Consider the following 144179-nt stretch of genomic DNA (forward strand, 5'->3'; position numbering starts at 1 on the left):
CAAAGCTCTTCTTTGGATGTTTCTGGTTTTTTTTTTTCTGTTGTCAGTCCAGATAATCCAGCAGTGCTTAATAATGTTGAGGTTGGGGTTCTGTGGAGGATTCATCCCTCCATCAGACCTGTTGTCACTGGTATCCAGTCCAGTTCTTGTGTCATGCTGCATACCCCAGCCATTTGTCCTGGTTCTCCCCCCCGATACTCACCTATTATTACACGCCCCCCCTTAGAGCCCTTCAGCATAGGCTGAGTAGAAATAAGTACTGGAGGTCTGGAGGTTTGGTACAACTTGTATTTGCCAGTGAAGAGGAACCACCACTGATTGATTTGCCTTCTCTGTTCAAACATACACTTCTGTGCTACAATGAGCGAAGTTGACTGCCCTCTACATGAGTTTATCTGCAACAGCATGACATCCGCAACTAGAAATGTAAATTTAAAATAATAGATGAACTACAGAGAATTATGTATGTATGTACAGACAGATGTATATATCTTATATATACATATATATATATTATATTTTTTATATATATCACATCTTTAATGTGCATTGTACATAGTATTTTGCTCGTTTTGCTTGTTCTTTAGATATTTTTAACTCGTAGTGGATTTTAGTTATATTTTTATTTTTATTATTATTATTTACTACCTATTTGCACTATCTACTTTGTTTGCACCTTTCATTACTATTTGCACCCTCCTTGTTGTTTCTGAGAGCCTATGTAACAGTGAATTTCTCCACTGTGAGATAAATAAAGTCTTATCTTATCTTACCCAGCACATCATATGCAAAGCGGAGTATAAATAATCTGGAAGCTAACATAACTTCTGTATAACGATGTAGGTTTTATTTCTTTTAAATTATTATTGCTGTGCATGGGAAAACACATTGAACAGAAAGGATTAAGATTTTGCCAGAAGTGACCTTCTTAACCTTATAAGAGAGAGATTGTTTTATAAACTCACACATTTGATCTTACAGACAAAAAGGTCGCCATGTCAAAAATTGCTGAAAAAATATGATTCATTAATATTTTTCTACTTCTATTTGAAGAGTCAGTCTGTTAAAACATCTTCAGCCTGAATACATATCAAAATTTACTGGTTTTTAATAATTGAAAAGCCAGCATTGCAAAACTCCAGTTATTAATGACGAAAATAATTTCCATAAAACGCTTTGCATGTTTTGACTGTGAAAGGAGTGAAATCTGATGGACAAATAGAAAAATTCGAAACACTAGACAAGTTGTCCAAAATGAAAGTTTAACATAAAGGAATTTTACTTTATTAATCTGTTACATGTGGCTTCAAAAATGCATTTATAGTAGTTTTAAATGGAACATTTTTGTCCTGAGACTCCTACGTGTGAGTTTTTGTGTAGCTTAGCCATTTAGGCCTAATTCCAGGACTTACATTTATTCAACACAGCCGAAATGGTATAAAAATAAAAATAGAAATGGCAAAAAATGTACCCAGGATCTCTTAACGGTTCAACTGCAGGTACATGAAAGACACGCTACAGAAATTTTGTCATTTTCCTGCAACTATCAATGACTAATCCAGCATCCATCCTGCATCCTACCTGACCTGTTAGCTCTCTCCAGCCAGCAGAAGAAGATCTCACGATGAATCTTGCTTTGTCTCTTTCCCACTTTTAATCTTCTTGTGTTTCTTTGGTGAATCCGTGACGTTGCGTGTTCAGAACAGCCAGTTCCTTATTGTGCCATGAAGCGAAACTCTGCTGCAACGTCGTGTCCCGGATGTAAACGTTGTATAGTGTGGGTTTCTCCCAGCAGCGTGTTCATGATGGATGTCACTGTGTCATTGAACAAATCCGGGACGCAGAATTTTAAGCTCAGAAAGTTACGTAATGCATCTTTAAAGCACCACACTGAAGGTGGACTGAAGCCACAGCAGGGATACTTTTTCACACATTTACACTTTATTTCATTTTTGGTCAAAAAGTGAAATAAGCCAAGTTGTTGCTTTCGGCTGTGGCCAATATAAATTCAGGGGAAAAAGGTTAAAAGTTCAGTACAAAGTAGGATTACTGGGCTTTCTATGGCCAAATAAAGCTCCTCATGCTGTAGTAGCCCTGAATGTGGACACATACGTATGTATTGACATGGTCACCCTAATGATGAGGTTTCAGCCCTCAGATGGATCAACTGGGGCGTCCACATCTAAGATCTTTAATAGATTTCACTTCTGTTAATCATCACTTTCAGACACCATTATGGATCATCTTCAGGTCTGACACTTGTGTTTCTTTGTCCATCCTAATTAAATTTATCACACCATGCCAGGAAATGACAAGTTTTTAGCTAAAAGCTCTGTGGGAATCATCCTCTTGGTGCATCAGATCATATTTTTTTCAAACTGTCTTATCTTCAAGTGCCCTTAGGTCATCGGGGGTCAGTCTCTAGTTTGTTTTTGTTTTTTTCCTAAGGTTTGGACTGAAACATGTCTGTAGCTTTATGGTTCTCATGCATTGAACAGCCTTCTAGAGACCTGGGTGCGGCTGAGAGTGTTGCTATTAAAAGTCTTTGCTTTTATTAAAGCTTTTACATGAATATTTTTCTCCATGGTTATTTTAGTATGTCTTTTTATTTTATTTTATTTTTTTATTTTATTTTAATGACTTTATGACTTTATTTTATTTTATTTAGCCTTTTATTTTTTTTTATATCAACTTAACATCTAAATTTTAATTAAATTTAATGCATTTATTTGTTTATTTTCCCCTTCTTATTTTTTTTTTAATTAACTTAACATCATTTATTTAAACTTCTGTCTCTGTTTCACTGATGGGTCGGTCAGATTTAAGAAGGTTTTACATGCATAGAAGTATATTAGTGTGTGTGTGTGTGTGTGTGTGTGTGTGTGTGTGTGTGTGTGTGTGTGTGTGTGTGTGTGTGTGTGTGTGTGTGTGTGTGTGTGTGTGTGTGTGTGTGTGTGTGTGTGTGTGTGTGTGTGTGTGTGTGCGTGCGTGTGTGTGTGTGTGTGAATATGCCATGTTGTTTATGTGTGACTTGTGGTTTACAGTCTGGAGGACTTGATGGGTTAGGATGGGGGGGTGGGTTATCTTTATCATGTAAAGACCTTTAGTTGCTTTGCAATGTATAAAACATGCTTTATAAATAAAGTTTGATTATATTTGGTATTTTTCCTGCATCTAAAACAAGTGGAACAAGCTTTGCTACAACCTGCTTGATAAAAAGCCCCTGAAGATAGTTTGATATTGTTTGCTAAGTCATCTTTTATATGTAAACGACACTTGTGTCAGGAGCTGTTTTTATGCTTCAATACTCAAGATTAAAATAATTATAGTCAATCTGCCGTATGCAGTGTACATACAGGAGAATGGAAAGCAGGATTAATAGACAGAATGAGAATATGATGAAGGTAAAGTACAAGAGAAGGAAACATTACAAAGAGATGAGAAGAAATAAAGGCAGGAGTGAAATATAGAATGTGCGAAGAGGTGGAATTATAAGTTACATGGTTCATGGCTCAGTGCTAAGTAGCTTAACAAACACGTTAAGACATTCCTTTAGCAAGGGAGTAGAGAGAGAAGCAAAATACCTCAACTTCCAGGATTCACAGTGAGAGTACTGAATGACATGATCTTTATTCATTTTTCACCTGCAGTGTTTTGCTGTGATAATAAATGATTAAAACTAACCTTCATGCTTTTATTTTTTTACTCTTTGCCTTCTGGTTTCTCACAAACCCCTCTCCCATGCCCCTCCAGACGGTCACTATTTTCCCAGTTAGTCTCATTCTGGTCAGGATGACCCCACTCCCATCACTCAGCGTGGCAGTGGGGGGCGTTTCATCATGCTATCTCCGTCTGTTTCCACAGGTTTACTGCAGTCACCACTATGACTGATGGGGATTATGACTACCTTATAAAGCTCCTTGCCCTGGGGGACTCCGGCGTGGGGAAGACCACCTTCCTGTACCGATACACAGACAACAAGTTCAACCCCAAGTTCATCACCACAGTCGGCATTGACTTCAGGGAAAAGCGAGTGGTGAGTGCAGATCCTGGATGTTCATGTGTGACTGATAACCGCAGCTTCTCTTTGTTTCTGTCGGCTCTCTGACACAGATGCAGGCGATGGAGACTTGGTAACCATAGTTACCGTGGCACTTGTCCAGGCATTTTTCTCTGAACTTATCAGAGAACAAACTGGAGGTCAGGTCAGGTTGAGATGATCTGACGTTGGGGGTTGTTTTAACAACCATATGGAAATTAAACATGGGTTATATCCCGCTTAGACTGAATAAATCATGTTAACAATCCGTTTTTTGTTATTATAACTGCTTTAAATGGAAAATAATCAGGATTTTTGGACATTTGGTTGCTTAAACTTTTTTTTATATACTTTTATGGTAAGAAAACAATGTTTATTGGGTGCAGGGAAGATAAAGACAAAAATAGACTAAAATGTTGAAGCTTTGAAGCATTTTAAGAAGAGTAAGCTCCTGAAAAGCAGCAAGATGTGTGTAAGTTTGCTGATTTTTTTTTTTTTTGTTATAATAAAAAAAAAAAGTTTGCTGATTTAGACAAATGTAAGAATGGTTTTGATGAGGAATAACCTCAGATTACATGAGATTTAGCTGCGTTTAGGACACCATGTGTGATATTGAGAGAAGCAGCGATGGTATAAAAGTGGATGCTTCTCTGAAGGGTTGACAGGTTTGGATTCCTGGAAATATGACACTGACACATCCTGACAACTTGACAGACAGTCTCATTAAAATCGTTTTAGGCTTGAAAGGTGACTTGTGAGACGGATGCAGTTTGTCTTGCCATATTTGGATAGATGGGGGGGGGGGGTTCTGCTAAAGGATGATTGACAGGTTGCAGGACCTACTTTTTCTCCTGTGACTGAAAATTGTTCCTTTTGACTTTGGCTTGATGAATTTAGAAAAGTTTCACACAAGGACTTTAAAGAAGCTATTTTAAAATGTCTGTTATTTTTGCTGAAAGTTGTTAAATAAACCCTCATCGACATGTTTAACTGGACCTGATAAACACAAATATCTAATCAGCCAATCACAAGGCAGCAGCTTCATACATCTAGTCACATAGAGACGATGAAGACGACTGAGCATCAGAATTAGGAAGATTTACGCGACTTTAAACGCAGCATGGTTGCTGGTCTGAGTGTTTACTGGGATTTTCACACACAACCATCTCCAGTGTTTCCAGAGAAGGTCTGAAGAAGAGAAAACATCCAGTTTGTCTGGACCAGAATGTCTGGTTGGTGTCAGAGGTCAGAGGAGAATGGACAGACTGGTTGGAGATGATGGAAAGACAACAGGAAGTCCAGTAAGAACTGGTTCCAACCAAGATCTGCAGAACATCATCTCTGAACACACAACACGTCCAGCCTGGAAGCAGATGGTCTCCAGCAGCAGAAGACCACATCGGGTTCCCTCCTGTCAGTAAGAACAGGAAACTGAGGCTACAATTCACACAGACTCACCAGAACTGGACAATAGAAGATGGAGAAACATTGCTGGTCTGATGAGTCTCCAGTTCAGCTCCACATTCACATGGTAGGATCAGAATCTGCTGGAAACATCATGACAACATGGATCCATCCTGCCGTCAGGATCAACGCTTCAGGCTGCTGCTGGTGGAACGGTGGGGGGAGGTTTTCTTGTCCCACTTTGGTCCCCTTAGTACCAACATGACATGGTTTAACCTCCACAGCCTACCTGAGTCCTGCTGCTGACCATGTCCATCCCTTTCTGAGCACAGTGTAGCATCTTCTGATGGAAACTTCCAGCAGGATGATGCACCATGTCACAAAGCTCACATCATCTCCACCATGACGATGAGTTCACTGTCCTCCAACGGCTCCACAGTCACCAGATCTACATCCAACAGAGCAGCTTTGGGATGTGGTGGAACAGGAGATTCTCATCATGATGTGCAGCAACTGTGATGCTTCATGTCAACATGGAGCAAAATCTCTGAGGAATGTTTCCACCTTGTTGGATCCATGAAACTGAGAATTAAAGCGGTTCTGAAGGAAGTCGGACGTTCTTGTGGGGGTCCGGTGACTGTAAGGTGTATTTTCAACATAAACAACAACTGCTGCATGTCTTGTTCTTTAAAGGAGTGCTATGATGGTATTTGGAGTTTTCTGAGCTTTCTACAGTGTTACAGTGTTGAATCCTCATCAGACATGTGAACGGCACTGTTTTTTTATCACCTAAACGCATGTTTGAGTTCAAGTTCCAGCACGCTCTCCGTTCGGTTTCCATGGCAACGAAAAACGCGTCATTTTAGAGAGTTTTTTCTACTTGGAAATCCTTGTGACGTCCCGGGGGATATGGTTCGGTGATTGGTTACCTTCTACTGGTTAACAAGGACATGTACAAATACATCAGGCGGGTGGAAAACGTGGGATAAAGTTATTTCCAACGATGGCTGGTGAGTTTACCAAAGAGAGACATCCTGCTGCATTCGTTGCTGTGGGTTGCTGTTTTCCACTTCGTTTTCAGGCTCTGATTCAGGTTCCAACATGTAGGGCTGTATGCTATGTGTTGACATTGTATTTTGTTTTTTTTATTGAGTTCATATGAGCCTAATCCTTCTGTTTATGAGATGTTACAATGAGGGTGAAAGCAGGTGCGGTGCGCGCTCCCGATGTAGTGCAGTGGCGGGAGGCGGGGCTTAATGCGGAAGAGTCTCAATCCACTCATTTTGCCCGCAGGCTGATCTGACAGCCTACAGAGAGGGTCGGTCTGAAGTAAATAAAGCCATTTGTGACAATAACTCGATCAATCCCAGCCCTTCTGGTCTCAGAAATAATAATAAATTAGCCTGAAATGCACATAATAGTTCCACTTTAAAGTAAAACTTTATGTCTATAATATAACAAAAAATAATAAAAAGCTGAAAGTTAAAACTTTCTGAATTGGGATCCTGTAGCGGCTTCATGTTCAGGCTTTCCGATGTCGCGTTACCTCACACTGTTTACAACTGTAGGCTTGTTTTCCTCATATACACTTACATTTAAAACCATTTTAAGCTAATGCTCCTCTATTCTATTCTGGGTTGTTTGCTTTGTGGTCCAGCAGCGCGACCCCCTTCAGCACCCCAACGATGACACAAGGTCCATGTCACAGAGTAGATTTAAAAAAGGCATTTTAGGTGTGTTGGTAGAAATTCTCCGCGTTATTCTTCCCTCAGTGGTATCAAGCGGATCTTGAATGGCGGTCTTGGTGACACGCCGGTCTTCTGGGAAGTAGATGGGATCCAGACCTGCAGTGCTTTTCTACTTACAGCAGATGTTCTGAGTGTTTTACGTTACACACCATCTCAGAAGGCGACAAGTACTGATGTGACTGACATGAACCATCAGATTTCCAGACAGAAGCAGGTTAGTTCCAAATGAAAATATTGTTTATTGAGTGATGGCAGCTTTGTCTTTGTAAAAAGGATAAATAATCAGAAGTTAAAACTTTGGCAAACAGCTCAGCAGCGTTCTGATAACCAGGTTACCTCTGATTTTACCTTCATATCCCACTTGAAAGAGGAAACCTGGATGATCTGGTGTTTATTATTTCAACTAAAACTATTTTTTATCAACATTTTGGACTCAAAAAATATAGAAATGGTCAAATTTCTATGGTTAACTTTTACATTAGGATAAATATTCTTTTACTTTTTTTAGATTCAACCCATCATATTTGGTTTTATGTAGTCTATAAGGTAAATCAAAGCTTGGGAGAAAGTTTCAGATGTGAACTTTGTAGAGAAACTGACAGCAGCTCCAGGTGAGCTGGTTTCATGTTCCAGGCAGCAAAAATACGAGCAGCTCCGATCAGGCTGCCTCTTCCCGCTTCGCTTTACCAAAACTGGAAAAATTAGCTTTTTTAACCAGAGTAAAAACACTTTGAGGGATTCTGTCAAGTATAATCATCTGCAACTGCGGTAAAAAATACCCAGACCAATCTAAGACATGAGAAACTTATTAAAACAAATTAATTTCAAACCCTCAAACTAGCATGTTGATGCTGCATCTCGGCGTTTCTTTCCTCACAAAGATCTTAGAAGATCTTTTCATTTAAGAAAAGCTGTAAATAGTTTTACTTTAGCCTAACAAAGACCCCGCTGAAGGGTTGTGACGGCACCACACAACCCCTGCGACCCCCACAGATGGGGGAGGGTGAAATGCCAAAAAGCCAGAATGACCAAGAAGAAGTGGGAGTTGAACTACCAACCTTCCACTTACCTGTTATCCTATACGTGTGTAGAGGTGGGAAAATCGAATTGAAAAATCGAACACTGCAAAAACTCAGCTTTAAAAAAACAAGAAAAAAATATACAAAGTGAGGTAAATGTTGCTTAAAATAATCTGCCAACAGAACAAGACAATTTGGCTTGTCAAGACTTCCCAAAACAAGTAAAATTACTCTTAAAATAAGAGGAATTCTCTGGCATAACAACTAAGAATTATCTTACCATTAAAAAAAATAAGCATATGTGTACTCAATTTAAGATTTTTAATTTTACTTAGATTTCAGTTTTTGCAGTGAAAATCTGGATTTTTTTGCTTTACAATTTGGAAATCAATTTCTTTGTTAATAAATTGTTTTTTATTTGTTAGAAAAATCAATATTTTTTTCCCCCAAATAGATCAAATTAATCCACTATTAATTTTTACTTGTCTTCCTGGGCATTATAGCAGCAGAATGCTGGTCTGGCTACTGGGTTGTTTTTTCTAATTGAAATCAAGAAAAATGAAGCGGCAAAAAAAAGTTTTAAAGTTTTTTTTCTTTTTGTTTATAATCTACAATAATCAACAATATCAAAGAATTGTGACAATCGCAATTTAAATCGAAGCAGCACCCAAAAAAATGGAATCAAATTGGGACAAAAGCATTTCGTCACAACATGTGGTTCTCAAACTGGGGGTCAGGACACCTACGGGGGTCCTGAGATGATTTCAGGAGGTTACAAAAATTATATGAAGGATTTTTATCATGGCTGTCAAAAAAAATAATGAATGCAGAGATAAATCTGAAATTAGAACCTTTTATTTTTTCACACAATAAGGCATAAACAACAAGTTTGCCATTAAACATCTGAGTTTGGCATCATCTCATGAGAAAAGCAGATTTTTTTCCATTTAGACTATTCGTCACATCGATGAACCGAATCCACAGAAAGTATCTTTATCCTCTTTTTATTGTCTTGGCTCCTCCTCCGTCTTGGCTCCTCCCCCTCTGGTTCTGCTCCTTGCATGATCCAAGGCTTTTTTATTCACAGCTTTTTCCACCAACGATTTTCTCTTTCTCGGCTGTTTATCAGGAGGAGGCAAATAAACCGAGCCGGGTCGTGAAATCCTTCCTGCATTTTCTCAGCCATGTTTGCCTTCCGAGTTTCTTCTTCACTACTTTGTATTTTCATCCAAACACGCTGTTTATATGCAGGGTGTGGCTATCAGGTATGCGCTGCTGGAGGGGGAGGAAGGGAGCCGGGAGAAGAAGCTACGAAATATAAGAAATAAACAACTCCATTTGGGTCCGAACGTTTGGATTGGTCAGTTTTTACAGATTTACTTTAAACTGAGGGGTCTAACTATATTTCTTATTGTTCATGATTACAGAATGTATCAACTACTATCAGGACGAGGAACCACTTCACCCAGAGTAAAATAAATGTTTCTGAGCAACATTGCCTACAATAGCTTTAACAGCTCTGATAAAAATCCCAAAATTCAATTCAACTTTATTTATATAGCGTCAAATCACGGCAATGCCATCTCAAGACGCTTTACAGACAGAAGGAAAACATAATGAAAGCCAATTTATAATAGCCTATATAAGGAAACCAACAGATTGAGTTGGAGGTCCAACTCAATCTCCCATCCTGAGCAAGCACACTGGCGACAGTGGGAAGGAAAAAACTCCCTTTTAACAGGAAGGAAACCTCCGGCAGAACCCGGCTCAGGACAGGCAGCCATCTGCCTCTGCTGTGTGGGGGGAAGAGGACAGAAAGACAACAGACAACAGGAACTGCTACTCCCGGCCCGGGAGAACTGCTGAGACAGGAGACATACATGTTCATGATGCAACACTGTTATTCGGGGGGGGGGGGGGATAAAAGAGAGAGATAAAGTGAAAGAGAAAGAAGCTCAGTGTATCAGGAAATCTAAACCTATAGCAGCATAACTAAGGGATGCTAACCATCCCTAGCTATAGGACTTATCAAAAAGATAAGTCTTCAGCCTAGTCTTAAAGGTGGGGAGGGTGTCTGCTTCCCTAACACTAACTGGGAGTTATTCCATAAGAGAGGGGCCTGATAACCAAAGGCTCTGCCTCCTGCTGGCGACCTCATGAAATGACCAGGTGACTCCAGGAACCGCAGTTTCCTTCCACATTCACATCACGCCACCAGTTCCTTCACTCCTCCTAGACTACCCAGAAGCATCAACAAGTGTTTTCTTTCCTTCTGCACTGCTTTAAAGATGTTTGTCCTTGTCCAGTCCAGACATTCTTCTTGTTTCAGGAAGTCTTAGTGTTTCCTGACGACAGCAGTGTGTGGATCTGTACGGGGAGATCTTAGAAACCGTTATTTACAGCTAGAGTTGTGTGTGAAAGATGCAACATGATCTCAGATAGATCTCAGATTAAACTTGTTCTGCATGTTGTGACTTGGTGAGAAACAGAAAACAGACACTGTCAACATGGTAAATAATTTCACACATTCTGCTCTCTCCAAGTCTCAAAACAAGATAAAAAAAAAAAAAAGCTTCTCCTGGCTGAAAATAAGAATGAAGAAGTTGGTTTTTGCAGTTTTATGTTTACAGACTTGATAAATACCAGGATGTAAAAGTCAGTAAAGTTTTTACCAGTGATGCGTGATCAGTAGATGCTGGCCTCAGTCTCAGACCGACTCTCCATCCGGCTGTTTGTGGGACACCAGAAGAGAAGCCTTCCTGTCCGTCACCTGGACCTGCTTTCAGTTCCGATCGGAAACTTTCTCCCAGTTTTTGTTTGACACTGATAGTTTATTTGAAACGAGAGACACGATGGATTGAATCTGGTATTTTCTGTGTTTTACAGATTACTCTGAGTATAACTTGTATGTTTGCTGAAGTACCAGCTGTACTACGTGTACAGAATGGGAACTATGGACTGAGAGGACTCTGGTCTGTCAGAGAGGGAAACGTTAGGCTCAAACCGCTGTGGATAATCCAGGTCCCATCGGGACATTAACGGGCCCTCCTCGGCCTGGTCGCTGCGCCTCAGTGGAAAAGACGTCATTCTCATCGGAGAAGACTGGGATTGGTCTGAAGTTCGGTCACCTGGGTCTTCCTGGTGCCTTTGCGTGTCTGAATAGATGATGCAGCTCCAGTCCCACCTCGGCGGATGACTCATAGGATCGATTATCGCTCGTCTCCTCGTCTGTGTGTGTGTGTGTGTGCACCGTGTTTGAAAGCAGAGTGTGATGCAGACACGTGTGATCACAGCTCAGACTCCACGGTTCGTCCTCAGAGAGCTTGTGGAGTCTGGAGCTAAATCTGGACCAGTGTTTTACATTTTTCATTTTCTAATTTATGTTTTGAGTGGGATGGTTGTTTGTCTCGTACTGGACTGGACTGGACTGGTCTGGTCTGGACTGGACTGGGCTGGACTGGGCTGGACTAGACTGGACTGGACTGGACACCCGTCCAGGATGCCGCCTCTCCAGCTTCCACTGCGACAAAACAGTAGAGAAATGAATGAATGATGATACAAAAATACTTTATTCATCCCCGTGGGGAAATTTAAAGTTTAAAGAATACACTGCAAAAACCGAAAAAAAAAAATCTTAAATTGAGTACACGTATGCTTATTTTTTTAAAGGTAAGATAACTCTTAGTTTTTATGCGAGAGAATTCCTCTTGTTTTAACGAGCCAAAGTTTCTTGTTCTGTTGGCAGATAATTTATCTTGTTTTATGCAACATTTACCAAGTTTTGTATATTTTTTTTCTTGTTTTTTAAGGCTGAGTTTTTGCAGTGTACCAAGATTTTACAGACAAACGTAGAACCGTTACCCAGAACACAGGTCCGGGCAGTGTGTAGGCCACGCAGCCGGCTTCATCCGGCGCTGCCTTTCAGCAGAGTGGAAAGAAACGACATGAGGTAAAAACATGGGTTGGAGGAGAAAAAACAAAGGAAGTTTCTCTGTACCGCCGTCATTCCTTCAAATAAGAAGTTAGAATACCTGTAAACCACTTAAAAAGGCTTGTAAAGTCCCAGCAGCTCGTAGGATGGGAGGGATTTGGGTCGACGTGGAGCGTTTACGTCCATGCAGCGTTGAATTTCAGGTCATTTAGAAAACACTGAAAGGAAAGCGCTCCGAGCATCATCTGTGTACAGCCCGTCATCCCAGTGTCCGAGAAAATGTCTGATCTTGTCGAGTCGGAGGTGTGAATGTTGCCCGAGGCTTCCTGTCCAGCTGCAGCACACGGGGGTTCATCATCAGGGACACATCTGGACGAAGCAGCGCTGGAAAGTCTGGATCTTTCATTTTCACCTGAATTCTGCTGCATTTGTATGACGCTAACTGGAACTGAAAACACTCCCCAGGATGGTGGTTTCCACAATAAATATTTTATTTCAAACAACAGAAATGTTATTCACACTCAGTAGATGTGTCGGGCATCATTCAGAGGATAAAATTACACCCATAAATGCACTCACCTGCCGTTTCCTGACGTCCATCTGGCTAATGTCACGTTGGACTGCTGGTGTCATAAATACAAGGAGGTGTTGGAAACATTCCCCAGAGATTTGGCTCCATATTGACATGAAGCATCACACAGTTGCTGCACATCATGATGAGAATCTCAGCTCAGTTCCAGTTTCTTCACACACCCATATTTACAATAAGAAATGTCACCATTATGTAAGGATGAAGCGATGAGTGATGTGAGAATCAGATCTCCGTAAGAAGCTTTTGGAAGGGAGACTGAGCACAAAATATGTGCTTTTTCATCATCCTCTTGGAGCACTAACATAAATACTTACAGTCGGGATCGAAAGTTTGGCCATCCCTGGAAAAAATTCATTTTAATGAGCAAAAAGAAGTTTTTTGTTTTTTTTTTATATATATATAATAAGAATGGTCTAATGGAGTGTTTTTCAACCACTGTGCCGTGGAACACTGGTGTGCCCTGAAAATGATCCAATTTGTCTAAAAAGCCGCTCTGTGTCCATCCAAACACACCCAGGCCTTTGAAAGATCATAAAATTCCTTTTTCTTTAGTTTATCTGATTTTTATTCAAGACACTTTGACAAGATGGACTTGATATTATCTAGCTAAAGCTAAGTAACGTTGTTAACCGGCTAAAAACCGCAGTTGTTCTATGTTCTTCTTACTTGAAGCGGGAGATCGGGGACCTGTCAATCAAAAGGACACGCTCCTAAATATGCCGAACTTCGAGATTAAATTATTTTTAAATGGGTGAGTTAGAAAAAAAATCACTCCCCCCACAGTTGTCATGAAGGTAAACCTGACCTATTAAACCAAAAATGGATTTTTGAACGAGGCTGTAAACATGTTTATTTCTGCTGTGAAGTTGGTCTTTTTAACATGGGAGTCTATGGGGATTCCCTCTGTTTTGGAGCCCCTAGTGGATGAAGGGGGAACTGCAGTTTAATGCACTTCCGCATAGGCTTCACTTTTAATCGCCGAAGGCTTCATCCATCTTTCATATACAGTCTATGAAGCAGACATAGGACTCTGCTGGAGCTAAAAGAGTTATGTGGTGTTTATTACTAAATTACTTGTTGCAAACATTCAGCTCTAAACAGACAGTTTCTCCTCTGACATGCTCTGCGTCTCTTTCTCCTCTCCTCCAGCTCAGGTCTCTGTTGTTGGTTTTAATCACACTACTTACATGTGTTATGAAGTGTCTCGTTACCATCAGCGTTCCGAGAGATCTACAATAGCAGAATGATTTCGCACAGCAGCTGATCGATCAGAATGATCAGCTGATATGACACAGGAGTTTCTTCCCATTGATCTGTAAAGTCAAATAAAAGAACTTCAGTAGAATAAAAACTGAGTGAGTTATAAACCATTTTGTTTTATTCTATGAAGTTTAGAAGTGACGATGGGAGCAATTACCTCACTCACGTCCATCTCTATGGCAACGCCACACACTGGAACAGCGTGGCTAACGCAGGAACGAGCGTTACTACAGTATTTTAAGCAATTTTGTTACCGACATTTTAACTGTAGTGCGTTACTTTACTTTGTTAAATCAAAAAGTAATACTGTTAACGCGTTACCCCTACACTGATCATAAGTAATGAGAGGACTCCAGATGGGAATGAGTTCCGACATCCTACCATTCATTTTATTAACTATTTGGAAAATTATGCATGTGTTTTGGAATATATTCAGTCTAGTGATCTGTAGGAGACTGAAACGATGGAACGGGGGGCGGGAGGGGGCATTAAAACTGGACCAAAACAGGGCTCACAATATTTTCTTTTGCAGATTCTCTAGTTCCTTTAAATGATTAAAGAAAATGTTACACCAAATAACTATTGCAGTAGATGATGTGGGGCTCAAACAAGATCAGTTTGGGGAATAAACAGACCAACATATTCAGACAATGTTGATATTAGATGCTCAAAATGGCTTTTAAAGACTTGTCAGTGAGGACCCCCAGGAACTTTGTAGAACTACCTTGTAGTAAATTCTCATCATTCACCTTGTTTTACTCATATTAAGAGTTTATTACACTTGAACTAGGTGTCAGTCTTTTAATTCAGCATTTAAGAGATGCTGTAGGTTCAGTGTATTGTTGTGTGACAAAAACACATTAGCGTCATCAGCAAATATAACTGCATGTAATATTTGAGAAGAATTTACAAAGTCATTAATATAGATTAATCTATATGTAATGGCCCAAGGATTGAGCCTTGGGGTTCCCTGTATTTATTTAATCTCCTGTTATGTTTATAAACTGTGTATATAAAAGATGGATGGAGCCTTTGTGACGTCCCCCATAGGTTTCTGAAGAGCTAAATTGAAGCTCGATGGGCAGTCCCTACCATCGCCATCTTGGCAGCATCATGCGTGTCGTCTCTCCCGGAAAATACATAAATGGGCAAATGAGCCTGGGTTGAATGATTTACATCTAGCAATCTCCGACTTTCCTGTAGCTAAAAGCTAACCGAATGAACAGGAGCTAACTAGCTAACAGAGATAAGCAGGGTAAAGCCAAGTCACACTGTTAACCTGCTAAAACTGCGCTTGTTCTACATTCTTTTCACTTGAAGCGGGAGATCGGGGACCTGTCAATCAAAAGGATATTCCCCTAAATATGCCGAATTTTGAGATTAAATTACTTCTAAACGGAGGTGTTGGAAAACGTGTGAAAATTCACTTCCCAACAGTTGTTATGAAGGTAAACCTGACCTATTAAACCTAAAATGGATTTTTGAACCAGGCTGTAAACATGTTTATTTCTGCTGTGAAGTTGGTCTTTTTAACATGGGAGTCTATGGAGATTTGCTCTGTTTTGGAGCCCCTAGTGGATGAAGATGGAACTGCAGTTTTATGCACTTCCACATAGGCTTCACTTTTAACCGCCGGAGGTCAGAGATGATGTTCTGCATATCTTGGTGGGAACCAGTGCTTACTGGACTTCCTGTTGTCTATCATCTCCAACCAGTCTGTCCATTCTCCTCTGACATCAACCAGACACCCTTACCCTTATATTGTTCAGTCCGATGTGACAACACAGGTATACTTCCAGTCTTTATTTCTGTTTATATTTCCAGTCATAGATTATTTGTATTTCACTAAAGTACTAACAAAATATTTGTCTTACTGGTAAACCGAGACAAACCCAACATGACTGTTACCTCTCTGTGCAACACAAGTAGGAAACACAAAGTGTAATTAAACTGTATTTTTTTTCTCCTCAGGCCTACACGGCGTCGAACCCCAATGGGACGACTACAGGGAAAACCTTCAAGGTTCACCTTCAGCTGTGGGACACGGCTGGACAGGAGAGGTGGGATGTTTGTTAAGACCCTGAAGGCTTATTTATGCTCAACGTACAAGACAGAAACGCAGTTTGGTCCCTCTCTCCTGCATTGGTTACATTTGGAATTTGGTTCTTTTTGAATGATCTTCGCAATTTATCACTTGATGCAGAAAATGAAGCAACACCAGCAGAAATTGTGGAGGAAGTGTCAAGCTGACACACAAACAGCAAAATAAACAAATCAGAGGAGAACAGGACGAAGAGGTCACAGAAACCAACAAATCAAAAGTACCCAAAGAAGACCCAGAAGAAGACGAGATCAGCAAAAGACATCATGGTTTTTTTTCTTCTACTTCTGGTGTTTTTGGAGGGTTGTAAACTACTTTTGTACCGACGTCACCATGACGTCCTCATACTTCCATGTGTTTTTTACATTGCCTTTGTTGTTGAGTCAGTTCATCCATTAGTGTGCTGAGGTCACCTCTGCGTTCTGACACTGGTTGGTAGCGGTAATGCAACGCTTTAAAGGTGTTTATAACCATCCCAAAACACCAGAAGTAGAAGAATAAAATTTTGCTGTTCTGCTGCTTTTTATTTGGTGGTTTCCGTTCTGTTCCTCTTCTTCTTCTTCTCTGGTTTGTTTCTTACTCTGGTCAGTTACACACTGCCCCCCACTATTTCCAGTGGTATCGCTTCATTTTCTGTATCAAGTGACTGAAAGCGAAGCTCCTTAAAAAGCTACAAAATTACACAACTGGTAAAGGCCACTGGTTAAACCTTGAACCAGCAACCTTCTTACTGGTAGGCTGCAGTGCAAACCACCACGCCGCCATGCTGCCTCATTGTGATTATTTTCCTGACCTTTGCTACAGAGCAGACCTCATTCAGATGCAACGAACATGTTTCCTCCTTTCTGCATCACACCATCACCTTACAGAGATTCAGAGATAAAAATGGCTTTTAATTCATTCAAAGTTTTTTCAGAGGCCGATAAAAACAGGTTTTAGTGAATAATAAAAGTTTTACAGGCTTCAAACAATCCTCAGGATCTCTATATCTTTTTTAACCGATAAGAGGCCAGCATGACATCGCTGATACAACCCGTTTCTGAGACATTTTTCATTAATTTATGGTAAAAGCTGAGCTCAAAATCCTGTTGAAGACTTCTGATACTTGCCTTTGCCGTTTTAGATACCAGGAAGCAAAGGAGAACAAAAAAGAGAATAACTTGACATATAATATCGTAATAAATTATTATTATTAAAGGGCCGGTATAGACTTGATTTTAAAATAAATGAATTTTTCCTACCATTAGTTTCACCTTTTGGTATAAACCTAAATTCTGACTTTGGTTAATATAAAACCAAGTTAGAAGAAATAAAGTGTGAGGCTTCTCCAACAATAAGCTGACTGTTAAAAATTAATCACATTATGGAGCCAATTTGCATAATTTCACACCAAAAGAATATTAAACCTGTTTTGTTTTTGTTTTTTTTTGTTGTTGTTGTCATATAAGTAGCTTTACTTGAAGGTGCAGCACGTAAGAGTTACTGCCATCTAGTGGTAATGATGAGCATTACAAACACTGCAAATGCCAAGCATGGTTGTGGATGGATGGTGGCCTTTAGTGGCCAAATTTTTCTTAGACATAAAAATCTTTTCATCTGTGAGTGAATCCAGATGCTTTAGGTACCGCAATGACTTTCCTACAGGTAACATCTTCAACACTGTTTGTATGTAAACAGTCTTTTTCAACATGCTTTTTAAAGGTTACTTATCCAGTTTCTCAACCCACCATCCTGCAGGTATTAGATGTTTCCCTGCTGCAACACACCTAACTCAAATTAAACAGATCCCTAACAAGCTCTGCAGGGATTTTCTGTGGTTTTGTTTAACCAAAAAAAAACCCCAAAAACTTGAGATTATAAATCTCTTTTTCAAGACTTATTCAGCCAAGAAGAAGCACAGCCAGAAAAGCAGGACTAGAGTTGGGCGTCCCTGCTGATCAAAATGAATGATGCAGTCCATTCAGAAACACCGTAGTAAAAATAATAGCAGCTTTGTCTTTGTACATAAACTGCGATGAAATCGTAAAGATTCCAAAACAAACACGCAAGGTAGCAAAAATAAACATGGATTCCACATGAAGCAATGACGATGTTGTGCAGAAAAACGAAGGACACATGCTGTTCTAGAAAAGACAGGAGAACTTTCTTAGTCCAGAAGCTGAAGCTGGACCACGGCCGCTACAGGATGGACTTGAGGATGTCCATTGGAGGATCAGCTTTAGCAGCTAGCAGCTAGCGTGATGTTTGGCTATGGTGATACAAAGTTTGTATAAAGTAGCAGCAAAAAAGTGATCTGCTCTAGTGATGGTGTCAGTATGCCTTCTCTGATTGGTCAATCGTGTATCTGTCAGATGCGAATAAAAAAAACAAAAAACAAAAAAAAAAAAAACACCGTAGTTCTTAAAAAAAAAAAACTAGCAAAACTGCTGGACATCATCACTGATGTTCCCGTTGACTTGACATCAACTCCATAAAAAAATACTGCTGGAATTATTCGGATGGAATATTCAGAGTAGGTGTGTCATGGCCTGAAATACCCATTAGGTAACTTTCCGACATTAAAACGCCACATTCTGCATTTATTTGATGACACAGTGACATCTACCTGCATCTCTGCAGGGCCGGATTAAAGTGCACAGGCCCCTGGTCCAGAATGTTCCAGGGCCCCCTTCCCCACCACAACATTGTGAAAATTGTTAATACTACCAATACACTATTGGTAGTGGTGTAACTATCTGGCTTTTATGTACATTATGTTTCATGTCCAAACTGGTGGCATTTGCCCTACGTCTGCTCCACATGGGCGTGGGCCCCTGGGCCTGTGCCCATAATTCCCATTGGATAATCTGGCTTTGCATTTATGGAGCGGCTGCTATTCAACTTTTCCATCCAGGACGCTGCATGAAGTTGCAGCAAAGTTTTGCTTCACGCTAGAGAAAACACACCGGCTGCTTTGAACACGCAACGTCACTAATTCAGCAGAGAAACACAAAGAGATTAAAAGACTCAAAACAAGAGTTGTCATAAAATGGTCTTCTGCTGGCTGGAGAGAGCTAACAGGTCAGGTAGGATGCAAGATGGATGCCGAGTTAGCTGATGATAGGGGGCGTGTGACGGGGAAATGGTAAAAGTTCTGAAATGTGTCTTTAAACGTGGCAGCTTCATCTGTGTGGATTTGCAGCAATTACGGTTATCTGATTCTGAGATAATAAAGCATAACTAATTTAGTAAATCTTTCGCCCAAAGACTGCTGGGATAGGCTCCAGCTTCCCAGCGACCCTTCATCGGACTAAGCGGTTAGGATAATGAATGAATGAATGGATACCAGTAGAAACACAGTTTTTAATGATACATTAAATTTTACTCGCATAGACCTTTGATTTAGTTACATATTGAACCTTTAAATAGAAAAGAATATATATGAAAAACTGTACGGGGATATATTCATAACGTCTCATGTGACCGGATTTTATCTGCAGATGTTCAGGATTTCCTGTGAGAAAAAAAACCATACTGACTCGTCAGTGTTGTGTCAGTCATGTGTCTGCATGCTGGTGGTCTGTAATTAGATCCGACCTCAATCTGTTCACTCCCAGTGACTCACGGCTGCATGAGTCAGCCTGAGTTACATCACTTTAACTGAATTAACTCACATCTGATTCCTGTTCTTGTGAACTCATCCTCGTGATCCTTTCATCAGCCCACTTTACGGTAATTTCACCTGATTTCTGCTGCTTCAGTCTCACTCATGATTATTAAACACGATAATTACATGGCTCTGTTTGTTTGTGTTACTCAGGTCAGTTCACTCCGTTTCATTGTAGTCCCATAATATTCCAATTATACGAGCCACATTAGTCCAGTTTATAATTACTGTATCACAAAAACAACTCTGTAGCTAAGGGAGTCCTCCATCTGGAAGTGAACCTTGGCCATCTTCTTGGACTGGTTGGTGGTGGCGAGGACACAAATAAATGACAGTAATAATAATGTCAGATATTTCTATATAGAGAGTAAAAAGTGCAGAGAGACAAATGGAGGGAGGAGCCCAGTGCATGATGGGACGTCCACCGGCAGCTTCAGCCTGTTGCAGCTGAAATCCGAACCTTAAACTTTGTCCAAAGGACAGTTTGAGGTCTGAAGGTAGAGAAGGCCGAACTGGGAGCTGGTTTCACTGAGAAGGGTCAGATAGGTGGAGGTTCTGGTTCCCATTAGAACCAGAAGTAAACCTGCAGTCTGGTGAACTATGAAATCTGTAAAATCCAATGCAGCTTGACCACCAAGAGCTTGTAGTCTCAGCGGATTATGTTAGCGATGTGGACTGACCCAGGACTCCACTCCACCCCTCTTTTCCTCTGTGGTTCATAGGGCTTCATGAGCCATCTTGTGGTCTGATAATAACCTCATTTACAGGTTTTGATCCACTCAGAAATGTCTGCAAAGGATTTGACTTCAGTGTCTTTGTAAAATATTCAGATTTCCTTCCTCTGCAGGTTGTAAGTGGACTAATGAGTCCAGTTTTAGCCACAACCTGGTTACCAGGCATGTGTTAAACCAAAAACATGTTATTAAAACACACTGCAGAACTTTACAGCTCAGTAACAACAATGGGAAATAATCAATCAATCAATTAAAACTAATGAAACAACAAGTTTCCTCCTCTCCCAGTGAGGCCTGCTTTAAAACATCGCTGATCTGGGCGCTAATGGTCAGGAGGACATGCTCTCACACAAATGGAGGAAAAATTAAGTAAATCCCACAAAATTAGTGTGAAGAAAAATAGATGCAGATTTTTTTATCAAGATAATTAATTTTTTAAAAATTCCATCATGAAATTTTAGTGAGCAAAACAAACAGATAAAAATAATTCATAAAAGTAAGACATAAAAGTAAAATAAATTAAATTGTAATAAATAAATGAGAGGTAAATAAATAAGTAAATCTATGAATAAATAGATCAATTCTTAGATAGATATATAGGAAAGAACTAATGGATTTAAAAAAAAAAAAATATATATATATATATATATATATATATATATTTACATTGTTGAAACACATGTTTATCTGCTGGTTGCTTAGTAACATCAATGATGGTTTATATTAGAATTCTTCTGTTACATAAACGGAGGCCATTTAAATTACCACACCACTCCCTAAAGCCCTTTATGGTGGTCATGCCATTTTCTTGGGGTGTCTGGATGTCCAGAGAGAAAAAAGAAGTGCACTCAATGCATCTTGAAAAGTATTGATCATCGATGGTCAATACAGATCACAATGCATTGCAGGCCGGAGCTCAAAGTGGTGCAAGTGACACAAACATCAAAGCAGGTTAAAAAAAAACAAACAATTTTATATCCTTATTTGTTGAATAAATGTCCAACAGAGAGAATAAATGCAAAATAAGTTAAAAAAAAAATTTTGTTTTTACACAAGCCTGGATTTGATTTGGAACGACGCATGGTGGTTGCTGCGGTAACAGCCGGTCGTCACATGATCTGCGACGAGGAGAAAACAGCTGGCTTCGGGTCCAAATCACCAACAGAATGAGTTCACGATGTAGCGTAGACATGTACAGTAAATAAAGGAGTGTGGACATTCGGACAAGCTTCTGGATTTCATTGTGCATCTAGTCTGTTTCTATCAGCTGACATTGTTGCTTTTATTATAGATATTTCACTGTTTGGTTTTATGGATGTACTGAATCCATGTCTGATGAAGCGTCATTAACTCATTTATTCCTTCAGATAATTTAACTGTTTATCTTCTGAGGAGATTTGTTATTAAAATAAATGCAAAAAGGCTGGAAAAGTTGGGATTTCCCACTTCTGAGATACAGTGAACGCAGCATCATCTGAAGCTGAAGGGAGACGTTAACGTCGCCTGGAAAAACCGGCTCGTATTTTCTTTTTGTTTGATCATCCAGTGATGTGGTTTAGTGGAGGTTTTGTTTAAACGTTGCAGGTTTCGCAGCCTGACGACGGCGTTCTTCAGGGATGCCATGGGGTTCCTGCTGATGTTCGACCTCACCAGCCAGCAGAGCTTCCTCAACGTCAGAAACTGGATGAGTACGTCTGCTGCTTGCATTTCCTCTGCGTTATAAACCTCCCATCTCAGGTTGATTATTTCTGCTCATTAAAGAAGCAATAAAATGGCGAGAATGATTAAAAGTTTTAATCATTCTCGAAAACCTTTCCTTCAACATGAGACGTATAAATCTAGATATGTTTGCTGTTCCATTAACATGTGGTTGTCGTACTGCTGGCTGCTTTGCAGGCCAGCTACAGTCCAACGCCTACTGTGAGAACCCAGACATAGTTTTAGTAGGAAACAAGGCCGACCTGGCCGACCAGCGGGAGGTTCAGGAGAAGCAGGCCAAGGAGCTGGCTGATAAATATGGGTATGTTCACTTTTTCATTCACAGGACCTTCTGTCTGCATTTTGTTTAGAATTCAACGTGAAATCAGACATCTTTATGGCTTTTAATAGATTTATAAATCACCCTTAGATGTGATGTTGTGCTTCCCTGCAGGTGTAAACTTTAACAGAAGATAAAAAAATACTCTTTTGATCAGGTCCACGTCTTCAGCTGATTGTTAATGCAGATATCTAATCAACCAATCACACGGCAGCTACTCAATACCCAGTTCAAACTTACATTTACAGTTCAGAAGAACGGAGATTTAAGTGACTTTGAACGCACCATAGTTGCAGAGAAGTTTAAAGAAATAGTCAGAAGAAGAGAAAACATCCAGCGAGCAGCAGTTGTCTGGACCAGAATGTCTGGTTGGTGTCAGAGGAGAATGGACAGACTGGTTGGAGATGATGGAAAGACAACAGGAAGTCCAGTCAGCACTGGTTCCAACCAAGATCTGCAGAACATCATGTCTGAACACACAACACGTCCAGCCTGGAAGCAGATGGTCTCCAGCAGCAGAAGACCACATCGGGTTCCCTCCTGTCAGTAAGAACAGGAAACTGAGGCTACAATTCACACAGACTCACCAGAACTGGACAATAGAAGATGGAGAAACGTTGCTGGTCTGATGAGTCTCCAGTTCAGCTCCACATTCACATGGTAGGATCAGAATCTGCTGGAAACATCATGACAACATGGATCCATCCTGCCGTCAGGATCAACGCTTCAGGCTGCTGCTGGTGGGATGGTTGGGGGGAGGTTTTCTGGTCCCACTTTGGTCTCCTTAGACTTAGACTTAGACTTTATTGTCCCCAAAGGGAAATTCTTTTTCACGTACACAGCAAATGTTTGACAACAAAAAGGACAATAACAACAGACCACAGAAACAACATACAAATACAATAAACAGAGTACACTCAGCGCCCCCTGCTGTTTAGAAATGATATGACTGAGGGGATCAGGCTTTTTCCCAACCGAGCCTTTTTGCACCTGAGCGCCCTGTACCTCCGTCCTGAAGGAAGAGGGGTGAGTTGTTCATGAAGGGGGTGTGTGGGGTCCTGCTCCATGGAAAGTGCAAAGCGTCCGATGGCTCTGTTGTTAAGCTCTGTAAGGCTTGGTGTGGGGAGTCCTATGATTTTTGCTGCGGTGTTGGTTACCTTTATGAGTTTAGTCCGGTTCTTAACAGTCAACAAATTGAAAAAGCAAGTTGAACAGTACAGAATAACAGGCTGGATAATGGACTGATATAACCGTAGGAGTAGAGGTGGAGAAACATAGAGTCCTTTCAGTTTCCGGATTATTGATAGTCGTTGTTGGCTTCGTTTTTGAATGTCCATAATATGCTGATCAAATGTTAGTGAACTGCCTATTGTTACTCCAAGATATTTAGTACCAGCATGACCTGGTTTAACCAGCACAGCCTACCTGAGTCCTGCTGCTGACCATGTCCATCCCTTTCTGAGCACAGTGTAGCATCTTCTGATGGAAACTTCCAGCAGGATGATGCACCATGTCACAAAGATCACATCACCATGACGATGAGTTCACTGTCCTCCAATGGCCACAGTCACCAGATCTACATCCAACAGAATAGATGTTTGGCAACTCCAGGCCCCTTTAGTCAGTGCCCTTCATATTTTACATGTTTCCCTGCTGCAACACTATTGTAGCACTATTTCCTTTTAAATCAGATGCGTTGGAGCAGAAAAACACTGGCCCAAGAGGTCTGGAGTTGGCGATCCCAGCAACAGAGCAGCTTTGGGATGTGGTGGAACAGGAGATTCTCATCATGATGTGCAGCTGCTGTGTGATGCAGCCTGTGATTGGCTGATTAGCTGTCTGTGTTAATAAGCAATTAAACAGGTTTTATGATGAGACTGTTTTCTTTAACATCATCTTTTGGCCGACTTGTACAAGTGTCAGTTCATTAAGTGTATTGTTGAATTTTCACACCAAGAGTTTTCTGCATCTTGTGGATTTTAGTAGAAACAGATTAAAATCAAATGGAAATTTATGATAAACCCATAAACAATGGGTGGTGTCATGGAGGGTGTGTCTGGGGTTAAAACTGGTCAGACTGTTGTCTTTTGTCATGTAAGACATTGAAGCTGTATACTAAGTTTTCTGGATATGTTCCTCATAGGATCCCATACTTTGAGACCAGTGCAGCAACAGGAGTAGAAGTGGACAAGGCGGTGATAACGCTGCTGGACCTGGTCATGAAGCGGATGGAGCAGTGTGTAGACAAACCACCTGCAGATCCAGCCAATGGGAACGGGGCTACGAAGCTCAGCGATGCACAGCCCAACGAGAAGAAATGCGCATGTTAATCCTGGAGAGGATTCAAGACAACAACCAGTCGACACCCGTTTGTTGTTCATCTTTCTTCTGCTCACATTCCTTCCTCCTTTTACTTTTCTTTCTGTCAGTTTTAACAGCATGTTTTTATTTTGTTTTTTTGTTTTTTTTATATCTCCTTCTCATTTTCTTCTCTATTAAAATAAACAAGATTTTTTTTCTCCTTTGGCTCTTCTCTTTGTATTCTTCCTTAACCTCCCCACCTGTCTGCCACTCTGACGATGAAACAGCTCCAGCTCCCTCTAATGGACAGTCCCAGCCCGTTGGCCTTGAGAAGAAAATTAAAACAGGAGGGGAAGGTTTCATCACTGTCAGACACATAATGTTCCTCATTGAAAACATGCAGCCTGGGAATTAAGCTCTGCACGCTCTCTGTTTCCCTCTCAGTAGGTGCTTTAAATGAGTTAAATGGACATAAACAATCAAAATGAAATGTAACTTCAGTTTAAGATCTTTAGGTCATCACAACTTAAAATCTGAGCCCTGAAGGGTTTGATATCAGGCTGTGTGTTTGTGTGCATTAGGTCCTATTCTCCTGAAGCTTTTTCTCCTGGAACACAGAGAGAAATTGTGTGACCAATATGTTTTCTATAATTTCTTTCTCTGTGCTCTTAGCTGGGCCGATCTTAATCACACGTGGAAACTTTTTAATGCTCAAAGAATTTTTTGTCTAGGAGTTTGCTAAACTTGTGCCAAATTGTGTTTTGTATAACCAGCTTTGGTGTCATGGAGGTCTTTGACACCTGAGCAAGTAGCTGCAGCAGTGTTTCTAAACATAAAACCTGTCTGTGATGTTTGTTCCTGAGTCAGATTGATCAGTGAGTGATTCATTTTCTGCCAATGTCTGCTAGTTAGCTTCTTTACATTACCGATGCATTTGTTTTGGCAGCTTCAACCAGCACTGCATACACATACAAACCATCACATTTTGGCTATTATGGATAAAAATACATAAAGAACAGTGAGGTTAAATGTCATACAAAAAGTGTGCAGTTAACCATAATCAGAAGAGATTACTTCCCACTAGCTAATGATCAGAACACTTTAGAACACACTTTTAATACTACTGTCACATTCTACAGTTATTACAAGTTGACACACATAATAGTTGTCAAAAACAATAAGAACTCTAACATTACTTTTTACTTGACAGCTAATATGAACACTGGCGAGCTAATTTAGCATTTAACATTAGCTAGTCATTACTGTTGCAGATAGCTGTTTTACTTATTTTTTTGTGACTGCTAGCAGGAGGCTAATTTAATAAAATGCTTATGTTATGTGGAGACAGTTTACACAATGCCTGTAACTTTTTAAGGGGAGAAATTTCCTCTTTTGTCTGACCATCTTTCTTTCCAGTTTTTTATTCCTTAGTAGTAGCATGCTGCAAGTCAAGCTAACTGCTGCATATTTTGTTTTGTTCATTTGTTAAGAGCTGCCATGTGATTGATCAGAAATGGTATTGAATATTATGGACAGTAAAATTACTGTGCATTTTATTACATCAAATATATTCACCAGCCCTACCATGCTCAAGACAAGGACAGGGATGAGCTAATATAGACTTTAATTGATTACTATGTTGTGTTTGTAAGCACTGACTAGCTAATATAGAATCAGTAATGCAGCTATCTTTTGTGACTGCTAGCAACAGGCTAATTCAACAAAAGGCACATTATTTTAAGTAAAGACAATTGACATGACACCCAAAACATTCTACCTGAAAGTCAAAGTTTTTATGAGTGTTCAACCTTGTTTCTATCCAGCTTTTCATTCATTTGCAGTACCATGCTACAAGTCAAGCTAGCATAGGCTAAGTTAAACATTTAACTGCCATATAATTGATAAGAAATGGCATTTAATATTTAACACAGTGTGTAACTGTGTATTTTATTGGTAGCAATTACAGCAAATATACTAACTAGTCCTACCATGCTCAAGATAAGGCCAGGGGTGAGCTAGCATTGTGACTCTTAGCAGAAGTCTAATTTAACTAAATATTCATGATGTCAAGAAAAGACAGTTCCCAAATCATTCATTACTTTGTCACTGAAAGGAGACGTCTTCACTGGAGCGTAACCTAGTTTCCAGCCAGCTTTTAATTTATTAGCAGTAGCATGCTAAACCTAAAAAAAAAAATAGTTATATTTATGTCTAAAGAACTGCCATTTATTTGAGAAGACATGTTATGTGATATTACACACAGAATATAACTGCGTTTTATGTTAACCATAATGTATTAGAAACAGGACCAGCTGAATTAGCATTAGCATGTAGATGCCTTGTTCATCCAATCAAGCAATGGGCAGCATTCATATGTGAAATTTCAACCTTTTATCGCAGTTGCATGGCACTACAACCTATCAGCAAGGGTTGCATTGACTGATCAAGTAGACTCTGAATTTATCTGGATCAGCCTTGAGGTATGCCATCAAATGATGATTTTCACCAGACTTCCTTGTTTTTAAAACAGGATGAACCCAGGGTTGTCATTTTCCTAGAGTTAACGGCACCATTCTGTCAATTTAAGCAAAATCTCCTGACTCTTCATTCTTGATGCTTTATCTGTTATATTACTTTGAAAATTTTCAAATTCCCTCCGATATTATAACCAATAAAATTCCTTGGAGACTAGCCATCCGAGAATGTGATGTGCAAAACTGTCACTGCTGTTCCTCACATCCTGTGTGTTGGTTTCACCTGGGTGGTGATGAATATTGCCTGTCTCTGTTGGTTGTTGCCCCCATGTGTGGAGCCCTTTAGAGTCAATTAAAGTCCATTAGGAGCCACGTTACCTGATTTTACTTGCACATTGATTATATTCTCTGACCTCTATGAGTACAACATGACATGGATGAAAGAAAGAAAAGAAACATTACACCATTGTAGTTGAACAGGTATAAAAAAGTTTGAGACTAATTGGTTATAGTATTATGCTTTATAACTTTTAATTAACAAATAAAACTTTGTCATCGACAAACGAATAAGGTTTGAATCCCTTTGGGAAAGTCCTGTGATGTTTGGTTATGAATAAAAATATCGAAACTGATATTTTCCTAAATTTAAGAAAAAAAAACCAAATTTGAGTCGGGATATCTTTTTTTATGGCGTGAAGCTTATTTTGCAGTTATACTTCTCACTTTTTAACGTAATTTAAAAAAGGCCCCATACTTTAGTTGGCCAATGTTATAAGGTTTTAGGTTATATGTTGAAAATGTATTTATATAAAACGTCTATTTTTACCTTTTGTTGTTTGTTCTATTCTTAAAATATTACTCTCATTTCATTTTCTATTGATTGATCTTGTTTGTTCAGAAACAGCTTTTTAAAAATGTGTATTACACATAATCTAACAAACTTGTGTTATTTGTTTATTACAACCCTTCATACAGCTGCTTTAGTAGTTATAACCCTGTTTATTTCATTTAAATTTAAATGGATCAAATTGACATTACCCTCTTGTGTCTCAACTTAATAGCCTGTATGGTCAGAACACATCACATCTTCTTTTATCAAGGATTTCTCAAAATATAATATAAATCTGTTGGATCAAAAAGTGAAATAATTTAGATTGTTGTCCAAGTACATTAAAAAATCATGTATGATTATATCTATAACTTCTCTGACATCGGTTTGATAAATGTCTCCCATTTTTGTTGATAGTTGTCGCCTTAAGTTGGTGCAGTGTTGCGCAGTCCCATTGGCATGATCCTACCACCACCGTGCTTTACTGTAGGTAACATTATCACCCTTTTAAAGACAAACCTCAGTGGTTTTGTTTGCTTTTCCCAGTTTAATTCAAAGGCTTTAAGTAGGAATAATGGTTTAGACTTCAGGTATCCTGGAAACACTCAAAGGTATATTGCTCAGATCATTAATATTTTATCTCTAAACCTCACATGCAGCTGCAGGAGTGATTTTTGCCCAACAGGAAACATCTTAACCTAGTTTAGAAACCCAACAATATGTTTGATGGAGAGTTTTGTGAATAAAAGGTATCATTTAAGTGTAGAAAAAGTTATGAATCTTACTATAATTTTTTTAGTGGTTCACGTTTATGAAGAAAAACATATGAAATTACCAAAACAATGCAGATAAAAATCAGCACACATAGCAGAATATAGCTATGTCAGCTTTGGGCCAGGATTTATTCATTTTGTTTGAAGTGCATCTCAACATTTCTTTTTTCCTTTTTTTGTGAAACTAGACATGTCTGGATCTGCTTTCTTTCATGTAAAATACTTCAGCTAAGGTCAGAGCTCTGGAAACAAGGGAAATGTTTCTGAATTCTGACAGCAGAGAAATCTTTATTCATTTCCTCCCTGAATGAAGGATTTCACTGCATCGACTCTCAGCTTGAATAACGATATCACTGCAAAAAGCTCAGATTGCTTCACGCTGGTCTGTGAGGAGCGCTTTCAAAATGGGTCAGCAGAAACGGTAATAATTAAAAATGTGGTCAATTATTTGCAGATAAAACTTGGAATTGAAATGTCAGCCTTTCTGTGCTTTTTCTTTCAACAGGCTGATTCTTTAATTAAACATCACTGTTTTGTTCACTCATTTTTCCGTCATTTGCTGAACTGATAATTTCCTTATTAGAAAAGGAGCTAATACTCTCTCTGTTAAACCTTTTTACATTATGTTTTGTTCTTTATTTTAATATTTAATATGTATTTTTGTTTAAATTCAGATCATATTCCATAAGTCAACCAGCTCGGTGGCTCGTCCATATTGTTATTCACAAGGTGACAACATCCTTTATGTGCCTGTTGTGTGTTTACATAGATTGATGGTGTGGTATCGCCCAAAGGCCCAAATTTACATAGAAATAAAAATATAAACTGAGAAATTATTGACTGAAAACAATTCTATTATGATAAAGTTACTGAACCGGGAAAAGCTGAAAATATCATCTACTGTATGTTAGAATCACCAAAGTTTTCTTTTCATTAAAGCCCCTATTTGTTTGTTTTTAATGACTTTTTTTTGTCAAGTTTCTGTAATATTTGACTTTACTTTTGATGGAGGATATTAGAAACATGTAAAAATGACTGAGATGAAGCTGACCTGAAACAAATATGTAATGAAATTATCAAAACATGTTTAATTGTTTGAATTAAAGTCCACAATCATAAATAAATAGATCCTTGGATCAAATATCAGATGTTAACGTTCAGACATGAAACCATGATGTAAACCAATGCCTTTCAATATTGACAATCTTTTCAAATTCTTGATCTTGTCTCATAACGTTTTGTTTTTTTCTTTTTTGCTGTTTGTTTTTCCATCTTAAATCCTGTTTTTTTTTCTTTTCCTCCACAAGCTTCGAGTCTGTTTGAATTCACATTGAAAGTTTACACTGTTTGCAGTCATGTTGTGCCTGTTAAAACTGATCGTCTGGAAAGTTTGCAAGCTGCCGGATACTTTCATGCATAAATGATGATAGATTATTGAGCAGAAGCAGATTAGGAGAATCTTGGTGGGTCTTTTTGGTTTTTTGTTTGTTTTTTGGTGCCAGACTTATCAACAGCTAATCAACGTACCTCTAAGAGCATTTATTTTTGGAAATCCTCTTTGTGTGAATTCTCTCAGATGTTGCCTGCGGTTTGTACTCGTTTGTTCAGTTTTCACTGTATGTATCGATGCCTGTGTGTGTTTGTTGCACCGTCAGCATGTTTGACACAATGAGAATGAAATGACCTGTGATGCGTTCAGTGTTTCTGATGCCAGAGCTGCAAATAAATCTCTGTTGGTTTTAATCCTGGTGGTGATTTTCCCTTCACAAGTTTAGAGGAAGTGTGACTTTATGAATGAGCCCTGATCTGTATTACTGTGACGTGGAATCGATGTTTGTTTAGGTGTTGTCACTGACAAAGTTTCAGCTTGCACACTACATCCACCTCCACTCTCCACCTGCAGCCCCCACCATCAGCTAACATACTACACCCGTCTCCACCTACAGATGTAAAAAACACTTGCATTTGGATCACACCATATGCAATAATGTAATAATAAAATATGTAATAAAATATAAATAAATGGATAAGAAGAAAGAAACAAACAGGTTTTAGCTGTAAAGAGATCATTTTGACCCCAGGCAAAATACAGTTTCTTCCCCCGATCTACGCTTTCATCTACGTAGTTATCTGAGAAAATTATTGGGTACTGATTTGCAGATCAATACTGAAATATCTTTTCCTTCTATCCCAACATTTATATAACATATAAGTGAAATTTCAGAATAGGCAGAAACTACTTCTTTCAGCTGTGTGTGTGTTCAGTCTGACACACAGTGATGATAGACATAGTTCAGCTCTATAAACAGCAAATATATATATATATATATATATATATATATATATATATATATAAACTACTATGTAACCTGATCCAGCATACTTACATTACTACTTTCATACATACATTTTTTAAAGGGAATATCACAGAAATACATATACACACAAATCTCTCTCTCTCTCTCTAGATATCTATATATATATACATATCTATATATATATATAGATAGATAGATAGATAGATAGATATATATATAGATATAGATATATATAGATATAGATATATCTATCTATAGATATATATATATATATATAATATAAAGAAACGAAGATGGTGGCAGCCAGGTGCGGTTTGTAAGGAGAAAAGACATCAGCAATGATCTTATCTCTCTCTCTCTCTCAGCACCTGGCTGCCACCGTCGTCATTTCTACAGAAGCATCGGAATACTTTTCACACATTGTGTGCATTTTACCTTAGTTTTTCATTAAATAAACTTACCATAACGCTATATATAAATCTATATCAAATTAAGTTTGTTGTTTTTGGCTTTTTCTAAGCATGTTCATCATTTTTTACAGTGTCTGTCCTATTAAGGGTCGTGAGGAAGCTGGATTTTTCCCAGCAATCACCAGGCGAGAGGCGGGTAACCCCCGACAGGTCGCCAGTCCATCACAATCTAAACATGTAGCTGGCATTAAATGTGACAAAAAAACACATCTGGTTAAGAACCAAACAAACCAAAATAACTTAAACATTTCAAGTTTTACCAACAAAAGAAACTACACATAAATTCCACAGAAGAGAATATTTTATTTGTATTTTGTACCAACAAAGATCTGACCAAAAGAGAGTTAAAAATAAATACCAGAGAGCAGCCGAGCCAGAAAGGATGTGAGGTTAGTTACAAAAATAAGACGGAAAATTCTCTTTACATTTGTCCAGAAAATTGTTTACAGAGAAAATATCAACCATAAAATACAAGTAAGGCACTGCAGCGGCTACATCTGAGCGACAACATCTTTTCACAAATAAAATGAATGATTGTGGCTCCAGTTTCTGACAAAACAATTAAATACAGAAGCTAATGTAAACACAGCAGCCACCAAACCACGTGACTATCAGCATTACATGTTTCCAACCAAGCAGCCGACAATCAGGAGGAGGAATATTTACTATTTGTAGATGAATTTAGTAAATTATAATTTCCATATTTTGTTGTAGGTTTCCTATAAAAAATAAAAATACACACAAACACAAAATTACACATAAAAACACATATGTATGGAAACATATTGTGTTCAAAACAACAGAGAAGGAACCACAAGAAAAGCCCAATTTAAACAGTAAAATGCTTCTTTTAAAAAAAAAAAAAATTATTGCAGAATTAATGTAATTCACTGACATCTGATAGGACATCCTGATTTACTCACAAAAATACACTTTTTTCTTTCTTTTACTATCATGAAACATGGTTTAAAAAAAGGGTACAACTAAATGTATCCATGGCAACATCAACAGCCATTCATAAGTTGGGATCTTGAAAATATCTTTTTTTTTTTTAAGCCAAGTGTTTCAGTACATATGAACCCTCCACGTGTTAAACTTTTATTCACGAAAAAATGAAAAGAAAAATAAACTGAGTAAACTTATAACCATCTGTCCCAGTAATTTCCAACTTTGGGTCTTCAAGCGCCACCCAGAGGACTGTAAAAACCTTTTAGTTTGCTCCTGTGGGCCGCCGGACTTTGTCACGTATCCGTTACAATAACACAAGACTGCTATCCATGAGAAGCGCAGATGCAATGCAGCTTCCCACCACTTGGGGGCAGTAATGTATCAGAAAGTTCTTCAACAACCTCTAAGATCGTAAGCTAGCCGCTAGCCTGTAGCAAGTTATGAAGGCGTATTAAGGACAAAAAAATGAAGAAAAAACGTTCCCAAACTGCTTAAAAACAAGGCAGGAGGCAACGAGGCAGAGCAGAGACGTGTGTTTGGAGTGCTAGCTGATGCTATCCATCACCGAAGCACTAAAACCTTCTACACTAAAGCAGCTTCTAGCAACCAAACATCCTACACTCGTAGGAAAACCGGTGGAAAATTTAACAAAAAATGAAAACGAGTGGTAACTCTTAAAAAATGATAGTTTATCAAATAAATAAAAGTTGAATTGTTTTGTATCTAAACAGCATAGTTTCAGTTTTTATTTCCTTCTTTTTTCTTTTGGCTTCCTTTATTTTAAAATGTAATATTCATTTGATTTTTTTTGTTTATAATCCCGACCAGAGCTTTAAAATTTCTTTTGATTTTATTCCATAAATAAAATAGCCTATTAGATGTCTTGTATGTGCAGTTTCACATACGTGCAACATAATGTCTTTGTGGTGATGTCACAGCATCATATATTTTAGATTTTTAGTTTTATTGTGTCTTTGAAGGATTTAGCTGTTAAACTGTAAGTGAATTTTGTTCAGTTGTTTAAACAAATTAAACCATGAAAGAGATTGATTAAAGGGTCCCAGAACATTTTTAGCCAGAAAAAGTGGGCCCCAGCCTTTATAAAATTATATATTATTTATGTATAAAATTTACAAACGATGTGGGCCCACTTATGACCTCTTAAAACGGTTTTTAACAAAAAGACTTTAAACAGAAAAGAAACTGAATTTTCTGTTAATTATTCCTTTGGTCAGACGTAAAAGTGTCCGCTCAGTTCGGTGTGAAATATTTTGGTTTTGCTGCCTTTTTGTTGAAATAAATCCTTTAATCTTCTACACCAGGGATCATCCTGAAAGGACCAGGATTGAGGATCCCTGTTCTACACAATCTTCTGACTTACCTCAACACATTAACAAGCCCATTTAAATATGTAAAACTCAAAGTCCTCTAAGACTTTCATTCTAAAAGCCTAATCTTGGAATTAAAAATATACATCCCGCATGCAACTTAAAACATCTTCAAACAAAAAGCATTTAACATAAATAATCTCTAAATGATGTTTCTGACTCAAAAACAGTGACAATCGACAAGATTCCCTCAGTTTTCCAACATTTACACTTTCATGTGTTCCTTTGCCCTGGAATATGTCCACAACCAAAATACTGCACATGTATAAACATAGAAAGTCCCTTTTCATGAAAACATCAGCAAAGAGACATCTAAGGAGAAAAAAGTGTTTCCAATAGTCTTGAATTTCCAGGAGAATCGTTTTCTTCTTGTAAGCCTGATTTAACAGATTAAAGCCTTTATATGAAAACCTCAATAAGTTACATCACAATCACAGGAGATCATGGGAATATCTGAAGATCAGACTTTCTGAGTCCAGCAGGAACAAAACAGTTGTAGTTCCTCTTCACTGCCACAAGAGGGAGACAAGTTAACGAGCGATTTCCAATGAAATTTAAGTCGTTGCACCGAGTTGAGTGTATGATTCAGTTTGGAGAGGATCCGTGATACATTTCACAGGTTTTTTTTTTCATTGTGGTACCAATACAAACTAATGAAAGACGAACTCCGTTTCTATAAAATGACATTTATATTTACACTTGTGTATCCCGACACTGTGGACCAATGAGGGTTTAAACTACGGTGAGATTTTTTGTTTCTTGTTTCAGCAGCTGGTCGTCGTCTTCATCGTCCACGCTCAGGTCCAACCTCAGGTTGTCCAGAGTTTGACGGATTGTCAGGTTCTCCTTACGCCTGTGAGACAAAGATGATGCGTTAGACACTTTGTCCACTAAACTGGTGGAAAGTTATGTACGTTATGTATGTTTTTCCTCCAATAAAAAATGTTTTGTTTATGTAGGAGCCAAGCTGCAACCTCTGGTGGTAAAAAAGTCTGTAGGTACATTTCAGAAAATTAGAAAATTGTGAAAAAGTTCAATATTTTTCATCACTTATTTCAGAATGTGTAACTTGTTTATTTTATAGATTCATTACACATAGAGTGAAAACAGAGTGAAACATGTCAATTATTCAATGATAAGATCAATGAAAAAGGATGTTTTAAACAGAAATGTCAGGCTTCTGAACAGTATGTTCATTTCCATACACTCAATACTTGGTTGGGCCTCCTTTTGCATGAATTACTGCATCAACGCGACATAGCAATGGAAGCCACCAGCGTGTGGCGCTGCTCAGGTGTAATGGAAGCCCAAGTTGCTTCGACAGCAGCCTTCAGGTCATCTACATAGTTGGGTCTGGTGTCTCTCATCTTCCTCTTGGCAATACCCCACAGATTCTCTACGGGGTTCAGATCAGGTGGGTTTGTTGGCCAATCAAGCACGATAACACCGTGGTCACTGAAGCAGCTTTTGGTACCTTTGGCAGTGTAGGTAGGTGCCAAGTCCTGCTGGGAAATAAAATCTGCATCTCCATGAAGCTTGTCAGCAGAAGGAAGCATGAAGTGCTTTAAAATGTCCTGCTAGATGCTGTGTTGACTGTTGGGTTCAGAAAACACAGTGGAGCAACACCAGCAGCTGACATGGCTCCCCAGATCATCACTGACTGTAGAAACTTCACTCTGGACTTCCAGCAACATGGATTCTGGGCCTCTCCACTCTTCCTCCAGGCTCTGGGACCTTGGTTTCCAAATGAAATGCAGAATCTGCTTCCCTCTGAGAACCAGTCCAGTTCTTTTCTCCTTAGCCCAGGTGCACTGGACTCCTTGTGAAGCTCCCCAAACTCTTGAATGGATGTTGCTTGACAATCCTCTCCGGTTCTGTCTTTAGCTGGTGCCCCTTTTCCTTCCACCCAACTTTCCATTAACATGCTTGGATCCAGCACTGTGTGAACAAGCAGCTTCTTTAGAAATGACCTTTAATGGTTTTCCCTCCTTGTGGAGGGTCAGTGGTCGTCCTCTGGACATCTGTTAGGTCAGCAGTCTTCCCCATGATTGTGTTGCCATCTGACCCAGACATGGAGACCATTTAAAGGTTTACGATACCTTTGTAGGTATTTTGAATTAAGTAGTTGATTAGAGTGACACCATGACTTTCAAAGATTAAAGTTTTTCACAATATTCTAATTTTCTGAGACACTGTGTTTTGAGTTATCATTATCTATAAAGGCACAATTATCAAGATTTCAAGGATTGTCTATTTGAAATGTTTCACTCAGATAGATAGATAGATAGATAGATAGATAGATATCATGTGAACATCAATTTGAGCATAAAATTCTTCTCTGCAAGCAGAATTCAGGGTTTTCAGTGCAAACAAGAATAAAATATTCAAAAGAAACGGTTCTAATATCAGATTCACATCCTCTGTATGGTCTGGTATCCCAAACTACGGAGGCCCTTTTGTGAAAACCACAACTACAAAATAAAACCATTTTTAGAAAATGCAACAATTAAATACTAGGGGTGGGAAAATTGAATCGAAAAATCAAAAATCTGGATTTTTTGTTTCACAATTTTAATTTTTCAATGATTTTTTTTTCAATTAAATAAAATTAATCTACTATAGATTTTTGTCATTTTTATTGATTTCATTAATCTTTTTACTTGTCTTCTTGAGCATTATCGTAGCAGAATGATGGTCTGGCTACTGTGCTGTTTTCTCCTAACTGAAATCACTAGCAAAAAGAAGTTTTTAAAATTTTTGGGGGTTTTTAAATCGTCAAAAATCTGCAATATCAAAGAATTTTGAGAATCGCAATTTAATTCGAATTGGCACCCAAAAAATCGGAATCGAATCGAATCGGGACAAAAGCATATCGTCACAGCCCTACGTCACCATGTCGTCACCACGGAAAAAAAACCACAAGAAACCCCAAATTTTTTAAAAAACAGTAACTTAAATAACACAAAAATAAAAACATAATTACAAATTTAAAAACAAAAGATGACAAATTAAAAATGACAACAACCAAATTAAAAAAAACTTAACAAACTATAAAACACTACAAAACCGGGACACGTAGGTATCAACCGGCAGGAGGAGAAATCGCTGATTGGAAAACGCCGCTGTCGTTTTCTTATGTTGCCAACTGGTACCCACTGCTCCCAGTCCATTAATCCAGTTGTGTTTTTTAATTTATAGTGTTATGTGTGTTTTCATTTGCAGTTGTGGTTTGAGCTTGAGCTGTTTGGTACTTCAGGGCCACCGTACCAAACAGCTCAAGTTTGACTTGAAGTAATACAGTAAGAAAGAATAACCAAAATGTGTGTGTGTGTGTGTGTGTGTGTGTGTGTGTGTTCAGTACTTGTTCTGCAGGTGCTGGTCGAGCAGCTGCCTCTGCAGACGGCTGCTGGTCTCCCTCTCCTCGGTCAGCTCCCTCTGGGTGTGGCGGTATTGCGCCTCCTTCCTGCTCGCCTCCTCCTCGGCCTCGTTCAGCTGGCGCTTCAAGGAGCGGATCCTCTGGGTCATCTGAAAAACCAGTCAAACACCAGTCAAAAACCAGTCTGCTCAGTATCGGGGTGAAAACATGCAGCTTATTAAACATGTCAAACACATTTTCCTTTGCTGCTGTGACCAGAAAGGTAAAAAGTAAAAACAAAGTAGATGTCCTGAATGGTTTCTGGTCTATTGATGCATTTAGAAAAGATGTTTTCACTAACAGGCTCATCTACCTGCAGCTGAGCTGAGCTGATTAAATTCACCTGGTTTAGTGACTGGTGGGAAAGAGCTGCCGGACAGGACTTCTTCTTTCTACTTCTACTTCCTACTTCTACTTTCTACTTCTACTTTCTCCACCTCCAGCTGTGACACAACCCTGCCTTCAGTTTCGTGTAGTCTGAGCTGTTCAAACTTATTGGTAAAGATGTTTTATGATTACATAAAGTGTCAGCTTAAGTTTTGTACATTTTGTACAGTAAAATGGAAGAAAATAAAGTGTGGCTCTGATTTGTTTTACCAACTGGTAATGTTCTACTGCCCTCTTGTGGTAGAAGTGAGTACTGCATGTATATGAGTATAAATGAAAGTGTGTGTTTGTGTTACCAGGTCTTTCTGTTCAGTAGCTAGCCGTTGTTCCTCCTCCACCTGATCACTCAGCTCCTTGATCTTCCTCTCAAGTTTACTGATGGTGTTTGATAGGGTTATTCTGTTCCTTTATGAAAACAAACACACAAATATGAGCCAAGCAGTCGCCATGACAGACCAGGCTTACAAAGCCAATCACCTATCGAGGCATTAGAGAGTGATCAGTAAACATGTCCTTTAAAGGACATGGACTGGTGGTTTCTGACATGTCCAGTTTGAATAATCTGCTCAGGCTGCAGCTGGTTTTGCTTCCAGTCTTCTGCAGGAAGGTGGAATACTTAACATGCTTGTGCTACAAAGGTAAAACGTCTGTAGAGGCTTAGCTTGCTGGTGGACGTCCCATGATTCATGACTTCCCTCTGAAAGTTTACTTTCCCATTAGGTGTCGCTGCTTTAGAAGAGTTATGTTACAAAAAGCAGCGCTGAGTGTTTTTATTCATGAAAACTGTTTTTCCAAAATAAAGACAAAAGCCTTCACACACCTAAGTATGTGACCTAACAATATAAAAACACTCCAGATCATTGACACACATCTGGATTGAAGTTATTTTTATATTTTTTAAAATGAACTTTTTTATTTGATCTACACTGCAAAAACTCAGCCTTAAAAAACAAGAAAAAAATACAAAAATGAGGTAAATGTTGCTTAAAATAAGATAAATTATCTGCCAACAGAACAAGAAAATTTGGCTTGTCAAGACTTTCCAAAAACAAATAAAAATACTCTTAAAACAAGAGGAATTCTCTGGCATAAAAACTAAGAATTATCTTACCTTTAAAAAAAATTAAACATCTTTGTACTCAATTTAAGATTTTTAATCTTGCTTAGATTTTAGTTTTTGCAGTGTATTTATTTGCATTTATGTGTATTAATTAATTAATTAATCTTATTTTCATTTATTTATTTATTTTTAATTTATTTATGTATTTTCTATTTTCTTTTCTTGTTATTATTCGTAATCATTTTCTTTTTTACCCACCTTTCTTCGACTCTCAGCGCATTTTCTAGCTCTTTGACTCGACTTTCATTCCTGGAAATGATGTCGTCCTGAACTCTGGAGCTCTGGAGATCCTCCACCTCCATACGAAGCTCACGCAACTACACACACACACACACACACACACACACATAGAAATTTGTTAGCATCAAAGCAAATAACTTATTTTATATTTCCTCTGCAGCTGTAACTCATTCCGTCGTCTCGAGACGTTTTAGAAACCAGGTTTGTAGACGTCTGTCTCACTCAGGGAGATGGAAAACATCCTTTTTGGGTTACCATGGTTACATGATGATGCAACATGACCACATAGGTTCCAAATACTTCCTGAACATCTAAAAGTGAATTCATCTCTTAATATTTTAGATGTATAACGATGACACACACCTGTCTCTCCATGGCAGCCTTCTCCATCTCCAGCTGGTCGTTCAGATCTTTCTCCTGAACCAACTTCAGCTGCAGCTGCTCAGTCTAACAGCAAACAAAGAAAAAGTGTCAAAAACCATAAAAATCTACCCCAAAATCAGAGGTTTTACTATTTCACGACTGTTACCTGTTCGATTGCTCTCTTGTGCTTCTGGGCCCATCGCTGCTCGCTGTCGTGCAGCTCCTCCAAATCACTCTCCAAGTCGATTATCTTCTCCTGAAGAGTCAGAAAAATGTGATTTGAGGTCACTAACTTCATGTTATCAGCTGTTTGTCACTCAGGTTATTTAGAAACGGGACGGATTAAGTAGCCTCCAAAATGGCAACACGATGTATAGAGTATCTGGGATTATGGAATTAGCATGCCGATTGCTAAACAGGATTTACATAATTAAAACCTCATTAACCCCAAACTGATGGTTTGCATGAATGATTAATTCAAGTGGACATCTCTGTTTGAATCACTGGGTCATGTGCACAAAGACACATGGATGCTGCCTGATGGAGGGCTGGAAATAAATCATCTCAAGGATAAAATATTCAGGAATAAAACTTAGCTATAAATTCAAACCAAAGTGAGTGTGTTTCATTAATTATCTTTTTTTTTTTTTTTTTTTTTTACGAGGAAACGCTTGTTTCTGACATTTAACATAATTAAACCAATTTAAAACTGAACACGACCTACTTAGAGTGTATTTCCAGAGCCTGAATACCAAGTATAACACACATGGATGAGACCACTATTACCATCACCCACATAAACACACACTGATTGAAATTAATTAGCATTTAATCTATTCTGTTTCTCTGTGAACTGTCCATAACAGAAAGATGCTGATGCGAAACAGGATTCTAAAAATAATCCTGAAATCTATTTCAGTTTTCTGTCTAAACTTGACAGATTGAGCCATGTTATTGTTAATATCCAATGTGTCTTTTTATGTGTGACAAAACCTAGCATGAAAAAAAACTTAGCTGGGAAGATTTCTGTCTGAATCTTTGAAGAACCACCTAAAAAGTCAGACATTATAAACACTCCCTAAGTTCTGCGTAAAAAGAAACTTCCTGACGCTTCCTACCTTTTTTTTTTTTTTAGTAGCTCTCAACAGTCATTAACACAAGATGGAGAAGAAAGGCTAGCTGTAGCTAAAAGCATTGCTAGCTTTAGCTAGGTGATGAATAGGCTACAATAGAAGCGAGTGTGCGGAAAAAAGATTCAACTTTGGGTTGAGCTAGCCACATAACCTAGCTAAGTGAGCTAGCTGAAAGCTAAACACAAACCTCCATTCAAATCAAATCAAACTTTTTTTCTATAGCACTTTTCGAGCTTAAAAAGACAATACAAAATGCTTCACATAATAAAACAATTTACATCAAATAGATAAAACACACACACATACATCCACAGTCTCCTTACACCCACCCACAACCACCCTCAGCCGTGCCCTATTAGCCCCTTAACAGTTAAAAGAAGACAAATGGCCAGGTACATGTGCACCAGATAAGGAAACAATATCCTCAGGGAGCCTCTACACAAAGGGCTACTGCCGCCCACCACCACCCAGGCCATCAACATGGGGGCCACCCGGGTCCGGGTGAAGAGGACCCCAATGAGGAGAGAACTGGAGGGATAACTACACAAAAGTAAAATCCATACAAAAATAATAAAATTGATACTAATATGTAAATAAATATATAAAATTTATAAATAAATCAAATTAACTAAAAGAAGAATAAATATCAGCTAATATTGGAGTGTTATAACTTTGTTAAAAGCTAAACTAAAAAGGTAGGTCTTGACCTTTTCTTAAAAAAAACATCAACAGTCTCTGCAGCCCTGAGGCCCTCAGGCAGGCTGTTCCATAGGCGAGGCCCGTAATGCTGAAATGTGGCCTCACCATATGTTTTGGTACGAACTTTAGGAAGAACTAAAAGGCCGGTACTTGAGGACCTCAGGGTTCGCAAAGGTTCATACTTTAAAAACAGGCTTTAATAAGAAGGCCCAAGACCATTAAGACATTTATAAACCACTAAAAGAACCTTAAAATCAGAAAAATCATTCAGACGGAAAGCTAGCTTAATTGGCTAGCTTGCTTAGCATTTTTAATATGAACATTTTTCGTACATCCACTTGTAATGTCGGGACTGCAGATGGAAATTAGCTGCTTTGTGGTAGAAAGCATTTTCCTCTGTAATCAATGACACTGAACACGGTCCCTGTTCACAAAACTAAACTAAAGTCCCATTACTGAAGTTTGGCACATTAGCGCTTTCCTAGCGGTGGCTAATTCAGCATCCATCTTGCATCCTGTCTCTTCTCTGAGATCTCACCAGCTAGTACAAGTCACTCTGATATTGACTGTTGTCTTATCTCCTGCTATATCACTTCCTCCCTTTCTCCACTGATGTCTTTTTAAGTTTCTTAGCTCAATCAGCCATGTTGGCGTGGGGGCGGCTGTAGTCGTCTTTCAACCAAAAAGTTGGGGGATTGACTCCAGGCTTCCCCTGACTGTGTGCCGAAGTGTCCCTGGGCAAGAATCTGAACCCTAAGTTGCCCCCCGATGTGTGTATCGGGGTATATCTGTATGTTGCTTTGGATAAAAGCGTTTGCTAAATGACTGTAGAATAGAATAGAATACAATGATGTGCAGTTGCTATCCAGTTGCTGGTGTCAGACGTAGCGCCGTAAAGCGAAAGGCAGCTGTAAAGTTGTGAAGCGAGGGTTCCTCACTGTTAGGATACCGCTGTGAAACAACTTTGGGAATGTTCATAATAAATGTCAAGCATGAAAACATCAGTAACTGCTAGGGTGACCAGATCTTCACCAAATGTGAGACAAAGACTGAAAATGTGGGACAATGTGAAATTCCACTCTGCCATGACAAAGTTTTTTTTTAAAGAAAGTAAATGTTCTATTCTGCTCTTTGATAATAAAATTACTATCCAAACATAACAAATCTGTGATTATAAAACCTCGCTCTCAGTGGCACGTTTTTTTAAACTGGGATTTTTGTGCCATTTCACGTCATTCCCCGGAAAAATGACTTTGACTCTGACAGTCTCCTTGGACAGGTTTAACCTAGGAATTTATGCTTTCCCAGTCTTTTGTTGTAACACTTTCTTTTCTTCTTCACTGCGGTTGTCTCCCTGTCCTTTATGATCAATCGGTGTATTTATTTATTTATTTTCATTAGTGGGTAGACCGGTGCATCCTAGATGTGCATTAATCCCGCCTCCTAGTTTGATTGACATGAGTGTGACTCAAATCAGCAGGCGGTGTGATATGACAGCCATCAAATCTTTTGCCACACACAATTAGTAAAAGCCAGTTTTGTTTGGTTTGGTTGTTTTTTTGTTTTTTTTTCCTTCACAAAAGTGAAGCGCCTCACATTGTAGGACGTGTTAAAAGAAATAGAAATGCGGGACAAAGCAAGACATCTGGCCAACCTAGTAACTAACTGGTGTGAGCGAGTAGATTCAGATCAAGCAGCAACCTCCGGCGGTTAAAAGCGAAGCCTATGCGGAAGTGCATAAAACTGCAGTTCCCCCTTCATCCACTAGGGGCTCCAAAACAGAGCAAATCCCCATAGACTCCCATGTTAAAAAGACCAACTTCACAGCAGAAATAAACATGTTTACAGCAAAAATAAACATATTTACAGCCTAGTTCAAAAATCAATTTTCAGTTTATAGGTCAGGTTTACCTTCATGACAACTGTGGGGGGAGTGAATTTTTTTCTAACTATCCTGTTTTAGAAGTAATTTAATCTCAAAGTTCGGCAAATTTAGGGGCGTGTCCTTTTGATTGACAGGTACCAATCTCCGGCTTCAAGTTAGAAGAACGTGGAACAACCGCGGTTTTTAGCTGGTTAACAACGTGACTTAGCTTTAGCCCGCTTACTCAGTTAGCTGGTTAGCTCCTGTTATCTCAGGGTTAGCTCGGTTAGCTCTTAGCTACAGAAAGCTCGGAGTTCGCTCGATGTCAATCATCCACCATGACGCTCACGGCTCCCCTCTCAGCTCCACCTCTTTGCCCATGTTTGTATTTTCTGGGCGAGATGCTGCCAACGCGCATGATGCTGCCAACATGGCGACGGTAGGAACCGCCCACCAAGCTTCAATTCAGCTCTTCAGAAACCTATGGGTGACGTCACAGAGGCTCCGCCCACCTCTTTATATACAGTCTAATATTCAGATTCATGTGTTTTTAACTGCACAGTTTTCAGGAAGAGGTGTTTTTACTAGATTAATAACAGCTGAAGTGAGACATTAAAGATTCATTTGATATGAAGTAGTCTATCTTTACCAATGTTAACTGTATTTTTTACCAGGTGCATGTCTAGCCCTGCTGAAACACGGTGACATGCTTGTAAGTTAGACAAGAAGTTTTTAGCAGGAACATTTTTTTAATCAACGTTGAGAACTCAGAGCTGAAGTCATACCTGAGTCTGTTTGAGTTGCTTCACTAGGTCGTCTTTAGCTTGATTAGTGCTCTGCAGCTCCATGTTGAGATCGTCCACCGCCCTCTCTGCCTGCTTACACTGCAGCTGCAGCCTCTCTCTCAGCTGGATCTCCTCCTCCAGCGTCCGCTCCTTGTCAATCAGCTTACCAGAGACCTGAACAAAACAGCGGTCACTCAGATGTTCTGCATTTAGCTTGTGGTTACTGTCAGCGGCAGGTGGACGTACCTCTCCCTGCAGCTTGCTGACGAGGCTCTGCAGCCTCTGCATCTCCTGGTCCTTCTCCAGTAGAGACTCCTCCAGCTCCTCCACCCTCAGCTGGGCGTCCTCGCGCAGCTTCTGCTGCAGGTTCAGCTCTACTGTTGCCTGTGTGGCCGCCTGCAGGGCTTCTCCCAGCTGGAAACACAGAAACCCACAGAATCATGCACCTGTTGCTAAGAACAAACGTCTGCTTATGCGCTAACATTTCACCCAAGTCTAGAAGACATTTAGCACGAGTTAAAACTTTCTTAAAGCTTCTTCCATCCTTCATGAGAAGTGAGAACTTTCTTCTTGTTCTCGAGGCTCCGAGAAGAAAATGACGTCATTTTGTTCTGGCGGACATGTTTGAAGACAGTTCTTGGCACACCGGGCTGGCAGAACTTTTTTGTTGCGGGGCTCCGAGAAGTATCGTGTGATTGGTCGGACATTTGAGGTGGGCGTGGTTAACACGGAGAAAAGCATGAAGTGGAGTTGCTGCTTCCGCGTTTTTACTGTTGAAGGTAAATCAGATTGTTTTGAGAAAACATCTGATCGAGGTGGTGAGAAAGCAGGAACATTTTTACATGTGGTGTTAAAACACTCGGACGGAGCCGGGTGCACGACCCGCCCTGCTACGGACGAAGCTGCTCGTTAAATATGAAACTAGAAACTCGGAGAGCGGAAACCTCCGCAAAGCACAATGTTAAAGAATCCTTTTGAACAATTCCTGGATCCAAACGGTGATCCGGATCACCACCAGAATTTAATTAGTTTTTCATTTTCACATTTCCAACAACTCTTGAAATTTTAAATCCATCCGTAACCTTTTGAGTTATCTTGAGCAAAAAGACACCAGGAAAACATGACCTGGCGGAGGTAACAACCGGGTTCATTGCACATAAAACAGACACCGCCCCCCCGCAGTGATCCCTCCCCGCTGCAGACCTGCTTCTCCTGGAGGATGGATGGACCTGACGAACAAGACGTTTTTGTTGTTCTTGCAGCCTCGAGAACAACAAGTCAGTTCTTGCTTCTCGTGGAGGATGGAACAGGCTTTAGACGACTGGACGTTTACCTCAGCCTCCAGTCTGATGATGGTGCCGTTGAGTTCGGCCGACCTCTTGTCTTTAGTCTCCTGGTCGATCTCCAGCTCCTCCAGTTGTCTTTCTGCCCGCCACAACTTCTCAGCCAGACTCTGAGCGTGTTGCGTCTGCTTCTCCAGGTTTTCCTGAGTAAAAAAACACATTTCTGAGCTCTGCTTTCTGTTAGGCTGGACCGTGGATCTTCCAAAGAGGCTGCTAGCGTGGCTACCTCTGCGTCCTGGATCTTGTTTTCCAGCGACTGCTGGAGGAAGTTGAAGGCGTACTCCTGAGCGTTGGCCTCCACCATCACTTCACGGGCTTCCTTCACCTCAATCTGTGCAGCACCAGATGAGTGTTAATCACACATCAAAATGATGTTTGTTGGAAAAAATCCTCCATCTGCAGAACACACCTCCATCTGTCTGTATCTCTCCGCCACGGCCTGGCTTTCTTTCTCCATCTCGATCATCTGCTCCCGCGTCTTCTTCAGCTCTTTGCTCAGCTGAGTGTTGGTCCTCAGCAGGTCCTCGCTGTTCACCAGCAGGCCGCGCATCTCGAACCTTCACGGAGGAGAAACCGTCAGGTTTGTACTGGACGTGTTTAAATAAAGTTTAATTCAGTCGATCATGTTGGGACAACATGCAGTCCTGCAAATGTTCTGAGTTTCCCTGCTGCAACACACCTGACTCACATCAGACTGAATTACCAAACTTGTGAAGAGCTTGAAGTAAAACTCTGCTAATTGTTCATTGATTTATGTCAGAAGTTTCCCTGCTGCAACACACCTAACAGTCGAAGGACTGCGGCCCTCGAGGCCTGGAGACGCCCATCTCTGTGTTAGGAGCTTGAAAACATGCTGCTGTGGAGCAGGGCTCCTCCCACAGTGAGGCAACCAAGATTAATTCAACTTTTTTAGGAAATTTTGAGAAAAAAATGAGGTTAACATAAATTTTTCAAACAAAAACTGATCAAGGATCTGCCCCCATGGTTCATGTAAAAATTCAGTAACATTTACATTTCAATACAATATAATTAAATTAAATTAAATTAAATTAAATTAAATTAAATTAAATTAAATTAAATTAAATTAAATTAAATTAAATTAAATTAAAGATTATTTACTTTTAATTTTTATTCTATTTAATTAAATTTTTTATTAATTTAATTTGAATAAACTTTTTCTAGCATCAATAAATAATGAAGGATTTCTAATAGGTTGATACATTTTTTAATAAATTATACTTTTTAATCAATTAAAAAAGAACTGAAACAGCAAAAGTAGTTGCTTGACTAAACTAAACTAAAATTAAATTAAATTAAATAAAATGAAAATGACATTTACCTTTTATTTTATTCTGTTTTATTCTATTTTTAAGCAACAACAAATTAAAAAGGTTTTCTTGCTGAAATATTTTTCATGATATAAAATAAAAACAAAATGAAATACAGATTTTTTTCAAATGAAACGAAATAGAAAAGTTACACAATTTTACTGATTAATTTAAAAGGTAACATCTAAATCTATTCAAAAACTGAAGTTTTAAAAAAATTAAAAACTTTAAAAGTAACAACTTAATATAAAGGTTTTTCTTCGTGTATTTCTGAAGTAAATGAAATGAAAAATATCTATTTTATTCTGTGTTTATGTGTTGGTTTATTTTAATAATTCTATTTAATTCTAATGATGATTAATTATAAATAATTAATTATAAATAATTAATGAAAAAATGAAAAACAAAAGTAGAGGAAGCTGTTTTCTAGCCAGTGTGACCCATTTAACATGGGACTAGCACGATGTCTGACCTGATCTGGTTTCTCTCCTTCTCCATCTCCACGCTCTCCGCCTCCAGGAACTGGTTGCGCTGCAGAACCAAACAGTAACAAAATCAAATTTAGATTTCCTCTTCCGGGTGGAAAATAAAAAGAAAACACTCATCTAAGTAAAGCTTTCCAACGTGTATCCGACAACATAACGTGCAACAACAGCTGATAAATGGCGGCTTGTTGGGACAATAAAATCAAATAAACAACAACAATAAATCTAACTAATCAAATCGGCTTTAAGCAGCTGCATGTTGGGATCAATCAAAGGTGTTACTGGTGGACCTCGCTGCCCAGTAAAGGTTCAAGCGGAAGAAAGCACCTTCTGGCAGGCATCCAGCTGTTTGGTCAGCTCCTCGATGAAGTCTTTTTTACTGGGTCCCCCCAGTGTCGCAGAGCGTACGCTGTAGTGGGGAGGCGCCACCTGGAGGCACAGGAGAGGCAATGTTAACCTCTGAACTAGTGTGTATTACAGAGGAGTGTGTGTGTGTGTGTGTGTATCAGTAAACCCACAGTAGTGTTGGCCTCGACCCTCCTCCTCATCAGCGTGTCGTAGGCGGAGAATCGTGAGCGGGATCCGAGGCTGGATGTGGGAATGCCCACCGGGCTGGTGCTGCGACTGTTAAAGCCCAGCAGGTTCATCTCGGAGTTGGACGGAGACAGTCCACCCTGGACCTGGAGGCAGGAGGAAGATGAGGAGGAGGATGGTAGAGGGTCAGTAACCTGCTGTGACTCGACATCAGACGTTTACACACAGAAGTCGCTCTGGAACAGAGCTGCAAACTCCTGGTCCAGAAAGTAAAAGTCCTGCCATGTTTTTGGATCTACCTGTACATTTAGAACAGGTGTTTTCACTAACAGGCTCGTTTACCTCGATTACCATTAAATTTAACTTGTTTGGTGACTGGTTGGAACAGCTGCCGGAGAGGACTTTTACTTTCCGGACCAGGAATTGCCACCTCTGGAAGTCAGACGCTATTTTCTACAACAGACCTTATACTCAGACAGTCGGTACGTTGGGTTGTAGTCCATGGAGGGGGTTGTGGAGTAGGGACTGTTAAACACTCTGGGGGGGCTGTCTATCACACCCAGCTGTAAACACACAGACACACAAGCATAATATGAAAATTAATCACACATGATAGAGGAAGGTTAAGGTAAAACAAGACAAATGCCGACAGATGCAAGACTAAAGCAGGGGTTGCATTGTTGAGGTCGTTTTCACTGACAGTCCTGTTAATGTAATAAACAAACAGAGTCATCGTGTTTAATACAACCAAGTTTGTTTGTTTGTTTTTTTTAAGTTAAAAGGTTTTAATCAACCATTTTCAGACAGAATGAAACTTAGTTTATCACTATAACAGGACAGGGTTGTTTTCTGCAAATCAGAAACATTAATGTGAAACATTCACAGAAAAGGCGGTGAGGGCTGTTATCTAGATCCTTTACAGCAAGTCAGGCATTTCATTGCTTAAATCTGAAACAAAGCTCAGATAAAAAAGCTGATCAGGCTTGATGATGCAGAAAAAAGATGCGCTGAAGCTGAGAAAACGCTGCTTTGATCGACTTTAGTGAGAGCAGTCAGGTGACCATAACAGCCAATGAGAAACCTTAATTCTGCGTTTTGTCCTGGAGATGGCGCTGTTCAGACACTGGAAAGGATAAATTACAATCAATTAATCCCACATAAAATAATAATACTTTAGTGTTACACCACAACACTTAATGCAAAACGTTTTCCTTTTGCATAGTAGGACCCGAAATAATGTAGTGCATACGCCAGGCCTCTAGGGGGCAGTAACATTTCAACAACACACCCTCAGAACTGCTGCATGCTAACTGTTAGTTATCCGGCACATGTAGCCTCTGCGTCTTCGCTGATGGCATAAATATTTCCGCAGGTTTTGCTTCATCAGACCAAATGGGTTAAAAACATGCAGCTGCACAAACACGACACAGAAATCCGCCGTTGTTGTTGTGCTTTTTTTTTACAGGTTTACCAGATTCTGAGTGCGCAAAAGCAAGGCGGTGTGACAGATATCGCAGTCGCCCAAAGAATCTGAATCGATTTTACGCGAACAGGACCCGCAATGCGTTGCAGAACATTCTCATCTGGACACTGGTGTCAAATCTCTGCCGTTTTATCCAATCAAAACTCTGTAACCATGGAAACGAAACGCAAGAACACAACAAAAAAACCTTTCGGTTTTACTGTCTTAGCGTTGTGGTGTAAACAGAGTCTTAAATAACTTAAATGTGATTAACCGGGGATGAAACCTGTTCAAATGAGTGTTAAAACATCAGTTTTTATGACGCATTTTAGCTGAACTGATCAGATTGCAGCCTTTGAAGGTGGAATTTTCATATGGGAACTTTTTGTACCATCTGTAACTCAGTAAGAGCTCTTTAAACCAGACGAAGCAAATGAAAATGTTTAAATTTAACTTCAAACAAACTTTTCTGAAACAGGAAGAGACTGGAAAAAATATCCAGCTCCAGACACTCAAATGATTCTTGGCATTTTATTTCTAACCCCTTTGATCGCCTGGACCTGGATCTTTCTTCCAATCTCTTTGGATCAGAATCCTCTCTTCATGCACAAGCAACCCCTTCCATAAGCACCAGTGGTTTGAGGGATACCTGCTGCACACCTCTCATCTCCTTATTCAAACTTTTCTGAGAATTAGGGTCTGTTTCCAGAGTAAAAACTAGGACAAATTTTGCTATAAAATCCAATTCGTGACATATTTTCTCTTGTGATGTAGGACAGGGATCCTCAATGTTGGTCCTCGAGGACAGGTGTCCTGCAGGTTTTCCAGAATCAAATCAGTGTGTTTGTAGCAGACATGTGCAGAGCTTGTCTTACTCTGAGTCAGGTGTGTTCCAGCTGGGACACTTAGGAAAATCTGCAGGAAACCAGCTGGGGGACCTGGATTGCGGATCCCTGAGGCAGGACCTTAAGGTTTTCATGAGATCAGGGGTGGGCAACTCCGGTCCTCGAGAGCTGCAGTCCTGGATGAGTTAGGAATTTCTCACAGGTGACTATAACCCGTGGCTAACTAGTAGAGATGTGCAGTTTGATGTCCAGCTCTTCACCAGTCTGCCCATTTAGCCTGGATCTGGTTCAGCTGTGTTGCAGCAGGGAAACTCTGAGCACCTGCTCAGTCTGGAGGACTGGAGTTGCCCAGCCCTAGATAAAATAGAGATCTCTGCAGTTTACTGGTAATGATGGTCCTAAATGTGTTTTACAGACAGGAGATGGTGCTGTTTCACCATCTGAAACAACACAGCAGCATCTGATTATCATAAATACCATCTTTATTCTCCCTGAACTAAATCACACACACACACAGAGGCCACAGTGTGTCTCACCCACCCTGTCTGAACCTGTGTCCCAGTCCCGTGAGGCCAGAGACTCCAGGGACCCTCGGTAGTTGTTCGCCCCAAGCCGGGTGGTCTCCCATCTGGCCAGCCTGGGGCTGTTTTCTCCAACTGACCCGCCTCCTCCTGGACTATCGACGTCCCTGCCACCTAAGCCATTAGTTCTCAGCTCGGTGTTCAGGAACAGCTGATATTTGGGGTTCTGGCTGGTTGACACGGTTCTGGTTGTGGAGGGGTCTTCCTCCGATGGGCTGTCAGATTGTTTGTTTGAATCCAACTCAGACTCCTGCGGAAGACAAAGTGAGACAAAACTGGATGAAACAAAGATACAACTGCTGGAAAAGTGAAATAATTTAATGTGGAAACTTAAATTCACAAAGGGCTTTTCGACCGAGCTGGTTCCAGAGCTGGTTCAGAGCAACAGCCAGACTTGGCTTTCGACTGCCAAAGCACCGGCTCCTGGTTCTCAAAACCAGTTTTATCCTGGCACCAGCTCTTTGCTGGAGCAGAGTTGAGAACCGCTTTACATTGTGTTCGTCAGCAGCTGGGGCTTTAATAAATTTTACAGAAGATTTCTATGGACCAGAAAAAGGAACTGGGCCGCAGGCGCAACGAACGACCCAAAACAAAACCCACATTTCCAGATCCTGAATTCTGTTCTTGGTAACCGGCCGGCAATGACCAGACTCTTTTGGTCGAAACCAAAACCAGGTTTTTACTAGCACCAGAGCTGAACCACCTAAGCACTGGCTCTAACACCAGCACCGGTTCTTCTTTGGTCGAAAAGCCCTGATAGAGATCCAGCAGCAGAATCACAAAGTAGAAGCGAGTGAAGCACAAAACATGCGTCAAATGGTTCATTTGATAATCTGGACTGAAGAAAAAAGGTGAGAAGGAAGAAAGGGGCAGCAGGTTTGAGGACAAACTAACATAAAAGATCAGCGACATGCATTTTAATCCCCAGTATGTTTGACTGTTGAGTTTCATTCAGGAACAAGGTCTAAAGTGGATTTACGTACCTGCAACTATTTGGTTGTAATGTGATTATCTGAAGGTCACTGGCTAATTATTCACTTATCTAGAGATCCTGGAGCTCATTTCCCCATCATGACGAGGTAATTTTTTATCTCTAGAAATCAGCCTTTTTTTTTTGATCATCCAAATGTAATTAGTTATCACAAGGTGACAATCTCTGTCATGAGATGATCAAGACAAGCCTGAAAATAAGGTTTTGGCACCAAATTTGGTTAGTAACTGTTGCATTTGATCAGAATCTATAATATATTAGGAAATCGATCTGCAATCTAACAAAGACAGTTTTTACAAACTAATGAAACTGTTATCTGGAAGATATGACATTGAAAAATGTTGTCAAGCTTAGCCTTTCACAGTTTCTGAGGACTATTGCATCACTTTGTGGTATAACTGCTCTAAACCTTGTTGCACAAAATCCCATACGTGTATTCTGCCCCCTGGTGGACACCCCTTTCACTGCAGTAATTCTGACATGTCTTCTGTACACACTGCAGATATATGCTAAATATTTCAGGGTTTTTTTTAGGATTTGTTAAACACCGATTTAAGATTAAAAACACTTATAATTTTTGTTCATTGTTCATAGGATCAGGTGAAAGTGTTAAAACAGTTTTAATGCATTTAATGGCCACTAGGTGGCAGAAAAACTCCACAAGAAGCTGATAAACTTTCCTGATCTATAACCACCAAATGATGCTCATAGTAACATAATGTCAGAAAACTACTAGTTTAAAAGTTATATTTCACTATTCTTGTAACATTTATTTAGCCTGACAGAAAAAGAGAAGTAGTTTCTGCAGGTAACGCAACAGAAGAATATCTTCAGATTGTTTAATTATATATTCCTGCTCTTTGTGTCGTGAAACTTTTCTCTTAAATTTTTCTCTCTTAAACCTTTGATTTTTAAAGAAACAAGAAGTGGGTTTACATAAACTATGTCAAGTAAACGTCCATTTTATAGATGAGGAATTAGCTCAAATAAAAGACATCTATATGTATTTATCGATACAAGATGCACGTTAAAAGATGCTTCTGTGTTAAGCATGGCTTTTATGATGCAAAACTGCTTTCCTGTAATTACAAATTATGTCAGGATGTCAAGACTGTGAGTATTAATTACTTAAATTAAAATGTTCATTACGTTAAATACTGAGATCTTATTAAAAGTATTATTTCAGATTAAAATCCAAGATGGGTCCAATATTAAATAGATTAAAACATGAAAAAATATTACTGAATTAAAATTCCAATATAGTCAAATTTGCAAATAAAACTTCCAGAGATGATCAACATTCAGCCCGAACACTGTTTGGCTTTAAATATTTTTTTAAAAGTGTTGATGGTGTTAATTCTTTAATTTTTAACATTTTCACATTTGCTTCGATGTCAGATGTTAATGTCCAATATTTGTCTGAAAGCATTTAAATTACTTTTAGTCTGGGATATCAGATCATTTTCAGATTATTTAATCCAAAACTCTGAAAATACATTAGTTTGGTTACCACGGTGACACAACCAGGTTAGAAGCGACACCTTTACTGAAAACCCTCGGTGAAGTCATTAATCTAATTTCAGAACAGACCCATTTGCATTTAAGGCCTAAACATTTTGTTTAAGATAATTTTTTTTCCTTTTTGAAGGTAAAAGTTATTTTATTTTAAGTACTTTTAAAATTCAAATTAAAGTAAAAACCATCATGGCAGCTGATCAATTTGCACAAGTAGAAGCAAATATTATCCTTCCAGCATAAAAAGCCCTAAAACACCAGTTTGGTTGTAGATCTTTGTTGGTCTTTTCTTAAGACTTGGAGATTTTCTGTTTAGAAAAAGAATCTCATGTTGCGCTGTACAATCAAAAGTATTATAAGAGCAAACAGAAACTAAAGCAGAGAATGGAAACGACATACAATGGTTTGATCGGTTTCAGTCTCCTCACAGAGTAAAAATTACCACAATCTCAGTAGAAAACATTTTCACTGATGCATCACACCGAAGACAAAAATATGATTATCCACAGGGAAAGAATCAAAGAGGAATAAGATTTGTTAGCTGGGTCAACATTAAGACCATTTTAATGACCATCATTCAGACATTTCCGCTTTGACATCACAATTTTCATGCTTTCAAGTGGTGATGTGGATGAATTCATCATGCACTTAAATCATGCAAGGAAGTGCTTCACAAGACTTGTGTGTGTTTTGGATTCATGCATTGACAAAATGCTCAGCCAGGGATTGCTCTTTAGGTTTTTATCCTTCATGTTTAAGATTCTTACCGATCCCATGCCAGAGTCGGCCACTGAGTCTTTACCAGAGTCTGTAGTTCGTGCTGCGCTCCTTGGTTTTGAATCAGTCTTCTGGGTGCTGTCCCGTTCTGAACAACTATCTTCAACCCCATCCTGAGTGTTTTTCCCAAAAGGATTCCCAATATTTGTTGGAACTGGGCTCCCATCTAGTCCAGCACTGCTATGCATGAATGGGCTTAACGTAGACTTTGAGGTGTTGAGACCCTCCATGGAAATAGACTTAAGGAATCGGCCAGGTCCAGAATAAGGACTTGCACATGAGAAGTAATTTTGACCTGAGAATTTACTGATCAGGTCTTTGATGCTGCCGGCTCGCTGCAAATTTGAACTGTGGGACAAGCCTACGGCTGGTTTCTTATGACTGGCTTTCCGGGCTTGCTCTGCATCTTCTTTGTCGGTGGTTTGGTGAGGACTAAGTTGTGATGAAGAAGAATCGAGTGCCTGCTGAAAGAGGCGAACACAATTATAGATTCCCCCCAAAAAAGTTAATCAAGATTCTGAACTGTAGAAATACGATCTTTTTATAATGGTTAACATATAAGACAAAGGTCCATCAATAGATAGATAAGGTGAGTTCACTCTCGTAGCTTTGATCATGACCGCTGTCAGTGAAAATTAGCATGTGCACCACAATATTATGTTCCCATTAAGGCCAGTTAGAGCTAGCTAGTTTGTGCTAGTTAGCTGTTTAGAGGAGCTTATGGTTTTTAAATGCTGAGACAAAATTTGAACGATAATTTTCTAAGGATACAAAGCTGCTCTTGGCGTTTTACTGTCAAATAGCATTAGCCCCAACAAGCTACCTAACTTTAAAACATGAGACCTTCGTAAACATTACCCAAGCAACTTCCTTGAAATGCCTAAATTTAACAGCTCATTTTTCCTTTTATTTGCTCTAAAATCTGACTAAACTATGACAAGACTCTAATAGTGTTTAATCCCAGATGACATTAGTGACTATTTGGCTAACGCTCGTAAAACTGCTCTTGGTCTTTTCCACTGACTGTTAAATAGCATTAGCTCCAGTGTGCTACACAATTTAAAAACATGGGACTTTGCTAAAAATTAACTAGAGCAACTTTCTTAAAGTACCTACATTTAAACAGAACTGCTTATTTTGTTTATTTTATTTGATCTAAAAGGAGACTAAACAAAAACAAGAGTCCAATATTGATTAATCCAGACTTTTGATAGCCAGTGTAGCACCCATTTGGCTTATTGTCATATTGCCTGTAGGCTACTTGCTAGACCTAGACAAAGAGTAAGATATTCAGCAAACAGCACAGCAGTTAATAGAAACAAACACATGGTAGCACTTGTACAAGAGGTATTAGCAGAAGAGGTAGAACTAGTATGAGTAACTAGTAACTCCAGTCAACTCTAATAGGAAGCTGTTAGCTGTAAATCTTGTTGTCTGGCATTAGCCTGCCTTGTGGAAATTTAATTTTCACATGTCATTTAGCTATTTAGAGGAACTTGTGACTTTTTAATGCTGGCACAAAATTTGAATAATAATTTTTAATGATATAAAGCTGCTCTTGATGTTTCACAATGACTGTCAAATAGCATTAGCTCCAACAAGCTATGCAACTTAAAAACATAGGATTTTGCTAAAAATGAGCCTAATCAACTTTCTTAAAGTACTTAAATTTAAACACAATTGCTTTTTTTTTTTTTTTTACCTTTCATTAGCTCCAAAATGTGACAAAACAAGAACAAGACTAATAGTGTTTAATCCCAACTTTTTGATAGCCAGTGTAGCTAGCAATAATGGCCATTTGGCTAACGGTCATATTGACTGTACTTGCTGGAAGTGGACAAAGTGTAACCATCTCTTTCTATGCATGTCAGATATGTTGCAAACAGCAAAGAAATTAGAAACAAATACTTGCTAGTACTTCTACAAGAAGTAGAAGAACCCCAGTTAAGTCTAACGGCTAGCTAAACATGCTGTTGTCTTCTGGCCTTCCCTTGTGGGAATCTAATTTTCAAAGGCTAGTTAGCTGTTTAGAGGAGATTATGGCTTTAAGTGGGACACAATTTTAACTATATATTTTTTAAGGATGTAAAACTGTTCTTGGTTTTTTACAATAACTGTAAAAAAAAAAAAGCATTAGCCCCAAGAAGCTAGCCAAACAACAGCTGTACTTTCAAAAAGTGGATAAAGTGTAACACTGTCTTTCTATGTAGTGAACATATTTAGCAGGCAACAGAGTAGGTATTGATAAAAACATTTAGTCAATATTAAAAATCTGGAAAAAAAACAAAAAACAAAACAGTTTTCCTCTCATTACTGTATTTTGACCTTTGGGTTATTATGGAGGGTTTTTCCTTCCATCTCTATCTACTGTCTTTGCAGCGTGTAGATGTTCTCTGATGAAATGCATTCATACCCACATTAAAAACCTGTGTGTGTGTGTGTGTGTGTGTGTGTGTGTGTGTGTGTGTGTGTGTGTGTGTTGTGGCATAAATCCCTCTTGAGAAACTGCAGCATCTGCTCGCTCATATGGAAAAATCCCCACCCTTTCCCCCCCATCATCCCACTTTCTCACACAGGAATAAAAGGCAGATAAACAAGATCAAAAACTGAACGATAAAATTAAAAAACCCACACAAGTCACACTATAAAAAAAAACAAGGAAAAGAAGAGAAAATGTCAGTAATTTTCAGCTTTTGCCAAAAAGCCTCTTGAATAAATCCAACTTTAATTAACAATCACAGCAAGAGGACTGAAGCCACTTAGAGAAATGAAGTGGCAAACATCCAGGGGTTTAACTTTCCAGGCTCAAGGGTCCAAAGCACCGAGTGGCCTTAATCCAGGGACTCGCCTGGCCGCCTCCCCCGGGAATGGCGAGCTGAAGCTGGGGCGGGAGACGAGCCCAGGCCTGAGAGTGCTGAGAGGTAGGGTGGACGTCTGGCATTTAGGATCATTACTAATCACTACAGTATTAAAATGTTTACAGGCCGTGGTGGGATTAGCACCAAGCTGATGATTATTTTTTTTTATTTCTGCCATGAAAACTAAGAACGCCCAGTCTGGACATGAGACAGAGTTTTGTCTGTATTTGTCATCATGCACTTCTTGGGTTAGCCTGTTGGGTTAACTCAACTTAATAAGTAGTAGGGAGGTTTAATTAATATGTTTAAATATGATTGAAACAAATAAATTTTATCCAGCATTAGCTCAGTAAATATAAACTTAAGGGGTTGATTTCCTTTAAATCCTATAAACACAATTAACATGTACTGCAATTCAACCACAAATATTATCAAAGCAAAAAAATCCTTTTGTTGTTTGTTGGAAAACATCAAAATGAGCCTTTTTTATGAGTTAGAACCTACAAATGAAGTCCAGGACACACAGATTCAGACTCATATTGCTCCTCCATTCCCTGTGGCCTCACAGTACAGACATATGGCAATGAGCTGTGCACCATCTGACCCAGATATACAACAGCAATGCACCCTGGGAAATACAGTGAATGCCTCGCTGATGTGCAGAAATCTGCAGGGCTTTTTCTGCAGAACGAAAGTTCATTGAAGGTAAACTCAACTTCAACAAATGGGTTCAATTTCAACAATATTATCAATCTTGCTCACTAAAAATAGACATATCTTCCACAGAAGTGCCATCTCTTACTGCATCATACCATACAGGCGGGGGGGGGTCAAATCTGCAGCGCGAGGTGTGAGAAATGTTTGTGATGGATTTCTCTGACACAATGGCTGCTTTACACAGAGATCGCACAGAGATTAAGCCTTCAGCCATCTGCATGCCAAACAATAAAACACACAACAACCGCCATCGCAGTTGGAAACGATAAATTTGGTCAACCTGCTTCATCCTTTAAGCTAAAAGAATTCCAAACATTTCATTACTTTTGTTTATTGTTGCCTGAAAGCCTCGAGGACACAAAAGAAGATGAATGTCATACAGATGTCCAAGTCAGTGATTTGGACTCCAACGTTTGCTTTGGTAGCTCTGCAGGATTTCCAACCTTTTTCTCCTGATTTTTGTTGCTCTTAAGTTTCAAAGATGCTTTTATGTTCATGTTCTGATACTTTACAGCCTCCAAGATGTTTTTCTAGCTTCAGTAGGTATTCTTGTTTTGTTTCTTATGGTTTGGTTTAGCTTTTCACTTTGTTAGTTAAATTTACTTTCAAATTGCTGTTGTTTTTGCCCACTTTAGAGGGTTTTCTTCACTCTTGTGGGTAGATTACAACCTTTTTAAAGATATTTTCCTTTTCCTAAAGTATATATATATTTTACATTTTCCTGGTTTATTGTTTTTTTTGTTGTTTTTGCTTCTTTTCCTGCGTGTTCATGCTTCATTGTGTTTTTTTCTAACCGCATATCCGACGGTTTTATCCTTAATCTTCTCTCATTTCAAAACAAATCTGCATGTCCAACAAAGGCGGGAAAATGAAAAGTGTACCATAAAATAAAACCAATTAAATGCAGGAGTCTTGTGTTGTTAACAATGTTGAGCTCCATTTGGCCCGAGGCAATATGTTCCTGTTGTTGTTATTGTCGTCTGCACACTGCCTCCCGTTTCATTCCTGAACATAGCAGATATTATTCTGCCAAACTGTCCTTCCTCTTATTATATTTAGCAAGAATATTTGTTACTAATAAGGTCAAAATCTGGTCAAACTAATCCTCAATGTGTCCTCATGATCACTGGGTTTATTTCATTTCAGTAATTCAGACACAAATGAGCAAAATGGGCTAAAAAGCAGCTTATTATGGGATATTTAAGCAGGATGGAAAAAAATAAATAGATTTTTTTCAGGATTATTTAAAAATATCAAATCATAAAACCATAGTTGGAATTATATGGTTCACATTTCTTTAATACACTAATGCTGATCAAATAAAAACAATGAAATAAATATATACTAAAAAAAACAAATTATCTTAATTGTGGGTCATTCAAATACAAATAAACAAAATATATATTTTAATGTATTTTTATATCTTTTACACACACACACACACACACACACACACACACATATATATATATATATATATATATATATATATATATATATATATATATATATATATATATATATATATATATATATATATATATATATATATATATATATATATATATATATATATATATATATATATATATATATATATATATATATATATATAGAGGGCTGCACGGTGGCGCAGTGGTTAGCACTGTGGCCTCACAGCAAGAAGGTCACTGGTTCAATCCTTGGCTGGTTTGGTCAGTGGCCTTTCTGTGTGGAGTTTGCATGTTCCCCCCATGTATGCGTGGGTTCTCTCCAGGTACTCCAGCTTCCTCCCACCAGCCAAAGACATGCATGATAGGTTAATTGGTCACTCTAAATTGCCCCTAGGAGTGAGTGTGAGTGTGGTTGTTCGTCTCTCTGTGTGGCCCTGCAATGGACTGGCGAGCTGTCCAGGGTGTACCCTGCCTGTCGCCCAAAGCCGGCTGGGATAGGCTCCAGCTTCCCCGTGACCCTGAATTGGAATAAGCGGTTTGGAAAATGAATGAATATATATATATATATTACATAAAAGCACAACAAGGTAAACTTACTACAAAATTTGACTGATTAAACAGCTAACAAGTGTCTTCAGACAGAGGCTCCTTCACCTCCTCAGCGGGGCTAGTGCTAGTTTTCCAAACTTACTCTTGATAACATTTCTCCTCTTTTTCAGCATCTTTTTTCATTTTGCATTTCTTTTTTACTTTGTATTTTGTTTTCCTTGCTAAAATCGTTCTCTATAAATAAAAATGTATTGTTTTTTTTCCTCACTTCTCTTGAATTTAAAAGAATCACATATTTTATGTTTATCTGCGTATCTTTTCTAGATCATTTCAGTTATTTATCATCTCAAAAAGCTCCTTCTCTATTTGGGTTTTGCACATTTCATTATAACTTAAACATAATTGAAAAAACATCACATGAAGCACACACCATCAGTACTGATGTTTTTCATAACGATAAGGTAATTTACATAATTCATTGGTCCATGTTTAGTGAAAAAGCTCAACACAAACGGTATTGCGGCTAACATTTCACCAGGCTGCATCAGTCCCACAAAATCCCAAATGTACATATCTCCTAAAACCATTTTAATCAATCTAATCTGAACCTGTTAGATTATTATCTAATCAAAAAGATGTGTGATTATCCAAATCCAATCTACTACAGACTAACCACAAATAATCTTCTGAAAAGGTTACTGAGCCTGTCGCTGGGCTGGAGATTAGCAGGAGAAACCATGAGAGAGGCGGAAGACGCTTTGAACTCCGGACAGCCTCTCAGGACATGAAGCCGTTTGCTTTTTATTTTCTGCATACGTGACGTCGGGCATCACGGCTGGAAAAAAAGAAGCTCAACATCTGTCATGATGTGTAAAAACTCCGTCTGGAACGAGATGACCTCTTTCCCTTTAAATCCACTTTCACTGGACTCCATGAGAACAGTGGTTCCGTGACAGGAGGATATTTATGGTGAACACTTGTGGATCACAAACACCGGCACAATCAGGCATGATATTTTCCTGTTGTGCCGTTCAGACATATTGATGTGTAATTAGAGTAATGGTTGAGACTGAACATGAATGTGTCCCGCCCAAACGAGGACAGATGGCAATTATCTAAATTTCCTGTAATCCTGATCTAAACAGTAGCCAAACAAACAAAAAGATCCGTCTGATTATTTTTACTAGTATTTTCTATTACTTGTGTTTTTTTTTTGTTTTTTTTTTTTTTTATTTAAAACAGGAATAAAAGTTCTTATTCTATGTAATAAAAATTTTGCCATTTCACATGCCATTTCTGTACTTGACAATGGAAACATTGAGGTGACTCTTTAGTGGGACACGTCCCAGTTAGGGGCAAGCTGTATCAAATGGCTTCTTTTCAACTTATTTTCAGGGAAAAGTTAATTTCAGTCAGCTGTGTTGGGGCAGAAAAACAACAAAAACCTGCTGAATGACGATCCCTGACCACTGGAGTTTTAAGCCTCTGATAGATGAAGCAAAACATAATAATCTCCTCACATATAATGCTTTTTGAGACCAAGCTCTGCTTGATCTTACAGGTCTCATAGATCCATATTCCCCAACAGAAAGCTTCTCTACCAGGCTGCGGGTGCTTCCTAAAGTCTGAGGCAGAACCTTCAGTTACCAGAACCCTCTCTGAGGAACCAGCTCCCAGTTTAGCTTCAGGAAGCAAACACCTTCTCTACCTTAAAGTTTTAATCTTTCCTTTGCATTAGGTTTTTTAGTCAGACCAGGTTTGATGACCCTGTATTTATGATACTACAAACTTTGGATGCTGGTGACGTCCCATGATGCACCGAGCACTTCGCTCCATTTCTATCGCTTCACTCTTTCTTCTCCACATATAAATACAATACTTTATTACTGTCTTTTATTTATATTTGTCTTTATCTTTCTCTAGTAGGTCTGCCTTGCTTGCAGTTACAGTATCGATCCCTCTTTTCTCTCCTCTCCTGCCTCAACTGTCAAGGCAGCTAGCTACATAGCTAGCTACCTCGCTAGCTAGATAGCTACCTATCTAGCTACCTAGCTAGCTAGATAGGTAGCTAGATTGATAGATAGATAGCCTGCATGTTAAATATACAGTTGTGCTCATATTTATTCATTTCCGCTCCAGTCAGGTGTTTTCTGTTCCACTCAGTCAGACTTCTGCACCTGTTGACAGGTATTTTGTCCCACTGTTCAACAGAAAAGTGCTTTAATTTGTCCAGGACCCATTTGTTTGTTTGTTTGTTTTTCTTTCTTCAACTCAATTAAATAAAAAAAAAACTGTGTCTTAAGTGTTTTAAGTCTCCAATTTTTTGAGTGACTGTTGTAAATTCAGCCTTTTCTTTAATGAAAGGGGATGAATACATATGAGCACAACTGTACATATTTAATAAATGCAACTTTTCATATAAATATAACTTTAAATTAAAAACCATGTTCTCTTGTGACACCACCAAATGGTAAGTGCATCCAGTTCCAGGGTTTTGTGTTGTGGGGCAGATATAAAATGTGACGTCTTCGTACGAGGCCGCCAGGGGTTAAAATGTTCCAGATGTAGGAATCACATGTTTATTAGTTCATCTATTGTTGTGTCATTAAAAAGAGACAAAGTCCTGTTCATATCCAACAAAATGTCTCACGCATTTCCACATTGGAAACAGTAAATTAATTACATATCAAGCCACGTTGCATGTCATTATACACATGGACTAAACATAGAACATTTATGTACAGCAGAAATGTGATTCCAGTATGCCTTTGTCACCTAAGATTCTGATTATTCTTTGGGCTAAAATCTGATTTTTTTATTTAAAATTAGACAATCTGAGTGTTGTGTATTTTACCACCTAAAGCTCAGATACATACATACTGAAGATTCACGCTTTGTGTGACAATAAGACAGGTTTTTGGTCCCATATACCAGTCAGTATAATTATTATTAGTCATAAAATCTTTATTATTTTGCATTTTGTAGATTTTTTGGGGCATTTCAGAAAAAGAAAATGTGATATTTTGCTACAGAACTTGATTACTGCATGTGAGAGTGATTGTGGTGTTTCTGTGCAGGCGCAGCAGCATGTTGGCAGCTGGCCTGTCTCTTGTTTGTGTTTAAGCTTCACGTGTTAAACTGTGGTGACACTTTGACAGGTTTCCTGTTATAATAAGACTCCAAACCAGGTTTCTTCGCTCATCGTTTCCTGTCACAACTCTGTCAGTTTATTATGGGTTGTTTTTTAGGGAGAGGCGTGTGTGTTTGTGTGCATGTGTGTGTGAGTAGGTCTGCATCTGTGTGTGTGACAGACAGAGCCAGATGAGCAGGCAGATGTTTCCTTTGTATCTACTCCGACTGTCTGAGAAAGACTGACAACAGCTGGATCCATGCCAGACACGTGCATGTGCACGCATACACACACGTACACACACAGGTAGACAAAGCCACAATGCTTTTCTACTTCCTCCGAGTCGTTTCTCTTCACTTTTTCACAGATTTGTTGTTTATTTTTTGACCAAACTGGAGCAACATTAGCTCATATTGCTAACTTTTAATTTCATCTTCAGTCATCCCCCAGTTTTGAACTAATTAAAATCCATTATAATACAAACAAAAGCAGCTGCAGTGAAGATGTTTGGTCATATTTGGTTATTTTCAGTCACTATTTGTGGGTTGAAGTGAGTCAAGCTAATTATTGGGCATAAAACAGAAAAACAAATTTCTTCTATGTGCCTCAAATTCACAAGTTATATGGATCCATTAAATGTTTCTTTTACTAACAGAGCTCCATGGTGCGCTATTATAGTCATAACTTTAGTCAACAATTCATGTCAGGTCACAACCTGATCGTGCTCCCCTCAGCATCACAGCAGCGAGGAGAACATCAAGCTCCTTGGAGTGCAGACAGAAATAATAAAAACACCTCTGAAACAGTTAAACAGCAGAGACTGCCCTTCCTGAGGAAGCTGAAACAAGCCTCTCTCCCCATCAGCATCCTCAGAGCCTTCTGCAGAGGAGTGGTGGAGACAACCGGACATGATGCCTTTCAGCTGCAGCATGTCTCACAGAAAAGCCCTGCAGAAGGTGAGCTGAGAACATCGACTGTATGTAAAAGATGGACGAAGCCTCCATGACGTCACCTGTAAGTTTCTGAGGAGCTGAATTGAAGCTCGGTGGGCGGTTCCTACCATCACCATCTTGGCAGGATCATGCGCGTCATCTCGCCCAGAAAATACAAACATGGGCAAAGAGGTGGAGCTGAGAGGGGGGCTGTGAGCGTCATGGTGGATGATTTACATCAAGCGAACTCTGAGCTTTCTGTAGCTAAGAGCTAACCGAGCTAACCCGGAGATAACAAGAGCTAACCAGCTAACGGAGGTAAGCGGGCTAAAGCTAAGTCACGTTGTTAACAGGCTAAAAACCGCGGTTGTTCTAAGTTCTTCTTACTTGAAGCGGGAAATCGGTACCTGTCAATCAAAAAGACACGTCCCCAAATATGCCAAATTTCTATATTAAATTACTTTTAAATGGGCGAGTCAGAAAAAAATTCAGTTCCCCCACAGTTGTCATGAAGGTAAACTTGACCTATAAACCGAAAATATATTTTTGAACCAGGCTGTAAACATGTTTATTTCTGCTGTGATGTTTTTAACATGGGAGTCTGTGGGGATTCTCTCTGTTTTTGAGCCCCTAGTGGATGAAGGGGGAACTGAAGTTTTATGGACTTCTGCATAGGCTTCACTTTTAACCACCGAAGGCTCCATCTATCTTTCCTACACGGTCTATGGTTGAGAAGCTTGCTAGAGATTCCTTCCATCCCAGATCTCTTCCAGAGTCACTGCAGGGCGGCGCTGACCATCGTCATGAACCGCCGCGTCATGCATCAGAGGCCGAATCAGCAGACTGATCCACACGCTGTCACAAAGCTGAACCGCTCATCTGGAGTTACTTCTTACTTTAGTAAAATTATAGTATTTTAGTTTAAGTTTCAGTGTTTCCAGCATTTACAGATATTAGCCTCAGTATTCTGATTATCATCCACAAGGTCACTTTAACTGTGAACTGCACTTTACATCATGTTACACACACTTGATCAAGTGTGTGAGTTACTAAATTTAAAATTTAATAACTGTAAAATTGTGATTGCACATGTGTGGATGTTCAAATATGGGTTTTAAATCCTTGTTTTCTCATCTGGTCTGCACTGCTGTGGTACGTACAGCAAAACGACAATAAAGCTTGATTTGATGTCTTCAGCTGTTTATTTAATAGTAAGTAGGGCTGCAACGATTACTCGGGTAACTCGAGTAACCTGAGTACAAAAATTGATCTAGGCAAATTATCTGCCTCGAAGCATCATTTAATAAATATCACGTGGTGATATATTTTCATTTATGCATCATCGCGGCATCCTCAGACCACTGCACTGATCGGAGGGACTACATTACTTTTTCAGTAAGCATAATGAAGATTTAAACATTTATAAAATATATGAAAACAGAATCTGTCGCCTACGGTATGTCTGTACAGTATGACGGACATTTCAAACAGCTGCGGCAAGCGGCTTGCTTTGCTGTCTGAAAATTCTCGCGATCGGCAGGAATTGGCGATCGGTTTTTCTCCACACATTGAGCACGTGCACAAACACTTCGGCTGCACCAAAGTATCACATTTTGAAAGATTAATCGTTAGAGAACTCGATTACTCGTAGAAATAATCGACAGAGTACCCGATTCCAAAAGTACTGGATAGTTATAGCTCTAATAGTAAGCTAGCTGTTGTCCATGTCAGCCTGGACAGGGTGAAGTTTCCTCCAAGTGTTAAACCTCATTCATTCATCATCTATAGTCCAGTTGAGCCCATCCCAGCAGGCATCAGGTGAGGGGACACCCTGGACAGGTCGCCTGTCCATCACAGAACCAGACAACCATTCCTAGGGAGGCTTTAGTGTGATTAATCAACCTAAAGGACACTGGGAGGAAGCTGGAGTAAACCAGCCTTCTCACTGTGAGACCATTAAGCCACTGAGCAACACCTCCACTTCACTCTCATATATATGGCTTAACTTTATCTGCAGTTCAGGTTATTTTATTACATCAAACCAAAACTAAATGTTAACAATCTGCCTTATTCCTCATTCCAGCATCCCAATCCAACTGTAGAACCGCCAGTCTCACCAGCAAAGTCTCCAGAAACCAGTTTGAGCAAAGCTGGTTTCTTGCCTCCTGATGTTTTCAGTCCGTGTGAATGGAAAGTAGCGTGTAAATAAAAGTGACTCACTGAGGGACGTTCTAGTCTACGTCTAACCAGGGATGGAAGTCTGGATGCAGAAGTCTGATGGGAAAATCTGTGTTCTGTGTGTCCTCCATCGACCCCAAACACCTCCAGGTGACTTCTGGACAAGTTCAAGTCCAGCTAGTGGACTTTAAATTCACCTCATTGGTTTAATCTGGAGAAGATGAGCCTGCATGTCGGTGCAGAAGCTCAGCGACTTAAAGCTCATGTTCGACGTCTACACGGCTGGAAACCCGTAAAAGCAACCTAAAGAGGGGGAAAGCAGCTGCTGAGGAGGGGTTTTAGATGTTTAACTGTACCATGCTGTTTCCCTGGTTCATCTCGTTCTTCCCCTGCATGCTGTCCTCGCTCTGCGTGCTGGCGATGGCTTCTCCCGCCTCCGGGCTGGAAAAGACAGGAAGTTATCAGCTCAGACTGGAAACATAAAAACCATTTCTATCCAGGTAAACTCAGAAAGTAGAGATATGTACCTCTGTGAGTTTCTGAGTATTTTCTGGGTGAAACGGCTCAGTTTCTCAGTCTCTTCCTGGTACCTCTGCAGGTCTTGTGTCAGCAAGTTACGGAGCGTGCTCAGTGCTTGCTCCTGGAACACCAGCCTCTCGGATTGGACCAAACGCTCTGTGATAAAAGCCTGAAGCTCCCGACAAGCACACAGCTGAAACTATAAGATGGAAAACATCCGGTGAATTCTTTATTTTCCAGATCCTTCATCTTATTTCGTTTAAAAGTTGCTGGATGTGTAACTATGCAAAGAAAACCACATTTCCTAACCATTTATTGACAGTAAGATGTAAATGTGAATGAATGAAATGCTTAATGCATATTTTATTACCAATACAGCACAAACAGGATATCAGATGCCGAATCATTTTATTATTTCATGGACAACATGAGCCTATTAGCGATCTGATGGCAGCAACACGTCTGTAAAATGTTGGAACGGGATGAGAAAGAGGCTGGAAAAGTAACTGGAACACAACTGGAGGAGCATTTGAGAGTTAATTTGACTGGCAACGGGTCAGTAGCATGACTGATGGGTGTAAAAGGCGCATTTCAGAGAGGCAGAGTCTCTCAGGTAGAAAGATGGGCTGAGCTTCACCACAAAAAAGTCTAAAAATTGTGGAACAAAATGTTCCTCATGGCAAAAACATGAAGACTATGAAGATCCCACCATTTACAGTTTATTATATCAAATGTTTCAGAGAATAAGAAGGAATCTCTGTGCGCATGGTACAAGGTTAAATATTAAAATGGATCCTGGTGATCTTGGGGTCCTCAGGCTGCTTTGCATGAAAAACAAAAATGTTTCCCTGCTAGAACTCCCTGAATGGACAAAAATCACCTGAAATCCACACATGCAGGTTAAAGCTCCATCATATGTGAAGAGGATCCAGAAACACGCCGTCTTCTCTGGACCAAAGCTCATTTAAAATGTTCTGAGTGGGAACCTGGATGAAGATGTGGAATAGTTTGTGGACAGCATGGACGGCGTGTCCTGCAGACTAAAGAGGAGAGGGAGCATCCAGCTTGTTATCAGCCTGCATCTCTGATGGGATGGGGTTGCATTAGTGCCGATGGCGTGGGCAGCTTCCACATCTGGGAAGCTCCATCAATGCTGGAACATCTGCTCCCATCCAGACAACGTCTCTTTCAGGGAAGACCTTGCAGGTTCCACCATGCTGGACCACATCCTGATGGTGGAACAGGAGAACTGGTCCAGCAGGACCATGCTGGACCACATCCTGATGGTGGAACAGGAGAACTGGTCCAGCAGGACCATGCTGGACCACATCCTGATGGTGGAACAGGAGAACTGGTCTGCTGCAGTCCAGTTCTTTCACCAGTACAGAACATCTGGAGCATCATGGAAGCAGCTAGAATCCTGCATCAGACGAGTTTGGGACAACGTTCGTCTCCTAACACTGGTCCAGCTGGTCTCCTCGTTTCCAGAGATGTTGGGGTTTTAATTAAAAGTGATCAAAATGCAAAAACAGAATCATGTAACGAGTCGTAGGTTCCTGATGTGTATTAAACCATTTTTTCATGGTGACACTTACAGCGGACGTCTGAAGACAGACGCTTCTCCTCAGCTCTTGTTCCGAGTGTTTCTTCTTCTCCTGAAAGTCAGACAGCTCCGTGGTCAGCTGCTGCTGGCGCTCTTCGATCTCACGCAGCCTGACAACACAGCAAATGGATGCATTTAGTTCAAGCAGCTTCTAAAATAGACTGCCATAAATCCAGATAATAATTCAGGTGATTCTGCTGTATTAAATATAAACGCTGCTACAGGCGCAGACTAGATGGTTCGTTTTCCCCGAACGCACCACAAATACAGCTTGTGGATTCACTGCTAAAGATGAGCAACTGCATCCAGTCGCTGCTCTTTGGCGGTTTAAAACACAGATGTATACAGAAATGTACAAGAACCAGCTGATTTCCAGATCTCTCCAGGACACGTGGGTCACATAAGGTCCTGACAGTCCAAATAAAAGCCCACTGAGCAGTCATGTGACTAAACCCAGCAGGAGCCAAACCGTAGATGAGTCGTGTCAAACTCCTCGTGGTTCACATGCAGTCTGTTTGATCTGCAGAGCGTCGGTAAAGTCAAACAAAATCAAAATAATATCATGATTTACTTTTATTATTCTGTCAGAAGACTAATCATGAACGAGCTGAAACTTCCTGACACACACACACATCAGGAGAGTTTCAGCAAAAACTGGAGTCGGAAAAATGTACAAACATGGATTTTTATATTCATAAAACACAGATTTAGATTTGATAGTTTTTTATATTTTATCATCTTGATTACATTTTACATATGAATGAAAGAAAAAAGTAATACACTGATTATATAAGTTATATAAATGTGTGTGTGTAATTTATTTAGCAGTGTATCACTTTTTTTTTTTTTATTTATTTATATATTTTATTTATTTTACATATTTAATCCATTTACGCCTTAAAACCACAAAGGCTCCCAAAACAAATCCCAAAACATTTCATCACAAGTATGTGGAACTGTAATATTACGCACGTATCACATTGTGATCGGATTAATTTATCAAAGTCTAGAAGTTCTTTCAGTGTACATGTTAAGGCTGTGACGATATGCGTTTGTCCCGATTCGATTCTATTCTTTGGATGCAAACTCAATTTAAATTGCGTTTTCCACAATTATTCGATATTGCTCATTTTTGTAGATTAAAAACAAAAAAAAAATGTAAAAAACTTTGCTTGCTTGTCATTTTTCTTGAGTTCCACTAGGAAAAAAACAACACAGTAGCCAGACCATCATTCTGCTGCTATAATGCCCAAGAAGACAAGTAAAAAATAGTGGATTAATTTGATTTATTTGGGGAAAAAATTACTAATTTTCTAACAAAAAAGTAAAAAGATCAATAAAAACAATAAAAATGACACAAATATTCTAAATGTTTTTTCCTTTTTTTGGAAAAAAAAATCGATTTTTCAACAACAAAAAAAAAATCGCTTTTAAAATTATGACGCAAAAAATCCCGACAGTATGTGTGGTAATACTATCAAAACAAACAACTCCTGTCTACCTTCACTCCTTCATCCAGAGCTACACTCCCTCTCCACAGCTACGGTCCATCAGTGAAAGACGCCTTCTGTTACCATGACTACGTGGGACTAAATCAGCCAGACTCTTTTCCTCTGTCGTGCCACGATGGTGGAACGATCTCCCAAACTCTGTCCGAGTCCTTGTCTACTTTTAAGAGCAAGCTGAAGTCTCAGCTCTTCACATCCACACTTAGTTTAGTTATATTTGTCAGAGGAGTTGGAGAACTTAGCGCAGTTCTTTGAAAACAAACATTGTGGTATTTATTCTTTGTATTTTAAAATAGAGAATATTGTGGGGTGGGAAGAAATAAAAAAAAAAATAATAAAAAATAAAAAATAAAAAAAAAAGGCTGTAACATTACATGTCAACACCTGCGTCCAACTGGACTCCAGCAGTCCACCAGCACCCTCCTACGATGTCCTCTACTGTTTGAATTAGCTTGTGTTGTTCTCACTCTCATATGAATGGCTGTACAATCAAAAACTCACCACCTGAACTGACTTACTACAAACTAAACTGAGATCTTTTCCATAAAAAGAAATTAAATATATACCAACCCACCCTCCTGTCCTGCAAATGTTTTAGATTTTAACAGAGAAAAATAAACTTTACTTGGACAAATTAGGAATTACACTTTACTTTAGTTAGGTTTTTTCATTTTTAAACAATAAATTTGTCAGTTTCACATCTACTAAATTTATCCAGCAGATCAGATCGAACCCCCAGCTGTTTCTTTTTGGCCCCTGAGTCATTCATTTGATGCCCCTGTTGTAAACAAATAGCAACAAAGATCATATTAGTAGCACTTATATTAGGAGTATACATATTAGAATTGCATCAAGAAGAGCATCGAAAAAGCAGCATTATTAATTCAAATACAGAAATACTACAGGAAAAAACTACTCTAATCCGATCTGAGATCTGTTTTCCTGCACAGTGTGAGTGTAATTACCAGTCCGTCCACTGGGAGGCACTAAACCTCTGTGAGAGACTGAGACGAGACGATGACAAGAGGTAAAGAAGTGTTTTGTTTGTGAGGACCAAGAGGGTGCTCATCTGAGAAGCCTTTGATGAAATAAAAGAGTTATCAACGTGTAGGGACAGATAAATTAGTCCAAACAGCAGAAACAATGGAGACAACACAAAGACCTGAGAAGCAGATCAGTGTTCTGGTAATGAGGTTATCAAGCAGGCCTGATGACTCCAGCATCGTCTGACGGCAGATAGACGCAGCTAAACCAGGTAACACCAGAGCAGCTTTGTTGTTTATAATCAACCTGGACGTATTTTTATTTCCAGAGTGTTTTTTTAGTCAATATTCCCAATATTCCCAGCTCTGGACTGAAATCCATTTGGAACACTCCTGCAGAGGGAAAACGTACGCAGAACCGCTGAAATCTGCCATGATGCATTTTGGGGGATTTTCCAGTAATTCCAACCTGATTTTACTCTCAATTTGTCCCATGTGGACGCCCAGTCACGACCCGGTGGCACGATATCGCAGCTGCATGTTCTCTGCTGGTCGTGCCGCCATTTATGTGTCAGAAAATGGAAAAGAAGCTTGTTGCAGAAGAGATGTGTTCAGATGTTTCTATTTCATCTACGTAGATGCCGCGTCCGTACAAACCCAACTTTAGAGTCTTCAAGACAAATCCTGCTTTGTTTCCAAAGATCATGACTCATAGTTCAGATTCATCACAAGAGCTCAGTTTATGTGGTCTTCTATGTAAGGACCGCCAGGGTATCACTGCGGACGAAGCAAAGAACATTGGGTCAAGTTAAGCTCAGCTTAACTCACAATGTCTTTATGTCTTGACTCACTCTCACTTTTTCATTCATTTATTCATTTTCCTAACCGCTTAATCCAATTCAGGGTTGCGGGGAAGCTGGAGCCTATCCCAGCTGTCTTTGGGCAAAAGGCAGGGTACACCCTGGACAGCTCGCCAGTCCATCACAAGGCCACTTTTTCATTACTTCACAGGTAAAACTGAAGTAACCTCGATCAGTTTCATGATTAGAAAAACCAAAACCACTACATCTACAGGCATTTTTAAGCAATCAAGAAAACAGCTACCACACACACTCTGGTCAACAAGAAGCTGGGCTTCATGATGGTTGTGTGTGACCCAGACGTGGGTTACTAATGAACCTCGGCGGTTGGACTGCGGCTGAACTGGCTGGACTGCGGCTGGACTGCGGCTGAACTGGCTGGACTGCGGCTGAACTGGCTGGACTGCGGCTGAACTGCGGCTGGACTGGGGCTGGACTGGCTGGACTGGGGCTGAACTGTGGCTGGACTGGGGCTGGACTGTGGCTGGACTGGCTGGACTGGGGCTGGACTGTGGCTGGACTGGCTGGACTGCGGCTGGACTGCGGCTGGACTGCGGCTGAACTGGCTGGACTGCGGCTGAACTGTGGCTGGACTGGCTGGATTGCGGCTGAAATGCGGCTGGACTGGCTGGACTGCGGCTGGACTGCGGCTGAACTGGCTGGACTGCGGCTGAACTGCGGCTGGACTGGGGCTGGACTGTGGCTGGACTGGCTGGACTGGGGCTGAACTGTGGCTGGACTGGCTGGACTGCGGCTGAACTGGCTGGACTGCGGCTGAACTGTGGCTGGAGTGGCTGGACTGCGGCTGGACTGGCTGGACTGCGGCTGAACTGTGGCTGGAGTGGCTGGACTGCGGCTGGACTGCGGCTGAACTGGCTGGACTGCGGCTGAACTGTGGCTGGACTGGGGCTGGACTGTGGCTGGACTGGCTGGACTGGGGCTGGACTGTGGCTGGACTGGCTGGACTGCGGCTGGACTGCGGCTGGACTGGCTGGACTGCGGCTGGACTGCGGCTGAACTGGCTGGACTGCGGCTGAACTGTGGCTGGACTGGCTGGACTGCGGCTGAACTGGCTGGACTGCGGCTGAACTGTGGCTGGAGTGGCTGGACTGCGGCTGGACTGCGGCTTGACTGGCTGGACTGCGGCTGGACTGCGGCTGAACTGCGGCTGGAGTGGCTGGACTGCGGCTGGACTGGCTGGACTGCGGCTGGACTGCGGCTGAACTGGCTGGACTGCGGCTGAACTGTGGCTGGACTGGCTGGACTGCGGCTGAACTGCGGCTGGACTGCGGCTGGACTGCGGCTGGACTGGCTGGACTGCGGCTGGACTGCGGCTGAACTGGCTGGACTGCGGCTGAACTGTGGCTGGAGTGGCTGGAGTGGCTGGACTGCGGCTGGACTGCGGCTTGACTGGCTGGACTGCGGCTGGACTGCGGCTGGACTGCGGCTGAACTGTGGCTGGAGTGGCTGGACTGCGGCTGGACTGCGGCTTGACTGGCTGGACTGCGGCTGGACTGCGGCTGGACTGGCTGGACTGGGGCTGGACTGTGGCTGGACTGGCTGGACTGCGGCTGGACTGCGGCTGGACTGGCTGGACTGCGGCTGGACTGCGGCTGAACTGGCTGGACTGCGGCTGAACTGTGGCTGGACTGGCTGGATTGCGGCTGAACTGCGGCTGGACTGGCTGGACTGCGGCTGGACTGCGGCTGAACTGGCTGGACTGCGGCTGGACTGCGGCTGGACTGCGGCTGAACTGGCTGGACTGCGGCTGAACTGCGGCTGGACTGGGGCTGGACTGTGGCTGGACTGGCTGGACTGGGGCTGAACTGTGGCTGGACTGGCTGGACTGCGGCTGAACTGGCTGGACTGCGGCTGAACTGTGGCTGGAGTGGCTGGACTGCGGCTGGACTGGCTGGACTGCGGCTGAACTGTGGCTGGAGTGGCTGGACTGCGGCTGGACTGCGGCTGAACTGGCTGGACTGCGGCTGGACTGCGGCTGAACTGTGGCTGGACTGGGGCTGGACTGTGGCTGGACTGGCTGGACTGGGGCTGGACTGTGGCTGGACTGGCTGGACTGCGGCTGGACTGCGGCTGGACTGGCTGGACTGCGGCTGAACTGGCTGGACTGCGGCTGAACTGTGGCTGGAGTGGCTGGACTGCGGCTGGACTGCGGCTTGACTGGCTGGACTGCGGCTGGACTGCGGCTGAACTGGCTGGACTGCGGCTGAACTGTGGCTGGACTGGCTGGACTGCGGCTGAACTGCGGCTGGACTGCGGCTGGACTGCGGCTGGACTGGCTGGACTGCGGCTGGACTGCGGCTGAACTGGCTGGACTGCGGCTGAACTGTGGCTGGACTGGCTGGACTGCGGCTGAACTGCGGCTGGACTGCGGCTGGACTGCGGCTGGACTGGCTGGACTGCGGCTGGACTGCGGCTGAACTGGCTGGACTGCGGCTGAACTGTGGCTGGAGTGGCTGGACTGCGGCTGGACTGCGGCTTGACTGGCTGGACTGCGGCTGGACTGCGGCTGAACTGTGGCTGGAGTGGCTGGACTGCGGCTGGACTGCGGCTTGACTGGCTGGACTGCGGCTGGACTGCGGCTGAACTGTGGCTGGAGTGGCTGGACTGCGGCTGGACTGCGGCTGGACTGGCTGGACTGCGGCTGGACTGTGGCTAGTGTTGGTGTTGGGTTGGACTTTTGGGTCTAGGAATATTTGGTGCTCTTTTGGACAGTGAGAATATTTAGTGCTCTATTGTGTACATATGTAGACATTCATTCATTCATCCATCATTCTAACCGCTTCATCCAACGAATGGTCGCGTGAAAGCTGGAGCCTATCCCAGCAGTCTTTGGGCGAAAGGCAGGGTACACCCTGGACAGCTCGCCAGTCCATCACTGCAAATGTAGAAATATTTTTCTTTTCCCACTTTGTGCGTAATACACCAGCCTCTGAATGAAGCCTCAGTCTCATCTCCTCTCTCCTTGAGTGATCTCTTCTTCTTCTGTTATCTAGCCTACGTCCTCTAACTGGATAGTGATATGAGCACCAGTTCATGCTGGTTTAGTACGTCAGGTCACATGACATGAGGCAGTTCCTCGTGCTACCTGTACCGCTTCTCCGTACAGATGGACGATACCAACGTTTTTCTTTTGAAAATGAGAAAATATTAATTTAAGGTGCTTTTTTATTGACACTGTCGTCGATGCCAATATCGATACCAATGCCAATTCCAATGCCGATACCAGTACTAAGTCCATGATTCAAGAGACTGTATTAATAATTTTACTGTAAGGGTAATATGAAATATGAGTAAAGCCCATAAATATACTTGGAAAAAATGTCTATAAAGTGCTAATAAATAAATCAATGACAGAATTAAATGTTGTAAGATTAAAATATACAAAAAATGTAAAATATAAAAATATTTTAAAAAATAGTTAAATGACTAATATAAAACTGTTTTAACTAAAGAAACACAGCGTTTAACAACTGTATTAACTTGCATCGTGTCCTATTTAAAGCTGTTTTACAGTATATTCATATATAATTACATACATACACATACATATAGTTACCAGGTTTCCTCGGTGAAAAACAGGATAAGACAATGACACCAGTTAATTTTTATAGACTACTTCTATTATATAAATATGACAGTATATTATTTAATAAATATTTCTGTAGAATAAATCAAATAAACTGAATAAAAAGTCTAATAATATTAAAGACAAAAGTGTCTCTGTACATGTCTGTAGAAATATGAAAAAATGTGACATTGTTTTCATAATTTATTCATCAGAGGGTAAAATATCAAATCCTAAAATTATTATCACAAACACCGACAGCGGGCTCATCGTCATGACATCCTATAAACAGCCAAATGAATACTTTTTGCCAAAAGGGAAGATAACTGTCTTTATCACAGTAGTATTTGGTTTATATAATACACTGATATTTCAATCTGTAACCAACAATCTGAAAATGTGCTTTCAACTGGAGTTAGAAGTGTCACTACTAGCGTAGGTTGTTTATCAAACTGTGACTCTAAGAAGAAATCTGATCGAGCATCAGCGTTTTTCCATTTCTTCCAGAAAAATTGCTTGTTTTTCCAACCTAAAATTAAAATTTTTAGAAGCAATGAACATCTTGAGAAAAATGACTAATGTTCATTAACATAAGCTGCTCTGACACCTGTCAATCACACCTGATCTTAGCCAATCAAATGACTTAATTAATATTTGTGTGTAAGTGTGTAAGTGTGTGAGAAAGAGACAAAAATGACAAGGATTACCATCCACTGCTGTGAATGAGAGTAATTAACAATGATTAACTGTGTGTAAATCCCATGCATCTCACACATATGAAGATGGAAACCAGAATATACGACCCACATGGCAACAATGTGCCTCTGACACACACCGACACACACACGATCTTCCAGCTGTCAGTGTATTCTGATTAGGTGTTTACGTACAGAAAAGTGTGAATACGGCTCCATAATTACATGAACGTATGTGAAAAACACATTTCTCTCCATAATTGCAGGTGAAAAAATGTGTGGGAGTTGTTTATTTTTCTTCCATTAATGTATCCGACGACGTGCGGCCTGTCACATATAATTCACACCGTCGGCTTTACGCGGGACCTCTACACTGCATGTGTGTGTGTGTGTGTGTGTGTGTGTGTGTGTGTGTGTGTGTGTGTGTGTGTGTGTATTTAAGACAGAAAATATCAATTATTCCAATAAATGAAAACGTACTCCATGAAAAGTGTCTGTTATGAACAAAGGTGATGCTGCAAAGACATCATGAATATTAATGTTGTCTCATCTGTAATCAGATACAGTTCAAACTCTGACATCTGCATTTACAGTCACAAATAAAAGCATTTGCAGGTGTAAACAGACACACTGAAGTGATTTCACCAGATCTGCAGGTAATTAGCTGCAGCTTGGATAAGTGATGCCTGTGCACTTCATCCTGCAAAGGTCTGAGTATGTACGAGCTGAAGATAAACCCCAGATATGTTTACCTACAACCAACCTACAGTTTTCAGTTAGTCTGACATGTATGTCTTTGGGAAACATGGAAAAACCTCCACCAAGCAGGTCAAGAGTTATTTCCAGTTGATGTTCTGGTCCTGCATTAGTTTAATACGAATCCACGATCAGATTCCAGATCCATCAATAATGAATCCACAGTGTATTGGGTACATTGTGGTGTTTGTTGCATGTTTGTTCTCTTGCAGTGATGAAAAGTTGTTCCTGTTCTGACTGGTAGTATCCAGAATGTTGTTCCTGTTCTGGATGGTAGTATCCAGAATCTTGTTCCTGTTCTGGATGGTAGTATCCAGCATGTTGTTCCTGTTCTGGAAGGTAGTATCCAGAATCTAATGCCTGTTCTGGATGGTAGTATCCAGAATCTAATGCCTGTTCTGGATGGTAGTATCCAGAATGTTGTTCCTGTTCTGGATGGTAGTATCCAGAATGTTGTTCCTGTTCTGGATGGTAGTATCCAGAATGTTGTTCCTGTTCTGGATGGTAGTATCCAGAATGTTGTTCCTGTTCTGGATGGTATTATCCAGAATGTTGTTCCTGTTCTGGATGGTAGTATCCAGAATGTTGTTCCTGTTCTGGATGGTATTATCCAGAATGTTGTTCCTGTTCTGGATGGTAGTATCCAGAATGTTGTTCCTGTTCTGGATGGTATTATCCAGAATGTTGTTCCTGTTCTGGAAGGTAGTATCCAGAACGTTGTTCCTGTTCTGGATGGTATTATCCAGAATGTTGTTCCTGTTCTGGAAGGTAGTATCCAGAACGTTGTTCCTGTTCTGGATGGTATTATCCAGAATGTTGTTCCTGTCTGGATGGTAGTATCCAGAACGTTGTTCCTGTTCTGGATGGTATTATCCAGAATGTTGTTCCTGTTCTGGAAGGTAGTATCCAGAATGTTGTTCCTGTCTGGATGGTAGTATCCATAATGTTGTTCCTGTTCTGGATGGTAGTATCCAGAATGTTGTTCCTGTTCTGGAAGGTAGTATCCAGAATGTTGTTCCTGTTCTGGATGGTAGTATCCAGAATGTTGTTCCTGTTCTGGATGGTAGTATCCAGAATGTTGTTCCTGTTCTGGATGGTATTATCCAGAATGTTGTTCCTGTTCTGGATGGTAGTATCCAGAATGTTGTTCCTGTTCTGGATGGTATTATCCAGAATGTTGTTCCTGTTCTGGATGGTAGTATCCAGAATGTTGTTCCTGTTCTGGATGGTATTATCCAGAATGTTGTTCCTGTTCTGGAAGGTAGTATCCAGAACGTTGTTCCTGTTCTGGATGGTATTATCCAGAATGTTGTTCCTGTTCTGGAAGGTAGTATCCAGAACGTTGTTCCTGTTCTGGATGGTATTATCCAGAATGTTGTTCCTGTCTGGATGGTAGTATCCAGAACGTTGTTCCTGTTCTGGATGGTATTATCCAGAATGTTGTTCCTGTTCTGGAAGGTAGTATCCAGAATGTTGTTCCTGTCTGGATGGTAGTATCCATAATGTTGTTCCTGTTCTGGATGGTAGTATCCAGAATGTTGTTCCTGTTCTGGAAGGTAGTATCCAGAATGTTGTTCCTGTTCTGGATGGTAGTATCCAGAATGTTGTTCCTGTTCTGGATGGTAGTATCCAGAATGTTGTTCCTGTCTGGATGGTAGTATCTGGAACATATTTCCTGTTCTGGATGGTGGTATCCAGAATGTTGTTCCTGTTCTGGATGGTGGTATCCAGAATGTTGTTCCTGTTCTGGATGGTAGTATCCAGAATATTGCTGGGATCCACATTTATCTTTGATATCTTGGAAAACCTGTTGGGAACTTCTCCTGGAATTTCTCACCATTTATTGTGATTTATTGTGGAGTTATCTGCAGATATACTGAAAATGTCGTAACTCGCAATGAGGAAGAATCCTTTACAACATTCCTGGACCAAGATGTTGAATCGGATCACTCCCAACATGTAATGGAGTCTAGGTTAGACCAAGAACCGTTGTCAGAAAAACATGATGGAGAATGTTACCAGCAGCTTTGGAGTATAACTGCTAACCTACAAACAGATAAACACCAGCAAAAACAACCTTGGTGGAGATAAACTACAACCTGCAGGTTTGAATACATAAACCAAGAAACAAAAAACCTGCACAAACAGCTGCTGTGCAAAAAAATAGACAAAGGAAAAAAATCTTGGATCTTGTGAGGGGAAAAGGGAAGAGAAAGATGTGGGGATTAAAAGAAAATAAATTGAAAGTGAAAGATGAAGAGACACTGATAATTAAGGGAGTAAAGAAGAAAGAGATAATGTGCGGTCTTGTTTAATTATACTGACTTACTGGTCTTACTGAAAAAAAACAAAAAGCCAAAACAAAAAGTGAAAACAAAGTCTGTAGTTACTGTTTTCTACTGCAGATTTGATTTGCAGAAACTGTTTGTTTTTATGTTGCTCTGTTTGTGTTTCTCTTAGCTTGTCTGTAGGTGCTCCTCGTGATTGTCTGTTCTGCTTTCTGACAGAAGTGAAAGATGTTCTCTGTTAAGTTTCTTTACAAGCTGCCTTTTCTGTTTAGACTTTGGTTTTACAGTCTCCGTTACATCTGTAAAAACTTTAGGCAGAAAACTTCACAGGAGAATGTGAAACATCTGAGCCTGTGTAAGAAAACGGAGCAGAGAATCATCAGGAGCACCTAAAGAACGGCAAACTGACAAAAATGAACAAATGTGAAAACATCTGTGCTCTGGTGAATGTTATTAGGCTTAGCTTAGCTTAATTTATCTCATCTTTGTTTAGCTCAGCTCATCTCGTCTCATCTTGTCTTATCCTCTTTCATCTCATTTTATCTTATCGCATCTTAGCTTAACTAATCCCGTTTCATCTTATTCCACCTTGTTTTATGTTTTTCTCTCATTTTATCTCTTAGCTTAGCTTAGCTCGTAACATTTTAGTTTAGCTTAGCTCTTCTCATCTTGTCTTATCCTTTTTCATCTCATCTTATCTTATTGCATCTTACCTTAGGTAATCCTGTTTCATCTTATCCCATCTTGTTTTATGTTTTTCTCTCATTTTATCTCTTTTCTTTTCTTTTCTTAGCTTAGTTTAGCTCATCTTAGTTTAGCTAATCTCATCCCATCTCATCTTGTCTGATCCTTTTTAATTTTAACTTGCTAATCATTTCTCATCTTATCTGGTGTTATCTTTTTCTCTCATCTTATTTTATTTCATCTCTTTTTTTTCTTTTCTCTTCTTTTCTTAGCTTAGCTTAGCTTGGCTTGGTTTATCTTAGCTCATCTTGTCTCTAATCTTAGCTTAGTTTATCCTAGCCTATTTTAGGTTAGCCTAGCTTTGTTTAGCTTAGTTCAGCCATTCACTTTCCCCTGTTAGGTCCAACATTAACATTGTTGCGTAGCCAGACTAGCGACTCTCCCACTCGGTCTGTGGGAAATAAAATCAGAATGGATTTTGTCTGATGCTTCCAGTGAGCCAGATACCGCTGTTCCCAGTCCAGGTCAGGATCTGTGAAAAATGCCTTGATCCATGTGCATGCAATGTGGGGTGATCGGTCCTTTAAGTGACATATCCAACATATAACACTCTTCGTCATGATCTGTCTGTTCAAGAAAAGGCCTTTGGCTTGTAGTCCTTCGTTACTCTGAAAGTATTTTAATGTGTGTTTGTACTTTTAGCAGTTTTCTTATCATTACCTGTTAGTCTTAATAATTTCTGTTTTGTGTTTTTGTATTTATTTGTTTTTATGGTGGATTTAAGGTGCTCTAAAGAAATAAACTTTGATTAATGAACAAAATAGGCAAAAAAAATACTTTATATATTTCAAGTGGAACCTTATATCCACAAAGTTTAATTTCTCCATAAAACTACCTCTTGATGAAGCAAATGTGCTTGTTACAACATGGCAGCCAGATCGTCATTTCTGTTGCTATGGAGATGCACAGAACAAGGTGAAAAATAAGAAAAAATGAGTAAGTAAAAGAATAATTAATCAGAAAACCAAAACTGAAATAGATGGATACACATGTCTGTGAATAAAAACAAATGTTTTGTTGTGAGATCCAAAGTAAAAGGTCCTTGCTTAATATTGCATTGAAAATAATATATGTATGTATATACATGTATACACTAAACAGCATCTATATCAGTGAACTAAAGTATATAAACTCCCCCATTACCATCCATATATTGCCAGTTCTGCATTTCATCTCCAGATAATAATTCATGGTCCATAATTTCTGTTCTTGGTCGCTGAGATCTGACATTTTCATGCAGGTTTCATTGGTCAGATTTAAACAGGAATTAAAACATAAGATTTTATAAAGGTTTCATGGTATTAACAGAAAAATTACCAAACGAAAATGTGTGTGTGTGTAGCAGAAGCTGAGTTGGGTGTTGTTCAAACCGCCAGTCTGCCTGTTGGTCTTGGCAACAAGCTGAACCGGCATTGCGCAACCAGGCTGGAGACTCCAGCAGTCGTTCTGTGGGAAAACACGCCACCATCACAGTGGAGCTGAGTCTGCTCTGATGTGCTCCTGCGAGCTTCAGACTCGTCTCACATTGTTTTACATAAAGCCGATTAGATGTTGGGATCTGTTTTGTGATACTTCAGTGAATCTCTGAGGAAGAATATCGGAGCTGCGTGATGTTGAGTGATCCGTGCAAACAGCCATAAAACAGCTTTAAAGGCTTAAAGGAATTCATCACATTTCTAATTTCATGTCATTTTAGGTGGATTTCATCCATTTAAGATATAACAGCAGGAAGCAAAGTAGTCTGGGACTGTTCCAACATGTCAGACACTCACCTGCCCCTTTTTATAAATCTACCCAGCCAATCACGCGGCAGCAGTTCAGTCTGTAGTCATGCAGACATTAAGGCAATTCTGTTGGAAAAAGGGTCTAACCCGGTACTAGTAAGGTGGATCTGACAAAGTGGCTGGTAAATATAGCTATAAATTATGTATAAATTAAGTTAGGACATTAAATTAATGAATTAATGTTAGGTTGAAGTGTCAGAACTGAATAATGTGATAAAGATGTAACTTAAACTTGTGTGTTCCAATTCTGGTCGGCCCTGCTTGTTCTAGAGGTTTCCATACTTTACCACAGTTCTCAGATATTTTGAGCCACGACCTCTTTATGATGACGTAAGCTGATGTTTGCGACCCCCACCATCCCGCAAAGAATGAGAGTTTAATTGTGTTAAACAGGTCATCCTTTAGCATCCTCTAAATATGAGGCCGAAAAAACGTCTGAATCTTCAGAAATATGTCAGATGAAGTGCCTAAAATCAGCTTCGCTCACATAAATAAAGCCAAATTCTGATACTTAATATGACATGCTTATTAACCTTGTTGATGCATTAATGTGTTAAATAATTAGGTGATAATTTTAGACATTTATCTTTGCATTAACGTTCTCATTTTGTCAGTTCTGATAAAAATACCTAATTTACTGAATAAATGTAGACTTTATATGTTTGTACAGTTATCTGGTGACCCGGGTTGAACAACCAGCGCTTCAACAAGTGAAGGTTCTCATTAGCAGAAATGCAGTGAACCTGATAAGCGGTGGAAATGAATCTGAATCAGACGTTTTGAGGCTGAAAACAAGTAAAACATGCAGGTCAGGGGTCCGTGAGGACCAGTGCTGAGAAACACACGAAGCATGTCTGCAACACAGAAAGTAAAAAGCCCCGCCTCCACTGATTTGGTTACCCGGGTGACATCTGTGTCCATGGCGATGACTCCCATTTTATAAACCACAGTTTGTGAATAGGTAACTATTATCTCATAATTTATTCACTCTTCTACATCAGTGTCACATCAGCTGGTCTGTTATTGCCATGGTAACAGCCCGACAACCCTGGAAACTACAGTGTTTATAGCAAGGCTGGACTATCCAATGGGCATTATGGGCACAGGACCAGGGGCCCACGCCCCCTTGGGGCTCACTTGGGGCCCACATTGGGCAAACACCAGCAGTTTGGACATGAAACCAAATGCACATAAAAGCCAGATAGTTACACCACAGTGTCTCGTGTATTGCTATTGGTACCACTGGCTGAAAGATGTTAGAAATGTCGTTTCACAGCGTATCATTCACACTTTTCACAATGTTACGGTGGGGAATGGAGGCCCCTGGAACAGTCTGGGCCCAGGGGCCGGTGCACTTTTAATCCGGCCCTGGTTTATACGTTACGTTTCTAAGCACGAAAGGAATGTCGGCCATGATGCAGGAAATGAAAGCTGCGTTACTAAACATAAACACGTAGCAAACTGCAGGTCAAATTTACCTGAATGGCAAAGAAAACATCATAGCAACACACACATGCACACACACACCAGCAGGCAGTGGATTAAATGATGGCTCTAAGACATCCCAATAACAAAAACTATCACTTTCTAAAGGTACATTAACTCAGGTGGATCAGCAGTGGTCTTCCAACAGGAGGGTTGGTGGATCAGTTCCAGGTTTCCTCTGTCGACATGTCTAAGTGTCTTTGGGCAAAGCACTGAACCCTACATTGCCCCATCATGTGCCAATTGAGGTAGTAGTGGAGATGTGTAAAGCACTTTGAGAGTTTAGACTGGAAAAGTACTACAGTATGTAAGTCCATTTACCATTATACTGCCATGTATTGATTATTATGCTAAAGTTACAAGTCAGGTAGAAAGAAAAGGTTTAAACCATGTAGAGTTGGACAAACTGAGAGGAAACACTGGAGAGAAGTTCCCCAGATAGTTTAAAATCAGCTGAAACAAATAAACAGTGAATGGCTGAAACGCTTTCTGTTACCAAACAGTAACTCTTTTCTTTTCCTGGATGGACCAGGAAACATTACAACCTGACCGCGTAGAAAAGATATTTTTAATCGCAACAGGGTGAGTAGCGCGGTGGTAAAATGAAACCTGATGGCTTCGAGAATAAAACGACAATGTGGAGTATGAATGTTACAGTATGTGCTGTAAACTGAGATAATGTCCACACATCATGCAGTTTACAATTAAATTAAAATAAAAGAAAAATACAAAAGTCACTTCATCCTGCTTTGTTTATTTTGACTTGATAATAGCTGTTATTTAAAAAAAAAAAAAAAAATGACTATCATATTGTAATTTTTCATGTCATTTAAATGATTTTAATTTGGCACCTAAGCGATGCTCAGTTTGAACATCATCCACTGGTCTTCATCACGTCTCCATGACTGGGTGCACTGAGCTGCTGCCGTCTGATTGGCTCGTGTTAAAAATGAACCAAAATGAAAGCAAGGTGACGTCTTCTTCCAGTAAGGCGAACGGATTGGAGAATCTGCTCCATCATGTTTTTGGAGAAAGTTCAGACAAGCAGTTATTCATCTCATAAAAGCTTTTATCTGAACTGTGACAGGAGATTGTCAGGTAATGGCTTTGGGACGGAGCGCTGCTGAGAAACGAGGGATTTCCCGGCACATGCTGGCGGTAAGGCGTGCATACTGGTGGGAGTATCTGCCGCCACACCTCGAGCCCTCAGATGTGTTCCAGCTTGTCATGTCTGCTGAAAGCGAGATCAGTTGATGTCCTGAGCAGAATAGCTGCAAAGGAGGTGAGATGGAAGACACCAGAAGCTCAGATGCAGCTTGGGGTTAAACCAGAGGTGTCCAGCTCCGGTCCTCAACAATCCTGCAGGTTTTCACTGTATCCCTGCTCCAACACACCTGACTCAAATTAACCTGTTTGGCTGTTGGATCTATTTAACTCCTTAACCAGTGGTCTCGTGCAAAAAAGTGTTTCTTTTTTCACTGTTTGAGTGTTTTAAAGTCCCAGAAGGGAGGTCTCTCCCAGCGCTTGTCGATAATAAACAGATACGGTAAAAATATATCATTATTATATCAGAAAAGCATTGATACCTTTATTTATACCATAGCATTGCACTACTGATGGTCCAACATGCATAGCTGTACTGAAATATGAAGCGTTTAACAGATTGAACAAAATATACATAAAACCAGACCGGGGCAGAGCCTCACCGGTTAATGGGCTAGGGTAAGCCAGGTGTGTTGGAGCAGGGACACATGTAAAACCTGCAGGACAGCGGCCGTCGTGGAGCGACTTCGGACACCCCTGGGTTAAACCTTCATGTAAATTACTTCATGTACATCATTATTTTGGAAATATTTGTCCCAAAAAAGCCGCAAGATAAAAATACACACAGAGGAAAATGTTACTTTATAAGATACAAACACATAGTATGTTCACGTGCACGTGCACGTGCACATAGCAGCACAAATTAATGAAACAACCTTTTACTTTCAGTTTTTCCACTATTCTCTTTCCAGCCAAACCCACTGACACACACACACACACACACACACACACACACACACACACACACACACACACACGCAGGAAGAAAGGCGGGATCCTGTTGTTTTTCCAGCGAGGCAGAACCTGCTGTGGTTCCAAGATACAGAGAAACTCCCACAGTCATGTTTCAGCTCTGCGACAAAATCCCACAAACCAACACAAACCCAGTCACAAGTTCAGACACAGCAGAGCTCAGCTCCAGTTTCACACTGAACGATATCAGGATGGACTTCAGAGAGTCCAGAGATAACGGAAAAACTCTTATTCACGGAAATTATAAACAATTTCAGTTCATTTAAACTAATCATCACAATCAATCACTTTTACATCATGTACTTCTTTCCTTCTCACTAAATCTCTGGAGTCAACAGCAAAGATAGTTAACTATGTGAGACTTCTTGTCATAGGTACGGTCAAAACATGAGAAAATACCTAAATATGTTCAGAAAATAATGAAAAATCTTTAATATTGCTTTGTAGATTAATACATTCACAACATATGATCTTACTTTAATTGAAATACATAAAATAGATCAATAAAAGAGCAGGAGATGCTGGAGAGGATGCAAGCATACATGATGACCATCAGTTGCTTCATGAGGATATAAAAAGCCTGTTTATTTTTCTCTTTAATAATTAATAAAAGTTATACCATCACTTTAAACGTCATGCTGTCTTTGGGTATTTGTTAACTTTTTTTTTTTTTTTATCAATTGCTTTTTATTTATAGCTAGTAGCATTAATTTTTGCAAAAACCTTTTAAATTAAGTTTTTAACGATGGCGTCTATTTAAATGGTTGAGGTTGAGCCAACAGCCTTTAGTGCATGTAAAAAAAAAATTATCGGAAAAGTTTAAAAAAATTCCGCTGAGGAATTTCCTGATAGCCACACGCCTCCAGTGTTATTAAAATATAATACATAGGTACATGAAAGTGACGGGTAGGATTAAGTGATTAATTATGATTAATTAATTACAGAACAATTATTGTGTTAAAACATTTAATTGTAGAACATTTGTCAGTGCATAAATTTCTGGTACACTGATGCACACTGTAGTCTTCTGCAAAAAACTTTCTAAACACTTTCACGCTATATTCATATTTTTATTCATATAAAAATATTAATATAAAGCTATATTTTTATTTCATGTTTATTTTCAGAATCATTTAGCGTCTATTTTAAAAAAAAAACACAACTATCAACAAGTCTAGTAACTTTTTCTTGTCTTATTGAAGACTTTTGGTGCACAACATGAAAGCGTGCATTGTTTACACTTCTCTGTTAGCAGCTGCGTGAGCCTACTGTTTTCAATAGAAATTACATTAAATTTATTTTTCAAGACTTTAAGAGAGCTTCAGTTTATAATACTAATACTGTAACTGTCTTTTACTTATTTAAGTTGCTTCTTGAGGCAAAATTGTTATGTGAAAATAAAAAATATGATTAATCAAGATAAATTGATTAAGAAGCCTGTAATTAATCAGATTCATGATTTTAATCAAGTCCCACCCCTAATAAAATACAAGAATTTAATAAATTAGCTTAAAATGGGAAACTAGTTAAAACCAGCATAATATAGTTAAAACATAAAATATCCCTATTTTACTTCCAAATAAAATGCTGACATTGTAGAAATAATGTTTTTAAACTATAATGACAGCGAGATGTAAAAATGTGGTTTAATGGAAGTCAGTTTTGACCACCGAAGTCTGAAGAAGGAAAGATTGGGACATTAGAGAGAACAAACTAATGCAATACAATCAAGTTAGTGTCTAATGTTTGACATATCCAAGACACCAATCTATCCTTTTGCTATTTATTATGAATAAAAATTATGTATTCTATGTTTTTTAAACAAAAATTAATAAATAAATAATCCAAAAGTCAAACAAACTGGCATTCAAAGCCTTAAAATCCTCAAAACGACTGAATATTTGGTTGTTTCGAGCAGGTTGGAAGTTGTTCAAGTGATTTTTTAAACTAAAAAGTAGAAATTATGATGCAAGGTGTTTTATAGCAGTTCTTGGTGTGTGGACATTTTTCTACACAAAATTCACCAGAAGGTAAATTTGAGGAGGACAAAAGGGTGAAAAAAACAGTAATAATGATGATGAACGATAAAAAGAAATTTTCACCTATGAGGCCATGTGCAATTAAAAAACATTCTCTTGGAAAGAGAACAGACTGATAATGTGAAGACATGAAGATTTTGAAAACCCTCTGGTATGACACACACTTTCATTTAGCAAGCTTTTTACTCACTGTGTCTGTATGTTGCTGAGCTCTTGCTCTGTTTGTCTCTGCAGCTGCTGGAGGTGAAAGGTCAGCTCTTGACTCAGAACAGCAAACCTCCACAGTCCTTTTCCTGCGTTTTCCTCACACACCAAATCCTGAAACCAGAGGACATTAAGTACTCTGTTAGTGTGTTATCAACGTTCATGACAAAGGCAATTCACCCAGACGAAATGCAACAAATGGATAAAACATTCTGAGATACAACGTTGGTGCAGACAATTTCTCCATTAGCTACTTATATAACGAAGCAGTATGTTTACCACACCTCTCCCGCTAAAGACAAGCTAAATTATTACTCTATTATTATCTATTAACCTATTGGAAGGTTCATAGTTGTAAAACTGACATAGTATCTACAGAAAGTGCTTTTTCGTGGGAACATTACAGTCTAAAGTCTATGAGTCGAGTGGAGACATGTGGACGAGGACAGCAGGATAAACATGAATGATAACGTGTCCTGAGTTGCATAAACCAGGAACCAAATGGAGAAGCAAGAAATTGCCATGACTTTTTCAACCAGACAAGCAGTTTTCATTCAGATAATTGACTTCATCTTTCTAACTTCAGCACGCCGTCAAGGCTTAATGCGACCCAGGCAGCCATATTGTCAACAACTTTATCTTTGGTCCTTCAGACAGTCACTGCGTAATGTTACTCAATCAATTCACTGACCAAATCAACTCTGCTGCTGTTAATACCGCTCTCTCAACAAGTTGCAGACGCTACATTAGCATGCTAACATCATTGCTAAAAAGGCTAGCTAGCTGGTAAGCTAGTAGTCTAACAATGTTTTTAATTCTAAATAATATTTACAAAATCAAAGCACAACAGTTTTACATCTGTAAGTACTGTACCTTTAACAACAACATAGTTAGTTTATTTTGTTTTGTTTTGTTTTGTATCAGTCACAATCAGTTTGTCCGTTTCCAAAGAAAAAAACAATCAAGCAACAAAAACAAAATAAGCAAAGCTTGTATGCCTAATAATGTACACTTACAAGCAGAGTTACCTTAAATTATACATATACCAACAAAAACAAAACTACATACACAATGTTTGACTTTTATAAAGAAGAATAATGTGTAAAGTTGTAAATGCAGTAGTACATACTTTCTCTACTAGCTTATGAGCTAAATTAGCTTGTAAAATTGTTTGCTCAGGTTTTGTGATAAATCACCCAACTTATTAACATTTCATGACCTCCAGAAGATCAAACTTTGATGGTCTCCAGAAAATAAAACTCATTAGAATGAGACTATGAATGGAAACAGAAAGACAGAGTGTTTAGCAGTTTATAGTCATGAGCTGTAGCGACATTAGCGTCTAAACTGCAGTGCCACTAGCTGGAACAGTAGTATGATTATAGACTCATTTTAAAGCATTACAATTAATCAACTATGTAAAATCTGTCCATCATTTAATCTCAATAACACAGAAACCATACATACTGAAAAAATAAAATTAAATAAATAAAAAAAACTGGAAATCTGCAGATTTGGGAACCAAATGTAAAAGTTGTTTTCCTGTTTTTCCATTGCTGGTAAATAAAAAAAAAGCTGTATGCTTAGGCTGGATTTATTGTTATTTCCATAAAATTACTGCCTCCCCGAACAACAATCCCGGATAAAGGAAATAAAGTAAAATAAATAAAAGGCTCCCATGCAGTGTGATTCTCAGAGAGTGATCATGTAACAGTATGAAGGGTATCTGAAACCAAAACATGAGCTCTCAGTCCTCTGTCTCAGTTTGTCAAGCATAGCAACATGCCGAGCAAAACACCAGTGATGTATTGTCTACTGGTTAAGCGGACAGTTAAGTACAGACAGACAGACAGACTGAGCACATAACAAATAAAGACAAAGTTCAAGAAGGTTATTTCTGTTCTGGTTGAGTCTGAACATGTTAATGTGACAAGAGTCCTTCAGTCAGCTGCTGTGGGCTAAAAGACAACAGACCGCCTGAGTCATTCTGGCAGAACATGAAGATCATCCGAATCCACCCCTTCATCTGTCTGTCTGTGTCCATGTGACTCAGTCCGTGAGACAAACTGGCACTACTTTACACAGCAGGCAAATCGGATTGGCTTGTCAGCTGCGAGATTCAGTCCTCCAAACTTACAGGTGACTTAGTTTTGCATCATAACCACTCAATTATTAATCCTGACATGTTAACATAGGAAAAAAAACAGCTTCATGTATCAGACAGATATTTTTAGGGATTTCCAACCAGGATGGGCTTTTCCAGACACATTTAACATTTTTCAAGCCATTGCAGTCACTTTAAAATTTCCCCAACCTGACGTTAAAACCCACAGACTAGCGTTTCAAGTTTAATTTGATTGTTTTCATTATTTCACTTTCTGCAATTAAGACTTCAGAGTATGAAATAAATTGGATTTGAGCTGCCTGTCTGAACATGGCCTCAGGAGAGATCTGTAGAATAAAAAAAAGGAAAGGAAAGGGAGGAAAGACAGGGGAGAAAACCGTCCCAAAAAGACTCCCTTATAGATACGAAGACAGAAGAAAAATGAAGCCACTGGCGTGAAGAAGGTGGTGATAAAACAAAACCCCGTACAGACAAGTGGGAAGAATGCTGTTAAGGTGGTATTGAGCAATTAGCCCCATACCCTCTAGCCGATTCCTTAACAAACATTAGCTTTAAAAATGCAAACCCCAACCTCAGCAGAGATAAAATAACTGTTAGTTTCTGACAGCAGATGCCAGTGAAACAGCTCTCCTGATGCCTCTCATACTCTCTCCACGCTGCTAAAAGGCGGCGCTACGTACCTGCTGGTCCTCAGCGATGGGGAACCGTAGGATGTCAACTTTGTCTTCTATCAGCTGCCGTAGCTTGTTCAATGAAGTCGGGAATTCCTCTTTATGTTTCTGGAAATCTGAAGACTGGAGAAAGAGAAGGAGACAAATGTTTTATCAACTGCGATTATAGCAACCGACGCTCAATAAAACTGTCTCACGTTTCCCAACCAGCAGCTTTTGCAATAACAGCAGCTTCTGACACAATGCAACACTTTCTCTTTGGGTCTCTTTGTAATTCATGCATTCATGTTGAGTGAAAATTGGTCTAAACTTTATGTAATCTTGACAAACTGTGACGGCAGAGGATCTCCTCTACGCTGGAGTCTGTAAGTCGTTTAGCCTGAATGTTTAGATCCCACAGACAGCTGGAATTTCAGACTAACACCCAGTTAACAGCACAGGCATCTAGTTTTCTGTCCATATTTTCACCTGAGATAGAAATGGGAAAACTGAACAAGGCTACATTTTATGCTACATTTTAATTATATGACAAATATAACATTTTGTATATTCTTTTTCTTTGCTATAAACACACTTCTTTTATATTTAGAATCCCCAAAGTAAAGATTAAAAATGATCGTTTGGACTGAAACCCTATTTTGTTTTCAATGATCTGCTTATCACTTCGTCTGTAAAACCCACTGACTGTATATAAAAGATGGATGGAGCCTCCTTGAGGTTTCTGAAGAGTTGAATTGAAAGCTCATTGGACGGTTTCTACCATCACCATCTTGGCAGAGCCATGCATGTCGTCTCTCCCGGAAAATACAAAAAAGGGCAAAGAGGTAGCGATGAGAGGGGTACTGTGATTATTGGTGGATTATTGGTGGATGATTGACATTGAGCGAACTCCAACAGGCTGCATTCACTTACACTTGGACATCCAACGTTTACCTTAGTCAGACTGATGTTTAAAAACATTTAATCGATCAACGTTCTTTATGTGGCTCAACAACACGTTCATCCATCTCAGTTTGTCTAGTTAGTTCAAACTGGTATTTACAGCGTCCTGGACGAGACTCCCATTATCTCCATCGTGTCAACATGTCGGGTGTCTGACCCTCTGCTAGAGTTTATGGTGTTGTGCTCTTTTTAAATCTGCAGCTTATCTTCTGACAGCAAATTACATAAATACACAAACTCTAAAATCTCCAGTGAAGAGGGTTATAAACTGTAGGTGTAAGTATCCACAATACAACTGTCCCTGCTGAGCAGACTTAGCTGGAGGAGGCCTCCCACCCACCAGCATTTGGAGCCCATCACAGAGCGCTATTGTCAGACTGAACTCAAGCTCTGACTTGTAGGTTTTTCTCTTAAAAAGAGAGAATCAATCTTCATTCATATATAAAACTACAGATGGACAGTGGGCAATTAACTTTTCCTTCGCCTTATAAGTTGATGCATTCAAAAGATGAGTGGGCAGAGTGTTCATAACACACTGAGACTGTGATTTCTGATTAAATACAATCAAAACAAGCCTATTGTGTTTTAATCCCTCTGAAAGGTAACGTGCCAACACTAGCTTAACAGAGAACAAAGATTTTTTCTTATAGATGATGGAAGTAAGACAAAAAGTTACAGGATTTACATAGCATGCAGCGTTCAAATGCCAACAAAGTCCTTTTCTTTGCATAAAAGTTAATTATAAAGTAAAATAGAGCCTGATGAATGTGGGATTCATGTTGGTTTACGTCTTCTTACACTAATAACCGCATTTACAAAATAGGTTTTAAAACAAAGAAAATAATTAAATTAAAAAAAATTGTATTTGATATTTTCTTCATCCATCCATCTCCTGCCGCTTATCCGGGGTCGGGTCGCGGGGGCAGCAGCCTAAGTACGGAAGCCCAGACTTCCCTCTCCCCAGCCACATTTGCCAACTCTGAGGGGGGGGGGATCCCGAGGCGTTCCCAGGCCAGCAGAGAGATATAATCCCTCCAGCGTGTCCTGGGTCTTCCCCAGGGTCTCCTCCCAGAGGGACGTGCCTGGAACACCTCACCAGGGAGGTCCAGGGGGCATCCTGACCAGATGCCCGAGACACCTCAACTGGTTCCTCTCGATGCGGAGGAGCAGCGGCTCTACTCTGATCTCCTCCCGGATGACCGAGCTCCTCACCCTATCTCTAAGGGAGAGCCCGGCCACCCTGCAGAGGAAACTCATTTCAGCCGCCTGTATACGAGATCTCGTTCATTCCGTCACGACCCACAGCTCATGACCATAGATGAGGGTAGGAACGTAGATTGACTGGTAAATCGAGAGCTTCGCCTTCTGGCTCAGCTCCTTCTTCACCACAACAGACCGGCGCAGAGTTTGCATTACTGCAGACGCCGCACCGATCCGTCTGTCGATCTCACGCTCCATCCTTCCCTCACTCATAAAAAGACCCCAAGATATTTAAACTCCTCCACTTGAAACAGGACCTCACTCCCGACCCGGACAATCGGGCAATCCACACTATTCCGGCTGACGACCATGGTCTTAGATTTGGAGGTGCTGATTCTCATCCCAGCCGCTTCACACTCGGCCGCGAATCGCTCAAGCGAGAGCTGGAGATCACGACCAGATGAAGCCAACAGGACCACGTCATCTGCAAAAAGCAGAGACCCAATCCTGAGGCCACCAACCCCTCAACACCTCAGCTACACCTAGAAATTCTGTCCATATAAGTTATGAACAGAATCGGTGATAAAGTGCAGCCTTGGCGGAGTCCAATCTTCACTTGAAATGACTTACTGGCAGAAATGCAGACCAACTTCTGACATCCGCCATACAGGGACCGGACCAGACAGCTCATACAAGGGGGCACCCCATACTTCCGGAGTACCCCCCACAGGAGGGGTATATATGCATGTATGTATTTGAATTTTATTCTTGTGGTAACATTATGCAAAGTTGATCTGTTGTTAGTACAACTGCCCTTTCACTAAGTCCCCCCTCAGAACCCCCTCTGACATACATTAGCAATGGCAACAAAGAGAGTAGCATGTTGAACTCCTACAGAACATCCCGTGTGTGTACGGGAAATGCAAGACCGATGTTATATTTTTCACTCAAAATCAGATTAAACAGCGCTGAAGACCTCACTCACAGCTGAATCTAGGGCTGTGATGATATAATTCATCCTGATTTGATGCAATTCCCATTTTTTGGGTGCTGATTCGATTTATATAGCAATTTTCACTCTTCTTTGATACTGCGGACTTTTGTAGACTAAAAACAAAAAAAAAGTACAAAACAGCCAGACCATCATTCTGCTGCTATAATGTCCAAGTAGACAAGTAAATCAATAAAAACAAGGAAAATGACAAACATTTTATAATGGATTATATTTTTAAAAAATCTCATTTTTTAACAAAAACAAAAGTGATTTTAAAATTGTGAAGCAAAAAAAGCTACATTTTTTTTCCCAATTTCCCACCCCTAGCTAAATCTGTGTAACATAACAAGTTAGCATGCTAATGCTAACTAGCTCACAGTTGTTAGCTAAAAGACAGTTGTAGAATATGAATTAAAACCTGTGATTTTTTTCAAAAGAAAAAAGGGGAGGGATGGAGGGAAAATGGTGAACTTTTGCCTCTTTTTAAATGTTTTAATGTCAATGTTATTTCGCTGACAAAGCGTAAATAATCTGACAAATATGGACAGAAAACTAGATGCCTGTGCTGTTAACTGGGTGTTAGTCTCAAAGCGTCAATTGTGCACATACTAGCGGGCTTACTACGCTTTTTACAGGAGGAATCCACTAGGGGGCACAACAGAGAACTCAGACTGGATAAACTCAACAAATTTGCAGGATGTGAACAAAATAAGAGAAAGTTAGCATTTGATTTTGCGATCACAGCAGAATAAAACCAACAGCAGTGGTATCATATAAGACATGTAAGGCCGCCTATCCAAACATGCTGTGTCTTAATTTTTCTGATGTTTATCTCCATTGATTTTGCGATCTTACATTTGGTCAAACTAGTCCCTACACAACCCCTACTGGCTAGTCTCACACTATAGCTTCAAATATGTAGCATCAATTTCTGAGGATGTGCCTTTCAAACTAACTTAATGCATGAGGCAGCCATGACACACAAAAAGCAAAGTATCTCTGTCCTCAACATCCCAGAATTGGAAAAAAAAATCAGTATCGGGATATTTTTAAAAATGAACATGCCAGCTTGGCTAGCTTTTTCTTTTTTTTCTAAGCTAGCTCAGTAAAACATTGCAATTAAAATGCAACCTCAAACTCAATCCTGAAGCTTATGAGCAAGAATAATTACGTATGAAGCATAAAAACAACCTAATTTCACTTTATAGGGTAAATGTTCTGAAATGAACCAATTTGCATTGCTAGCTGCTCTACAGATACTTTAACACTGATTTAAAAAAGAAAAAAAACATGCTGTTGTCCTAAATAGATAAACAGTTTCAGTCAATAAGCCACATGACTGAACCGTCCAAATACTCCTAACTAACTAATCTCTGCATTTCACAGCTTTAAAATGCAACTAAAATGTTTTTAAAATACTTACTGCAGGACCAGGAGAGAGACAAGTGTTCATGATGACTCAAAAGTAATTTCCTGTCTGAGCTTAGACCACAGGGCTTTTCTGTGTTTGTGTGTGTGTTGATGGGTGGGCTACACTGCTGTGTACATGGAGATGACCCTAACTACAACCTCCTCCCAGCACAGAATGAATGTTAGCCGGCCAGTTAATATCCAGCCACAGCGGCCAGAGTTTGTGTGCTTGATTGATCAGATCACTCAACCTCTTACTTAAAGGTTCTGTGTGAGAAAGAGAGAAAACACACCATGAATGAGACGAGGCGTTAGAGCTGGAAAAGTTTCCCTGAACTGATTCACTTTGCTGTAATGTCTCGTCCTCGCTAATGCTAAACATATTCATGCTACATTTTAGCAACAATCCCCACCTTAAGGTGTGTTTGGGTGGTGTCTGATGACCTTGGTAGGTCGCCAACATCAGACACTCCTTGATAAACAGGCCGGGTTAATGAGGGTGGAGCCTCTCTGCACACCTGAACTTCTCTCTACTTTCTAGGTGACTTGGAATATGTTACGCAACAAGATTAACTGTCGGAAAACGTGCAGGTTTATGTTACATACACACCCAAGTAAGAACATGTTGAATGAAAACAAACATTATACCGATAATTCTGCATTTTATGAGGCAGAACTAGAAGCTTACCCTGATTTTATCTGGTTTTGGGATCTAAATCTTTCATCATTTGGGGTTTAAGAATGAGATCACCTCATTTAGAGGCAACAATCGTGTCTTTTGTAGCAGTGGTCTCGTTACGTTTGAAAAAAAACATCAGCTGCCGTGTAAATAATCTGTTCCGCCTACGGTAAAAACACATATGGATCACAAGTGCTTCACATCAGATATACATGTGTTTCCAATGTGCACCACATGAGAAAATGGGGTTTGGGAACATTTTTATGTGATCTACATAAATATCATGTGAGTTTTGCAAGTATTTCACATGTTTAATGCGTGTTCCATGTGTTTCATAAGTGGAAATGTGCTTTTGGAACATTTCCATGAGATCCACCTATAATTGTACATTGTACATTGTATAATTGTGCAGTTGTACATGTTGTTCTGTCTTTCCTGTCGTCTCCACCCCAACCAGTAAGGCAGATGGCTGCCCTTGTTGAGCCGGGTTCTGCCGGAGGTTTTCTTCCTGTTAAAGGGGAGTTTTTTCCTTCCCACTGTCGCCTCGTGCAGCTCAGGATGGGGGATTGGATCGAAGTCATGACTCGATGCAATCAGTTGGTTTCTATTATAGGATATGTATGAATTGGCTTGAAATGATGAGCATGTAAAGTGTCCTGTGACAACATTGTTGTGAAGTGGCGCTATACTAATAAAGTTGAATTGAAAAGTTGAATTCACACAGAAACTTACAGAAACGTGCTTTTAGAACATTTTTCACATGTGGAACATGTGAAACACATCTAAAACATGTGAAGCACATGCGAAGCACCTGCGATCCTTACATGGATCAGAAGCAGAACACATGAAAAGCATGTAAAACACATGTGAAGCACATGTAATCTTTATGTGGATCACAAGGAAATTTTTCCACAGGTACATTTCCACATGTGGAGCACATGTGAAACACATGGAGCACGTATGGATCACACATGCTTTACATGTGCAAACACTGCTGCGGAACAATTCTAGGTGATACACATAAGGATCACAACTTACTTTTGTTTTACATGTGTTTTATGTCTTTTTTGTGTGTTTCACATGTTCCATGTCTTATGATGTTCGTTACATGTGAAAACGTGGTTTTGGAAAGTTTTCATGTGACCCACATATGGATCACATGCCTGACATGTGAATTTGCAAATGTGCATGTGTTCTACACATGTAAACATGTTATTTGGAACATTTTCACTGAATTTGCAGATGAACACAGATGTTCCCGTGTTTCACGTAAAAGCTTTAAAACCACAACGTGCTTCATGCGTGGGTCACACAGTGCTGAAACATTTGCATGTGATCCAGTCACATGTGCTTTAAATTTCAACCACAGCACTCCACATGTGCATCACATGTAATGCTCCACAAGTGATCCACATTTAAAACACAAAAATAATGTTAAAAAACACTTTTTTTTTTCTGTCCAGGTTGTTTGTTTGGAAATAATTAGAATTTAGTCTGTGATTGTGTGGAAATACAAGCAGAAATATAAATTATCTTTGTTGTAAGAAACTACTAAAAGATTTATTATCCGTCAAAACTTACCAACAAGACAAATATAATCGATAGTATGAGATTTGACATAATAAAGTCATTTTAGATAGTTTCAATCTGTTAAGTATGTCTTAAAGTTAGCCAAGACAAAAACTTTACGCTTAAATGTGTTAAACTGACAAAATAGCAAATTAAATTATTTTGTGCGCCTTCTCTGATCAACTGTATTAGAACTTTAGAAAAATAATCTAATATAAATAAACCAGTTTGATTCCAGTGTCACACTGGAAAAAGTCAGAACAATGGCTAAGAAAGCTATAAAAGGTAAAAGAATATACAAGAAACAGTTACAATCAGTAGATCGATTAGTTGCAGGTATGGGTGCCACAGGTAGGTATTAAAGGAATATTCTGCCTTTGAACATCTTCTGTTCATAATATTAGTGTGGTAATCCTAATAAAAGTGAAAATGCAGGAAACAGAACATTCATGATATCCATTAAAAATCGTTGTTGCCAAACATCCAGAAATGTGCCGTGAGGGATGAGTCCACTTTTCAGTTGCTGCTGGAGAAAATTTACCATCAGGTTTTGGGTGTGGACTTCAAAAATAAATCTTTATCCTTGGAGAAAACTCTTTATTTCAACAAGACTTCCTTCTATACGACTCACAACAGTGTCTTCACAGACTCAGAGCTTGAGGATCTTTGCATTAATCCAGTTAAAAAATCTTGTGGATGGGTGGTCTGCAGGACATTTTCCACCCGGTCACCTTCAGTAAAACACCTGGAACTTTATCAGGTGTGACGACATACATATATTGCAACATATATTCTGAAGGATTTATTGCCAGTTTATGAGTGTTGCGTCCTCGTTCTCCTATCTTGATGCTTCTTTCTCCTCACTTCCCTCCATCTTGTGAACAGTATGAACGCATCCATTAAAGCACAGTAAGTGCACAGTAAGAGGTTTAGCTGGTTTCCCTAAAAAACACCATTTTTTCAGACCAGGTTCTCCTTTTCAGTCCTACAAGGGCAACAGGTTTTCAATGCTTCCCTCCTCCGACACACTCAAATTATTGAGTCACTGTGCATTTTCATAATCTGTTGGATCCATTTAATTCAAGTCAGGTGGGAAAATCTTAAGCAGAAAAACCAAAAGCACCAGGAGAAAACTGGAACGTGGAACCAGAAAGTCTATGCAGTAAAATAGGAAATGTAAGGGTGCTGCGATTGGGTATAAAAGGATGAAACAAAACAAAAAAAAAAAAAAACAACAACAGATTTTTCAACATAAACAGCGGACAATGTTGAGAAAAGATCAATCAAATCTGGAAAAATTTTACTCATACAGATGAAAAAAAAAAAGCAGAAACTAGTACCGGATCAATATGACCTCTGAGGCATCAGCATGTAGCAGGTCAAATGCCTTCCAAAAAAATCCCCAAAATTTTAACCTCATTATAAAAGTAACTCCTCTAACTAATCAAGAACATCAGTGAAAGTTCACTTCCACTGATAAGATAACTTTTCCTAAAACCTCTGCCAGCTTCTCGGGGAGTGTTTCATTCTTTCTAGATGAGACAATGCAGACTCTCCCACTTAGTCTAATTATTAATTATTTAATAATTAGACTAATTATTTTGTCCAATCAGGGGAGGTTTCTCATGTAGGCGCAGGAAGCTATGAATCACCAGTCAGCATCTTAGTCACTTATACTGCACAGGCACACGTTAAGAAATAAATAAAATAAAATAAAATAAAATAAAATAAAATAAAATAAAATAAAATAAAATGAAATGAAATGAAATGAAATGAAATGAAATGAAATAAAATAAAAGCGGTTGAACTCATCTATGACATTCGTTGCTGTTTGATTTCTCTCTTGTGTTGTTCTCACTCTCAGATGTAAGCTTATTTGGAAAAAAAAATGTTTGCTAAATGACTGAAGAATAGAATAGAATAGAATAGAATTTATTTTAAAAAATTAAAACAAAGTAAACTTTTTGTTATGATAAACAAAACAAGCTTTTGAAGTTTAAAAAGGCTTTTGGAAGAAGTTGAGCACTTATCTAGTCCAAAACCCATTTATCCATAACATCTTAAATTATAAACACCTTCACAGGATTTCTGAATATTAGTACAGATTATCTTCCAGTACAATAAAATTTAGACAGTACACAGTGGTACTACACACTATAAATCATTACATACAATATACATTGCTTTGAAAATTTATCATTTTTAATTAAATGATCTTTTACTTCTTGTCATGTTTTTGCCACCCTGATCTCCTGGCGCTCATCATTGGTTACTCGATCCACCTGCTGGCTTCCTAATTGCCTCTGCTTTCTCATTCAGTTCACCTGGTTTCCTTTTCTCTCACTGCCTACTTAAGCTCCCTCCAATCCCTCCTTTTCTGCCAGATAATAATCAGACCTATGTCTAGTTTTGTTCCAGCGGTCTACGGATTGATCCTCAGTTGCCGACCTTCTGCTTCATGCCCCTGGATTACCCGCCTTGCCTTGCCCTCGACGGATACCGCTACCTTTCGGATCTTCTGGTTACCGACCCTGCCTGTCTTTGGATCTCTGAGCCTTGTCTTTGCCTGGATGAGTATTTTGCCATCCTGTTTACCTCCCAGCTGTTGCCTGGTTTCTTCTGCAGACCATTCCCCCGGACTGATCTTCTGTTCATACTCCTCCACCAATAAACTGGTCATTTGTCCAGAACTCCCTGTGTGTGGCTGAATTACGGATCCTCAGGGTAACTCATTACACTTCTAGTAGATTTCCGTATAAATCAGGACTTTTTATCACTTTTATTTATACACATTTATTCCTTTTCCTCTTGTTTTTGTTGTAACTTAAGAGTTTTCTAATCATTCACAACTAAATCTTATCGTTTATAAATAAAGGTGGCTAGAGGTTTATGGAGATGCCCTGTCAGAGTAGCAACACGTGTGATTACTCAGCAAACATCAGGACAGCTCTACCCAGCATGCCTTGCTGATGACTCACACCTCTGGTATGTCAGATGATGCACTTTGAACCAGGAGGAGCTTTAAAGTGCGAGTAGCCTTTCTGGTTCATTTAATGAGCAGGAGGGGTTTCCTCATGATAGAAACAACTTTTAAACTACTTGTCTAAGTTTATTACTGCGATAAGAGCAGAAAATGGATTTAAAGGTGTAGTTTAATGTCTCTCTACAGCATTATGGAACCAGTCTCCCCAGAAATCCCTTCTGCTTGGTGGATAAGGTCTGTCACACACATGGTATTCCAGTTTATCCCAGAGGAACTGGAGGGAGGTGTGCAGGCTAGATGTCTGGTCACCCAGTTTGCTGGACAGTTTGATTCCTTTAAAGGAACTCAGACGAGGCAATAATGTCCATCTCATCTGTATGTTCCCTCCTTCCTCAGACACAAGCCGTTCGTATGAGACAGCAAACATCAGTGGGAACCTTTTTAAAGGCAGATAAGATGTTTTGAACAGGTAAAAGAGGGGGTGGGTGGCAAAGTGATTCTGATCAGGGGACGCTAGCTGGAGAAGAAGACACTGACTCTTTCTGGTCAGACTGACCTCAGACAATAGGCTACCATATGCAATAAATCACTTTGATGGATGCCATTGTGCTGGTTGTCATGGTGACACATCAACACGACAACACAGCTGGTTGGTAAAAGAAACAAAATTAGCTAGTTAGAGTAAAAAACCCAAACAAATTACCATCTTAGTTTTCACATTCCTGCACAATATAACAAGTTATGGCCATGACTTACTGAGATTTTTTCCATGCATTTCTAACCCTAAACATGCCTGAAATAAAACCTCATCAACACACCTTACAGGTGCTCTATATGTTTTTATCACCTGTTCATAATAAATGCACCACACTTACTTGCCATTTTATCAGGTCCACCTTGCTAGTACTGGGTTGGACCCCTCATCCCGTCAATTAATTCTTAGTTTCATGGATCCAACAAGGTGGAAACATTCCTCAGAGATTTTGCTCCATGTTGACATGAAGCATCACACAGTTGCTGCACATCATGATGAGAATCTCCCGTTCCACCACATCCCAAAGCTGCTCTGCTGGATGGAGATCTGGTGACTGTGGAGCCGTTGGAGGACAGTGAACTCATCGTCATGGTGGAGATGATGTGAGCTTTGTGACATGGTGCATCATCCTGCTGGAAGTTTCCATCAGAAGATGCTACACTGTGCTCAGAAAGGGATGGACATGGTCAGCAGCAGGACTCAGGTCGGCTGTGCTGGTTAAACCAGGTCATGTTGGTACTAAGGGGACCAAAGTGGGACCAGAAAATAGCCTGAAGTCTTGATAACAACACAGGATGGATCCATGATTTCAGCTGAACCTCACGAGACTCATCAGACCAGGCAACATTTAGCTTCTATTGTCCAGTTTTGGAGTGTGTGTGTGTGTGTGTGTTTTTTCCTTTTATTAGGTGACAGGACCCCAGCGTGGTCTTCTGCTGTATTCTGGTCCAGACATCTGCTGCTCACTGGATATTTTCTCTTCTTCAGACTTTCTTTGGAAACACTGGAGATGGTTGTGTGTGAAAATCCCAGTAAACACTCAGACCAGCAACCATGCTGCGTTCAAAGTCACGTAAATCTCCTTTCTTCATCATTCTTCAGCAGGTCGTCTTCACCATGTCTATATATGACTAAATATGTTGCTGCCATATGATTGGCTGATATTTGTGTTAACAAGTAACTCATGAGGTGTCTCATGATGTGAACATTTGTCTAAGAACAGTGTAACAGACTGAAGAGGCCGAAAATAAACGGTCCTAAACTGAAAATAATCACACTCCTGGTCTCAGAGGTCATTGTGACCCTTTGGAGACTAAACTTCCTGGATAGTTTCGAGTCTGTATACAGTAAACCCACAGTGGACCGGGTTCAGGGTCATCCTGCTGGACTGATTAGCCTTTTTTCCATGTACAGATTGTTTTCTTCCCTATAAACACCACCACCACAGAACAGCAGAACCAGTTTGTCTGCAGCTAATGATGGGGTGAATGATCAACATACCACCTCTCCAGTGTTTGCTTTCTCCTTCGTTGCCCCTCCCCATCCAGCTCCAGCACAGTCTGACCAGTTCCTCTGCGTTTAACAATTGCATGAGCTGACGATCCGATGTCTCGCCACACATCATTACCCTCGACAAACAGAACAACTTAAGATCAAGTATGGAAGTCAAACAGATAAGGCATGGACTGCAAGATGAATGACATGCATTTACAGTATAAAGGCATTTCCATGGGTTGTTTTAGGATTTGTCACAACACACACAGGTGTGCAGGGCCGAGTTACGAGGAGCTCCTCCTAACGTCTCGCCTAAAAGAAATGATTAAGCTGTCACTTGTTAGACGGGCAGAAATAAATGCTTAGTATAACACAGACATGTACCTGTCTGGTGGCTTGCTTTAAAATAGTGTTGTATGCTTTTAAATATGCATCTGGTTGCTTACTCTGAATCTAAAGACAAATACAGGAAGGATTTTGTAAAGAGTGTCAAGTTTCTGTTAAGCTGCTTTTAAGCCAACTTTATTTATTAAGCACTTTAAAAAACAGTAGGTTCTGGTCAAAATGCTGAACATTAAGTGCATTCAGAAACATAATATAACCATGTAAATAAAAAAAAGATAAAGCCAAAACTAATATTAAAATAATCTTACTTGCACTGAGCTAACAGGGTGGGAGTAACTTATTTGAAGTGTGAAAGATGGATAAAAAAAAATGGCTGCAGTTTCTGAGATAAAGTCTGATGTAATGACGTCTGTTAGTGATCCAATGCCACGAAGAGCGAGGCTCAGGGAAGATGATGGACCAGCATATATAATGCTTTCATTGGTATTTTAGAGCAAATAAAGCATGCAATGCTGCTTGTGTCACTTAAAACAACCCCACCCCTAAAAACTCACCGGTACAACTTCTGCAGGTCTGTTACTGGTTCGAAAAGCAACCTTGTGAACCTTAATTCATTATAAGCTGATCCTTTGTTGTGTATATTCCTGAACCAGAAGCTACCCTGGAGCACTCTGGCACTTTCACCTCACATGGTTTTTACTAGAGCTGGGTGGAATACCTGTTAATACCAAGAAATTTCTTTTTTTTTTCCGTTATTTATATTTATTTATTCCAATAAATTTGTCTTATACCACCAAAAAAATCTATTTAAACAGGTGAAGCAATACTGGGAATGTTGCATTCAAGTATTTTGAGGGGACCTGTTTCACTGTTGCACCACTAAACGCGCAGCAGAGCAGCTGAATAATTGTAGAGGTTGCGCAGCGAATGTGGATGGAAAACGTTTAGAAAGTGAAGCTGTAGCAGATAATGAACACGATGACACACAAAAAAGAGAGGCCTCTGTTTTCTGAAGATAATTTGGTTTTAAAAAGAATGGGTGTGGACCAAACAACGACTTACTGAAGATGCCATTCAACTAAAGTTGTCGCCAGAGGCGGCAAAATGAATGATTTGCTTTTCCACCATGTAGATATGTTCACCAGAGGTACTGCCTACGGCAAAACAAGAAAAGCGAGAGTTGGCTCGAGATAGTCATCTCCATCACAATATGGTCTGATAAGTACTGCAGAGAATGACAGATCTAATAATATGATGAATAAAAGCACAGGATCTGAGATATTAGACAACAAAATGTTCTGCATTTCCCATGAAAACAAAACATTAGAAAGAAAATCAGGAAAATAGATTCAATGCTCAGTTGCCAAAGAGAAGATGGCTTGTAACGCAGAAACATCTGTTAAAACTATTTGAAAGAAGCAAAAATACAAGTCTGGTCTCTATAAACTTCACAAACTTCAACAGGCATATCAATGAAATGTGACAAACCAGTCAAGAAGGGGGACCTTGCCTTTGATTGCCATTTTTCTGAAGGCTTCAACATACTTCACTGACACAGTATCTAAGAAACTAGTTGTTTGCAATAACACTAGCGTCTTCTTGCTAATGGATACCAGAGGGAGTATTTTATCCAGTGTGTCATCATCAGATAAACTGCTTGTTAGCCTCTTCAATGCTAATACCGCCAACATCTCCTAGCTAACAGAAAGAACAGGTATAAAATCTTGTAGTTAATCAGCCAAGAGAAGCTAGTTGTTAGCCTTTACAATTCTAATGCTAGTTTTCTTTGCTAATATATAGCAGAGGGAGTAAAAATTCTAATGGGTTATCAGTCCAAAAAAGCTAATTGTTAGCCTCCCGAATGCTAATACCAACATCTCCTTGCTGATAGATGGCAGTATAAAATCCTGTGGTTAACCAGCTGAAAGAAGCTAGGTGCTAATGCCAGCATTTGCTTGCTAAAGGAGAAAAGAGGGGATATCTAATCCAATGGGTCACCATCCAAGAGAAGTTTGTTGTTAGCCTCTACAATACTAACACTTAAGGATAATAAATACCAGAGGGATTGTAAAATCTAACATGTCATCAATCTAGAGAAGCTAGGTGTTAGCCTCTCCAGTGCTAACACCAACATCTTCTTGATGATGGATGGCAGATTAAGTATATTAAAGCTGTGGTTAATCAGCCAAGAGAAGCTGGTTGTTAGCCTGTGTAATGCTAACACTTGCATTTTCTTGCTAATGAATCACAGTCAGAGTAATATCCTGTGATTAATCAGAGAGAAGCTAGTTGTTACCCCACCCAATGCTTTTGTGTGTGTTCTGCTGCCAACCAGCATGCACAGGTGCAGAAGTGGAAAGCAGTCCCTTTTAATATACCTGTGATGGTCTGTGATAGTACCATAAATCAAATATAACTTCTTATGTATTGACACTTTAATATAATTCAAGAGTCATCAGATATGTTGTGCTCCCTCAGCAGGTGGATGACTGTGTGTTACAGAAGATGTGTTTGCCTAAAGCTGTATTTTTATGTATTTGTATGTATTTTTGTATGTATTTGTATGTATTTTTAGCCCTGCGATGGACTGGCGAGCTGTCCAGGGTGTACCCTGCCTGTCGCCCAAAGCCAGCTGGGATAGGCTCCAGCTTCCCCACGACCCTGAATTGGAATAAGCGGTTCAGAAAATGAATGAATGAATGAATATGTATTTTTAGCTTTGTTTATAATAAATAAATCAAAATGCAGCCACAATTTTTAGACACAAAGGAAATTTTACCTAATACTGCTGAACACCAACACATGTTCTCAGAGGGATTTTCAGTGTTTTTAAGGGTCTGCAACAATAAAAACAATGTATTTCTTAATGGTTTAGTTTAAATTGAGCAAATATGGTAAATATGGTGCTGAACTTTCTCTGAATAACACTGGAAGTAATTACCAGCACAAGAAAAACCCTGATCATTAAAGAATAATTATAAAAACTCTACATCTGTAACATGAGCACAGAGACAAAAAGACAATCGAGCAGCCAGATGAGCAGTTAACTTTCTTTCTCAAACTCCATTTTCTTGTCTCACAGTTCTGCTTCAAAACTAGAACATCAACATAAACAACAACAACAACAACATTAACTCTCTAAGCACTGCAACTCCCACCCAGCACCCACTCAGCCAGCGCCCACTCAGCCCTCCGACAAGGCTTAATGAGTAATAAGCACTGGGTGACCACAGTCTTGGAGTCAAGCCAACTTTCCCAGATGCCAAATTGAAGCCTGGAGGTACTGCATAATGCAAAACAACACTCATTAAAACTTGAAGGAAAAAACACTGGGAGCTATAAAATGCAAAAATGAACTAAGATGCATTCCAGGAGAAGCTCTGTAACGCTTTCTAAATGATGCAAATGAATAATTAGCCTCTCAGGAGTCCATTAGTGGGAAAAATTACAAGACGTAGAAAAGGGGCTATGAAACACATGCATGACCTTAAAAACCTAAACGGTTTGGACTGAACATTATGTTGAGGAAGAGATGGAAACTTTGGAGAGGGGTGATGTTGAAGAATAAAAATTAGATGGAAAAAAGTGACAATTTAAAAAAAAAAAGTAAGAATATGATGTTTCCATACCAGACATTAAGTAATGACAGTAAAAGTTATGTTTCTGTCACGGTAACAAATTTTGCCGATTAATTGTCTCAGAAATTATTGTGAAGGACAACAATATCGCGCTAAGCGATTATTGTTGTCATTTTGAGGCCATTTTCAATTAAATAAGAATAATACCATAATGATGCAAGGACACCCTTTAAAAGATCAACATACTTTAATTTCTGAAGAACATTTAGCTCAATATGCAGACTAGTTTATGCTATATCCAGTCCCCAGTCTGCTAAAACAGATCAGGATTTCTCCTGGGGTTTTGGCAACGTGGTTATCTGGAACATATGGTCTCTAAACACCATGTAACACAGTTACATAGAGTATGGTAAAGCTCATATAAGGGGAAAAGTTTGGACTTGACCAGAGGTGGAATGGTAAAACTGAATGTCTTTAAACGCCTTCAGTATGTCATTTTTCATTTTATTGTAAAGTTGTGGAAATGCCGTTTGTAACACGTATGTTCATCCAGACAATTCATACTGGCTGTGAAATGTTTGCAACATTTTTCAAAATATTGCCTTTTTAACAATATTAAAGGGCAGCATGGCTTTTCCAACCACGCTGTCTGAGTGCACACCATGTTGCACTGTCCTGTTTGGATTGAATCTGTCGGTTAAACACTGTGGTGATGGTGGACTGTCGGGAAGATGGAGCTAGCCTGTTTGTTAAGGTCTTAAGTGCAGATGGAAGCTTGTTGTATTGCCGTGTTTAGTTAAAATCGTCTTAAAACAAATAAGACAGTAAAGTAAGACAAATTAAAATTATTGCATCTTATTGTGCGATTAATTGACCTATTGCTTATTGTGGCAGGCCTATCTGTGTAGATAATGTCATTTTCTTTACCAACAATGTTTGGTACTATTCCTGCTCTCTCAATCGCAACACCTACACTTCAGGATGAAGACAAGTTCAGCGCACATCAAGTAATAAAGTAATCATGAATAACTTTCCAACCATAAAATCCTTCTGACTCGTTTTGATGGCACACTTCTAATCAGTATGTACATTCTTGGAGCCGTCGTTGCCCTGCTGCATCACGGATGCATTTAGCTTTACGGTACCGCGTCACACCTCAGCAACTGGATGTCAACCAGTTGAACACAGACCATGGTGGTTCAGCAAAGAAACTTAAAAGTATATGATTGGAGGAAGAGAGGAAAAGAAAGAGAGAAAGTGACAACACAAGAGGTAACAGCAGAGTTAACAGAGTGAATTTGACTGGCTGGAGAGAGCTCAGAGAAGAGACAGGATGCAACATGGATCCTGAATTAGTCTTTGTTAGGAGGCACCAAGGGGTGAAAATCTGCCAGAGTTCAGCAGGGGACTTTCACCTCATTTCACACAGACTCTAAAGGCTCAGTGGGAGTCGTGTGGCGTCTGCGTCAAGTCGGTTACGTTGTCATTGCCGTATTCTCTACGTAAGTCCACAGAGGTTTGACGGGTCCATTGCCCAACCACATATTCAGTCCAGCTATGCAACATGGAAATAACCGCTTGTGACTGATCAGTTTGTAATTACGTTTCAGAATTTTTGGATCTTCTTGTTGAACAACTGCAGACACCAGAAAAGAAACTGCAGGACTTTGGTCCACGCCACTCCCTCTCTATGGCCATCTCTCCTGTCCAGCTACTGCCTAACGAAGGCTACTGGAGCCACAAGGACTTAAAAAAGAAAAACAACGAAGAAAGATGTTTCTGTCTCAGAGTCTAAACCTCCTTTTTCATATTCCTATAATCCAACAATTTGAAACACAGGCTTTTTAAAATCAGACATAATGATGTCCTATAGTCTGTTCAAGCCGAATAATCAAAACGAGATATATCTGAAGAGCTCAGACTGGGAGGAATTCTGTAGGAATTTTGTAAGAATTAGAAGAATTACTATTTAAAATAAGTTTGTGTGTTTATGCAGGTGTTTCTATCCTAACTAAACACACCCACGTTCCTAAAATACCTGTCTATTTCCCATCCTTCCTCTTCCTATGATTCACTCTTCTTTGGTATCTTGTGACATCATATGTGTCAAATTAAACAATCAAAATGTGAAACACAAGCTACAACAGATCCAGATTACCTCATACGGCTTAGTTTACTGAAATTAGTGATGAAGGCCTTGATGATGATGACGCTGGAGGGCAACATTAAGAAACAAAAACCACTAACTGGGTGAGGTATAGCTTAAATAACTTTCATATTCTGCGAGTTTGTCGGGACTGTTTAATAGCATGAGAAGGTTTTTTGGGACTATGTGAGACTTCTCCTGTTCATTCCCACCGTGTTAATGATTCAAAGGCACCAGATGCCACTTTGGGGTGTTCCTCATACCAGAAAACTTGACATTTAATGACAACAGAGATCAACACACAATGGGTGGATTGTTCTAAACTAAGGGTGGAATGGGACTGAATACTTTGACTATTGTGTGGAGATTTTCTGCCTTAACTCATCCAACCAAGATCTAAAAATGTAGGCAGAAGAAGACAAAGAGAAAGCCATGCCCACGATTCAATGTTTGATTCCCTTTGCCACGATACAATTTTGATTAAATTCAGGAGCCAATAATCGATGATGGAGCATACCGCATCGTTTCCATTACTATAAAGTCACAGGGCTCTAAATTAGCACCAAACCTGCTAAATGTGGCTTTAAATGAATTCTGGTGGGAATAAAACTTAGTTGAATCCAGGGATGGTGGGTAATATCTTGCTAATCCAGCAATCTCTCAATTAAACAAATAAAACACTCATACATATACATATATATATATACATATGTATATAAATATACATATATATATATATATATATATACATATATATATATACATATATATACATATATATATATACATATATATATATATATATATATATATATATATATATATATATATATATATATATACATACATATATATATATATATATATATATATATATATATATATATATATATATATATATATACATATATATATATACATATATACATATATATATATATATATATATATATACATATATACATATATATATATATATATATATATATATATATATATATATATATATATATATATATATATATATATATATATATATATAGATCTGTGCAGTAGTCCGACTTGAACTTTCTGCACCTAAATATATTTATGACTCAATCCTCCAACCTTAATCAGAACAAGAACCAGGAAGGCAAACCTCCATCAGAACCAAAACCAGGAAGCTAAACCTCCATCAGAACCAGAACCCGGAAGCTAAACCTCCATCAGAACCAGAACCAGGAAGGAAAAACATAATCAGAACCAGAACCAGGAAGGAAAACCTCCATCAGAACCAGAACCAGGAAGGAAAACCTGCATCAGAACCAAAACCAGGAAGGAAAACCTCCATCAGAACCAGAACCAGGAAGGAAAACCTCCATCAGGACCAGAACCAGGAAGGAAAACCTCCATCAGAACCAGAACCAGGAAGGAAAACCATCATCAGAACCAGAACCAGGAAAGAAAACCTCTAGCAAAACTGGAACAAATAAAGATTGCCATCAAATTTAAATAATCCATAAAAGAATTTAACATTAAATGCATTAACTTGTTTTTATAAGCTCTTTTATTCTCTCTTAGAAACGTTGGCTGGTGGACATTCTGATTGGCTGGAAACTTCACAGTCTGTCTTTGAAGGTGACCTTGGTTTATGATCACAAAGGTTTCATTTGAAGTTCTTTTCACTGCATTGCACAAATGATACAATTTCTGTTTATATCTGTGCTATTTCGGATTGATTACCTTTGCAATAATTCATGCTATAACCAAAATAGTTAGATTATGCTGAAGGGAGAAATTATTTATTGACCATATTTTACTGTTGCTTAATAGTTTTTGAAGAAAAGTCCCATAAACACGTCATTTAGACAGTTTTCCATAAGTAAATAAAGAAAACTTACTGCTGTTTTAGGACAGCTTTACGGTTAGCAGACAATGTTTTTTTTTTTTTGCTTTTAGCTACGCACTGCATGTCTCAGGGAGCCTGCAGAAGAAGTACAATTGTGATGCAAACATAATAAGCTTGATGAAAAGGACATGAACATGATAAACATCCTGACAGCTGACAGACAGCTGACAGACGGGCAACACCCTGAACTAAAACTTATCACACAGCCATGGGATTAAACTTCGGCATGCAAAGAGTCTGCTTGTTGTGTGAGAAAGTCTGACTACATTTCACATGACTTCATTTAATGCAAGAATCTCCTGAAAAATCGTTGATCACTGAAGTTTCTATCACACAGACCGTATATGAAAAATGGAAGCAGCCACCGGCGGTTAAAAGTGAAGCCTATGCAGAAGTGAATAAAACTGCAGTTCCCCCTTCATCCACTAGGGGCTGCAAAACAGAGCGAATCCCGATAGACTCCCATGTTAAAAAGACCAACTTCACAGCAGAAATAAACATGTTTACAGCCTGGTTCAAAAATCCATTTTAGGTTTAATAGGTCAGGTTTACCTTCATGACAACTGCGGGGGGAGTACATTTTTTTCTAACTCTCCCGTTTAAAAGTAATTTAATCTCAAAGTTGCTCATATTTGTATTTTCTGGGAGCAACAACACCCATGTCCCTGCCAAGATGGAGATGGTAGGAACCGCCCACCGAGCTTCAGTTCAGCTCTTCAGAAACCTATGGGTGACGTCACGGAGGCTCCGTCCATCTCTATATACAGTCTATGTTCTATCAACAATATGAAAAATATGGCATTTTTATGCAATTGAACACATCTCAGATTATATGTAGATAAATGCCAGGCCTGTTTTTAATATGTTGAAACAAGTCACCACAGTTTTGACATCAAGCACTGAGATCATTGTCTTTCTTTTATGATACTGCCAAATGCTAAGGTAATGGAGGTTTCGATTAATATCAATACACGCTATGAAGTCAGGTATCTGCAGGGAGGGAAGACGCCTTTATCAAAGCAATGAGATCATATTAAATTCTCTTTGTCTCTCATGAGGTGAATTTCCATTACAGCGGGGGTGCCCAGCTCTGGTCCTCGAGGGCCACAATCCTGCATGTTTTCCAGGTATCCCACCTCCAATACACCTGACTTAAATCAATGAGTCATTGTGCAGAATCTCATAAGCTGATGGATCCATTTAATGTAAGATGTGTCGAAGCAGAGACACATTGAAAACCTGCAGGATAGCGACACTCAAGAACCGACTTTGGACACACTTGCATCACAGTTTTGTCAAAAAAAGCGATATTTCTCAAATTTCAAGAAGTACAATTGTAATTTGCAGGTGTTTCCACTGAACACCTGCACTCAACACCTGATCAGTATAAAAGACATAATTCTGGTAGAATCTCATCTTGCAAACATTGAGGAGGATGGAGATACAAACATTTCACATTTTGGAGCAGCGATCTCAGTTGCCACAACTGCTGTCGCTGCTGTCCAAAACAAGAAGAAGAAGTCATCCAAAAGCCATATTTACCTGAAATGAACTGGTCACATGACCAGTCACATGGGGGTATAAATGTGAAAAAAGTTTCTATTACACTTTTATAATATACTTCTTTATCGACATGCCTGAAGAAAACAGAACACCTCATTTGAGTGTAAAAACATGTTTGCAATATTTCAGAAGGTTTTCAAAATTTAAAATTTTCCATTACCTGCTTTTTATTGAAATATTAGATTTTAAGCAAATCTCGCACAAAATGAGATGCAAAGTGAGTTTGAGTCAGTTTTTGAGTTTTGCAGGACAAATTTGGAGCCCGCTAAACACCAGAGCCAGCTGTTCATCTTTCTCACACTCCAGTCCACTTGTAGGTGGGACACGACCTCTAAACTGGTTGCTCACTGCCAAGAATCGATAGAAACATGGGAGAGAATGAGCGTAGCCTCAGAGAGCCTTGAAAGCGAGCCACAACTTCCAAAACCTTAAGAAGTAGTTGAACAAAAAGGCCCCACTATATCAGAAGTATGAAATTTGGTTAACAAAATGTTAAAAAAAAAAAAGGCTAATAAAATGTCGAAACTTTGTCCTCTGTTGGTCACCACCGTCCAACAGAAAAGCATAATTTCATTCACTGCAAAGCAACGACATAACAGCAGCAGTTTCATAACTAAAGGCAAAATTATCCTCATCTAAAACTTCTTCTAGAGCAGGGGTGGACAACCCCAGTCCTGGAGGAGTGTTCAGAGTTTCCCTGCTGCAACACACCTGACATAATTCAGGCTTTATTAGCAGACTGGTGCAGAGTTTGACTTCACACTCTGCACCAGTCTGCTAATTACCCACTGATTTGCATCAGCTGTGTTGCAGCAGTGAAACTTGCAGGACTGCAGCGATGATACATTTTTAATATATCATGCAAACCTGTACGTTAAATATGGCACTTGTGCTTTGATTTAGGCAATATTTGAAAACAATATGATTGCAGTTGCATATTTTCCAAAAAAAGAAATGTTTACACCAAGTCTTCATCTGGAAAACAAACTCCAACATGTAGACAGTTTATTTACAGTTCATCTCTTTCACACTGAAAAACACAGAGAAGTAGGCTAAAAATGATGCAGGAGAACAAGACAAAGCTGCTTACTTATCAAATAGTGAGTTCACAGAACCATATTAACAGCAGGAAGTGAGTGAGATGCGAAGCTCATAGATAGTTTAATTCCACATCTTAATAAAACAAATACCCCAACTTTGATTTGAGCGAACCGGAAGCAGGAAATTTTGACATAAGCATGTGATATTATTTTCATTCTTTTCAACTACTCTCATCTCAAAAAGATAAAACACAGACAACAAACTCAGAATACCAGCTGAGAAATTTTCCATGCTATGCCTTGTTAATAATGTCAATTTCAGCAAGAGGCAGAAAACCCTTCAAGGGTGAGGATGAAGGCACATCTGGTTCATATTCTCACCACCACACAGGGGTTTTTCCATGCTTTTCTGTTGGTCGAGTCTTGCTCTGAGGCAGGCCAAAACAAGGCTAATCCCGACTTGCTAAACCCTGTAACAACAGAAACCATAAAGGTAATCCCCCGACTGGCCAACATCAATGCAGAATATGTTATGATGAGTTGATTTATGTTAACTGCACCTTCTTACAATAGCAACGTTTGTTAGTAAGACTGTTACCTAAATCTATACTCTCAACCTGTCCAGGTGTACCTGCCTCTCGTCCAATGTTTGATGGGATAGACTCCAGCTTCCCGCAAGCCTTGATTTGGACTAAGCGTTGAAGAAAGTGGATGGATGGACTTAAAGCCAATGTCTTCTAGCAGTAGCATTCAAAACTGGTCTGCTAGCTGAAACTACTAGCTTGTGCTACAGCTACTGCTTAGCTTAGCTCGCTTAGCTAGCTCTTAAATAAACGGAATATTGCATCCATTTATGTGAAATACTGATGTCAAGTTGCTTTTTCTAGTTTTCTGTTTTCTGAATGAAAAAATATCAAGTTATCTGTACCTTCTTACAACTGCAAAACTTGTAAACCAGACTGATAATTAAAGCTACTGTCTGTTAGCACTAATATGCTAGGCTAGCTGAGACTGACAGCTTAACATAGTGTAACCATTTAAATAAAAAAAAGAATAAAGTTATTTAAAATATTGATGTTAAACTGTTTTTTATGGTTTTTACATTTGTTAAAAATTTTGAATTAGTTTTTAAAAGTTAGCATGTTAGCTGAGTTCACTGAGTTCATTAAATATACACAGGCAGCCATAAGATGAAAGTCTGGCTAAGCTGGTTGTTCTTTGCCCCATTGTCTTGCATTATTATCATCTTATTAAAAGGTCACTGGGGCAGGAAAGTTGTGGGTTACTAATAGGTATCTATTTTTGATCTCCTGTGTGTCAGAAGCTGAGAGGCAAGCTGGGAGAAATGAAGGGAAAGGGAGGTGGGTGTGTACTCAGCAAAACTGTGAGACAGAGCAGTTGTGTTTTCTCGTTGGTCTGGTTGGTTAACTTTCTAGGCTGGAGTCAAGGGAAAGAATGTAGTCCCATTAAAATACATTAAAAAGACAGAAAGGGTGTGTGTGAGCGAGACTGAGAGGCTAGATGGAGACGGACAGATGGAAAGCAACTGAGAGAAAAGTGAAAGGGAATCCAGAATGACAGATAAACATAGGAAGATTTAAAAAAAAAAGAAAAAAAAAAGAAGAAATGTGGCAGCAAAAAGAAATGAGGGATGCACTGACTACTATTCTGGGCTGATATTGATGTTTAAGTTAATCATAAGTCCAACGACTGATAGCTAACACTGACTAGTTTTGTGTTTACAAACTATTTTCTGTTTAATGCCAGGAAAACACAAAGTATGCATTTATAAAGTAATGACTTCTCATTACTTTGACCCTTGAGTATATATTAATTTGAACAAATATCCCAAAGAAAAAGTGCTTTTCAGCTCGTTCAAACAACTAAATGACAACTAAATGACTTTTCAGTATTCACATTACCCAACAGTTTAATTTAGCTCTAATTAGTTAAATTTAACCTTATGCAAATAAACCTTGTAAAATCTGAAGTAAAGTTAATGCAAAACAAGCAAGTTGATGATATCCTATGTTCCAACAGGTTGATCCCAGTAAACAAACTGATTTGTGAGAACCTGATAGAAATAGCTTAGCACATTCCTGACTTTTAGCCTTGATAAGTGCACAACTGAATGCCGAGAAAGCATGAAAACAATGCTTCACTTGCTGAATGCAACACAGCAGCAAAGTCTCAAACATCCACATAACTATGCTGACTTGCAGCATTTGAAATGAACACATGAAGTATGTTAGACTGCTAATACTACAGCAGGAGGTACACATACCATATTCTGCAAAGTGTGAATGAAATTTGGTGAATCAGTAGTAACATTCCTGCTACATTTTAAGCTGTCAAGCTAGCAAAACAGTCAGCTAGCTTGAATGGTTTATCAGAGATAAAAAACAAAACAAAAAACAAAACAAAAAAACATTTATATATGATGCTTAAAACTGTAGTTTGCCTGATCTGATAAAATTTGTGTATATGCTCTTAGTAAAGCTAACTCCCCAAGTGTCTTAGACCTATTTGCATTAGCAGCACAGGTTTCGATGCTACTGTGGTCATCATACATTTAGTCTTCAAAATCAACTATATCATCTCACATATTTTATTTTCATCTGAAACATTTACTGTCTTAATAAGCTTATAACACAAGTGATTCAAGAAATTTGTAATAAAAGTTATTAGCCATACTAGCATCTGCTTCACCTGACAGTGCTAACTTAAAACAAAGTTTATTTAGACATCAGGTCAACCTGTATCTAATCCTAAAACTGGCTAAACCCGAAACAACAGTACAAAATAAAGAGCCGAAGAATCTAATAATACTCCAAATGCTGCAAACTAAAACAGAACCAGTTATTACAAAGTTTCAATTCCTTTAAACTGTATTATAACTATTGCAAAAATGGTAAACAAGAATGATGTGTGAAGGTAATATTTGATAGTTTTAGCATGATAGCTAACTGTTGCAAAGTAACCCCTTTAAAAATCAAAATGAAATAAAATTACATGGTGTTGAATTATTTTGTGTCTGTCTGTAGTCTAGGCACATGTCTTCTTTGTAAACATTAAGAACCTGGTATGTTAGTGGTTAGCTTGTTGGCTACAGTCATGAAATTCAGACTTAGATATGATTAATAACAAAAATAGCATCCGCTTCGTTCCACAACAGTAAATCCAACCAACGCTAATTTAGACATAAAATCTGACTAAATCTAATCCAAAAGTTAAAACCAGCTTGACTCCAAAACAACAGCAAACGCAAAGAGCAAAGTTATTTCAGTTATACAAAACTGGACCATATTTATTCTTTCTGGAATTGGCTTTAGGATTTTCCAGAGAAAATCCAAGTAGCAATGTTATTTGGAGGCCAACTTGCAATATTTTCACGATGAATTTGTGACATGTGTTGTATTTATTATTGACTATTAATAATAAAGACAGAAGAAATGTCCAAGTAGGTATTTCATGCAGCAACATAAGTTAAAAGCCAAGTTTACTGTTTGACACAATGCTCGTATTAGGAGTTGTTATAGTCACAGACATCATTATTTAACTAACCGGTGACCCTGCAGCTCCACATAGTGGGAATATAAATGGTTTTGGCACCCTCCACCCAGCTGAAATAAAGATAACATATTGAACCTGCAATACTGTTATCGGAGTGCAGAGAACAATTAGACTCGCCCTTTGACTGAGCTCAGAGAAAACAAAACTTCACAGCCCAGAAACCTTAGAAATGTAAGTTTCATCATCAGAAGCGGCCACAAGTTTGGTCCTGCAGTGATCTGTCTGTTTTAATAACCAGACCTGTAAAAAAAAACAGTCTGCGGAGACAATGACTTTACATCGGAATATTTCTATTTCTATTGTTCTTTACAGCCTTCAATGTTTATGGTAACTTTAATAAACTATCAGTTTTTATTTTATTATTCAGAAAGTCACTGCCATACATATTTGGACATAGGATACTTAAATTATACAAACAATCTGAATACATGATCTGACATAATACTTCATGACTTTTTATTATGTCAACTGTGAAGTCCTAAATGAGGCGTTCTTCTCATATTCTTCCTCGCTGAGGGAAAAATAAGTTTTCATAAGTTTCTAAAACTGTGAGTAGTTTGTTTTCCTGGATGGATGGGGCTCGACGACCCCCCCTTAAAAACTGTCTATCCATTACATAGCAACACAACACCAACTTTAACCCATTTGATTCAATAATTTCACCAATCCTGAGCAACATTTTACCTTCTCTGAAAAGAAAGAAAAACTTTTGCCTTTTAACAAGTTAAACTTTGTTCCTTCTGGCACTAAATATGTGAAATGATTTATTTATGATCCCAACTAAACTGTATCAGCTGTCAACTTACCTGCTCTATCCTGAAGTCCTTACATAATCATTCTCCAGCTAATGTGTTACTCATTTTATTGGACTTTAATCGTCTTTAATCTCCCGGCTTCACTGATATTAAAGTGTACAGGAGTCTTCTGGTTTCATATCTGCTGTAAACAACAACTAGCTGTTTGGACTTCCCCGATACTGAATATTTATAATCAATAAGTGATGATGGGAAATCTAACCGTAACGATTCGGTTCTGATGGTTTCTAAGCAGCTTCTGTATTTGCAGCAGGTGCTGTTCTTCTAACCAGACCTTCCTGAAAGCACGCAGCAGCTGCCAGCAGCAGCATGGAAACACTGGGAGCAGAACTGCAGGTAAATCATCAGTCAGGCTCTTACCTGGTCGCGCGCCCTCTCCGCGGTGCCGCTGCTGCTGAATGACACGCTGCAGGCTGAGGACGGCAGGAGTTTGCTTTGTGGGTGGGTCCTGCACACCTGCTGCACACAGGAGGCCTGCGTAATGCGCGAGCCCACGACGCGCAGGTGACGCACGCGGGATAGCTGCCACTTCGCCCGAGAGGTGGAGGATAGAGTTGTGAAACGGATTCAAAAGTTCCTTTCTCCCTCCTTCCCCCTCAGATTTCCTCTGAGAAAGTTTTCATAGACACGTGATTCTCTCTCTCTCTCTCTCTCTCTCTCTCTCTCTCTCTCTCTCTCTCTCTCTAACACCATTTTTGGAGATAAACAGTCTCTCTCCATCATGCAAGTATTTAAGGAATGTCCACTGCCTCGTATGCATAAGATCTCCCTTGTTATCTATCTATCTATCTATCTATCTATCTATCTATCTATCTATCTATCTGTTGATGGGCTACCAGTACTAAACACATCTAGTCATGTAGATATGGTGAAGACGACTTGCGTAAGTTCAATCTGAGCATCAGAATGATGAAGAAAGGAGATTTACGTGACTTTGAACGCAGCATGGTTGCTGGTCTGAGTGTTTACTGGGATTTTCCCACACAACCATCTCCAGTGTTTCCAGAGAAGGTCTGAAGAAGAGAAAACATCCAGCGAGCAGCAGATGTCTGGACCAGAAGGCAGCAGACGACCATGTCAGCTGTCAGCTAAGAACAGGAAACAACACACACACACACACACACTCCAAAATTGGACAATAGAAGCTAAATGTTGCCTGGTCTGATGAGTCTCATGAGGTTCAGCTGAAATCATGGATCCATCCTGTCTTGTTATCAAGACTTCAGGCTATTTTCTGGTCCCACTTTGGTCCCCTTAGTACCAACATGACCTGGTTTAACCAGCACAGCCGACCTGAGTCCTGCTGCTGACCATGTCCATCCCTTTCTGAGCACAGTGTAGCATCTTCTGATGGAAACTTCCAGCAGGATGATGCACCATGTCACAAAGCTCACATCACCATGACGATGAGTTCACTGTCCTCCAACGGCCTCCACAGTCACCAGATCTACATCCAGCAGAGCAGCTTTGGGACGTGGTGGAACGGGAGATTCTCATCATGATGTGCAGCAGCTGTGTGATGCTTCATGTCAACATGGAGTAGAATCTCTGAGGAATGTTTCCACCTTGTTGGATCTTTGACACCAAGAATAAAAGCAGTTCTGAAGATAAACAGTGACTCTGACCCAGTACTAGCGAGGTGAAACTGATAAAGTAGCTTGTTGTTTCTATATGGTTTCTGTTTGTCATTATCTAATAGAGACATCTGCTCTCCATCATGCTGAGCTGCTGGACGTTCATCCCTTAGACGACTATTTACACTGACGGAGGAGGTCTGTACTTTCCTGCCAGAATCTCTTAGTGTTTCCTGAGAACCGGTATTGACTGGTGTTGGATGTTGGGAGGATGATGACATGTTCTTAAACAGCTTTTGAGGAGTTGGGGAAGAAGACTGTCACTATGTTCTGGCAGGGAAAAGGATGCCGAGGTGGACTGAAACTATAGGCCTTTTTACTGATTTAGGATGAAGGCGGTGATTTTAATCCTGCATTAGACGTCTCAGCTCAACAAGGATCATCTTGGAACATGGCCGTGCCATCAGGGAAGATTACCTGCTCATCAACTATATTCTGGGCTGTAAGCTGCTACTTTTTTCACACAATTCAAATCCTGTGGCTGTGGCGTGTAGATAGTTTACAGGCAAACGAGTCATGTTGCACTTCATGCACACGCCCTCATCATGGAAAACTCAAAGAAATGCACATGATGCAGCCTTCAGGTTAAAGACGAACGATGAGGCGGTTGAAGAAGCTGCTGCAGCTCGGTGAAGGTGCCGCTTACATTCAGCTGCCTCTATAGCCTGGAAATAATCGTATTTTCAGATATAAGCGCATTTCATTCTGCAGACACATACCGTTGCTGAACCTGAACCTGAACCTGGACCTAATCAGCTGCAGCAACCCCAGATCACAGACCACCTCCACAGGATTGTACGTCAGACACTCTGCATGACATCTGCATCACTTCATCTCCCTCCCTACTGACCGTGATGCTCCGTCTCTCTGGAGCAGGATCCATTTGGACTCGTCAGACCACATGACCTTCTTCCAGCTCCACAGTCCAGTTGTTCTGCTTCCCAGCAAACTGAAGCCTTTTTCTCCAGTTCTCCTCGCTGTTCAGTGGTTTTCTTCTGGCCACACCCCTGATCTGTCACATTGTTCACTATTAAACAGTCCTGAGCAGCAAACATTTAATTGATCGCCGATCACCATCATTCAGGGTTTTATTCTGACCACATTTTTTAGGTTCACCTCCAACCTTCCAGTTTATAAGAAAGTTTTGGACAGTTTGAACCCAGTTTTAGTTTCAGCATTTCGTTGGACGTTTTCCTGCTTGATGTGTTTTTTTAATGGATGATAAAAGATTTTCCAAAATCCTGGTTCAAAAAAACATCAAAAACTGCCAACTTACGAAGATTTTGCAACCAAATCCAGTTTACCACCATATTTACCATTCCTGATCCAGTTTTGGAGAATCTGAATTAAAAGCTTCAGCGGCAGCAACACATTGATCCCGTCGTTTAGGGTCAGCAGGTAGTCTGGAAAGTGAAAACCATCACTGGGAAGCTGATTGGATGACTGCGTTGTTTATCTTTTTGCCAACCATCCACGTTGGCAACATGCGTGTGATCAGTGACGGAAGCTGAGATTTGTCTATTCGTCATTCGTCACTTGATATGGAAAATGTGGAAAATGAAGTAATACCACCAGAAATCTCAGGGGCAGTGTTGAGTTGTAAAGCTGACACACAACCAGTGAAAGGAACAAACCAGAGAAGAAGAAGAGTAACAGGTAGAAAAGGAACAATGCAGATGCCTACAAATAAAAAAAAAAAAACAAAACCCAAAAAACCAAGAAGACTCAGAAGAGGTTGATAACAGCAAAAAATGTAGTTTTATTCTTGTTCTTCTTCCTCTGGTCATTTTACGACTTTATAGCACTAAATTAGCGGTACCAAGTGCAGAAGTGAACTCTGAACTTGGCACTGCCCCCTCGAAGATGAATTGACCTAACAGCTATGGCAACGTAAAAGACACATGGACTGTCTCCGAGCACGATTAGCTTTAACTGCTGGACGTTGCCACTTGGCCCAAAAGCTACAAAGTGCACCGTTGATGCTATTTTAATGTAGAAGAGGAACGTGTTTTGGTGGAACTGCAGGGGCCGTCATACTAGACCAGTAATATTCAACTCAGTCCTACAAGGTCCACAAGTCAGCAGACTTCCCATGATTTCTCGCTTCAACACACCTGAATCAAATTAAATGGCTCTAACAGCCAATCAGGTTCTGCACAAAGACTCAACAGTTTGAGTCAGCTGTGTTGGAGCAGGGATAGATGGAAAACCTGCTGGATTGCGGACCTTGTACGACCGAGTTGAATACCCCTGTTCTAGAGCTTCTGGACTCAGTCAGACTCTCGTGCATTCAGATCCCAAATCCTCATCAAAACTTGTCATTTGGTGTATGATGGTACGAACTCGGAGGTTGTTGCTCATAGCAAGATTTTAAAAACCTGAATGTGGATTAAAAACCAAAAGAAAGACTTACTAAATAAATGGCCTGTGATTTTCTGGTGTTTCGGACACGCCAGTGACACACCTTAACGGAGGGTCAGCTGTGTGGCTCGGAGGACTGCCTGTTGGTTGAACGGCCCTGGTTGCTATGGGTGTCAAACACAGCTGCTATGTGGTCGACAACGCTGGCAACCACGCCTCACATTCTTCTGATCTGGACCAGAAACACACCCATCGGCAGGTAATATTCACACATGAGCTCATGCGTCCAAACAGCAGCTCGTTCACATCTTTAATCCGGAAATAAAGCAGTGCCGGATGCTTTTTCAGAGCTGAGGAAAGTTTATGGAAATCATGTTGAGGGCCTCGTGATGAGCTTGAGAGGTTAAGTTTTACACAGGAAACCCTTGCAGAATCATTCATTACTGTTGTGGTCTTGAGGGAGCACATACCCCCGTCCTGGGCCTCCCTCCGCCGGCTGCCAGTCCACTATTTGAAGTTTCTTTTGTTTGTTTTTACATCTTTAAACGGCTCCTCCTCACCTCTCTGAACTTCTCCCAACGCTCCCGTTCGGTGCCTCCGGTCAGCTGCTCCTCCACGTACGGCGGTCCACCGAGTTGTTGCTCCAAACCTGTGAAATGAGCTTCTTGCCACATCAGACGAGCTGTTCATGTTTAAAACTCATCTTAAAACACATTTATATTATTTGACTTTCAAGCCAGCATGAGACCGTTTCTGTTTTAGTGGCTTGATTCATTGTTTTTAATCTTTTTTGGTTTTATTTGTTCTTAATGTATTTATTTTAAAATTGTTTATTGTTTTAAACTGTTTAAAACACTGAACAATTATTATATTATTTTCTTGCGTTGCTTTGTGCAGTTATACAGCATTTTGTTTCAGCGGTAAAGTTGAAGTTGAGTTGTAACTTCTCCAACGTAGACATCCGGTGAACTTTACTTATTATTCCTGACAATAAAAGAATAAATGATTTAGCATCTTCACCGTAGAATAAACTGAATAAATATGTGTGTGAATAAATCTTTAACTTTAAGTAGAAAAAAGTTGACATCGAGCACATCCTCATTAGATAAATCTCGGGGCCGATCCAAAGACAAGTAGTGACAAAAAGAGAAAAATTGGTCCTCAGACTAGAAGTAGCTCCGCATGTTTCTTAACAAGCAAAGAAGAGTGACGTGTCGAGCCACAGCCCTTCCTCAGACTCTGTAACTCTTTAACTTTCACACAAAGAAAATCCCAGAGATAAAAATATTTCTCTGTTTTTTCTCTGTTTTGGACAAGAAAAAAAAAGTTTTTAAAGAAGAAGAAGTGAACAACAATGTAACAACAGTGAAATGAAACAGGAGTGTTGTGTAAAAAAACCCCACTTAGTTTGGGTTTTACATACTTAAACCAGCTGGTAGAGACGCTCACGCAGGTTTATTTCCACAATTTTTAAATAAATACTTCAAAATCACCAGAGATTTTCCTCTACCAGATGCTAGAACAGGACCTTAGTTGGACAATTTACTTTCTCACTGAGGAAATCATCCAAATTGCAGAAGATGAGTGTTTTAGTCTGACATTTCCCATGATGCAACAGTGTCTCCAGCGCGGTGAATACCAGCACTTTTACATCATTCTCCTCCCACCATGTCTATGAAAAGATGCTTTGTAGGAGAGAAAAAGGAGGTATTTTAATGTAATTTTTACATTTTCTAAGTGGACTGATTGGTCAACAGATGATGCTTGTCCTAATTATTGGTCTGAATTCTGCTACAGACAAACTCCTTAGTGGGAAATTAACCAGGACAGAAAACTGAGAAGCCCAACCCGAGCCTGAGGTCACCTCTCCGAGCTGCTGAACCTGCTCCGCTTTGGGAGTGCTTTGGCCTCAGGGTTCCTCCACTTCTTCACATGATCAGTGACCTTCTACGTAGAAAGTTCATTCACCAGCCAGCTGGTGTGTCTGAGGCGCTACAACAGTACGTATAACGACTGATTTACCTTAGCAGCTACCTGTCGGATAAACCCCCGCAGCACAGGTGCAGACCACTGCGAGTTTGTTGCTTTGAGACAATAACATAATAATTATCTCCTGATTGCTGACGTTCAACTTCTATTTGCCTGAACTCAGTGGTGTAGTGGTCTCTTGAGAAGTAGGTATTCTTTAAATTTTTTGTCCTTTATTAGAAAAAAAAAAAAACTTGAATAAAAGCAGCCCAGAAAACATAGTTTCAGAAACAGTGACATGTAGGACTACTCCACATAAATCCATCAGTATATCTGCTCATCGTTACATCATTTCTGCTCTTCGGTTTCAGGGAGGAAGAGTTTTGGAATAACCAGTACTGGCACACAGACGGGAGAGAGACTGGCTCATAGACATATATATCTGTATCAAGTCTATGTTCAGGCTGAAGTTAACGCAGCTGATGGCTAACTTATCTAAGCTACACGTGTAGGGATGTTTGTAATTGTAAAAGCAGCATCACAGCGGGGTTTAGAAGTGGGAATATTCAATTCTGACTGAAAAAGAAGTGGGTACACTCCGTATACCCGCGTATACCCTGGACTACACCACTGCCTGAACTATATAACTATACTCGTGAACAAAATGAAATATTTAGAAACACTGTGGTAACTTTTCTGTAGCAGCGATGTAACGGTACGTTAAAATCATGGTCCAATACAAAGCCTTGTTTTAAGGTCGTTCGATTCGGTGGGGGGGGGGGACATAAAACTGCTTAAAGCTGCAGTTTGTAACTAATCTCGCTTCTTATCAGCAAAAATCAAGTATTGCTTTGATAAATTCGTATTTAACGGAGTTAAAGCTGGGCTAGATAATGTTGGGGAGCTACCAAGATGTGAAAGTGACGCCCTGTCTTGGCTCCTCCCACTCTGGTTCTGCTCCTTGCATGATCCAAGACTTTTTTATTCGCAGCTTTTTCCACCAACGATTTTCTCTTTCTCGGCTGTTTAGCAGGAGGAGGCCTTCCTGCATTTTCTCAGCCATGTCTGCCTTCTGAGTTTCTTCTTCACTACTTTGTATTTTCATCCTAACACGCTGTTTATATGCAGGGTGTGGCTATCAGGTATGCGCTGCTGGAGGGGGAGGAGGGGAGCCGGGAGAAGAAGCTTATGAAATAAGAATTGAACAACATTTGGGTCTGAACATTTGGATTGGTCAGAGTTTTTACAGATTTACAGTAAACTGAGGTGCCCAACAATATTTCTTATTGTTCAAGATTACAGAATGTATCGACTACTATCAGGACGAGGAACCACTTCACCCAGAGTAAAATGTCTCTGATCAAGATTACATACCCCAGCTTTAATCACAAAAGCATCCAAATAAAAACGTTGTAGCATAGAATGAGTTATTCACAGTGGCGGCGCACCAAACAGAAGGCAGCCATGTTGCATCGCCATGGGGACAAACTTGTTAGCCTTGTGTGACTTAACTGTGTATTCCTGTGCTTTGTGTCAGGATGGGATAGGGGGCTGGGGGCTGGGGGAGAAACAAGCAAAAGACCACTATGGGTCATTCAACTTGCCGTTTTCCATTGAAATGGAGGACCATCAATAATTACTGTGATAGACTCCAACTTACTGCAACCCTGAATTGTAAAAAGCGTTCAAGAAAATGGATGTATAGTTCAGACAGGAAGTACAGTTCTGAGTCATCATTGGAGGCTCTATTAGACGGAGATAACATTTATTATCAAGTCAATCCCCAGAGTTTCTAGTTTGTCCAGTTACAGCAGTAAACACCCATGTATGATCTAGATATTACATAGAAACCACTGATGTTGTTTCCATGGCAACGACTGCTGTGATGTCGTGTTAAAATGGAAACATTATTTTACAGTCCTGATTCATGGTTATTACATAGAAACTGTCCCATTATAATTAGGTTAAATTTGACATTATGTCACCATAATTATGCCTTTATTTAAGTATAAACTTGATATTTGTAGACATTTCCAGACAGCTACCAGGTAATTACCAGAATTACTACCAAGTAGTTTCAGTTTGTTGTTGAATTTGTTTCCCTCCTATTTCTGTAGATTACCCTTTAACTTCAGTTTCAGTCTGTTGTTACTACAATATACCCAGTGTTATTACTAGGATATTACCTGCTTATTACTACTGGTAATTATGGTGTATTAACGAGTATTACCCAGTTATTTCCTCTGTATTACACCAAATAACCACACAGTTATAACTACCGAGCTGCAATGTAAAATGCAACCGTTTGTGTCGTATCTTGCCAGTTCACATGTCGAGAGACATCACATCTGTTCAGTCTGGTCTCTTTTTATTGTTGGTTTATTTCCGTACAACCGCGTTTTTCTCACTCGGTAGGACCCATCTCAATCGTCCGCCTAAGTGCCTGACTTAAAGACAGCAGATCGACTCCATCTTAAGTGCTTCAACGTAATGTCCGAACAGTTTTTAGACTGTTCAGCACAAGCAGAATAAAATGACAATTAAACCGTGTTCATGTTGAGAAGCCATGTGAGATTTATGTCCAACTCCAGAAACTTTTAAAACCAATAATAGAAATAAAAAGGCAACAATGTGTAGTCAGTCAGCTCAGGTCTGAGATCACTGCACTTCTGCTTTGTGTTAGTTAAACTTCCACCTTTAATTCCTTCTCAGATCGTCTTCTTACTCATTTGTTTCAGTTGTTTTTGTTGATTTATTGTCATGTACCTGCCCTACAGTGTAATCCATTCTCCTGCTGTCAGAAAGATATGCGAGTTCATTCTTCATCTGCCATCTGTACAATGTTGAATTTAGACGTTTCGTTCTATTTTCCTTGTTTTAGAAACTTTGTGTTTTACTTGATTTTGATCTGACTTTGTGTTCATCTTGGCCTCGCTGCCTGGACTGTAAGATGCAGAGCTCCTAGTCAGGCTTAAATTCGACTCTTTATTTAATCAAAACGCCACCAGGCCACATGTGAGCCTCTGCTGTCTGGAGGGAATCGGGTTGAAACATATGAACGGGAAACAGCAAATACCTATTTTAAATGCAGCATTAGTCTTGCTTGATAAGGAATCTTGGAGGGCATGAAGTTTAGATATTAACCCTTTATGGGGCAAGTTTTTTTTTTTTTTTTTGTTAAGGTATCAACAGAATGGAGGTCTTGGTACAAACCAGAAGGACAATTTTAGGTTAAGATTTTTTATTTCAAGGTATTTCATTGAGTGCCCCATAAAAGTTTAAGGAAGACATTTAGGATATTGACAATTCAAAAGCTCAGTCACAAACCATAAATACTGGAATGAAATTCTTGCAATATAAGTGGCTATGAGGGTATATTTAACCTCTGAGCAGCTAAATAAATGGCTCCCTGTTATCCCAGATACATGTGTGAAATGTTTGATTGGTAAGAGCACTTTGATTCACTGCGTATGGGAACGTCCTAAACTGGTATCTTTGTGGGAAATGATTGTCTGCACTTTAAGTAAAATCACTGGAGTTCAGATACCTTTATGTAGCAGAACTTTGTATTTTAGGGTCAAACCCAGATCGCTTTCCTGTCGACTCCAAGAAGAAAACTGATTTATTTTGGCCTCCTGCAGGCCAGCAGGATGATCACGCCGTCCTGGAGAGAGATTGAAGTATCTTCTACACAAGCTTGAGTTAGAGAAATGGCAACATGTGTTTCATTACAAAAAATAAACTGATGAAATCAGGGGTAAAGTGCAGGAATTCGAAGAAATGTGGACACCCTGAATGGACTTTCTTAGGCAACAATAAACTGTACTTCTAGATAAAGATAAGACTGAGTGCGATCTCCGTCTTTATTTTAATGTGTATTTCTGGCATGTAGGATGTTCTGTTTATGCTGGTTCAACAAGTAGGGTCTGCTTGTTGTGTGTTTCATGTTCATAAAAACAATAAAATTATTGTATCTTTCTGTGATGATGTTTCATGTGTTTTCTAAGTTCTGGTTTCCTGTTTTATTTTGAAGTTTTCCTTGTTTAGTTCCCTTGTTTCCTGTTTTGCTTTGCTGTTCATTACGCAGTAAGTTAATCCATTTCACCTTCTTCTCTTTCCCAGTTTTCACTGGTTTCCACTTGCCGAAGCATTTTGTTAGCTTCATGTGGTTCTTCATTCTGGTTTGGCTTTGGTTTGGTTCTGCCTCCTGTTCCTGCTTCTGGGTCAACACCTCCACCAATCGTGACAATATGTTTATGCCTGGAAGAATTTTGGGCACTGACAGCCACCGTCCTTTAACATTTGCGCCTGTCTTTTTAAAGTGATTTTAAATCCCTGTTACCATTAGATGTCAGTAATACTAATAATATAATATTAATAATGCTAATGATAATAAATAATGATAAATGAAAATATCTATAAATAATAATAATAATAATAATAATAAATAGTAATAATAATAGTAAATAGTAATACTAATAATAAATAGTAATAATAATAATAAATAGTAATAATAAGCTAATTGTTATGAATGACAAAAAATAAAATCAAAGATAAAAAATCAAATAAATTAACTTTTTCATGCATGCATTAATATTACATTAATATTTTACATTCTATTAATTTAAATGAGTTTCATAAAATATTTATAAATATCTATGAATCATAATATGATATAAATAATCTATAAAAATCTTTTATATCATTTTCTTTTATTATGTATCACTAGGGCAATCTAAAACAAAGTATGCATTCATGTTTAATTATAATAGTTAATGAAGAACAATTAAATATATTATAATTATGTGCTAATGTATTGAATGACTCACTAATATACACTGAAGTGGTTTGTTTACAAATATACAATCCTCATTCAGGCATATGCAAGAAAAATCCTGTAATTAGGGGTCCACTGTAGAGTCATGTCAGGGTCAGACTGGACTGCTAATGTGACTAATACAGCAGCTGAAAGTGTATGAAACGTTTTCACCTGGCTTAGACACGTGTTTATGTGTCCAAACAAACAGCACAAGATCAGATATTATAAGCAAAATGTAAAATGATTAATACTTATTTTAAACAAATCAATCATGATGTTCTGCTTTTGGTACTATTTGTCAGTGTCGGTCGTTGTAATTACAAAAAACCCAGAAAAAAACAGGAGAAAAATGAAGATAAACACCAGTAATTACTCTCCAAAAGGAAAGGCCAATCAGTTCGTTATCAGCACACGGCACTGAGCACATTTTTCAACCTAAAGGGGATAAAATGGCAGAAAGAAAGTTAATTTTGTCGTCATGTTGTGTGTTTTTCACCCAGCAGAGTACACTGCGTGTTGTGTCACCTGCTCAATCAAGGCGTGACCTGCTGAACATGCTGCAGAGGGGAGCGTCTCAGTGAGACAACCTTTACTCACGGTTATACCTCGCTGCTGCCATAACTTGCATAATGCTCTGGAGATGATGCACTTCTTCAGTTATGCAGCTACGCCATAAACCAGTAATCTAAGAATGTACATTTATCAGGAGAGTTGGGTAACGTTACTTTCAAAAGTACTCAGACCACAGTGGTACCACCTTCAATAACTAATAAAAACACAACAGTAATACTTTCACAATTGTGTGAACAAAACTAAAACTTTTTTTTATTCTTTTTGAGAGTTACATCAACAAGTTACATCATCAAAGTAAAATACATACTTGATCTCTTTTTTACATTTTACCAACTGTTTTTATAAAAAGTTTTTGTCATTTTTAAGGCCAAACACTTTCCACACGTTTCCATTGATAATGCCAATGTGCTGTCAATGTTATTTCACAAATCTTTCATATCTGAAATATGTTTCTCATGTGTATATTCTCAGGCACACTCCTCTTTCTACGTACAGGTGTATCTACAGTTGAAAGTATCTTGGATTATTTAATTGTCTATATATTTTTCTATTCTATATTTAATATTTATTTCATTCCATGCCTTGCATTTCTGTCTGTTTCCTCTGTGATTTTGTTGCTGTCCTAAACCTGGATAAATAAAGAAATCTTGAATCTTGGGGATAATGATTCAAGTATTTGGTAATGCTAGGTTGCACACTGAGAATGCTAACCTTTGAAATATAGACTGTATGTAAAAGATGGATGGATTCTCTCCCAGAAAATACAAATATGGAGAAAGAGGTAGAGTTAAGATGGGGGGGGGCATTGAGCGTGGGGGTGGATGATTGACATCTAGCAATCTCCGACCTGCCTGTAGCTAAGAGCTAACCGAGCTAACCCAGAGCTAACGGGAGCTAACCAGTTAATGGAGATAACCAGGCTAAAGCTAAATCACATTGTTAATCGGCTAAAAACCGTGGTTGTTCTACCTTTCTCTTTCTTGAGGCGAGATATCAGTCCCGCTCAATCAAAAGGACACGCCCCTAATTGTGCCAAATTTTGAGATGAAATTGTTACAAACTGTAATGTTTGACACTTTTGCATAGACTTTACTTTTAAACACCGAATATCGCCGCTTGATTTAAAACTGATAATGCTAACATGCATAAAAGGATAAAGTGCTATGCTTGTAATGCTAATATGCACTGTGATAATGCATACATATTATCACCGTCAACGCTAACATAGCTAACACTTCTAAGATGTTACTTTGATAGTCCTGGCATGCTTACAGTATGCTAACATGCTTGCAATGAAAATGGTAGCTTGTATTTTGTACTGACAGTTTTGACAACAACGCTAACATTTTTTGTTGGTAATGTTAACCTGCATACAAAGCTAACATTTTAACAAGTCAAATGCTAATGTCCATAAATGATATTATACACTTCAACTCAATTAATGCTAAAATGTCTAAATTTATAACGCTATCACAGTGCTAATGCAAACATGTTACTTTGATAAATAAATGTTTACAGTGTGCTAATGCGCTTACAACTGAAATGCTAACATGTTCACAATGGAAGGGATAAACATTGACATTTAAATCATGCTTACAGAGATTGTGCTAACATGTTTACCATATTAATGCTAACACCTTTGAAGGCTGTTGCCAAATAAAAGTTGGAGGAAACAATTTCACAGCAATCAATTATACAAATATGGGCAAATAAAATTTCGATAAAACCATCATGGCTATCTCCTGAAAATATTCATACTGAAACCAAACAGTCTGTGAAGGAATTTTCCGTCTTTCCTCTTTGTTTAAACAGCTGATCAAGATGAAAACACATTTCTCATGGATGATGTAAGGCAGAAAAGCATAATCCTAATACTAACACCAGTAGTCTCGGCCAATTCAGCAACATCCAAGAAGAAAAATGGTATCACAGCTAAACAAACGAGCCCTGTAAAGGTAAACCAGCAGTAGCAGAAAGGTGATTTGTTCTGGGATTTCTCATATCTGCGATTTAGAGTCACCTCATAAAGACACAATACTTCTGTGAAGGTGGTACATGAGTTTATCAAACAAAGCCCTGTGAGTGTAATTGTGATGGAGCGTACTGATATTACAAATGTCATGGAAACGCTACTGATAACACACATCCTAGCTATAAAATAACTAATGACAAATGCAAGCAATACAGCTGAACAGAGCACATATTGTTATTGAAACTGTCAAAAGGATACTGCTATTCCTTAAATCAACTTCACTTCATAGTTCACTAGTTCCTCCGATATACGTAAGAAAAGTAAGAATATTTAAGCTAAATACCTCAAGTTTGCAATCTCTGAAAACGGACCAAATTATGCACGTAGCTGATGCTACGGACAAAACCTTCTGTCTGCATATCCATGTTCTGCATTGAGCATAAATCGACCTTAAGTCCACACTGAAAAGGTGCATTTTAGCTATTCCAGCAGGATGGTGGTGTAGTGGTTAGAACTGCAGCCTCACAGCGAGAAGGTCACTGGTTTGAGCCTCAGCTGGGAGAGGTTTGCTTGCGTCTTCTCCCGGTGTAAATTGATCCCTTCTCACATGTCATGTGGTTTTGATAAAAGTGTTTGTCAAATGACTGTAAAATGTGATGCAAACTTAAATTAGTTTGTCAACATGTAACATATTTATCGTACTTTATAATCAAGGCTAATCATGGCTATAATTGGTTTTAAACACTGCAGACGTTCACACCGTTCTCACATTTATTCACAAATATCAAAGTTAATACGATTAAATAAATACATTCAAGCACTTCTATTAAGTTGAAGCTATGAGGAGGGGCCAAATTTAATCTTTTAAAGTGTTTCTGATGCACAACTTAGCAGGCTGTGGTTTCAACACTTCTTGGTAATTTTAGTTTGGATCTTTCTCAAGTAAAAACAACAACAGCAACAACAATTCAACCAGATTCACGCCCACCAGGACGAGGTCTAATGGACTGGTGCTGTCTGTCCAGGCTGTATTTTGTCATCTTCTTCAGGTGAAGCATCAAACAGAAGCTGATTATTGCACCGTTTTGATTTCTTACATAACCTTCAAGCTGGATTGTTTTCGTGTAGACAGATCAATAAGTTTTTCTCTTTCTCTAAGTATTGGGACACCTTGGTCTCTCAGAGTTGGGTCTTTCTGCTGAACTTTGGTTGGACATTTCTCGTTGGATGTTTTTGAAGCCCATCTCGGTGAGTCCAACATGAACTGTAGCAGAATCCTCCTCTGACAATGTGATGAATATAACAAGCAGCAGATAAAATCAGTTAAGCCCAAATGAGACCAAACAAACAAGAAGAAAGATGATTGATGACGACACCTGCGAACATGGACATCATCCCCCTCTCCGTTATTATCCTATTGACTCTGCTACGTGCAGGTTAACAGAAAACTATTTGGTCTGTGGAAGCAGGTTCACAACGCTCCGACCGTGATGGAAAACCCGTTCAGCTGCAGAGACCTGGACATGAGGGGGGGGGGGCAACCTGTAACAGTTTACTGGGGTCTTCTTTTAACCAGCTGCATAAGAGGTTATTGTTTTACCATCTGACGTGTGCAGGCATCTGGTCAGGATGCCATCTGGGCACCCTCTGGAGAGGTTTCCCTGGAGGAGACTCCGGGAAAGACTAAGACAGGCGAGAGGGATCATGTCTCCTGGCTAGCCTGGGAATGCCTTGGAATCCCCTAGTGGAGCTGAAATAGATGGCCAAAGAGAGACCAGCTCTGGTCCTCAAGGGCCACAAACCTGCCTGTTTTCCATGTATCCCTGCTCCAACACACCTGAGTCCCACTAATCAGTCATTGTGCAGAACTTCATTGTTGGATCCAGTTAATGGAAGCCAGGTGTGTTGGAGCAGGGATACATTGAAAACCTGTAGGACGGTGCAGACGAATGGAGGGCTTGCTGAATGGATGGATGGATGGATGGATGGATGGATGGATGGATAGGTTTATGGATGGATGGATGGATAGGTTTATGGATGGATGGATGATTCCTAATGAAAAAGTCAATTCGGAATTTAACTTAACTCCAGAGTAAGCGGCTGGTTTATTCAGATTTTAAATCCGAACTGATTTATTTCTCTGTCATGAAAACCTTCGCTCTAAGTTAATTTCAATTATTCTGCTTCTGTTTGTTACCTTGTCCCGTCCTGATGACGCACATATTCCGAACATTGTTCTGCCTAAAATCTTCGGTAGTGTATTTCCCTTCTCCTTCTCTGTTATTGAAAAAAGTGAAGTACAGTAGTATGCTCGTGTCAAGATGATACTTCAAAACTTTAATCAAAATAACAGCCTAACTGGAATTATTGTGGAGCTTTCAATGTTATGACTGGAAAGACAAAGCAAACTTTGTTTCTTTCTGGTAGGTGTCAATACATCAAGTCCATCTGTCCAATCAGAACGTTTCCCAACCTACCGATCTAAAGCAGATTTAAGTAGGATGTGTTTCTATGTAAACCTCCATTTGGAACATAAACGATGACGTCACCCATGAAGAGCTGAGTTGAAGCTCGGTGGGCGGTTCCTACCATTGCCATGTTGGCAGGGTCATCCATGTCGTCTCGCCCAGAAAATACAAATATGGGCAAAGAGGTGGAGCTGAGAGGGGGGCTGTGAGTGTCATGGTGGATGATTGACATCGAGCAAACTCTGAGCTGCCTGAAGCTAACCGAGCTAACCCGGAAATAACAGGAGCTAACCAGCTAACAGAGGTAAGCGGGCTAAAGCTAAGTCACGTTGTTAACCAGCTAAAAACCGCGGTTGTTCTACGTTCTTCTTATTTGAAGTGGGAAATCGGGTACCTGTCAATCAAAAGGACACGCCCCTAAATAAGCAGAATTTTTTTAGATTAAATTACTTTTAAATGGGCGAGTTAGAAAAAAATTCACTCCCCCAATGTTGTCATGAAGGTAAACCTGACCTATTAAACCTAAAACCTTGAACCAGGCTGTAAACATGTTTATTTCTGCTGTGAAGTTGGTCTTTTTAACATGGGAGTCTATGGGGATTCGCTCCCGTTTTAGAGCCCCTAGTGCAGGGGTCGGCAACCCAAAATGTTGAAAGAGCCATATTGGACCAAAAAAACAAAAACAAATATGTCTGGAGCCGCAAAAAATTAAAAGCCTTATATAAGCCTTATAATGAAGGCAACACATGCTTTATGTATCTATATTAACTATATTAGCCTACTATCAAAATGACTAAGTTGGCTACAAATACATAATGAGCCTTAATGATAAAATGTTTATTTTCCCCGCTGCGCATCCTGTAGAGAATGACACACCACGTGACTACTCTGTCGTACGATGCCGTCTCATGTTTTACTTCATTACTATATTAATGAGTTATGTTTCGTTGCTTTGATAAAATAAAAAAAATGCAATATAGAAATCTGATTTTTTTTTATGTCATTTTTAAAAAAAACCAACAAAATGGAATGTGGATAACGCGCCCCTTATCTGGGCAACAAACAGAGCGCAATAAAACGCAGCCTGCATTTATAAAAAATAAACCAATAAATCAAATTAATACAGTTTGATTACTGTGCAAATGCCAAGCAAGTCAGTGCAAGGATAAAACGCAGCAGCATCGTCTTCTCTTTAGACACGCAACCAACGCAGCTATCCTCCGAAACTAAGCACCGTTACCAAGTGTCATTCCAGATATATACTGACAAGAATCAGAAATCATTTTATAAAAACATCCACTTTGTTACTCAGTCTGTGTCTATGAAGGATGATGCTCTTACCCGTTTAATGTGACTTCTGTTGTCGGACATCACTGGTCAGCTTCTCAACATGTAAGATGTAACTTGTGCTGAATTAATGTCCTTAATTTGCTGATCGGTGATGTTGCCGCCATTTTAATGGTCCTTTCCTTAACTGTCTTAGCGGAGAGGGGCATGTCTGATTTTCTGTATGATCTCGGTTTTGTTTTTGAAGTCTGGAAATATGATATTCTGATATATATGAGTCCTTCATGTAGTCACCATGTGTGAACAGTTTTCTACGCTTTATTATCTCCCGGGTTGCAACTAAACTTGCAGCAGTAGTGGAGTTTGGAGATGCAATCCACTTAAATCTATTTTTGCGCTTCTCTAATTTCTCCAGAAGTAATGCAATCGCACTTTTTGTGTCACTCCCAACTGGGTACTGGCTGCAAATGTAGCATGCTTTCCCTGGAAATGTCTTTCCACATGACTCTTTTTGTTATTTGACAACTTCTCGCTACAGAGCAAACATTCAGGCAAATGATTCGGTCCAAGAAACGTTGGATCCTCTGTTCTCCTCGGTTATTTTTCTATTTTTCCCTTTGGGATCCATGTCCCATCACACAGCCCCGGTTTGATTACAACGCCACCTGGCTCTTCCCGCCCTGCTGATAGGCTATGTGTGTCGCAGGCTATGAGGCAAATCTTCCTTGACAGAAATGTTAAAATTTAATATTTATTCTACACATTTTTACAGCATTGGAAAACGTTAAGAATGTTTGTGTCACGTTTGTCCTCCTACAGAACCAGATCAAAACAAAAATATAGATCTTTTTCCATTTTGTTTAAAAAATATTTTTGAAAAAGCTCCACTAGGAGCCACGAGGGCAGCGCTAAAGAGCCGCATGCGGCTCTAGAGCCGCGGGTTGCCGACCCCTGCCCTAGTGGATGAAGGAGGAACTGCAGATTTATGCACTTCCACATAAGCCTCACTTTTAACCGCTGGAGGCTCCGTCCATCTTTCATATACGATTTATGATTTGGAATTATTGTTTCCAAGAGAATACTTTTAATTCCAAATTATTTAATTCTAAATTATTATTTTCAAATTAAAAATACACCAGGTAACCGTACCCAATGAAGAGATTTAAAGGCCCAGTGCGTAATTACTCCCATCTAGTGGTGCGCTAATTTCATGCAAACAATAATGTTCTCTGGCAGCTTGCCGTTTAACATTACTGAAGCTGTGCAGAGTCACAAATGTAAAAATGTCAACATCTTTCACAAGTTTTCACAAGTACAGAACAATACATAATTCTTTCTCGTTACAGAAGCCGATAAGTTGCATCTGTCCTCCATGTGTTCAGTAACATGCTACTGCTAACAGCTAATGCCATCATGTGAAATGGTGAGACTAGAGGGAACCTAGTCAACCTTCAACCCCCTTGAAAAATTCGCTGAAATAAATGATGAAACAAGAGGGAAAAACTCTGGAAAAATATGTCAAAAAAGTGCACAGTGACCTTCTGGTATGACTTCTGTGAAGCTTTTTCACTTGAGCCTTTGAGTTATACAGCTGACATGCAACTAGTAAAAGGAACAAACCAGAGAAGATGAACAGGAAAAAAGTGACACCGATTCTGCTAAACAAAAGTACCCAAAAGAAGTTCAAAACAACAACAACAACAACAACAACAACAAAAAAACTTTGTGATTTTTTTCTTCTGGTGTTTTTGGATCATTTTCAACAACTTTATAGCAATAAATTACTGCTACCAAACAGTATCAAAATATGGAAGTGAATGCTGAACGCAGCACTGCCCTCTACTGGTTGAACTGACGTAACTATGGCACAGAAGACGCATGGAAGTATGAGAGCAACGACGTTTGACACGGACATCTCCATTTACGTACATAAGGAAGCTAACAGTTGTCGAATCGCTGGTAAATGTGCTACTACTGCTAGTTTTAGCAGAGTTACCCATGTTTTTGAACACCATTTCAATACACTACTTTTGTTGAAGAATTTGCACAAGATACAACTTAATGAACAAAATGAATGAAGTCCCAAACAACGAGTGTTAAGAAAGCTGGTTAATTGGAGTATTTTTTTAGAAGATACCATTGCACATGACTTTATTTACGGATTTAACAAACTAATACCTAAAATATATCAAGTAGTTTCCCTTCAGCAACAGGTAAACAGACATCAGACCTGATAAACGAAAACACCTCAATGAGTCACAATGATTCGTCACCCTGAGCTGAAAAAGTGTTTTATTACCCCGACAGTCAGCTCAGGAGGTAATCCCTTCAGCTGAGCCAACAGCTGAATAAAACTCCTGATGAGATGCAGAGTCTGTTCTGGCTTGTCACAACAGGCTGATCATGTAAAACCAGTAAAATGAACCAACATGCCCTGACTGAACAACACCAAAAACACAACAGGAAGTTATGATTTTCACATACAATTACCAGTTACAGCAAACCAGTTGATGATTCAACCAGTCAGCTTATACCAGAAATAATTTTTCTGTCAGTCTTGTCTCAGTACGTAGTGGGTAACATATCGATTGCAGGGCATACTGGAAAGGATCTTTAAGGCTCCTAACTGGACTGCAAGGCTACTGAAGCAGCTGTGGAAAAGTCATAGAGTAGAAACAAGTAGAAAATTCCATTTAAACCTGCGGTTTGTGTAAATGAGTAGCGTTAGCTAGCCGAGCATAAAGCAGTGTTTTCAAAACTTGATGCTGACTTGCTATTGTTATGTCCAAAGGCAAAAAGACCCCCAAAACATAATTTTATCTATTTACTCACTAGCTGCTCTTCTATCACACCAAAAACTAAATACTGCATTGAAAAAACGCGAATGGCATGGCCCAAATATCGCTAAACAGTTTTTACGCTCTTACAAGGTGGTTTTTCAGACATTTTGATATAGAAATATATCCCAAAAGTGTAAAGGAAACACTATTTTTTGTATTTATGTGTTCCCGCACATGACGTGGGAAAAGAAATGAAAATGGAAAGCTTCGAAAAGTCGTAGCAAATTCCAAATTACATGGCTACCTTTAAGAAGCCACAATTTTTCTCGTAAAATGTCGTCCGGTTGACTGAGGCTTATACACTAAACACTGTCCGATGGAAACACACGGAAATCGCAATTGTTGTTTGTCGAAATCATAGACTATATATAAAAAAGATGGGCGGAATTCTGCCTGTTTCTGAAGAGCTGAATTGAAGCTCGGTGGGCGGTTCCCACCATCGCCATTTTGGCAGGGGCATTTGTGTCTTCTCGCCCGGAAAATACAAATATGGGCAAAGAGGTGGAGCTGAGAGGTGGGCTGTGAGCGTCATAGTGGATGATTGACATCTAGCAATCTCCGAGCTTTCTGTACCTAAGAGCTACCCCAGAGATAACAGGAGCTAACCAGCTAACAAAGGTAAGTGGGCTAAAGCTAAGTCACATTGTTAACCGTCTAAAAACCGCGGTTGTTCTTTGTTTTTCTTACTTGAAGGAAGAGATTGGGTACCTGTCAATCAAAAGGACACGCCCCTAAATATGCTGAATTTTGAGATTAAATAACTTTTAAATGGGTGACTTAGAAAAAAAAAATCCCTCCCCTCAAAGTTGTCAGGAAAGGAAACCTGACCTATTAAACCTAAAACAGGTTTTTGAACCAGGCTGTAAACATGTTTATTTCTGCTGTGAAGTTGGTCTTTTTAACATGGGAGTCTATGGGGATTTGCTCTGTTTTGCAGCCCCTAGTGGATGAAGGGGGAACTGCAGTTTTATGCACTTCTGCATTGGCGGAATCAAAAGGACACGCCACTAAATGTGTAACCACTGGAGGTTCCCGCTTGGTTGAAACTTAGAAATGTTACTTCTTTTTTTTGCAAAGAATGTCATGGAAACACAGCGACTGATTTGCTTTCAATCGTCAACAAACCTGTTGGATCCTGTTGCATCCTCCACAAGAAGCAAGAGCAAAATGACAACATTTTATTCTCGTGGACATGATTAAGGACATCCACTTTCTCATGGGGCTCTGAGAAGTATGGTGTGATTGGTTGAACTTTTGAGGTGGGTGTGGTTAAAGAGGAAAAGTGAACAGAAAGTTGCAACTTTTGCATTTCTGGATCAAGCAGATTGAACACATAGTTTTAATTAACAGCTGATGAAGGTGGAGAGAAGTGATCAGATGTTCGGCTCTTCTCAGAAAGCCAGCTCTTTAGGCTCCCAAGCGGTTCTTGATTTAGGATCTTTTGTAGCCACGAATTTCACCTTCTGAAAAAGTGTTTTTTATGTGAAGCCTCATATTTGCAGCCAAAAACAGAAAGAAAAAAAAAATTCCACAAAACAGAAAAAAAAAGCAGTCAAGAAAACAGCACTAATGTCCCCATGAAAGTTTTAAACTGCAGTTACTCATGTTTATATACAACACACTAAGACATTCTCCTCATAGCTGTCTGCTTTCTCGCTCGCAGTGCGTCTACCACCGTAATGGTATGATTGCATTTCCTTACATATGATTGGCTGCGCGGCCATGCAAGCAAGCTAAAACAAAGCAATGTTTCGGCTGGAGCTGGTGCTGTGTACTGGGAGCTAAGTAAAAATAAAACTGGGAACCAACTCCTATGACTCACTACAAAGCATCAGCTCTCAGAGGCATCTGGTTAGGATGCCTCCTGGACGTCTCCTTGGTGCAGTGTTCTGGGCACGTTCCTCCGGGATGAGATCTCAGGGAAGTCCCAGGACACACTGGAGGGATTATATCTCTCAGCTGGCCTGGGATTCCCCCCACAGAGCTGGCAAATGTGGCTGTGGAGAGGGAAGTCTGGGCATCCCTGCTTAGTGTGCTGCCCCTGTGACCCGACCCCAAAATAATTATCATGAAATCTTCTGCTTCCTGGTATCTATTAGGGGGTCAGAAGATCATAATCAGATTGTGTTTAACAGGATTTTGAGCAAAGTTTTATTCATAAAGTGATGCAAAATGTCTCAGAGTGTATGTATCAAATATGTTTGGCTTTATAAGGTAAATGTACTTTTCCTATTAAAGGCTTTGTTTTTAAAGTGTAGATACACCCAGCGTTTTCTGACTTATCCATCCATTGCAATGCTCTGAAATATGCAATAAGCTGAAAGAGGTGGGGGGCTGGGGGAAGTTGTGCATCATAGATATACGACTTCAAAAACACAGAAGTGACAAAAATGATTGCTAAATTAATCCTTTCAAACTTTATGTAACTGTGCTGTTGCCATGAAATGCCAAACGAGCTGATTTCATTGATGAAATAGTAACGACCTCCATTTCTTATTGATAAATATTGGATCATGCCAGTGGTGTAGTGGTGCTTCAAGAAGTGCGTAAACTCTCTTTTTTTTTTTTTTTTGCCTTTGTTTTAAAACAAACAAAAGGTATCCCAGTAAAACCCTGTTTCAGAAAAGGTTACATGTTAGACTACTCTATTTACAGTATTTTATCCCAAAGATCCATCAGTTGTCACAATTTCAGATCTTCGGTTTCAGGGAGGAAGAGTTATGAAATGACTAAACCAGTAGCCTTCTGGCACACAGACTGGAGAGATACATGTATAGACTTATGTACATACCAGGGGTGGGAAAATCAAATCAAAAAATAAAAAATCGGGGTGTTTTGCTTTACAATTTTAAAATAGATTTTTTTGTCAAAAATCCTTTTTTTCTTTTAAATAAATAAGACTAATCCATTATAAAATTTTTGTAATTTTTATTGATCGTTTTACTTGTCTTCTTGGGAATTACAGCAGCAGAATGATGATCTGGCGACTGTGTTGTTTTTTCCCAATTGAAATCAAGAAAAATGACGAGCAAAACAAAAGTTTTATAATTTTTTTTGTTTGGTTTTTTTTAACTTAAAAAATCAGCAATATTGAAGAATTGTGAGAATCGCAATTTTAATCAAATTGGCACCCAAAAACTGGGAATTGAATGGAATCGGGACAAAAGCATATTGTCACAGCCCCAGTACATACATCTTTATTCTGTCTATGTTCAGGCTAAAGGTATCGCAGCTGTTGGTCAACTGCACCAGTGTAGCATCGGTAACCTTAGCTGAGCTGCTGGGCGACGTAGCTACATGCAGAGCAACGTTTGTAATTCTAAGAGCAGCATCACATGGGGTTTAGAAGTGGGAATACTCAATGCTGACTGAAAAAGATACTCCGTATACTCTGTATACCCTCGTATACACCGGATTACACGACTGGATCATGTGATTTGCAGGTAACTACATGGTGGGGGGGTTGAACTGTGGGCTTTCTGTGTGGAGTTTGCATGTTCTTCACGTGTATGTCTGGGTTCTGTCCAGGTATTCCGGCTTCCTCCTACCATCCAGAACATGATCTGAACATGGATGTGACTGGTTGTTTGTGTCTCTGCGGACGTTCGATGGACTGGCGGCCTGTCCAGATTGTAGCTGCCGCCATGTGGGGACACATTCCAGCTCCTGCGACCCTTAACTGGACTAAGCGGTTTAGAAAATGAATGAATTCTCTTTATTTTTAGGTACATTTTAACTCTTAGATTCACTCAGACCTGATAAAAACGTGCTGATGTAAAAATATTTGCCTCATATTTGGTGATAAAAAACCTAAAATCCTTCAGTCTGTGTGGCAAGATGCTTCCATCCAGAGAGATTACGTCGCCAGGGAATGTTTTGTTCCTCTAAACCGCAGCATTTTTAGCATACCTGACGTCCAGCAGAGCTTACTGGTCTGTTCAGAGTCAAAGCACATCAGCAAAACTGAACCGGCTCAGCCAAGTCATTACAGCTCATTGTTTTCCACAAGATTAATCAATATAACAATATCACAAAGAGATAAATACAGGCTGGATTAATGAAAGATTGATCTCATGGTTGGTTTTCTGGCATGGTTGTCCTTATCTGGTCAGGTAAAAATAAAATGCTGACATTTCAGTTCTACAATCTCATCAATAAATTTTTACAGCCTGATGGATTTACAGCTGCCTGTCCTAATAGCAGTTAATCGATTAGGATATGAAATATTATTTCATGAAGTCAGAGGTCAGATCAGATCTTTAACATAGACTTCAGCTTGAGTGTTTCTTCTGGTCCGTTGACGTGTAGAAACCCGATGATTTCTGAGCTTCAGGGAGCAAAACCTTGAAAGAAAAGACAAAGCTGAGAGGTTTTGTGTATCTAAACATAGTGGAAGAAGGAAAGCAACAACGTGTATGAGCTTGTGTTGTTTACTGAACATGTACCTGAGTAAATAACGCAGGAATTATGGTGTGTTTGGGAACACAAACACAGCTGGAGTTTGACCAACAGTCATGTTCTTCAGACAAATGTTTGGCAATAATCAATAATTTATTGATTTTTGTGCTGTTCAGGGTTGCTGGAGATGATCAGACATGCAGCTTCAGCCTCGCTCCTCACCGATACGACTGGATCAATAACTGATGCAGGAGGATCAATTTGTATTTTAATCCTGAAAACTTTTAGATATAAATGTTTATATCTAAAAGTCTGAATATTAACAGACATAAAAAACTTTATTTTACCTGCTCAGACATCTTTTCACCCACCTGGAGAAAAAGCCAGCAGAATTTATCTCATCATTATTTTCACACGATTTTACTTTAATTTTCATTTTTTTTGTCAACGTGTATGTTATTTATTCTGTTTTTTTTTAAACCCCCCACGATGTGGCACTTTGATCAACATTGTTGTTTTTAAAGTGCATTATAAATAAAGTTGTATTGTATTGTATTAATTCTCATTATTTTGACATTCTGCCCCCAAATTGTCATTTTTATCTTATGACTTTAAATTTCATGATTATGACATTAAATCTATTCACTTATCTATAGTTTTGACCAAATGCTCCTAACTCTTTAATTTATAAACCTGAGTCGAATGTGACTTTAAATCTGATAATTCAGATTTATTTCATAATTATGAAAAATCTAACAATTGTTTATTTTCTTGCCAATTTGTTATTCTGTTATATACATGTATATATATATATATATATACACACACACACATATATATGTATATATATATATATATATACACATTTATATATGTGTGTGTGTGTTCATATATTATTGAATCTCAGTTATTATTTAATATCTCATAAATTTTGTTTTTAGTTTATTTTTATTTAGTAATCTTTAAATGTCATAAATATAAATTTTTATCTAGTAGTTAGAATGTTAAATTTAGAAGTTATAATCATATCCTCACAATCAACAATCATGATTGTTTATGTTGAAATGATACTTTTTAATTCTGGTATTCTAATCTAATAATTCTGGCTTCACTCAATTATTTCTTTAAATCTAATTATTTTGACATTAGATGTAATAATCCTGACTTGTAACTTAAAGTTCTGACGTTAATCTCAAATATGATTTAAGTCTCACGATTTTTTACTTAAATCTCACAATTTTGATCTCTGATTCATAATTATTAATCAGAATTGTAAATTTCACGGAGAGTAAATCTCGATGTTGCGACTGAGTTGGATGATTATGACTTTCTGTCTCATAATCTTTAGATTAAATATAAAAGTATTTAATTTACACAAGTCAGAAATGTGTTTCCATACTAAATAAAACCATCCGGGCTTTCAGATGAGCTGTGATACCGATGTTAGCGCCCGACTCAACAGTAAATGAAAAGGACAGCAGCGGTCATTTTGAATTCAACTCATTATTGCAGTTAAACTGGTACAGAGTAACAGATTACAAAGCTCATGGCACAGTCACTGAAAAAGAGAAATGAGGCGTGTATGTACAACAAGGAGGAAAAAGAAAAGTAGTTAACATTTCGGCTAATAGAAACACCAGGGGTAACATAAAAATGAGGATACTGTCATTTGGGAGATGACTTGATTATACAACAAAGAGAAAACATGAAATTAAACATTGCAAAAATAACGTTACTTAAAAAATACATTTAGCACTTACGCTGACAGATTCAATCCTAGTGTTTGACCTAGGTCCGAGTCAGAGCAGCTTCTCCTTTTGACAAAAAGCTCAATTTTAATGGCAAACACTAAAAACATGACTGAAACTGCCAAGCACACGATCAGATTTCTTTTTGGGGAAACAGCTGAAGAGATTGTTTGCGGACGACCTGCTCCTTTATATTAGCGACGCTCCAATCTTTTCCAAAATGTTCATATATTACTCTTGAATCAGGTGCTACGAGTTTGTCATTTTGATCAACATTTACACCCCATCTGGAGCAAAATAAAGGCGTGGGAGTCAGAAACGACCCCAGCCACCAGGGGGCGCCAAGGTGAATTACACTCTTTGGATTCCACAGTGAAGAATTACTCGTCGTTGATCTAATTTTGTTACATCATCCTAAAACAGAAGTTGTTACCACAAACATTTATATATTGTAACAAATTTTAGCATAAAAAAGGGCGTGATCCTTTAAAGAAAAAAAAAAGAAGCTTTTCTTTCTTTTTATTTTTGGTGAAAATCTAAACGAAATCCTCCACACGGGGCAAAGTAACGGCTAACCTCAGCCCTGATACGAGTGATGCTTGGTGCAAGCTAAGACAACAGTTTGACTTACACTGCAGATGGTCGGCAACCAAAACCACTAACACTACGGAGCACCACCCATCGAAACTAAAAAGTTGGCACCTGGCTACTGCAACCAGACAAATACAACCTCACTACAAATCAAAACAGGTTCATCATCATGATCATTGTGTCTCACTGGCAAATCTTCACCCCACAGAAAAATAATGGCTATTTACACGAATCTCTCCTAGAAAAACTAAAAATGGTAATGTTACGATTCATGGAAAAATGAAAGAAATATGTTTTTTTCTTTTACGTCTGAATCCTTCCTCGAACTCTCAGAAATGTTGCTCATATAAACAGAAGAATGAAAAAAAAAGAAAATAAGATGTTTTTTTTTTTTTAGAATTTTTGACCTTATTACATTTTCAATGTGACACATTTTTTTTCAACACACTGAAATTTACGTTTTCATCTTTTAAGAAATAAAAAAAGCAACAAAATAAACTAAATAAAGAAAAAAAAAAGTCCTGAAAAAAAGATACAACATATTTCTAAAACACAAAATAACAACAGTCTACATGTAAAAATATAACTTTTACATACACAATTTTAAAATCATGGTAAAGTTTGACAATTTGTTGCATACAATTTACAAACGTCTGTGTTGAATGGAGCCCGATGGCTTTTCCAGGTCCCGTTTATGTCCTGCGTGGGGTGCCGTACTGGTCGGAGGGTGTCGTCATGGCAACAACGAAGAATACAAGGAAGTCTGCTGAAAATTTGTTACAACACTGAGGGGCCTCGCCGTCTTCCACCAGTTCAGTCTTCTGACAAAAATCGCCCCTCCGCGAGCAAACGCTTCTTTTTGCAACTGAATAAAAAATAACGGAGACGGCACCGTCGTCATATACTGTATATATTTTTGTACATTTATATATAGATTGATTTATTCAAATAGACTCTTTTCCAGTTTCCGTGCCTTCCTGCTGAATGGTTTTGGGGTTTTAACCGCGTCGAAATGGCCGCCGATAGAAAACAGTGCTGTCAGATAGCAAACTGTGTTTTTTTGTTTCTTTTTCTTTTTTTTAACTTTTATGTTTTTTTTTTATTTTATTTTTATTATTTGACATGTAAACAGACAAAAAATGTAATAAGAGAAAAAGATTCTT

General features: G+C 39.4%; 3 protein-coding genes across 7 annotated transcripts in view; 1 reads left to right on the forward strand and 2 right to left on the reverse strand.

Moving 5' to 3' along the window:
• Positions 1-3868: 3868 nt before the first annotated feature.
• On the forward strand, positions 3869-24842 carry rab27b (RAB27B, member RAS oncogene family; the record flags this gene model as incomplete). The annotated part of the gene is made up of 5 exons (XM_079257276.1): positions 3869-4036; positions 15965-16053; positions 22059-22162; positions 22371-22494; positions 24656-24842. Exons 1-5 carry the CDS (start codon positions 3884-3886, stop codon positions 24840-24842), a joined length of 657 nt encoding a protein of 218 aa, XP_079113402.1. The 5' UTR covers positions 3869-3883.
• Positions 24843-34745: 9903 nt separating this feature from the next.
• On the reverse strand, positions 34746-121026 carry LOC306768165 (uncharacterized protein; the record flags this gene model as incomplete). Its single annotated transcript, XM_079256397.1, has 23 exons — positions 34746-34866; positions 37375-37538; positions 38112-38220; positions 39134-39252; positions 39539-39622; positions 39705-39794; positions 44020-44193; positions 44266-44433; positions 45353-45505; positions 45589-45693; positions 45772-45919; positions 47163-47221; positions 47503-47604; positions 47694-47855; positions 48174-48272; positions 50557-50847; positions 66034-66118; positions 66205-66395; positions 67792-67909; positions 86794-86921; positions 89613-89726; positions 116718-116885; positions 120913-121026. The coding sequence occupies 23 exons, from the start codon at positions 121024-121026 to the stop codon at positions 34746-34748; spliced, it is 3066 nt and encodes a 1021-aa protein (XP_079112523.1).
• Positions 121027-142167: 21141 nt separating this feature from the next.
• tcf4 (transcription factor 4) overlaps positions 142168-144179 on the reverse strand; it is a 283617-nt gene continuing 281605 nt past the window's right edge. For all 5 annotated transcript variants that reach the window (XM_079256445.1, XM_079256444.1, XM_079256446.1 and 2 more), the window contains one exon: positions 142168-144179. This exon is cut by the window's right edge and continues 3461 nt beyond it. The gene's annotated coding sequence lies outside the window, so the exon portion shown is untranslated.

Source organism: Telmatherina bonti (assembly GCF_933228915.1).
Source record: "Telmatherina bonti genome assembly, chromosome: 17".
NCBI classification, from domain to species: domain Eukaryota; kingdom Metazoa; phylum Chordata; class Actinopteri; order Atheriniformes; family Telmatherinidae; genus Telmatherina; species Telmatherina bonti.